The sequence below is a fragment of the Thalassophryne amazonica genome, chromosome 9, assembly GCF_902500255.1.
Source record: "Thalassophryne amazonica chromosome 9, fThaAma1.1, whole genome shotgun sequence".
In the NCBI taxonomy this organism is placed as follows: domain Eukaryota; kingdom Metazoa; phylum Chordata; class Actinopteri; order Batrachoidiformes; family Batrachoididae; genus Thalassophryne; species Thalassophryne amazonica.
Window position 1 is genome coordinate 80,686,310 of NC_047111.1, and position 107,793 is coordinate 80,794,102.

Genomic DNA, 107,793 nt, shown 5'->3' on the forward strand with positions numbered 1-107,793 from the left:
ACTCTTCAAATAGACCATTCCTCTGCAGATGATCAGTTAGCTGTTTACAACTACCCTTTCAAGAATTTTTGAGAGAAAAGGAAGGTTGGAGATTGGCCTATAATTAGCTAAGATAGCTGGGTCAAGTGATGGCTTTTTAAGTAATGGTTTAATTACTGCCACCTTAAAAGCCTGTGGTACATAGCCAACTAACAAAGATAGATTGATCATATTTAAGATCGAAGCATTAAATAATGGTAGGGCTTCCTTGAGCAGCCTGGTAGGAATGGGGTCTAATAAACATTTTGATGGTTTGGATGAAGTAACTAATGAAAATAACTCAGACAGAACAATCGGAGAGAAAGAGTCTAACCAAATACCGGCATCACTGAAAGCAGCCAAAGATAACGATACGTCTTTGGGATGGTTATGAGTAATTTTTTCTCTAATAGTTAAAATTTTGTTAGCAAAGAAAGTCATGAAGTCATTACTAGTTAAAGTTAATGGAATACTCAGCTCAATAGAGCTCTGACTCTTTGTCAGCCTGGCTACAGTGCTGAAAAGAAACCTGGGGTTGTTCTTATTTTCTTCAATTAGTGATGAGTAGAAAGATTCCTAGCTTTACGGAGGGCTTTTTATAGAGCAACAGACTCTTTTCCAGGCTAAGTGAAGATCTTCTAATTAGTGAGACGCCATTTCCTCTCCAACTTACGGGTTATCTGCTTTAAGCTACGAGTTTGTGAGTTATACCACGGAGTCAGGACACTTCTGATTTAAAGCTCTCTTTTTCAGAGGAGCTACAGCATCCAAAGTTGTCTTCAATGAGGATGGTAAAACTATTGACGAGATACTCTATCTCCCTTACAGAGTTAGGTAGCTACTCTGCACTGTGTTGGTATATGGCATTAGAGAACATAAAGAAGGAATCATATCCTTAAACCTAGTTACAGCGCTTTCTGAAAGACTTCTAGTGTATGAAACTTATTCCCCACTGCTGGGTAGTCCATCAGAGTAAATGTAAATGTTATTAAGAAATGATCAGACAGAAGGGAGTTTTCAGGGAATACTGTTAAGTCTTCTATTTCCATACCATAAGTCAGAACAAGATCTAAGATATGATTAAGTGGTGGGTGGACTCATTTACTTTTGAGCAAAGCCAATAGAGTCTAATAATAGATTAAATGCAGTGTTGAGGCTGTCATTCTCAGCATCTGTGTGGATGTTAAAATCGCCCACTATAATTATCTTATCTGAGCTAAGCACTAAGTCAGACAAAAGGTCTGAAAATTCACAGAGAAACTCACAGTAACGACCAGGTGGACATAGATAATAACAAATAAAACTGGTTTTTGGGACTTCCAATTTGGATGGACAAGACTAAGAGACAAGCTTTCAAATGAATTAAAGCTCTGTCTGGGTTTTTGATTATTAATAAGCTGGAATGGAAGATTGCTGCTAATCCCCGCCCCGGCCCGTGCTACGAGCATTCTGACAGTTAGTGTGACTCGGGGGTGTTGACTCATTTAACTAACATATTCATCCTGCTGTAACCAGGTTTCTGTTAGGCAGAATAAATCAATATGTTGATCAATTATTATATCATTTACCAACAGGGACTTAGAAGAGAGAGACCTAATGTTTAATAGACCACATTTAACTGTTTTAGTCTGTGGTGCAGTTGAAGGTGCTATATTATTTTTTCTTTTGAATTTTTATGCTTAAATAGATTTTTGCTGGTTATTGGTAGTCTGGGAGCAGGCACCGTCTCTACGGGGATGGGGTAATGAGGGGATGGCAGGGGGAGAGAAGCTGCAGAGAGGTGTGTAAGACTACAACTCTGCTTCCTGGTCCCAACCCTGGATAGTCACGGTTTGGAGGATTTAAGAAAATTGGCCAGATTTCTAGAAATGTGAGCTGCTCCATCCAAAGTGGGATGGATGCCGTCTCTCCTAACAAGACCAGGTTTTCCCCAGAAGCTTTGCCAATTATCTATGAAGCCCACTTCATTTTTTGGACACCACTCAGACAGCCAGCAATTCAAGGAGAACATGCGGCTAAACATGTCACTCCCGGTCTGATTGGGGAGGGGCCCAGAGAAAACTACAACTGTTAATGTAGAAATTACATGAAATTTAAAAATAAAATTAAAAATGCCCCATGTGTTTTATGTGTCAGGGTTCCCCCCACACATTGGAATCATGGCGCTGCACCGTTATACTGTCACTGCAGCGCCGCTACACTGTGGCATCATCTTGCGATGTTTTAGACTTGGTGGGAATCCGGCCACGCGCAAACCCATTTTTGCAGGGAAATTTCATATACAACTTCAGCCTGATGATCAGAGGACGATCTCTGCATTTTTGTTTCGTCTTGCTGGTGACCACAGCCCCTGTCACCGTGGAGGAGCCGCCAGAAAAACGTCCCAATGTGCGGTCCAGGGAGGGCACACCGGCGGAGAGCATCACAGAGGCCGAGACGGGTGCACAACTGGCTCAATCGACGCTGTCTGCTGCGGGATCGACCAGATCGGAGGCTAACAACAATGCTGCAGCCACTGTGACAAGGAACAGGGAGGCTTTTATGAAGAAAATTGCAGAACGAAAATCAACATTCTTGAGGTACCGAGACATACTTTCATTCTTTGAGTTTTTGGTGCTGTATAATAGCGTGCATTATTTCCATCCTTCTACTGTAGGTTTTAAAGGACAAGTCCCACTGAAATCATAACGTCTGAGTGTTTCCAACAGCATTTACGTAGCCTTGAGGAAACATCCCAGCGTACCGGTGAATGGAATGTAGCTGCTAACGTTACAAACGGAGCCACAGATTAATTGCAAAGTTTACATAAGGGTGATGTCATGTTATGATGGCTCGATCTGAAGTGATGACTGTTAATTTTGATACAGTCACGGTAAAAGCAGCAGCTGCTTACCACTGTGAGAAAACTTTTATCATGAATGCAGCCTGTAAACAGTCTGTGTTAGAGGTTCAGCTTTGTGCACGCTTATGAGTGTTGCCATCAATATAAGGGCCTATTAAAAAAAAAAGTTTATCATCCTTGACATCAGGAAAAGTGACGAGGGCAGGCAGATTTTATTTTCTTAGAAACAGGGAACAAACAATACAGTAACATTTTGAGACAGGGAAATTAAACTTCCCCTTTGACAAAACCATCCTCACAGCTCTGCAACAGTATTTGATTAAAATCCACAAAAATATGTACAAAAAATAAAATAGTGCTTTTCCATCTGCATCAGACGCTCAAAGTGCTTTATAATAATGCCTTACATTCACCCCGATGTCAGGGTGCTACCATACAAGGTACTCACTACACACCGGGAGCAGGGTGCCCAAGTTTAGTCCTCGAGATCTACTTTCCTGACACTCTTAGTTGTCTCCCTGCTCCAACACACCTGAATCCATTGAAAGACTCATTAAAAGCCTGCTAACGAGTCTTTCATTGGATTCAGGTGTGTTGGAGCAGGGAGCAAATAATATATTCTGACTGTTTCCCAGTGTAAGAAATCCATCTGCGTGTTCAGCCAGCCTGTAAAAACAGCATCGTGGAGACATTCCACATGCACATTGATGGCGACAGTAAAATAATGTCCTGTGACAGAGACAGCAGTGGCAGTACATTAGGATCCAAAATTCGACAGACTCTGAAAAAGTTAAAGAGTTTTGGGGTGAAATGTGTCGTCTCCTCTCTGCACATCCTCTGTAAATCCGAGAGACCACTTTTGAATGAAAGGTCAGAAAATTCCTTATTGGATGTAGCAGCGTTCGTTTCATTCTGTCAGCCATCGGGATGTTTCAGCTTTTCCCAAAATGCACGTCACATGCCAAGAAATGCCAAGTAAGACATTTTTCAGAAATGCACCTGATGACTCGTGGAGCAAGAGGGATAATTAGCAATTAAATATATAAACGACCACTAATTACTGCATGTGTGCAGACGGACTGACAATCATGAATACTTTGATGTTGTGCTGCTAACCTGGATGTTAAATGGCTTTTCTTTTTTTTTCTTTTTTTTACATCTAAAGGATCATTTTTGGGGTTATTTTTCCATTCCATTTTTTTCCATTGTTCTTGCAAGAAGGAAGGCATAAGTACTTTTAAGTCTGCGTAAATTGGTTTCAGTATCAAGTTTAGTTATTCTTACTTTGCAAGTTCGTCATCAGCAGTTACATTTGGGTTGGGTGGGGGGGGGGGGGGGGGGGCAAGCTGGACGTTTTGTTTTTTGGACAATACAGATGGGTGTCAAAATCTGAATCACAAGGTGAGAATTTCACACTTTCCCAACCTGGTGATATTGTGACTTGGGAATTCAAACTTTTCAAATTGAATATTATGCAAGGGAAATGTGTAAAAAGTCTGGAACCTCTCACATTTTAAATTTCTTTCTGGACATTCTTTTTTCTTTCAAAAAGGTTTATTGCACATTCATAACATGTACACAGTGTGTCAGTGAAACATAAACATTTTAGATCAATTTCCCTAATCAAAAATTCAGCACAGAGTCAGACCAGAAACGGTACTAAAAGATTTTTATTTTTGTCTTAGGACTTCAGGCCACAAGGTCAGACAGGACCCCGAGTGAAAGTGTTTGGCGCTGCTTCAGGTGATACTTTTCAACAGCACCACTATACTAAAAATTTCTGAGAAGAACCCTGTGAGAACCCTGTGTATATTCCACCGAGCGCGGACGTGCACAAGGCCAAGCGCCTCGGCGGATCAGATTATGAGCATGGAGAGAGACTTTCCGGACTCTCTTGTTATAATTCTCGGTGATTTTAACAAAGGGAATCTCAGTCAGGAATTACCAAAATACAAACAGTTTGTTAAATGCCCGACCAGAGAAGGGAGCACGTTAGATCATTGTTACACGACAGTGAGCGGCGCCTACCGCGCGGTGGCCCGTGCAGCTTTGGGACTCTCATCATGTGATGGTCCACTTGATCCCCACGTACAGACAGAGACTTAAACTCTCTAAACCTGTTGTGAGGACGTCTAAAGTGTGGAGCAATGAAGCTGTACAGGAGCTACGCGCGTGCTTGGCCACCACGGATTGGGATATGTTTGAGGCTTCAACAGACAGTCTAGATGACTACACGGACACTGTGACGTCATAATTAATTTTGTGAAGACAGCATCATCCCCAGCGTACCAGGTGAGATATAACAATGACCAAGCCCTGTTTCACACCTAAACTCCAGCAGCTCCGTCAGCAGAAAGAGGTGGCTTTCAGAGAAGGAGACAGACAGCTATAGAGGTGCAAAGTACAGATTTAGCAAGGTGGCAAAGGCTAAATCCATGTACAGTTCACGTCTGCAGCAAAGGTTCTCTGCCAACGACTCAGCCTCTGTGTGGGGGGGTTGAAAGAGATCACCAACTACAAGCCCAAGCACCTCGTTCTATTGACGACCTCAAGCTGGCCAACGACCTGAACGTCTTCTATTCACGGTTTGAAGACAAGGACTCACACACCCCCCCACACAACTGGATATTCAAACACTCTGGACCTCCCCCCTCTCACTGCTGCCCTCCCCACTCCCCCTGTTGCCCTCTCGGTCCAAGAGAAGGACGTGAGGAGACATTTCAAAAGGCTAAATCCACGTAAGCCCCGGCCCAGACTGTGTCTCTCCTGCCACCCTGAGACACTGCGCTGATGAGCTGGCCCCAGTCTTCACAGGGATCTTCAACACCTGCCTGGAATCATGCATGCCATGTTCCAGTCTGTTTCAAGTCCTCAATCATAGTTCCAGTCCCCAGAACCCACGCATCACTGGACTTAATGACTACAGACCTGTGGCTCTCACGTCTGTAGTCATGAAGACCTTCGAACCCTGGTTTTATCCCACCTGAAGTCCATCACCGACCCCCTCCTGGACCCCCTGCAGTTTGCCTACAGAGCCAACAGGTCTGTAGATGACGCCATAAACCTGGCCCTGCACTCCATCCTGCAGCACCTGGACTCCCCAGGAACCTACGCTAGGATCCTGTTTGTGGACTTCAGCTCTGCATTCAACACCATCCTTCCAGCTTTGCTCCAGGACAAGCTTTCTCTGCTCCACGTGCCAACTCCACCTGCAGGTGGATCACAGACTTCCTGACGGACCGGAGTCAGCGTGTGAGGCTGGGAAAAATGTCTCGAACACTCTTCAAATAGACCATTCCTCTGCAGATGATCAGTTAGCTGTTTTACAACTACCCTTTCAAGAATTTTTAGAGAAAAGGGAGGTTGGAGATTGGCCTATAATTAGCTAAGATAGCTGGGTCAAGTGATGGCTTTTTAAGTAATGGTTTAATTACTGACATCTTAAAAGCCTGTGGTACATAGCCAACTAACAAAGTTCCCAACTTCAGTGGACTGGTACTTGGCTCAGACCTTGTCATAGCAAGCTGAGACTGCAGTGCTTGTTGATGAGGTCAAAAGCTGCGGTTTAGTTCATAAATGTGTATTCTGTATGTTCTGACACAAATGAAGCTATACATGTTTCTAACTCGACATAATAACTAACTTTTTACTTATTAATTCAAGGAAATAATGTATGAGGATGATGGTTGCATGCCGTGATGGGCAGCAGTGCTTTGTAGTTGCAGTTTTCCTGTTCTACCACTAGATGATGAGATGATGTGCATGGTCAGAGTTGTACGTATAATTTCCAAACATTTTTTAAGTAACTGCAAGTTGGTAAATTACACACATTGCGTAGAAATGTTCATACGCACAGTTAAGCACAAATCTGTGCATACAAATGGTTGATAAATGAAGGCCCACACATACTAAATTTTGTTTGCATGACAGCATTTAGAACCTTTTCTACACAGTTTGATAAATGAGGACCCAAGTTTCAAAAATTCAGATAACAGTTTTGTATTTACACAATTTGAACATTATAGCTGGAAGATGCTCATAATTACTGTGATATTGATGTGCAGTTACATATAATACCACAGCAACAGTAGGTTCTTTAGCTCACCATAACATTCCATTGTGGTACTGGGAATAAATTATTTATTGTAGTTTTTATCAGTCACTTTAGTGCATTCCTCACACCACTATTAACATTTGCACAAGAGTTAGTTCAACCTCCACAACATAGTCATTTGTGCACATTATAGTAGTAGATTCTCATTCCTTCCAACAAATTGCAAATGCTTTTGGACATGCATCAATTGCTTTCATGCAAGTCTCTGCTCTTTTATAACATCATCATTTGCTTATGTCATGTCAGTCAAAATTAACTATATTTGTAAGTGCTGAATAGTCATTCCCTAATATGTGTATGTCACAAACATGAATGAGTGAAGCTCTTCAGACTGTTTTTTTTTTTTTTTTTTTAGCAAATGCTTCATGGGAACAATAGCATGACTAAAAGACAGTAGGGCTGTACAATATGGTCAAATTATCACATCTCAATATTGTCATATTAATATGATATATGATATGACTATGATTTCACACAAAGTGCAGCAACCGTGAAAGTTAAATATTCTTAAACAAAACAGTCACTCATTTTGCACTCAACATAAGGTTAGGATACACTGCCCTCCAAAAGTATTTCACACATTTTAATTTGTTTATGCCATTTCAAATACAAGAAATACACACACACACACACACATATATATATATATATATAAAGAATAAAAATTTCTAAAGTTATCTTCCTCAAACTCAAGCTGAAAGCAAATCTCTAAAACTTGATAAAACCTGTAAATAATAATCAGTTTTATTGCCAGTTTTCTTTAGACAAGTCAGGGGATGGAAACATGAACATTTCCAAGTCACTGAATATGTATTGGACTTTATTTACATCAATTATGAAGAAATACAAAAGTTTCTTTCACCAAAACATCAATTCTAGACTTTCATCTCAGATGTATTTTCTGGCAAATTGTATCTGAACTTTCAGGTCTTCGTTTAAAGAAAACCCTCCTCTACACCACTTCATCAGGAAGCTGGATTTTATATTTTTAATTAATTTATATCAAGTTGTAGAGATTTGCTTTCAGTTTGAGTTTAAGAAAGATAACTTTAGATTATTTATCTAAAGTTGTGTCACTGATGTGTCACTAAGACAGCAAAATTAAGAGGTTATTTAATCAACAGCTGCCTGCTCGTTTAAAATCACTGAAGAAACACGTATATATAAGGCAACCCAAATTAAAGGAGAAATGGTGCTTTAACAACTGGACCTCATGTCTGGCATAAAACACGGTCGTTTACTCAACAATATAACTTGGTGTCATTATTAGTCTGTGGTTCAAATGACATGTTCAGTTCAAATCTGACGCAAACATTTTCTTCTTCTACTAAGGAGCTGAGTCCCATCAACCCCACTTTACAATCATATATGAACCAAGCAGGACATAGTGTGCTTCTACAATACTGTCACACAGAAATGGAAGGTCAGCCTCATAAAAGAGGGGTGAGGATGCTGGGAGGAAGGGGAACAGGACAAAACAGGAAGAGGAAAAAGAGGTCAAGTACATAGGTGGATTCCTGATAAAATCAGGGCTACAATTGTGGATCATGTTGTCAATCACAGTCTCACAATGGCTGAGGCTGGTTGAATAGTGCAGCCAAATGTTGGGAGAACCATTGTAAATTAAATGATTCAAACATTTTGTTGGGAGAATGGGTGTGTGTAACGGACAGTAATTCAACTCTAAACAGTCTGCACTGCACTACTGTCATTGTGTCATACAAGAACTTGTCACTTTTACATTTTGCATTTAAACTTACAGCTTTACTGCAGCACAGATTTGTGTATTGTAGTGTTGCAGCAAAGATTTGCCATATTTACTGTAATTTTACTCTGCATCACAGAGGATTGCAAGGCAACCTTACAGAGGTGGAAGAGGGCCCCATTTGTGCAACGATGATAGCAAACAATGCCATCAGGTTGAGAGAGATACAAAGAGCTGTTACAGAGGATGACAACATCTTTAGGTATATTGAATCTGTCTCTCAGGAGAAATGAATGTGCATGAAACAACTGTACAATGTGCTATTTGAACAGAACAGAGACAGAGTGAATGAAATCCATCACCAGTGGTAAACCGGTGTGAAAGTAAGCCTCTTGACTGCTCCCTTTTTTGCACTTGGTGTCGCCACAGCAAAATCGAGGTGGATCTGCATGTTGAATTGGCACAGTTTTATGACGGATGCCCTTCCAGACGTAACTCCACGTTACATGGAAATGTGTTCTATGCATACTCTAATGTTTATATACCCTACACTGACATTACTTACAGTTCTGTGTATTCACAGTGCTACGATATGTTCTCTAAAATGCTTTATGTTACACAGGAAAAATTGTTATAGTTTTGTCGCTCCCTTTTCTGTGATAAAATGTACACTGGAGCTGGAGACAGAGAATCACTGTACACATTTATATTGTATACCTTGATGCAAGTTTCAATCTGGCGAAAGGTAGAAGGCGTGGAGGAATCGCATTGGACAGAGATCAACCATTGATGTCACAAGCCAACGAGGACAGAATATTGGGTGCAGCGATCTCAGAAAACGGTGTCCTCACACATATCCCGTCTTGGTCCAGACAACACACAACATCTGCTGACCCTTTTTAGACATGCTTTACAGGAACATTAGGCATATTCTGAATATTCAAAACAGTATTTACAGTCAACTATATGTGCTCTTAATTATACAAAATGTTAAGACACATTTACTGCCTAAAACTAACAATATTCATTTTTATTTTTATTAGTTTAGCTTAGGCACAATAAATGTGTGGTTTATGGGTAAACACACAACATTTACAAAGAGATATCACACTTCAACTTCAAAATACATCATTTCTTTTAGATGATGAAACACCATAAGATATTGAGGTGTTTTAAAGCAAGTTTGAGTTTTTTTTTTTTTTTTGTAGCCTTCTGTGTGCTTTCTCACACAAGTATGTAACTTGATAATTATTGTTTGGTTAATGAAATTTAAATAAATTGCACATTTGATGAAACTGTAATGTTTGGACATTTCAGAGCTGATTTTCTATTGTAAGATTAAAGAAAACAATAAAAATAAAACACTATGTTTCAAGTGTGCCTGAAACCTTTGCACAGTACTGTACTAAGATTTTACTTTTTCAAACTGCATTTGCCCAAACATCTTATGCATTTGGCCTCATGTGCCTTTGTGCTTCTCTTGCAGGATCTAGAATGCTTTTTGGTGTTTTTTGTTCATCACCTTGCAAAACGGAGCAGATTTATGTGCCCGTGTAAACTCAGAAGGTGCAGAGGATGGAAGTGTCAGTATCATTTTTGTCCATTGTGGAGCTCCTTAGTAAGCTAAAATAATTTTATTTTCTTGATTGATGTTCTTAAAGCTCAAATCTTAACAGAAAAGCCGGATTTTTTTTTTTAAATATATAACATTAAGAAGCAGCAGCTGCTGATCTGCTCCCTCCCCCCATTCAAAAAAGGTCATGGACTTCCCTCTTTCAGGAGGAACTTGTTACCTGTATAAAAGACACCTGTTCACACACTCAATCAATCACACTCCAACCTGTCCACCATAGCCAAGACCAAAGAGCTGTCTAAGGACACCAGGGACAAAACTGTAGACCTGCACAAGGCTGGGATGGACTACAGGACAACAGGCAATCAGCTTGGTAGAAGACAAACTGTTACGATTATTTATTAGAAAGTGGAAGAAACACAAGATGACTGTCAATCTCCCTCGGTCTGGGATTCAATGCAAGATCTCACTTTGTGGGGTAAGGATGATTCTGAGAAAGCTCAGAACTAAACAGGAGGACCTGGTCAATGACCTGAAGAGAGCTGGAACCACAGTCACAAAGATTACATTAGTAACACATGATGCTGTCATGGTTTAAAATCCTGCAGGAATGTACTGGGTGCACACTCCATGTGGCTGAGCTACGTAAATGAGGCATGCACAGTTAAAGCAGGGGGAACAGATTTTGGGGGAGACCGTTTAGTCTTTGATACCATTTGTTAGTCTATAAAGGATACTATCCTACATAACACTGTCAAATATGAAAGAATTTTAATCTTTTTTGACAGTTATGAATTTTTGAAAATTCGTTTCACACACAGTTTAATTATGATACACCGGGCCAGCGCATGCCACGTGCCAGTTAAAGCGTGCGTTTTTTCAATTAAAATGTACCTGCTGTGTATGGCATGCCAGAGCATTGCAGTGATATAACGTGCTATCACCTTTTATCATCATTCACTTGAGTCTCATGAATGTCACAAATTGCTCTATGAAAATTAATGACAACATACACACAATCCAATGCAACTTAATACACCTTAACTAAAGTGATATGAAATATACAATGACATGGCTAAAATTATTCTCTATTGAGCTAACTCTTCTCTAACTCAGCTAATATATTAGAAGGTTGACCGTGTGTGTGTTCGTGCACGCAGACTTTCAACCTAAGGGCCCCAGTGACCTCCCCCTGCACGTTAAATCGTTATACTAAAATCGCATTCTCAATTCATGCCTCTCTGAAATGTTATTTCTTAACAATCCTGACGTATTCCTACAATATTATTAATAATATTACATAGGGCATTCAGATAGACACGATCGTGTCAGATGTCAGAAGTGAAGCAGAATAGCACGATTATTACCAGGGTCTGTGTGTGAGTTTCTCCATGTCAAACTGAAGTTGCATCAGGCAGGGTATCCAGCTTAAAACTTGTGCCCAATCAATCAATCAATCAACTTTTTCTTATATAGCGCCAAATCACAACAAACAGTTGCCCCAAGGCGCTCCATATTGCAAGGCAAGGCCATACAATAACCATGAAAAAACCCCAACGGTCAAAACGACCCCCTATGAGCAAGCACTTGGCCACAGTGGGAGGAAAAACTCCCTTTTAACAGGAAGAAACCTCCAGCAGAACCAGGCTCAGGGAGGGGCAGTCTTCTGCTGAGACTGGTTGGGGCTGAGGGAAAGAACCAGGAAAAGACATGCCGAGAAGGGGGGCAGAGATCGATCACTAATGATTAAATGCAGAGTGATGCATACGGAGCAAAAAAAGAAAGAAACAGTGCATCATGGGAACCCCCCCACAGTCTACGTCTAAGCAACATAACCAAGGGATGGTCCAGGGTCACCCGATCCAGCCCTAACTATAAGCCTTAGCGAAAAGGAAAGTTTTAAGCCTAATCTTAAAAGTAGAGAGGGTATCTGTCTCCCTGATCTGAATTGGGAGCTGGTTCCACAGGAGAGGAGCCTGAAAGCTGAAGGCTCTGCCTCCCATTCTACTCTTACAAACCCTAGGAACTACAAGTAAGCCCGCAGTCTGAGAGCGAAGCGCTCTAATGGTGGTAATATGGTACTACGACGGTCCCTAAGATTAAGATGGGACCTGATTATTCAAAACCTTATAAGTAAGAAGAAGAATTTTAAATTCTATTCTAGAATTAACAGGAAGCCAATGAAGAGAGGCCAACACGGGTGAGATATGCTCTCTCCTGCTAGTCCCCGTCAGTACTCTAGCTGCAGCATTCTGAACCAACTGAAGGCTTTTTAGGGAACTTTTAGGACAACCTGATAATAATGAATTACAATAGTCCAGCCTAGAGGAAATAAATGCATGAATTAGTTTTTCAGCATCACTCTGAGACAAGACCTTTCTGATTTTAGAGATATTGCGTAAATGCAAAAAGGCAGTCCTACATATTTGTTTAATATGCGCTTTGAATGACATATCCTGATCAAAATAACTCCAAGATTTCTCACAGTATTACCAGAGATCAGGGAAATGCCATCCAGAGTAACGATCTGGTTAGGACACCATGCTTCCAAGATTTGTGGGGCCAAGTACAATAACTTCAGTTTTATCGAGTTAAAAGCAGGAAATTAGAGGTCATCCATGTCTTTATGTCTGTAAGACAATCCTGCAGTTTAGCTAATTGGTGTGTATCCTCTGGCTTCATGGATAGATAAAGCTGGGTATCATCTGCGTAACAATGAAAATTTAAGCAATACCGTCTAATAATACTGCCCAAGGGAAGCATGTATAAAGTGAATAAATTGGTCCTAGCACAGAACCTTGTGGAACTCCATAATTAACTTTAGTCTGTGAAGAAGATTCCCCAATTTACATGAACAAACTGTAATCTATTAGACAAATATGATTCAAACCACCGCAGCACAGTGCCTTTAATACCTATGGCATGCTCTAATCTCTGTAATAAAATTTTATGGTCAACAGTATCAAAACGCAGCACTGAGGTCCAACAGAACAAGCACAGAGATAAGTCCACTGTCTCGAAGCCATAAGAAGATCATTTGTAACCTTCACTAATGCTGTTCTGTACTATGATGAATTCTAAAACCTGACTGAAACTCTTCAATAGGACCATTCCTCTGCAGGTGATCAGTTAGCTGTTTTACAACTACCCTCTCAAAGATTCTTGAGAGGGTAGTTGTCAGGGGGAGGGAAGACGAGATCAGACCTTCCCTCACCTGCATTGGTGAGGGAAGGTCACCAATGCAGATCTGTACTCCATCTGCAGCACCCAGGAGCAGCTGCATTCAGGCTGGTCATCACAAAATGTAGCATATTATTACAGTTATCATATTTAAAATTTGTTGAGCTATTACATAATGCAGCGTTATGAGACACGTACATTGAGGATTGGGAGTAACACAGAGGACAGATGTAATCAGATGACTGCTCGCCTTCATTACACAGAATCAGCACTTGTTAGATGTAAAGTGGAATGTCAACAATGAGAAAAGGCTTTCATTTTGAATTTGTATTTCTTTCCATGGAGTAAATATGAATGTAAATGTTTCTCTGCTCAAAAACAAAAAACATTGTGGCAGCGTCCTGTCCTCTTATTGTCCCCAGAGTCTCCAGCTCTATACTCGTGGGATGTGGGGCTGCTAAAACAGATCACACAGAAGTGTCTCAGCTGTTTGTCCAGACAAATGGGACAAAACACGAGCTTGGAACAAACATGAGAACATCTGGATGTCAACACTGTCTGTGAGATATGAGACATCCAAATCATTAGATTAGTGCACATCTAAAATGCTGGATGCCTCAAAACAGGACAATAATAATATGCAGAGATAATAAATAAGAACGCATACATCTGTACTGAGCATCCTACTCAGTAATTTGTACCACTGGCTTTGTGCTTGCTAGTGTAGCAGGATGAAGGTCCCGGGTCCTGATTGAAAAGACGTTCCTGCTAGCTTGGCTAATGGGAAATTCCCCTTTGGCTGACCTGGTAGAGGAACGGTCTTTAGTGCGAGCTGTCTGGGGTTCGAACCCACCGCCATCCTGGCCACAAAGGTCCTACGGTCACACTAGATGATTTTTGGTGGATAAATTAGGATTTTTTTATAAGTTGCAGCATAAATCTGCTTAGTACTTTGATTCCTGGGAAAGTCCTAAATAAACTGTCATTATCATTATTATTAAAAACAAATATGTGATTTTTCAGAAGATAAGTCACCCCAGCGTATAAGTCTTAGGACTTCCCAAATTAGTAACAATAACTTCGACTTATACTCCAGAAAATATGCTATTCACTGAAACAGATTTTTGTTTTCAGGTACTGTATTTGTAAATAAAAACAACCACACTACAACGCTACGATTTGGGGGAAATTAGTAAATATCTATAGTTCTTTCAAAATTTAAAACTGGATGGTTTATCATTAACATAGACCAAATATTGTTTTGTTTTTATTGTAGCTGATTGGTTGCAGTAGGGATATAAAAACAATAGGGCAGTGCAATCTTGTTTGAACCCTGTGTGATATCACGGGACTTGACCACTCATTGGAACAGCCACTCCCATTGTGCAATGTATACACAGCATAACTTCACATGCAAAAATGGTGTACTGTTTTGTATTCGGCTGCAATCACCGAAACAGTTGCAAAAAGTGTTTTTTGGTTCCCAGTGGAGAAGGGAAGACAAAGCAAGTGGGAGACGTCGTGTCGGTAAGTGTTAGCCTACACAGCTGACCAGAGTAGCTGCATTCTCTCGCCCGCAAAACCGCCTTGACATGTTTGTGCTCTGGGTCATAAACAAACCGCAACACGTCACTTTCCCACCACATCGTCACTTTTTCTTTGCATTTTCACTTTGTGTGTAATATGCCCAAAAATTAGTCGAGAAATTACGTCATCTGCATATTTTATCCCTTTAGCGCCCACCCTCAAATGAGACTGGTGCCCAATTGACACAGGGAAGGAACCCCAAGCAAAATGGAAGAAGCCAAAAGAAATTACTTTGAGTGCAAAAGTTCAAGGCACCCAATAATTCAGTTTGTCTCTTTGTAGCGGGATGAAAGTCTTTTAATTTTATCAAAGAAATAAAAGCCATACTAAATTAATTTTAAAAAATATACAGGTCTGGTACATGACAACACAAAGACAAATGCATTTTTTTTTTTTTTTAACAGTTGTGTTGAAAATAGTGTTTAAATAAGTGAGTAAACTCAAAACCATTATGATAGCTTTTATTTCCATACACACAAATGCAATGGAAACACTGCAAATTCTATTCCACATGAAAACATGAAGAAAATTTATCAAATTTGTTACTACTTTACAGAAAGTGAGGAAAAAGTAACATTACGTTGTTCAAAAATAGCACTGTCTGCATTTTTCTTTAGAAACTCAAACATTTACTGTATAAAATGAAAAATCTTGAAGCTTTGTCGTTCCACCATTAAACATAATATTTAGTTGCATAACCACTGTTTCCTGAGTTGACCAAATTCTTGCACCTGTGAAAAGGTATTCCAGCCCATAGTGCAGCAGATAACAGAATATTATGGAGGAATCCTTCAAATGATGATACAAGCACCAAATTTGGCAAAAGTAAACCTTAGATATTACTCTTTGAAAAAACAGACGGGCCACTTGAATTTTCAATAGGCGGCCACGTAGGGATCAATTGAAGAATTACATAGGGGTCAAAATATAAAATGCTCCAGTCATATTGAAAATTATACCACATTATTTGTCTGATTGTAAAGATTCCAAAAAGGTATAGTTTGGACTATCTACGACTGAATTCTATAGACTTATGGGGTAAAAACAACAAGAATGGTGACAAAGTTCAGTTTCAGTTTGTACAGGGGTCACAAGTTAGAGTTGCTCCAATTTTGTTCAAAGGTGATGCAAATTATTGGTTGACTTAATAGGGTTTCAAAAAGGATTAGTTTGCACCATGTATCATACTTAGTTATGTTACAGGGTAACATATATCACGTCATAGAATTCAATGGATGTCAACATTATTTGACCTTTACTTTGGAGACCAAGCATTCAACCCAGTCAAAACTATTCATTATTAATCGAAGTAGCTCAGTCAAGAATTTGCACCATTTTTTACTAAAATTGTAGCAACTTTAACTTTGACCACTGTACAAACTGAATTGACCTTTGTCACCATTCTTAAGGTTTTTACCCCATAACATTCAGTCATAGATAGTCCAAACTATACCTTTCTGTAATCTAAATGATCAGACAAATAATGTTTTATAGTTTTCAATATGATTGGAGCATTATTATTTTTAACCCCTATGTAATTCTTCAATTGACCCCTACGTGGCCGCCTATTAAAAATAAAATTGGCCTGTTGGTTTTTTCAAAGAGCAATATCTAAGGAGAATTTGTGCTGGATTCAGTGCTTGTATCACCATGTGAAGTATTGTTTCAGTTATTGCTGCACTACCAGGAGGATTGGAATACTTTCCACAATTCTTCTGCATTTCTTAGTTGTACCTCAGAAACAGCATTTTTGGTGTTACCCCACACATTTTCTATTGGATTAAGGTCCTGGGATTGGGCTGGCCACTCCATAACATTAATCCAAGATGCTGCTCACTTGCTAGTGTGTTTGGAGCCATTGACTTGTTGAAACACCAATTTGAAGGGCATTTCTTCTTGGCATAAGGAACAATTGTGCTCATTTTCATTACAACTTTCCATTCATGACACAGAAGTCAAGCCACAGTGAGGACTCAATTATGCAAAATTTGAAACTGCACAGCAATCTGACTGAACAATATTCAATAGTAGAATAAATGTCATGGTCTGCCTCCCAATCCTGTTTTTAACCTACTTGTTTGTGAGTTTTGTCCCCCAGATGGCGCACTTGGAGCCAGTCCACACCTGATGCGCCTCGCCGCCTCATCACGGCCACACACCTGCCATGTATGGGTTGCCAGATACGTGACAATCATCTTCCTCTTTTTCCAGTCCTGCCTGGTGCTGTCTGAGACTCCTAACCTTGATCTCGTCTTCCTGCTGCTCCCATGGGCTAAGATGATGGAGCTTCTCGCAGCTATACTCAAGGTAACCTGGCCAGCTCTCTAATTCCTGTATTAGAGCATATTGTCTTTCCTGGTATTCCAGATGCTATCCTGCATGGCTCCCACGCTGCCCTGATTACTGGCTCCACGTCTAATTGCACAGCAACATCACTTTGGAACTCTCCGGCTCTCAGCTCAGAGCGCGCGGCTCTGCTGTGCTTCAGTTAAGTTCCTTCATGTCTCTGTGGGATTCCGCTCTCACTCATTCCTGCCTCAGAAGATAATTCACAAACTGTGAATGATTCCTGAACAGTAAACCTTATTTCCTAAACGGAGAACATTATTTCCAGAACTGTGAACACGTCTGTGTTAAGCCTCCTGTGAACTGTGAATTGTTGAAGGCATCCTGTCTTACGAGTGCAATCATTCAACATCTTTCTCCTCTGTTCTCCTAGTTCCTGGTCTCGGCTCCATGCATCCCAGCTGGTCCCTGGCTCTGAACCTTTCAAGATCTCAGTTTGTTTGCAAGACTGGCTTAACCTGTAGCTCCCTATTTTCCACCGCCTCGAGTGGGCTGATTCTCCACTCTGCAGACACCCCCAGTGCAGCATTATTATTGCCCTTTTTGTAAATAAACATCTTTTTGTTCACAACCCATTCTGTTCCTTGCTCCCAGCATTTGGGTACAAAGCTTGAACCGGTCTGGTCCCACCCAGACCTCTAACCATAATAAATTTGTCGTTCATAACTGTACAGATTCAAAACAACAAGGTTCTAGATGATATGAGGTTAAATGATTTTAGCATCGCATGCCAGTGCCTAATAATGTATCAGTGACAATGACAGCTTATATTGAGCTAACTTTTTATTGAGGCAATATGACACCTGAACCATTTCAGTTGGAATTTAACTGTTTCAATATTATTTAAAAGCAGTTCACAGCTATTTCCAGATTGCTCACAGTAAAAATATGTTGCATTGAGTGGGTGACCGGCGTTTTAAGCACTGTCAACACATGATCTGTCTTTCAGAAAAAACCCAGTATCAACGGAAAACCATCACTTCATGAACAGAAGAAATTCAGGAAATAATACTTTTTCAAAAATCAATTTTTATAAAGACCTGACTGCTGACAGCCTTCTTTGCAGCGAGAAACATAACTGGAAGTTGTTTTGTTGATTGAGTTTTGGGAAACTGTTTCACCATTTAGTCGTGGTCACTGAGGTACTGTTGTCCATGTCAAGCGTACTTCAAGTGGTGGTGACAAAAGAAGCATTCACCTTCCTCACGTAGTCTGGGAAATGATCACAATCTTATTCTTTCCTCCAGTCATGACCATTTAAACTTGTTTTTGATTATGTCATCAGTCAACACAATGTTATCAAGCCTTTACCGTGGGGACGAAATCTCACTTTTGTTCAAAATGCCAGTCTCCTAACATTTCATTCTACCTACGAAAAACGGGGCCATTTAAAAAAAAATTCTCTGAGTCCAAATGCTCAAACAGTCTGAAAGCACTATAGTAAGGCCACAACATAAGGTAATTTAAGTTAAATAGGATGAAAATGTCATATTTTGTTATATTTCATGACATTTGATGTTATGCATAGGTCTTCAATGATGTTTTAAAGGTTACAAACATATTAATGTTGGATGGCACAACATGAACACCCCCACTTTCCTCCTCTCCTCTTACACGCCCCCCCTCTTTTCACCCCTCTCCCTGCAGCAGCAGTCGGTGTAAGCATGCCTCCAACACACGGAACGGAGAAGGAAACAGCCATTAATCTGTAAAATAAACTGTTGACTTCTGAATGTAACAGCAGTTACAGACAGTGGAGGATTTATTATCTTAATCACTGCTCTGCTTTCAGACTTTTTCCCTCTTTGCTCACCTTTTGCTCTGAAATTTGAGACCAACTGCACCCTGCGCTTGCTTCAGCACTTGCTTCAGAGAGGCAGAGAGAGAGAGACAGAGGACCTAAACCAATTTCTAAGAAAACAAAAGAAAACTATGTGATGCATTGAAAAAAAAAAAAAAAATCAACAAAAACCAGCATAAATTGGAATGCTATTTGGCCCCTAAACAGGACAGTACTCTGTGGTAGAATATCTGAGCACTGTGACCAACAAGCTCAGGAAATCCCCTGACCATGTACAGACTCAGTGAGCACAGCCTTGCCGTGGAGAAAGAGCAACAGAGACAGACCTGGCTCCACCAGGGAACACAGACTGTGCACCCACTGCTTACAACACCAGGTAGAGACCGAGCTGCACTTCCAAACCACCTGCCAGCTGTACCAAGACATCAGAGAACGTACTTCCCACAGATCACAAACCCCCAAAAAGACTTTGAGAGCATGACCAACAAGGAAAAACTTCTGTATTTGTTGTGTGAAGTAGAACAATGTCCAAACACAGCAGCAAGGTTTGTGAGCTGCTGCAACATGAAAAGTAGGAGGAATGGACGTAAACCACCATAAACCCAAAACAGAAGATTAAACTGCTATGTTTGTTTATCTATGTATAATATAACACATTTTATAGGATAGTATACTATTACACCAAAACCATTTTTTGAGTGGCACCCTACTGTTGTGCCCTGTCATACATGGCCTTTCGGCAGTCCAATTGATGGAAATCTGTCGTAGAGGATGGAGAACTTTAATCCCTGACATTAGTGTGTCAAAAATCCTCTGCTTCATTTGACTACCCCTCCGCTTCAAACCCATATTCTGGTTCAGACGGTTTCCTGCCCCCCACCAGCTTTCGGCATGACATCATTGAGGGTAAAAGACCGAAATTGCAATGCCCTCAAATTCACTTTTTTCCCCACACTCCATCAGACAAAAAACTGACCACTGTCCTCATTATAACCCAGGTCTGAGTATCCGCTCGGCCCTCTGTGGATGATCCTCGGCTGCTCCCATCCTGATAGCTGCAGTGGGGTTCGATTTAGGTAACGCCCATATCTTTTCTACAATGTTTATTAGTCGGGTGCATGAAGATGAGCCAAGTTCCTGGCTTCAGAGATGGCACTGATGTCTCACATGCACTGCTTTCGGTAGTTTGTCAGATGGAAGAAATTCAGAGTAGGGAAAACTGATGATGCTTCCTTGGCAGCCATGAGGTTGCTCAATAAGCTCCAGAGCAAGGCGGTGTTTGTTAAAATTGACTCCGCCATTGTCACTCAGGGCCTCACATCTGTGGACCTCCCACTGTTACGGGGCATTGCAGTATAGATGACTGTTGCCCTGGTTATCTATGATCTCCACCATTCACATTCCAGGACTCTTCTCCAATCATCTCACCGATGTGCCACGTCTGACCAAAGTCATCACTGTACACACAGAAGCATGTGGGCGCACATTAATGGAGAAGACAAAGGTAATGGGACAGGATATAAGCATAACAATGGGATGATCAACCTTTCACTCTTCAGCTGAATTCCGTGGACCCGGACCCACGGCGAATGTGGCCCATTTGTGGATAGTTTTTCCAATCATGCTCTCTGTTAAATCCTTCAGTGACTCCGGTTTGCCCTCCATCGGTGCTGCTAACGTAACAAAGACGAGCCTTATTCGTGCACATGAAGATCTGCTGTCTCTCCGTGACAGTGCTCAAGACACAAATGAAAAAAAGGAACAGGGTTTCAGTATTCCTCTCGTACACGGGGCAAGGATTCATGGTACGGTGGTGTGGTAGAGTTGCTGTCGACAGCTCCTCACAGGGTGACCACTGGAAAGAGATGATTAAAAAATATCACCACAGTTCATGTTAACAATAAGCGGCATGAAAAGACAATTAAATGGAAGCTGGAGCATGTTTTGCTTACCACGATTCTAAGAGAAAGTAAAGTGTCAGTCCGACTGATTTCACTGAAAGTGGGTGGGACTTGGTAGCATATTTGTATAACCCCTGTGAGTCGGAGCGGGATACTGTAGGATTAACTGCCGAGATATTCACCTCTCATCTATGTCTTATTCACACCAACTGTTGATGTCATCACAGTGATAAAGTGAGTATTTAGACTGCAAACCACAGCCTTTGGATAACGTAATGTCAACAATCTGAATTCTGAAATCACCCCCAGTTAGGTGTTCTCTATCAGTCCTACAAATCAATCAATCAATCAATCAATTTTTTGTATATAGCGCCAAATCACAACAAACAGTTGCCCCAAGGCGCTTTATATTGTAAGGCAAGGCCATACAATAATATGTAAAACCCCAACGGTCAAAACGACCACCTGTGAGCAAGCACTTGGCTACAGTGGGAAGGAAAAAACTCCCTTTAACAGGAAAAACCTCCAGCAGAACCAGGCTCAGGGAGGGGCAGTCTTCTGCTGGACGTGGTTGGGGCTGAGGAGAGAACCAGGAAAAGACATGCTGTGGAGGGAGCAGAGATCGATCACTAATGATTAAATGCAGAGTGGTGCATACAGAGCAAAAGAGAAAGAAAACAGTGCATCATGGGAACCCCCAGCAGTCTACGTCTATAGCAGCATAACTAAGGGATGGTTCAGGGTCACCTGATCCAGCCCTAACTATAAGCATTAGCAAAAAGGAAAGTTTTAAGCCTAATCTTAAAAGTAGAGAGGGTGTCTGTCTCCCTGATCTGAATTGGGAGCTGGTTCCACAGGAGAGGAGCCTGAAAGCTGAAGGCTCTGCCTCCCATTCTACTCTTACAAACCCTAGGAACTACAAGTAAGCCTGCAGTCTGAGAGCGAAGCACTCTATTGGGGTGATATGGTACTACGAGGTCCCTAAGATAAGATGGGACCTGATTATTCAAAAGCTTATAAGTAAGAAGAAGAATTTTAAATTCTATTCTAGAATTAACAGGAAGCCAATGAAGAGAGGCCAATATGGGTGAGATATGCTCTCTCCTTCTAGTCCCCGTCAGTACTCTAGCTGCAGCATTTGAATTAACTGAAGGCTTTTTAGGGAACTTTTAGGACAACCGATAATAATGAATTACAATAGTCCCAGCCTAGAGGAAATAAATGCATGAATTAGTTTTTTCAGCATCACTCTGAGACAAGACCGTTCTGATTTTAGAGATATTGCGTAAATGCAGAAAAGCAGTCCTACATATTGTTTTAATATGCCTTTGAATGACATATCCTGATCAAAAATGACTCCAAGATTTCTCACAGTATTACTAGAGGTCAGGGTAATGCCATCCAGAGTACGGATCTGGGTAGACACCATGTTTCTAAGATTTGTGGGGCCAAGTACAATAACTTCAGTTTTATCTGAGTTTAAAAGCAGGAAATTAGAGGTCATCCATGTCTTTATGTCTGTAAGACAATCCTGCAGTTTAGCTAATTGGTTGTGTGTCCTCTGGCTTCATGATAGATAAAGCTGGGTATCATCTGCGTAACAATGAAAATTTTAAGCAATATCGTCTAATAATACTGCCTAAGGGAAGCATGTATAAAGTGAATAAAATTGGTCCTAGCACGAAAACCTTGTGGAACTCCATAATTAACTTTAGTCTGTGAAGAAGATTCCCCATTTACATGAACAAATTGTAATCTATTAGACAAATATGATTCAAACCACCGCAGCGCAGTGCCTTTAATACCTATGGCATGCTCTAATCTCTGTAATAAAATTTTATGGTCAACAGTATCAAAAGCAGCACTGAGGTCCTAACAGAACAAGCACAGAGATGAGTCCACTGTCCGAGGCCATAAGAAGATCATTGTAACCTTCACTAATGCTGTTTCTGTACTATGATGAATTCTAAAACCTGACTGAAACTCTTCAAATAGACCATTCCTCTGCAGATGATCAGTTAGCTGTTTTACAACTACCCTTTCAAGAATTTTTGAGAGAAAAGGGAGGTTGGAGATTGGCCTATAATTAGCTAAGATAGCTGGGTCAAGTGATGGCTTTTTAAGTAATGGTTTAATTACTGACATCTTAAAAGCCTGTGGTACATAGCCAACTAACAAAGATAGATTGATCATATTTAAGATCGAAGCATTAAATAATGGTAGGGCTTCCTTGAGCAGCCTGGTAGGAATGGGGTCTAATAAACATGTTGATGGTTTGGATGAAGTTAACTAATGAAAATAACTCAGACAGAACAATCGGAGAGAAAGAGTCTAACCAAATACCGGCATCACTGAAAGCAGCCAAAGATAACGATACGTCTTTGGGATGGTTATGAGTAATTTTTTCTCTAATAGTTAAAATTTTGTTAGCAAAGAAAGTCATGAAGTCATTACTAGTTAAAGTTAATGGAATACTCAGCTCAATAGAGCTCTGACTCTTTGTCAGCCTGGCTACAGTGCTGAAAAGAAACCTGGGGTTGTTCTTATTTTCTTCAATTAGTGATGAGTAGAAAGATGTCCTAGCTTTACGGAGGGCTTTTTTATAGAGTAACAGACTTTTTCCACGGCTAAGTGAAGATCTTCTAAATTAGTGAGACGCCCATTTCCTCCTCCAACTTACGGGTTATCTGCTTTAAGCTACGAGTTTGTGAGTTATACCACGGAGTCAGGCACTTCTGATTTAAAGCTCTCTTTTTTAGAGGAGCTACGCATCCAAAGTTGTCTTCAATGAGGATGTAAAACTATTGACGAGATACTCTATCTCACTTAACAGAGTTTAGGTAGCTACTCTGCACTGTGTTGGTATATGGCATTAGAGAACATAAAGAAAGAATCATATCCTTAAACCTAGTTACAGCGCTTTCTGAAAGACTTCTAGTGTAATGAAACTTATTCCCCACTGCTGGGTAGTCCATCAGAGTAAATGTAAATGTTATTAAGAAATGATCAGACAGAAGGGAGTTTTCAGGGAATACTGTATAGTCTTCTATTTCCATACCATAAGTCAGAACCAAGATCTAAGATATGATTTAAGTGGTGTGGGTGGACTCATTTACTTTTGAGCAAAGCCAATAGAGTCTAATAATAGATTAAATGCAGTGTTGAGGCTGTCATTCTCAGCATCTGTGTGGATGTTAAAATCGCCCACTATAATTATCTTATCTGAGCTAAGCACTAAGTCAGACAAAAGGTCTGAAAATTCACAGAGAAACTCACAGTAACGACCAGGTGGACAATAGATAATAACAAATAAAACTGGTTTTGGGACTTCCAATTTGGATGGACAAGACTAAGAGTCAAGCTTTCAAATGAATTAAAGCTCTGTCTGGGTTTTTGATTAATTAATAAGATGGAATGGAAGAATTGCTGCTAATCCTCCGCCCCGGCCCGTGCTACGAGCATTCTGACAGTTAGTGTGACTCGGGGGTGTTGACTCATTTAAACTAACATATTCATCCTGCTGTAACCAGGTTTCTGTAAGGCAGAATAAATCAATATGTTGATCAATTATTATATCATTTACCAACAGGGACTTAGAAGAGAGAGACCTAATGTTTAATAGACCACATTTAACTGTTTTAGTCTGTGGTGCAGTTGAAGGTGCTATATTATTTTTTCTTTTTGAATTTTTATGCTTAAATAGATTTTTGCTGGTTATTGGTAGTCTGGAGCAGGCACCGTCTCTACGGGGATGGGGTAATGAGGGGATGGCAGGGGAGAGAAGCTGCAGAGAGGTGTGTAAGACTACAACTCTGCTTCCTGGTCCCACCCTGGATAGTCACGGTTTTGGAGGATTTAAGAAAATTGGCCAGATTTCTAGAAATGTGAGCTGCTCCATCCAAAGTGGGATGGATGCCGTCTCTCCTAACAAGACCAGGTTTTCCCCAGAAGCTTTGCCAATTATCTATGAAGCCCACTTCATTTTTTGGACACCACTCAGACAGCCAGCAATTCAAGGAGAACATGCGGCTAAACATGTCACTCCCGGTCTGATTGGGGAGGGGCCCAGAGAAAACTACAACTGTTAATGTAGAAATTACATGAAATTTAAAAATAAATTAAAATGCCCCATGTTTTTATGTGTCAGGGTTCCCCCCACACATTGGAATCATGGCGCTGCAACCGTTATACTGTCACTGCAGCGCCGCTACACTGTGGCATCATCTTGCGATGTTTTAGACTTGGTGGGAATCGGCCACGCGCAACCCATTTTTGCAGGGAAATTTCATATACAACTTCAGCCTGATGATCAGAGGACGATCTCTGCATTTTTTGTTTCGTCTTGCTGGTGACCACAGCCCCTGTCACCGTGGAGGAGCCGCCAGAAAAACGTCCCAATGTGCGGTCCAGGGAGGGCACACGGCGGAGAGCATCACAGAGGCCGAGACGGGTGCACAACTGGCTCAATCGACGCTGTCTGCTGCGGGATCGACCAGATCGGAGGCTAACAACAATGCTGCAGCCACTGTGACAAGGAACAGGGAGGCTTTTATGAAGAAAATTGCAGAACGAAAATCAACATTCTTGAGGTACCGAGACATACTTTCATTCTTTGAGTTTTTGGTGCTGTATAATAGCGTGCATTATTTCCATCCTTCTACTGTAGGTTTTAAAGGACAAGTCCCACTGAAATCATAACGTCTGAGTGTTTCCAACAGCATTTACGTAGCCTTGAGGAAAACATCCCAGCGTACCGGTGAATGGAATGTAGCTGCTAACGTTACAAACGGAGCCACAGATTAATTGCAAAGTTTACATAAGGGTGATGTCATGTTATGATGGCTCGATCTGAAAGTGATGACTGTTAATTTTGATACAGTCACGGTAAAAGCAGCAGCTGCTTACCACTGTGAGAAACTTTTATCATGAATGCAGCCTGTAAACAGTCTGTGTTAGAGTTCAGCTTTGTGCACGCTTATGAGTGTTGCCATCAATATAAGGGCCTATTAAAAAAAAAAATGTTTATCATCCTTGACATCAGGAAAAGTGACGAGGGCAGGCAGATTTTTATTTTCTTAGAACAGGGAACAAACAATACAGTAACATTTTGAGACAGGGAAATTAAACTTCCCCTTTGACAAAACCATCCTCACAGCTCTGCAACAGTATTTGATTAAAATCCACAAAAATATGTACATAAAAATAAAATAGTGCTTTTCCATCTGCATCAGACGCTCAAAGTGCTTTATAAATAATGCCTTACATTCACCCCGATGCAGGGTGCTACCATACAAGGTACTCACTACACACCGGGAGCAGGGTGCCCAGTTAGGTCCTCGAGATCTACTTTCCTGACACTCTTAGTTGTCTCCCTGCTCCAACACACCTGAATCCAATGAAAGACTCGTTAGCAGGCTTTTAATGAGTCTTTCAATGGATTCAGGTGTGTTGGAGCAGGGAGCAAATAATATATTCTGACTGTTTCCCAGTGTAAGAAATCCATCTGCGTGGTTCAGCCAGCCTGTAAAACAGCATCGTGGAGACATTCCACATGCACATTGATGGCGACAGTAAAATAATGTCCTGTGACAGAGACAGCAGTGGCAGTACATTAGGATCCAAAATTCGACAGACTCTGAAAAAGTTAAAGAGTTTTGGGGTGAAATGTGTCGTCTCCTCTCTGCACATCCTCTGTAAATCCGAGAGACCACTTTGAATGAAAGGTCAGAAAATTCCTTATTGGATGTAGCAGCGTTCGTTTCATTCTGTCAGCCATCGGGATGTTTCAGCTTTTCCCAAAATGCACGTCACATGCCAAGAAATGCCAAGTAAGACATTTTTCAGAAATGCACCTGATGACTCGTGGAGCAAGAGGGATAATTAGCAATTAAATATATAAACGACCACTAATTACTGCATGTGTGCAGACGGACTGACAATCATGAATACTTTGATGTTGTGCTGCTAACCTGGATGTTAAATGGCTTTTCTTTTTTTTTCTTTTTTTTACATCTAAAGGATCATTTTTGGGGTTATTTTCCATTCCATTTTTTTCCATTGTTCTTGCAAGAAGGAAGGCATAAGTACTTTTAAGTCTGCGTAAATTGGTTTCAGTATCAAGTTTAGTTATTTCTTACTTTGCAAGTTCGTCATCAGCAGTTACATTTGGGTTGGGTGGGGGGGGGGGGGGGGGGGGGGGGGGGGGGCAGCTGGACGTTTTGTTTTTTGGACAATACAGATGGGTGTCAAAATCTGAATCACAAGGTGAGAATTTCACACTTTCCCAACCTGGTGATATTGTGACTTGGGAATTCAAACTTTTCAAATTGAATATTATGCAAGGGAAATGTGTAAAAAGTCTGGAACCTCTCACATTTTAAATTTTCTTTCTGGACATTCTTTTTTCTTTCAAAAAGGTTTATTGCACATTCATAACATGTACACAGTGTGTCAGTGAAACATAAACATTTTAGATCAATTTCCCTAATCAAAAATTCAGCACAGAGTCAGACCAGAAACGGTACTAAAAGATTTTTATTTTGTCTTAGGACTTCAGGCCACAAGGTCAGACAGGACCCCGAGTGAAAGTGTTTGGCGCTGCTTCAGGTGATACTTTTCAACAGCACCACTATACTAAAAATTTCTGAGAAGAACCCTGTGAGAACCCTGTGTATATTCCACCGAGCGCGGACGTGCACAAGGCCAAGCGCGCTCGCGGATCAGATTATGAGCATGGAGAGAGACTTTCCGGACTCTCTTGTTATAATTCTCGGTGATTTTAACAAAGGGAATCTCAGTCAGGAATTACCAAAATACAAACAGTTTGTTAAATGCCCGACCAGAGAAGGGAGCACGTTAGATCATTGTTACACGACAGTGAGCGGCGCCTACCGCGCGGTGGCCCGTGCAGCTTTGGGACTCTCAGATCATGTGATGGTCCACTTGATCCCCACGTACAGACAGAGACTTAAACTCTCTAAACCTGTTGTGAGGACGTCTAAAGTGTGGAGCAATGAAGCTGTACAGGAGCTACGCGCGTGCTTGGCCACCACGGATTGGGATATGTTTGAGGCTTCAACAGACAGTCTAGATGACTACACGGACACTGTGACGTCATATATTAATTTCTGTGAAGACAGCATCATCCCACAGCGTACCAGGGTGAGATATAACAATGACAAGCCCTGGTTCACACCTAAACTCCAGCAGCTCCGTCAGCAGAAAGAGGTGGCTTTCAGAGAAGGAGACAGAGACAGCTATAGAGGTGCAAAGTACAGATTTAGCAAGGAGGTGGCAAAGGCTAAATCCATGTACAGTTCACGTCTGCAGCAAAGGTTCTCTGCCAACGACTCAGCCTCTGTGTGGAGGGGGTTGAAAGAGATCACCAACTACAAGCCCAAAGCACCTCGTTCTATTGACGACCTCAAGCTGGCCAACGACCTGAACGTCTTCTATTCACGGTTTGAAGACAAGGACTCACACCCCCCCACACAACTGGATATTCAAACACTCTGGACCTCCCCCCTCTCACTGCTGCCCTCCCCACTCCCCCTGTTGCCCTCTCGGTCCAAGAGAAGGACGTGAGGAGACATTTCAAAAGGCTAAATCCACGTAAAGCCCCGGGCCCAGACTGTGTCTCTCCTGCCACCCTGAGACACTGCGCTGATGAGCTGGCCCCAGTCTTCACAGGGATCTTCAACACCTGCCTGGAATCATGCCATGTTCCAGTCTGTTTCAAGTCCTCAATCATAGTTCCAGTCCCCAGAAACCACGCATCACTGGACTTAATGACTACAGACCTGTGGCTCTCACGTCTGTAGTCATGAAGACCTTCGAACGCCTGGTTTTATCCCACCTGAAGTCCATCACCGACCCCCTCCTGGACCCCCTGCAGTTTGCCTACAGAGCCAACAGGTCTGTAGATGACGCCATAAACCTGGCCCTGCACTCCATCCTGCAGCACCTGGACTCCCCAGGAACCTACGCTAGGATCCTGTTTGTGGACTTCAGCTCTGCATTCAACACCATCCTTCCAGCTTTGCTCCAGGACAAGCTTTCTCTGCTCCACGTGCCCAACTCCACCTGCAGGTGGATCACAGACTTCCTGACGGACCGGAGTCAGCGTGTGAGGCTGGGAAAAAATGTCTCGAACACTCTTCAAATAGACCATTCCTCTGCAGATGATCAGTTAGCTGTTTTACAACTACCCTTTCAAGAATTTTTGAGAGAAAAGGGAGGTTGGAGATTGGCCTATAATTAGCTAAGATAGCTGGGTCAAGTGATGGCTTTTAAGTAATGGTTTAATTACTGACATCTTAAAAGCCTGTGGTACATAGCCAACTAACAAAGATAGATTGATCATATTTAAGATCGAAGCATTAATAATGGTAGGGGCTTCCTTGAGCAGCCTGGTAGGAATGGGGTCTAATAAACATGTTGATGGTTTGGATGAAGTAACTAATGAAAATAACTCAGACAGAACAATCGGAGAGAAAGAGTCTAACCAAATACCGGCATCACTGAAAGCAGCCAAAGATAACGATACGTCTTTGGGATGGTTATGAGTAATTTTTCTCTAATAGTTAAAATTTTGTTAGCAAAGAAAGTCATGAAGTCATTACTAGTTAAAGTTAATGGAATACTCAGCTCAATAGAGCTCTGACTCTTTGTCAGCCTGGCTACAGTGCTGAAAAGAAACCTGGGGTTGTTCTTATTTTCTTCAATTAGTGATGAGTAGAAAGATGTCCTAGCTTTACGGAGGGCTTTTTTATAGAGCAACAGACTTTTTCCAGGCTAAGTGAAGATCTTCTAAATTAGTGAGACGCCATTTCCTCTCCAACTTACGGGTTATCTGCTTTAAGCTACGAGTTTGTGAGTTATACCACGGAGTCAGGCACTTCTGATTTAAAGCTCTCTTTTTTAGAGGAGCTACAGCATCCAAAGTTGTCTTCAATGAGGATGTAAAACTATTGACGAGATACTCTATCTCACTTACAGAGTTTAGGTAGCTACTCTGCACTGTGTTGGTATATGGCATTAGAGAACATAAAGAAAGAATCATATCCTTAAACCTAGTTACAGCGCTTTCTGAAAGACTTCTAGTGTAATGAAACTTATTCCCCACTGCTGGGTAGTCCATCAGAGTAAATGTAAATGTTATTAAGAAATGATCAGACAGAAGGGAGTTTTCAGGGAATACTGTTAAGTCTTCTATTTCCATACCATAAGTCAGAACAAGATCTAAGATATGATTAAAGTGGTGGGTGGACTCATTTACTTTTTGAGCAAAGCCAATAGAGTCTAATAATAGATTAAATGCAGTGTTGAGGCTGTCATTCTCAGCATCTGTGTGGATGTTAAAATCGCCCACTATAATTATCTTATCTGAGCTAAGCACTAAGTCAGACAAAAGGTCTGAAAATTCACAGAGAAACTCACAGTAACGACCAGGTGGACAATAGATAATAACAAATAAAACTGGTTTTTGGGACTTCCAATTTGGATGGACAAGACTAAGAGTCAAGCTTTCAAATGAATTAAAGCTCTGTCTGGGTTTTTGATTAATTAATAAGATGGAATGGAAGATTGCTGCTAATCCTCCGCCCCGGCCCGTGCTACGAGCATTCTGACAGTTAGTGTGACTCGGGGGTGTTGACTCATTTAAACTAACATATTCATCCTGCTGTAACCAGGTTTCTGTAAGGCAGAATAAATCAATATGTTGATCAATTATTATATCATTTACCAACAGGGACTTAGAAGAGAGAGACCTAATGTTTAATAGACCACATTTAACTGTTTTAGTCTGTGGTGCAGTTGAAGGTGCTATATTATTTTTTCTTTTTGAATTTTTATGCTTAAATAGATTTTTGCTGGTTATTGGTAGTCTGGGAGCAGGCACCGTCTCTACGGGGATGGGGTAATGAGGGGATGGCAGGGGGAGAGAAGCTGCAGAGAGGTGTGTAAGACTACAACTCTGCTTCCTGGTCCCAACCCTGGATAGTCACGGTTTGGAGGATTTAAGAAAATTGGCCAGATTTCTAGAAATGTGAGCTGCTCCATCCAAAGTGGGATGGATGCCGTCTCTCCTAACAAGACCAGGTTTTCCCCAGAAGCTTTGCCAATTATCTATGAAGCCCACTTCATTTTTTGGACACCACTCAGACAGCCAGCAATTCAAGGAGAACATGCGGCTAAACATGTCACTCCCGGTCTGATTGGGGAGGGGCCCAGAGAAAACTACAACTGTTAATGTAGAAATTACATGAAATTTAAAAATAAAATTAAAAATGCCCCATGTGTTTTATGTGTCAGGGTTCCCCCCACACATTGGAATCATGGCGCTGCACCGTTATACTGTCACTGCAGCGCCGCTACACTGTGGCATCATCTTGCGATGTTTTAGACTTGGTGGGAATCCGGCCACGCGCAAACCCATTTTTGCAGGGAAATTTCATATACAACTTCAGCCTGATGATCAGAGGACGATCTCTGCATTTTTTGTTTCGTCTTGCTGGTGACCACAGCCCCTGTCACCGTGGAGGAGCCGCCAGAAAAACGTCCCAATGTGCGGTCCAGGGAGGGCACACCGGCGGAGAGCATCACAGAGGCCGAGACGGGTGCACAACTGGCTCAATCGACGCTGTCTGCTGCGGGATCGACCAGATCGGAGGCTAACAACAATGCTGCAGCCACTGTGACAAGGAACAGGGAGGCTTTTATGAAGAAAATTGCAGAACGAAAATCAACATTCTTGAGGTACCGAGACATACTTTCATTCTTTGAGTTTTTGGTGCTGTATAATAGCGTGCATTATTTCCATCCTTCTACTGTAGGTTTTAAAGGACAAGTCCCACTGAAATCATAACGTCTGAGTGTTTCCAACAGCATTTACGTAGCCTTGAGGAAAACATCCCAGCGTACCGGTGAATGGAATGTAGCTGCTAACGTTACAAACGGAGCCACAGATTAATTGCAAAGTTTACATAAGGGTGATGTCATGTTATGATGGCTCGATCTGAAGTGATGACTGTTAATTTTGATACAGTCACGGTAAAAGCAGCAGCTGCTTACCACTGTGAGAAAACTTTTATCATGAATGCAGCCTGTAAACAGTCTGTGTTAGAGGTTCAGCTTTGTGCACGCTTATGAGTGTTGCCATCAATATAAGGGCCTATTAAAAAAAAAAATGTTTATCATCCTTGACATCAGGAAAAGTGACGAGGGCAGGCAGATTTTTATTTTCTTAGAAACAGGGAACAAACAATACAGTAACATTTTGAGACAGGGAAATTAAACTTCCCCTTTGACAAAACCATCCTCACAGCTCTGCAACAGTATTTGATTAAAATCCACAAAAATATGTACATAAAAATAAAATAGTGCTTTTCCATCTGCATCAGACGCTCAAAGTGCTTTATAAATAATGCCTTACATTCACCCCGATGTCAGGGTGCTACCATACAAGGTACTCACTACACACCGGGAGCAGGGTGCCCAAGTTTAGTCCTCGAGATCTACTTTCCTGACACTCTTAGTTGTCTCCCTGCTCCAACACACCTGAATCCAATGAAAGACTCGTTAGCAGGCTTTTAATGAGTCTTTCAATGGATTCAGGTGTGTTGGAGCAGGGAGCAAATAATATATTCTGACTGTTTCCCAGTGTAAGAAATCCATCTGCGTGTTCAGCCAGCCTGTAAAAACAGCATCGTGGAGACATTCCACATGCACATTGATGGCGACAGTAAAATAATGTCCTGTGACAGAGACAGCAGTGGCAGTACATTAGGATCCAAAATTCGACAGACTCTGAAAAAGTTAAAGAGTTTTGGGGTGAAATGTGTCGTCTCCTCTCTGCACATCCTCTGTAAATCCGAGAGACCACTTTTGAATGAAAGGTCAGAAAATTCCTTATTGGATGTAGCAGCGTTCGTTTCATTCTGTCAGCCATCGGGATGTTTCAGCTTTTCCCAAAATGCACGTCACATGCCAAGAAATGCCAAGTAAGACATTTTTCAGAAATGCACCTGATGACTCGTGGAGCAAGAGGGATAATTAGCAATTAAATATATAAACGACCACTAATTACTGCATGTGTGCAGACGGACTGACAATCATGAATACTTTGATGTTGTGCTGCTAACCTGGATGTTAAATGGCTTTTCTTTTTTTTTCTTTTTTTTACATCTAAAGGATCATTTTTGGGGTTATTTTTCCATTCCATTTTTTTCCATTGTTCTTGCAAGAAGGAAGGCATAAGTACTTTTAAGTCTGCGTAAATTGGTTTCAGTATCAAGTTTAGTTATTTCTTACTTTGCAAGTTCGTCATCAGCAGTTACATTTGGGTTGGGTGGGGGGGGGGCAAGCTGGACGTTTTGTTTTTTGGACAATACAGATGGGTGTCAAAATCTGAATCACAAGGTGAGAATTTCACACTTTCCCAACCTGGTGATATTGTGACTTGGGAATTCAAACTTTTCAAATTGAATATTATGCAAGGGAAATGTGTAAAAAGTCTGGAACCTCTCACATTTTAAATTTTCTTTCTGGACATTCTTTTTTCTTTCAAAAAGGTTTATTGCACATTCATAACATGTACACAGTGTGTCAGTGAAACATAAACATTTTAGATCAATTTCCCTAATCAAAAATTCAGCACAGAGTCAGACCAGAAACGGTACTAAAAGATTTTTATTTTTGTCTTAGGACTTCAGGCCACAAGGTCAGACAGGACCCCGAGTGAAAGTGTTTGGCGCTGCTTCAGGTGATACTTTTCAACAGCACCACTATACTAAAAATTTCTGAGAAGAACCCTGTGAGAACCCTGTGTATATTCCACCGAGCGCGGACGTGCACGAGGCCAAGCGCGCTCGCGGATCAGATTATGAGCATGGAGAGAGACTTTCCGGACTCTCTTGTTATAATTCTCGGTGATTTTAACAAAGGGAATCTCAGTCAGGAATTACCAAAATACAAACAGTTTGTTAAATGCCCGACCAGAGAAGGGAGCACGTTAGATCATTGTTACACGACAGTGAGCGGCGCCTACCGCGCGGTGGCCCGTGCAGCTTTGGGACTCTCAGATCATGTGATGGTCCACTTGATCCCCACGTACAGACAGAGACTTAAACTCTCTAAACCTGTTGTGAGGACGTCTAAAGTGTGGAGCAATGAAGCTGTACAGGAGCTACGCGCGTGCTTGGCCACCACGGATTGGGATATGTTTGAGGCTTCAACAGACAGTCTAGATGACTACACGGACACTGTGACGTCATATATTAATTTCTGTGAAGACAGCATCATCCCACAGCGTACCAGGGTGAGATATAACAATGACAAGCCCTGGTTCACACCTAAACTCCAGCAGCTCCGTCAGCAGAAAGAGGTGGCTTTCAGAGAAGGAGACAGAGACAGCTATAGAGGTGCCAAGTACAGATTTAGCAAGGAGGTGGCAAAGGCTAAATCCATGTACAGTTCACGTCTGCAGCAAAGGTTCTCTGCCAACGACTCAGCCTCTGTGTGGAGGGGGTTGAAAGAGATCACCAACTACAAGCCCAAAGCACCTCGTTCTATTGACGACCTCAAGCTGGCCAACGACCTGAACGTCTTCTATTCACGGTTTGAAGACAAGGACTCACACCCCCCCACACAACTGGATATTCAAACACTCTGGACCTCCCCCCTCTCACTGCTGCCCTCCCCACTCCCCCTGTTGCCCTCTCGGTCCAAGAGAAGGACGTGAGGAGACATTTCAAAAGGCTAAATCCACGTAAGGCCCCGGGCCCAGACTGTGTCTCTCCTGCCACCCTGAGACACTGCGCTGATGAGCTGGCCCCAGTCTTCACAGGGATCTTCAACACCTGCCTGGAATCATGCCATGTTCCAGTCTGTTTCAAGTCCTCAATCATAGTTCCAGTCCCCAAGAAACCACGCATCACTGGACTTAATGACTACAGGCCTGTGGCTCTCACGTCTGTAGTCATGAAGACCTTCGAACGCCTGGTTTTATCCCACCTGAAGTCCATCACCGACCCCCTCCTGGACCCCCTGCAGTTTGCCTACAGAGCCAACAGGTCTGTAGATGACGCCATAAACCTGGCCCTGCACTCCATCCTGCAGCACCTGGACTCCCCAGGAACCTACGCTAGGATCCTGTTTGTGGACTTCAGCTCTGCATTCAACACCATCCTTCCAGCTTTGCTCCAGGACAAGCTTTCTCTGCTCCACGTGCCCAACTCCACCTGCAGGTGGATCACAGACTTCCTGACGGACCGGAGTCAGCGTGTGAGGCTGGGAAAAAAATGTCTCGAACACTCGGGTTCTCAGCACAGGATCTCCACAGGGCTGTGTCCTTTCCCCTCTGCTCTTCTCCCTGTACACTAACTGCTGCACCTCCAGCCACGACTCTGTAAAGCTCATCAAGTTTGCGGGCGACACCACCCTCATCGGACTCATTTCGGATGGGGATGAGTCTGCCTACAGGAGGGAGGTGGACCGGCTGGTGACCTGGTGCAGCAGCAACAACTTGGAGCTCAACACCCAGAAAACAGTGGAGATGATCGCGGACTTCAGGAAAGCCACAGCCCCCCCGCCCCTCCCTCGCCCTCACCAACAGCCCCATCACCACTGTGGTCTGTCACCGCTTCCTCGGCACCACCATCACCCAGGACCTCAAGTGGGAGTCAACCATCAGCTCCCTCATCAAGAAGGCCCAGCAGAGGATGTACTTCCTGTGGCAGCTGAAGAAGGCCAAGCTGCCTGTCCAGCAGATGGTGCAGTTCTACACGGCCATCATCGAGTTCATCCTCTGCTCATCCATCACGGTGTGGTACGCCGGGGCCACAGCCAGGGGACAGACACAGACTGCAGCGCATTGTGGCCTCTGCTGAGAAGGTGATCGTCTGTAGCCTTCCATCTCTCCACGACCTACACGTCTCCAGGACTCTGGGCCGAGCAGGTCGGAGCACAGCTGACCCTTCTCACCCTGCACACGGTCTGTTCAAACCACTCCCCTCAGGCAGGAGGCTACGGTCCATCCGGTCCAGAACCTCCCGCCATAAGAACAGTTTCTTCTCCTCTGCCGTTAGACTCATGAACTCCTCATAACTCAGTCACCTTAAGCTTAACTCTGTCACTTTACTCATTTTTATCACGGTCACTTTAGGACAGTGTACTTTGGTTTTTATATTGCACTCCTCCCACTGCATTGTTTTTCTGTTTTCTCTGTTTTTCTGTTGCACACAGCCTTTCATATTTCTTTTTTTTTATCTTAGATTTTATCTTATTTTGGACACATATGTTATATTTTATCTAGCATTTTATCTCTTCTTAATTTTGCACCATTGTACCGAAGCAAATTCCTAGTCTGTGAATCCTGTTCACTGGCAATGGCAAAAACTTCTTCTGATTCTGATTATACTGTGGAAGCTGTGTGATGTAACATTTTAGTGGGGGATTTTGTGTGTGTTGGTCCTCTGCAAGAGCTGTCAATCAATTTTAAGCTTAAAATTTAAGATTGAGTAAATAATGACCTGGATGGATCCATCAGCCGTCAATGCTCCTCTTCTCACAACAAGAATTTGGCATCATCATCAGATGGGGAACTCCTTTTCTCTGCAAAAGCAAGGAATGTTTGTGTGTGCCTCAGATAAATGAGGGCCGGAATCCTGTATGTTATCCCACTCTGCTCCTTCTCAAACAGAGTTGTCAGCAGCGCAGAAGAGACGTCATCATTTGAGCTTGTGTTTATCATGATGCACCACAGCTCCTGTGAACAGCAGAATGTGATGTTGGCGAGATTTGTTGTTGGTTTTGAAGCAGGAGGCCACAACAATCCTTCCAGCACAGAATAACAAAGACTATTACGCCAGAGTATTAAAGACTCTCACATCATCTGATCAATGGCATTGATATGCTTTGTGCAGCATGCAAAGGCAGAGAATTTGTAGTCTTGAAACTCAACAGTATTTCAATAACGATGCTGCATGGTTTTGGATACAGAATGACACTCACACCTTGCAAATTATTTTCTCTTAAATGGTTTTGTGGTAAGGTTAGGATAAGCGTTAGGCTAGGGGCTTAATTTTGAAATGCATTAAATGCTTGGACCGTTCAATAATTTCACATCCATGCAATGGCTTTACATTCTCTGTGTAGTTTTGCACAATAGCAGAACTACACTATGGTCAGGTCCAACCCCAGAATATTCCATTTTTGCTAACTGCTCAACGTAGTATGAGAAGGTGGACAATCTTGGCTGAATTTGCTCTCAAGAAATTGATCATTTCCAGAAGGTCTACACATGGTTCTAGAGTTGGAAAAAGGCTCTAAAGCTGGTGTCAGCATTCTTGCAACTTTGCAAATGACTTTCTCTTACATGGATTTGGTTTATGTCACATCTTCAAGTCTGTTACACCTTTCAGTCACATCTTCAAGTCAGTCACATCTTCCAGTTACAAGTGCGCAAATGAAAATGTGTAACAATACGCCTTTTCACACTCTGGGAATGTGCATGCACGACCAGGTTGGTTCAAAGGTCAAGAGGTGTAAAAACGTAGAAGTTCATTGAGTCAGTGACAGCATCAGTCAAACAACTGCCTAAATTCATAATAACAAAATTTTATAGATGCTTATAAAAAGGAGTGAAAATACAATTGTTTTACCAAGCCATCACAGTAGAAATATTGTAAAAAATGTCCTTTGAGATTATCCCAAACGCTTTCTCCACTCCAAGAAAAGCAAGAAAAGCTGCTGTAGAAAATTCCTCTGTGCTTCCGGAGCGATTCGAGATGGTTTTATCAGCCAATCTCTGAGAGCGAATGATTAATCCGCTACAAAATAATTACTTTAAATAATGCAGTGTGCAGTAGCAGAGCGCAGCATCCAGCGGGGAGCGTTGGCCCGGCGAATTGTGCGGCAGTGCGCGAGTTAAATGCGCGTCAGTGCCATCGGGGCATGCGGCTCTGATCATCCAGTCAGCCCGGGCTCGAGTTCGGGATATTGGGTTGGGAAATGATTTGCCGTCATCTGTTTAAAAGGGCAGCATAATCTGTCGCCTTGCTCTGTTGCGATACAAATGTGTGTTTCGTCCTATTGGGGTTCTTTATTCACTGATCCAATCACAGGCACATGCGCCTATAAGCCTAATAAATGACAAAACATGCAGAGATCTGAACCAAGCAGTTACTTCATGATTTTTTTTTTTTTACCAGAGAGACCACTCAACTGCCATTCACCAACCAGATCCACGATTAATTTTATTCTTCACGAATAATTTATTTCACACTCCCAGAAATACAAACGTAGTGCAGAAGATTTATAGAGGTGCGCAAAGCGAGACAGTGATCAGCTGATTCTATGTTTACGAATAGACACTGCCTGGGTCGGCAGTGGGTCGGGGTCGGGGCAAAACCTGAATTTTCAGTTCGTGTGCAGCATAAGCTTCAGTTTTTTCTTCCTTGGACACCAATACCACGTTTTCACAAAAAATCGTTCATGGAATCAACACTCCAACGGGAAAAATAATCAAAGTCGCTGCCCACAGTCAGTCATCATGCCTCGAGACTAGAGGTGGACGAATCAATCCTAATATTGATAATATCGATACCAATGCTGATATTGATATTGAACGATCCTCGTGTAAAAAGATCGATACTCAAGCTTTTTTCTCTCCCGCATGCACTGACTGCTGCGCACGCAGATTCATCAAAGTCTACTCTCTGTCTGCAAGAGCAGCGCCACGCTGTGTCACACAACATGCACCCTTGTATCCGCCGTTTTCAGGTTTCAAACCCCGCAAAACCTCAGAGAGTTCGCTGCGCTGCGAGATCTCAGTAACATTGAGAACTGCATTGAGACGCTCTGATCACTCTGCACTTTAACCGCTGCACATCGGACAACAGCATTAACATCGCAACATAAACTATTTTTATATTGTGCCTAAAACTCTCATGAATATATTCTCTGGGTTTACAGACGTTGTTATTGCGTTTGTTTTATGTAAACGTGAGAATCACAGTCTGTCTCTCCGTTATTTTCAATGGGAGCTGCTGTGCGCTACGCTCGCTTCCTGATCATGTCATTCTGGAGGAAAGTGAAGTTTGCTCTTTAACGTCTTGATTATTGTTCTTTACAACACTGTTTGTCTCTTTGTTCCAGACTAATATATATGCCTGAAATTCAGTTTGCGTTATTAATTCCACGCAGATTAAATGTAGCAGACACGGATTATTCATTATAATTGTTTTAGCAAGTTTTCAGGGTATAATGCATGCAGTCTCTTATTAATGTGATGAAAAGCATAAAAAAATACATTTTGTAGTATAATATTCATTTACAATTGTCATCATGTGGATTCTCTATGTTGTTTGACTGCAGCGACTCTCTGGCGCGCAAGGATTATTATGGGATACATGAAAACCCTGGATTGTGGTTTGTCAGCCCTCTACCTCAGGAGATTTTGTTTTAAGTTGTGCTGAGTGACATTTGTTTAAACAAAAATGTTGATTGTGATAATATTTTGTTGTCACGTACAATGTTTGGCGAAATTCTATCCTAGGTCTTTTGGATCCTTTGGATCTATGAAGCTTAAATATGAAAAAGTATCGGTATCGATATCGGCGATACTGGGCCTATATTTACTTGGTATCAGATCAATACCAAAATTCCCGGTATCACCCACCTCTACTCGAGACTGCAGGTGTACTTTGACCGCGCGTCAGACCCGGAAGAGAGCGAGACTGTGAAAAGGCTTATAACCACGATTTATTCATTTTTATAGCCGATCAGCAAGACAGTAGCCAGCTACTATCTAGTTATCGAAGCTATTTTGTCCATACTCACCTTTCGATATCTCCTTTATTTTTCACAGTTAAAGTATGACGTTAAATCACTGAAAGCTTTTTCTTCTTTTTCCGCTTCTTCTTCTTCGTCGTCGTCGTCTTCTTCTTCTCCTTCTTCTCCTCCTCCTCCTTCCAATGTAGGGCAGTCTGGAAACTACAATTAAGCATTGCCGCCACCTAATGGAATAGAATGTAAAGATCGTCCTGACGACATTCTATTGCTAAAAAGAACAGAAATCTCTTCTTTTATTGTAACTTTATATAAGACATCTTAATGAAAGGGAGCACTTTTAGTCCCTTTTGCTTCTTCTTGTTCATCTTTTTCTATCTGATTTTTTATTTGTTTATTCGGCAGATAATGCATAGTACAAACATGGAATGTAAATATTACATTATAAACCAGGATAACACATGTATCTATCTATCATTTGATTGAATGTACGATCGTTCGATTGAGTGATCCTTTATTCCAGATGAATCCATCATAAAAAGTTCGTATTTCAAACACAAAAAAAACTGCAAACACTAAACTATGAGATAAAATAAATGATGTACCCATCCAAGTGTGTAATAGTATTCTCACTTGCATGCAGTCTGACTAGAAATTTTTGTCAATTTTTTCTAATTGTACCCAACAGCCGCAAACTCACAATGTATGAACTTCAACCTTTGCACTATTACTACTACTGCTACATAATGGTGTATAGAAAATGGTGATGCCAATACCACAGCCAACATCATTCGAGTTTGTATTATATATTATATACTCGTATATATATATATATATATATTAAAATTAGCAAAGAATTGAACTAAATTTACAACCCCAAATCAGGGAAAAACTTAGAAAGGGTATAGAAAATGCAAGTTCATGTTTGAGGTGATCAGTTTCATTTAATTTGTTTATATATGTCTGTTCTGTTCCTGGTTGCACAGTGGCTTAGTGGTTAGCACTGTTGCCTCACAACAAGAAGGTTATAGAATTGCTTCCCTCCTGGGCCTTTCTGTGCAGGGTTTTCATGTTCTCCCCATGCTTGTGTGGGTTCTTCCTCCAAAGACATGCAGGGTAGGTGAACAGAGAACTTTAAATTGACTCTATGTGCAAGTAATTTACTGGAATTATTTCAACAGTAATTTCCTAGAAAATCCTAGGAACAGCTAAGATACTGTGCCAAACCGTCAAACTACCAGGCCTTTGGTAGAGGACCTGTTTTACTTTTGGTGACTGGCAGCAAAGTGATTAAAAATATGTCAGGTTAACTATGTCTTGCATGATGACGGTAATGACAGCACCCTTGTGCAACCATAACTAAGATGTCAGCACCACATGGCTTGTCATTGTCTGGATGAACTACAGCTTTCCAGACCTCGTGCACAGAAATGATAATATATCTAAAGTAGGTAATATATCATACTTCACTTCTGACATGCTGCCCTGAATGCTGTAAACAACTCATTGCAATGTTGTTTCCAGGGTTCTGCAATATTTTTCTTTGTTCCAACCACACCCTCAATGTCAGCAGCCAAGGGTGTAGTGCAGTTACATTCAAAGATTCTACCTCTTTCCAAGATTCTCTAACACTTATTCAACAAACTTGTGTACCACAGAGATACAATTGTTGTCTTTTTTCTTGTAATAAATGTTAACATATACATTCATCTGTAATTGGCTTTATCCTTCAATTCGGTGTACCAGAGCTCCAGATGTAACACCTAAGCCTTTGAAAAATAATGAAAAACAGCTACATGTTTTAAAATAAATGGATGTGATGGTAATGGTACCACCAACAAATAATTCTTTTGGAAATTTAATTCATTTTTATTTATATTTGAAAGTGTGTGTGTGTGTGTGGGTGGGGGGGGAAGCAATTTTAATTTAATTGGAATATGAATTTTGGGACATTTTAATGTTTTTCTGTTGACTCTCAGAAGAAAAAAAAATCCTACACTACATCCACTATTTTCTTGAAATTTTCCTGGGAAGTTGTTTGGTTACTATAGGCTCCAGTTCTATCATGAGACAGTGTTGCATAAAGCATTTACACACTATGTAGGTAGTAGATCAGCCAGGTTTGAGTTTTCAGCGCCGCAGTGGCTGCTGGGTAAGTTCAAAGGTCAATGCATATAAACATTGCGCATTCTCAGGGTCATGGCGGTGAAGTATGGTCAAGTCTGTCTGTAGAAATGGGAACGATTACATCAGTTTCTTTGTGCAAGGGGTTTATCAGCGACGGGGAGAGTGTGCGGTGCTCAGTTCTTCAGTGTGCCGGTAAAATCCATGGAAAAAGAGGAGAACCAACTCCGAGCAGATCAGTTTACTCAGTCCACTCGCCGACCTCCCAAACGGTTCGCTCGGTAAGTTAGTGCAATTGTAAGAGATACGAGGGCTGTCAATAAAGTTACGGTCCTTTTTATTTTTTTCAAAAACTATATGGATTTCATTCATATGTTTTTACGTCAGACATGCTTGAACCCTCGTGCGCATGCGTGAGTTTTTCCACGCCTGTCGGTGACGTCATTCGCCTGTGAGCACTCCTTGTGGGAGGAGTCGTCCAGCCCCTCGTCGGAATTCCTTTGTCTGAGAAGTTGCTGAGAGACTGGCGCGTTGTTTGATCAAAATTTTTCTAAACCTGTGAGACACATCGAAGTGGACACGGTTCGAAAAATTAAGCTGGTTTTCAGTGAAAATTTTAACGGCCGATGAGAGATTTTGAGGTGATACTGTCGCTTTAAGGACTTTTCACGGTGCGAGACGTCGCTCAGCGCTCTCAGGCGTCGTCGTCAGCCTGTTCAAGCTGAAAACCTCCACATTTCAGGCTCTATTGATCCAGGACGTCGTGAGAGAACAGAGAAGTTTCAGAAGAAGTCGGTTTCAGCATTTTATCCGGATATTCCACTGTTAAAGGAGATTTTTTTAATGAAAGACGTGCGGACGGGTCCGCGCGTCGGGACGCAGCCGCCGCGACGCTCCGCCACAGGAAAACACCTCTGTTGAAAGCCTTAAGGACAAGTTGGAACATGTCCTGCCTGTTAAACAATTTCTCATATACTCACTCCACTGAAAGCCATCAAAAGCCGCCTGGATTTTACAAATGGTTATCAACACGGAGGTGTTATTCCTGTGCCGCCGCACCGCGTCGGCTGCGTCCCGACGCGCGGATCCGTCCACACGTCTTTCATTAAAAAAAATCTCCTTTAACAGTGGAATATCCGGATAAAAATGCTGAAACCGACTTCTTCTGAAACTTCTCTGTTCTCTCACGACGTCCTGGATCAATAGAGCCTGAAATGTGGAGGTTTTCAGCTTGAACAGGCTGATGACGCTGCCTGAGAGCGCTGCACGACGTCTCAGCACCGTGAAAAAGTCCTTAAAGCGACAGAATCACCTCAAAATCTCTCATCAGCTGTTAAAATTTTCACTGAAAACCAGCTTAATTTTTCGAACCGTGTCCACTTCGATGTGTCTCACAGGTTTAGAAAAAATTTTGATCAAACAACGCGCCAGTCTCTCAGCAACTTCTCAGATAAAAGGAATTCCGACGAGGGGCTGGACGACCCTCCCACAAGGAGTGCTCACAGGCGAATGACATCACCGACAGGCGTGGAAAAACTCACGCATGCGCACGAGGGTTCAAGCATGTCTGACGTAAAACATATGAATGAAATCCATATAGTTTTTGAAAAAAATAAAAAGGACCGGTACTTATTGACAGCCCTCGTATATGATGAATGTTATCACAGGTTTTATTTTCCTTCTGCATGTGTGTCTTGGCTGACGTCACCCAGAAAACTACACACGGGTAGGAAGCTCATCAACTTGCAAACAAAAATCAAAATATTATCATAAATGAAGTTCATGACATGCTTAGAACAGTCGTTACTCCAGTTGAAATTAATTCAAAGTGATTAAGAGAAGCTTAACTCTAAACAGACAGCACTGTTAGACCAGTTCAGTCAAGTTTAAGTTAAAGTTTGCTGCTGGTGCAAAACTGATGACTGCTGTTAAAATGTAGGAGTGATGAGTGTTCTCAGCAGTGCATAAACTTTATGTTCAATCTGTCTCAATATTTAATTTTGATTATAATTATATTTTATCCATTATTCCTATTTCCATTTGTATTTACACATTATGTACATTTGCCCACGCTTTCTGTGTGACATGCAATGAATGAAAGAATGAAGTCAAATAATGTCTTTATTATAGTATATACTTTTATTTTATTCAGAAGAGGAGAAAGGAATCCATCACTGGCCACCATGTATGTCCTGTGACATATCATCTCATCAGTGGAGAGGAGAGGGACGTGCAGACAGGCTCCTTACAGACCACAGAGAAGGAAAAGCCAAGTCACACTTCAATTCACAGTGGCTGAAGGAAGTGTTACCATCCATCTCGATTCTGTGTCCTGCTTTTAAAAACAGGACTGCACCCCTTCTATGAACACACACAAGCTTCCACACAAAGTTTGGTGTGTTCTCATGAAGAAGAAGACAGGGAAGGTTGTCAGTGGCTGCTGCACTCGTTTTGCTTTGCTTGCCAGTCAATGATTAAGAACTGTATTATAAATTCCCATGTACAACTACAATTTTGAATTCCAATAATATAATCATTACACATTACAATGATGGTGTTCGGATGACCATGGTCTCATCTGCTAAATCTTCATGCAGATCTCTCCCCCCAATCACCATATAAATAAATAAAACTTCTGAGAATTAAATGTTTCTGACTTTGTGTACGGTGCTAATAAGAAAGCATTAACTCAAGAGTTGCATTGAAAAGGGGCTCCAAAATATCTCTTGGACTAGAAACCACTACCTGTCACATTCAGTATGCCAAGTAAATATGAAATATATCAAAAAGACAAAACTTTGTGGAATAAGACCATTTTTAATGAATGTATCTTGTAGTCACATTTAGTCACCAATACATTTTCTTTTCCATTACTGTCAACTGGCCAATGCCAATGTAGTGAAACCTGGCCATTTCAAAATTGCAAGGCTGAATGTCTTTTAATAGCATTGCTCATCCTATAATATTCTTATGACAAACATATCTCCATTTTTTGGAATCATATGTTGTCATTTGTTAACAGATTGCAAAGTGCTGCACAGACAAACACAGTGTCTTCCAGGACTGGAACAAGAGTAACTGGCCCATTTCATCCTCCCAATAGCCCGTTCAACATGAATCCTGGCATTTGCAATTTTTCTCATCTTTGCAACATCAGCAGCAGTTTGTTGATCAATGCCTACGCTGGAGGAGGGATGTGCAGTTTGGCACGGTGCATCATTTCTTTGGGGGGGGGGACATTAGATTTTTCTTAACCCTTTTACATCAACCCTACATTTGTGGTCAATCCCCCCCAAAAATGCACCTTTTTACAATGTAACTACACTAAACACCAGGATTATAAAATTTTTTGACCTCTAGTCTGAAGATGAAAGAAGCACCTTATTTCAATGACATAATGTTACAAATGTGACTCTCAATGTATTGACAATAAAACGCTTTAATTTCTCATCTGCTTTTTTTTATTTACATATATTAAAATAAGAAAAAGCTATCTTTATGATAACCTAGTATGGTGTTTACATAAGTTTACAAAAGCTGATACATACAAGGTCTGTTAGAAAAGTATCTGACCTTTTTATTTTTTGCAAAAACCATATGGATTTGAATCACGTGTGATTGCATCAGCCAAGCTTGAACCTTCGTGCGCATGCATGAGTTTTTTCACGCCTGTCGGTTGCGACATTCTTGTGAGGCTTCATCACGCCGTTGCTTTGCGCCATGCGGCTCCACCGCGACGTGCGGAATTCCTCCGCACGTCTGTCTCAATGTGCCGAAAAAGTGCAGATGTCCACGTCTTCTGCCATTTTTGTGGAAGTCAGACGACGTCCCGGATCAACAAAGCCTTCACGCTGGAAATGATCTGGTTGTTTCAGCGGGGTGTCAGCCTGTCGATTGGCACTCGGAGTGCGCCGCACTCTCAGACACTGTGGGTGGTCTTTAAACCGGCTGGAGCACTCCTTAATCTGTGTAATCCCCATAAAATCGTCCCTGAAAGCCATCTGAATTTTCCGAATGGTGTCCACCTGGAGGTCTCTCACAGTTTCTGGGAAAATTTGATGCAGCAAAGCTCCAAATCGTTCAGACATTTATTCGCAATAAAAATCCGACGAGAGGAGTGGACCACTGCTCACACAAAGCCTGCTCACAGGCGAATGACGCAACCGACAGGCGTGAAAACACTCACGCATGTGCACGAAGGTTCAAGCTTGGCTGATGCAATCACACGTGATTTAAATCCATATGGTTTTGCAAAAAATAAAAAGGTCGGATACTTTTCTAACAGACCTCGTACAAAGAGAAAAAATAACCATTACATAATTAACAACATTAAACAGGGTGGTGCCAAGTGGTTAATGTGCTTGGTTTCAGTTCAGAAGTTCCTGGTTCAAATCCCACTCCTGCCACATTTCCACATGTAATGCGGAGTTGCGCCAGGAAGGGCAGCATCCGGTGTAAAACGTGTGCCAATTCAACATGCAGATCCACCTTGGATTTGCTATGGCGACCCCGAGTGCAAACAAGGGAGCAGCCGAAGGGACTTGCTTACTAAACATAAATATATGCAACAGTTTAATCAGTTTAGTTGTTCCAAGGAGAGTGTGAGAACTACATACTTTCATAACAACAACAACAACAAAACAGGTCTTGCACAGTAAAGTGTTCACAGCGTGATCATTTTGCTGCTTTGTTTCCAAACACTGGAAGTGGCTTGTGATAGAACGGAGCAGACGTGGTTCAACTGCTGACTTTAGAAATATTACATACCGTTTTCTTTCCACACCGTGACTTCTTTCGGCTCTTTAACCTGTTATGTTGCTTCAAAAACACTGTCTTCTTATCAGCCTACACGGCATCGGCAGTCTGTTTATATGCATTGACCTGTGAACCGGAAGTGTAAGGAGCTCTCCGCGCATGCGCACTAAGAAACTCTAAACTGGCTCAGATCAAAATGTGGAAAAGTGAAGCACCTTGAATACTTTCCAGATGCGCTATACAAAACATGGGGCAGCATTAAACTCTTACAGTACGATAATACTTTAAAACAAGTATGTTAATGATGAATTTCAAATGTCACGAACATTAAACATTAAAAACAAAGAAAGCACGCAGTGGCAAGAAAGGTTACCTTTACCAGAATGATAACTCTATACCGCCCCTTGGTGGATGGGAGGAACTGGTGTTGCCTTACAAGTTTCTATGGAAACGAGACCACAGAGCTGCTACACTGGCGCGCTGTTTATTCGGAGCTGTGGGGAAAAAAAAAGTTATTAAAAAGCATTTTCGTGACGAAAGAATAATTTATACAAACCAAAAACAAATTGCAACCTCCCAAATTTTTGGTGATGGACAGCTCTTCCAGATGTTTTCCTGCTCGGACATTCATTTGCAGAAAAGAAAGAAGGTGGGCTTTCTTTCTTTCTATGTTAGCTATCTGTCTGCCAGTCCAATGCTTCATTATTTTTAAAAGGTTTTAGGTACATTATACAGTTTTATATATCTTTAATGTAGACATAAAGTGTGTACACAGTATATTCTGTGGGTGTACTTTGTACAGTATATCGTGTCTTCGTGTGATCATTTACTTAGCATTGCATTTCATAATATTTTTGCCTGTACATTTGTTCCCTGTCATGTACAATGTGAAGTATTTATTTATTCATTCATTCATTTTTACTGAAAGTCATGAAACTCAAATCCAGCTTACTGTGACATACCGATCGCTATTGTTGGCAATAAATTATTTAAGAAATATTCAGATGAGCAATTTGCCAGTGACTGATTTTGTTTGTTTGATTTCCTGAAATATACCATCAGTGAATTTCTTACATTGAAGCAAGCAAAGACCAACAAACTATAATATAGATTAATTACACAAGAGAAAGTATGTTTTAATGATAAAATGTGTGTCAGTGCAGAATGCCAGAGTTTGATTCATCGAGTCAAAAAGTTTTAATCAAGTCTTTGGTAAATATATCTTTTTTTATCTGTTAAACCATTACAAATCATTATCTGTACAAATGGAATTAAATTCATGCTGAAAAGATTGTTATTTAAAATGAAGTAGGAACAGGATGGTGCATTAATTTCTTTTTGAATTAATTTTCCATTTGATGTATCTGATATCAGTGCTTGTGACATGCATTCTCAAGCAGTTTCATGTACAGCAATTTGCATGTTCTCCAGACGTAATACATTTATAAGACTTCCAACAGAATATATTCTACTTTTTTTAGGTGCTGGACATTGCCTCGTTGCCCACAGAAGATAAGATAAGATAAGACTTTATTGAGCTCACAGTGGAGAAATTCACATGTTACGTCAGCTCTTAAGAAAAACACACAAGATGGGTGTGAGTAGTGGAAAATGTGCATCAAACAGCGTGTGCAAGGATAAGCAATAATAATAATACTTGTAACAATACAGTAAAATAAGAAATTGAGGTAGAAAGGCAGAGGAGCAAAAAAACAGGACTAAAAAAAGATTCTGACACAATGATAGAGTCTCCACCTGGCAATACTTTAGATGCACCTTTACTGGGAAACCACTGCAACCTGCATATGTTTAAAAAAACAACATATTTTTTGACATAAGATTGTTTCCCTGTTTGAGTCCCAAAGTAAAGGTTCTATTTTCTTATTGCAAATTTGATTACATTCCGTTTATAACCCTTCTGAAGTGTGTACAGTTGACATCATTGAACAACTGAATTCTGTAAGAATCATCTTCAGCTGTATGAGTGAAGGTAGAGCAGGTTGAGGACATGCTTGACTCTTTGTGTGTCTGCCTGTCTTTCAGTCCATCTATGTGGCACAAGATGTCTGATATCTTGACAAAGACTTTATCATTTTGAAACTTGGTTCACAGGGTCACTTCACTAAGACCTCCAACATATTCAACATTGGGCATGTTTGATTGTAACTGTGACCACCACGGATATAAATCTCTTAATGTAATATACATAATAGTGCTACACAACTTTCATGGCTTGTGATGAAAAATGTTCTTGTATATTATACCTACACAGTAAAATCACAAGTGTTAAATTAACACTGACAGTGAGCATATGATTCCACTCTGACCAGAGTAGGACCATATGTACACTGGCCTTGCAATGTTTCCTGCAAGTGGCATTTATTTTTTATTTAACCAGGGTTATTTAACCGCAGGATTCTGTATTGGGTCCCCTTTTATTTATTATTTATATCAACCCAGTGATTTTCACTAATTATACACCAATGTCTAATCTACTAATGTCTGGTGATTGTAGTAATTATTTATATACCCGCTGGACATAATAAGACATAATGAAAGTGCACTGCTTCATTCATGTCATTTCATTACTGTATGTCTGTGACCATGGGTCATACACAGAGGCACAGAGGGATCATACTTGTATTGTCCGCTTGATAAGAGGCATTAAATATTGGACATTGCAGTGTTGTTTATGGTGTGTAGTTTTTTTCATCTCCACATCAGTGGTGCGATGTGGTTCCACACGTTCCAGCTTTAATTTTTTTTTTTTTTATCTCGACAGCTGTGGTGTGATGTGGTTCCACACGCTCTGTGTGCTTGCAGTGTGTTCGTGCACATGCACAAGGGTGCACAAAAACATTGCAGCAGGATCATTCACGCCTGCCCGACTGCGTGTCCCTCCCGACGTCAGCTTGATGTTTTCGTGGTTCACTCAGTCGATCTGTTTCACCGTGATTCGCCCTGATTCCTGTAAACCCAAAATAGTTGGCAGAACTAAAAAATACTGAGGTAATCATTTGCCATAATATTTTTGAGTTCATAAACTTAAAGTCAATTGTTTCCAGAACTTAAAAGTTTTGATTATATGCTACTTGTACCTCATGATTACAATTAAATTAAAGTGTTGATTAAGTAAAAGTAAGTCCCTTCAGATGCTCCCTTGGTTATCACTCAGGGTCACCAAAGCAGATCCGAGGTGGATCTGCATGTTGAGCTGACATGAGTTTTACAGCAGATGCCCTTCCTGACACAACTCCACATTACATAGAGAAATGTGGCAGGTGTGGGGTTTGAACCAGGAACCTTCTTCACCAAAGCCAAGCACACTAACCACTAGGCCACCACCCCTGCCAAAGTGCTCACTGAGTCAACTCAAAAATTTCCATATATAAGTACTTAATTCTTTTAAGTTGTGCTTAAGTTATACTTTGAAGTTTTGCATATATAACATATGGATTCACAGCATGACTTTTGATGCTGGTAACTTCCTTCACCTTGAGGTAAGACAGCACAGACTCTGACATAATTTGACATAATTGTTAGAATTGCCGTTTCACCAAATTAATAATACTTCATAAGATTTTATTTAGAACTGGGGGATTAGGAAGATGTCGCAAATGCACTGCACTATAAATAAAATAGAAAAGAAAATATTTAGAAATAAATTTGGCCTCTTTTAAAACTTAAATATTATTTTTGTTATCATTATTATTATCATCTATAAAGCAAGAAGTGTCTGTGTGTGTGTGTATGTGGCTCACTCTCTATTTGTCAGATCGACCTCAGATTTCGGATATGGCTTGCACATGGCGCGATGATGTGCATCCTTTATCCTTTATTCTCAAGGTCGGGCATCCAGGCATTTAACCTTGAGGGGCGGCGTTTCTCAGTGAAAACATCACCGAATTCAGTACAAATACATGTAATTTGGTCAATTCAAATGGGTCAGACTCGTCAATAAAGTCAGTTTCTTGTACAATGGTTCATTTTAGGTCAGCTTGGTGGATAAATCTCATCGTTCCAGGCGATGATAGTTGTCAGCTGGCCGTTAGAAGCAAGTTAGAGACAGCAAAAAAACGTCTGATTTCAATAAAACAACATACAGCCCAAGTGTGTTATCACCAAGCGGCCAGTCACAGAAGCACAAATTCTCGCCTTTGGATTGGTCACTTTGCCAAAGTGACCTAGTGCAGAGCTTGAGAATTATGAAAATTTTGGGAATTCATTTTCAAAACTTTTATTTTGAAACCTTTATTTTGATTAACATTATAACATTCATACTTCCAAGATATGGCGTGGCTCGCTTAAACATCAAGTTAAACATCAGATCGTTTATGTTGCTCGCACCATTTCACAATAAAATGTTTAATGCAAGCTTCCCAGCAAATACTTTTACTGTGAAATGCATGCTGTCCGTGTTACTTGCGACTGAGTTTAACTTGACAACACTGAGGAGACGTTAGCTAAAATTCGTTTTCTGCTAACACCCACTAGTTGTACAATATTTCAGTAAACACATAAGATGAATAAATTCTTATATTTTCTGTGAGTTCAAGTTTAAACTGTGTTCAGGAGGTGGGGTACTGAGGATTTGCTGTTTCTAATATTCTAAATGTTCTGTTTAATTTTGTCTAACTCTCTTCCAATAACCTATTTTATAGGAATCCTTTTATTTTCATATAATTATAACAAAACGGATTTTTTAAAACAATATAAAATGCTATATTCAAACAATAATATTATATAACATAAGTACCTTATGTAAGGTAAAATGTACCTCTTTGTACATCCCACCTTCAAACACAGCCTCGTACGAGCATATATGACAAATCTACTCAAGCTCCCAATTATCTATAGGAATACAGTACAAACTTCCTACAGGCTCTGCACTAGTTATTAATGCAGTGACAACAATTAGCCAGATGATGGTGCTCTAAATGTTACATCTTGAGCAGTATTACCTGAATCTTTGAGAATAACTTTTTCCCCTTTTTTATACATGGAAATATAATAATAAATAACCTTTTTGTCAAACCTCTTCACAGCTGTTCTGGATAATTAAAAATTTTATTACAGCCATAATTTGCTTGAGACTTGCATCATTAGGCCTGCTGCATCTTATTTGTAACACTTTAAAGTGGGTAAATGAGTCATTTGTGTTTTCACAGGTTTTGGATTTATCCTATAACAGACTGTTAACAGCTGATGATATTGTTCCCATCGACCAACTTTCTCAACTTAAAGTCTTTCATCTATCCGGAAATCACTTTGCTCATCTTCCTCCTGATCTAGGGTTGTCAAACCTCGACCCAACACACCTGTTAGTATGTTGCTTTCATGATACTGCTGTGAGTGACTGTAGAGTTTGCCATGGAATTTTCTTGAAATAATAACACAAATCAGAGCAGTTCAAGGCAGCATCTCTACATCTGGAGTTGTTCTCCGGGCGCACAGTCCGGCGCCCGGATAATAAACCAAGATAATCCATCCCACCTCACAGGTGTGGCATATCAAGATGCTGATTAGACAGCATGATAATTGCACAGGTGTGCCTTAGACTGGCCACAATAAAAGGCCATTCTGAAATGTGAAGTTTTGCTTTATTTGGAGGGGGTCTAGGGGAGTCAGAAAACCAGTCATTATCTGGTGTGACTGCCATTTGTTTCACACAGTGCAACACATCTCCTTCACATAGAGTTGATCAGCAGTCAGACACCATCAAATGTGAGCATTTGCCACCTGAAGTCTGTTACAACGATGAACTGCAGTCAGGTCAAGACCCCAATGATGAGCATGCAGATGAGCTTCCCTGAGATGGTTTTGAACAGTTTGTGCAGATTGTGTGAATTCAGTGCTGATATATTTATATATTGACTATTTATATATTGGGGGTTCTTTTTTTTCACAGGTCGACTACAGAAGAAAACACACATTTTAAAATTCTTGAAGTCGTGATGGTTGATGATAACAAACTGTCCTCTTGAGTTTTCTACAGTCTTGCAAACCCGAGAAGGTCATCATCTGATTGGCCTGATACTGTGTGACAGTGTTACTTGTTGAGAAAAGCTGCACATTGCATTGCCCTGCAAATTCAGTGAAGAAAAAAAAAACTTTTGCTACTTGCAGACTGAAGTATTTAAACCTGCAGGGGAACCACATCTGAAAAATACCATGTTTGGGACTTCTGCAGACTTCTATCAAACAGCATAATTATTGTTTTTGAAATATAATTCATGAATGCATGGCCTCCTTCTCCAACATGGTCAGAAAAATGTTGATTTATTCCATTACATGCTTCATTCCAGGCTGGGCTGAATCAAATCAAAACTCTGATGAGGATTTGATGAGAATTTTGGAGGTAAAAAGTAACAGAATTTACTGAATTACAGATATCTGAAACTGAGTTTGAACACAAGTCAGCGGTAAAATTTCACTACATTTAATTCAATTACAGATATCTATAATTGGCATTTCCACTAGTAAGAAATGGATTGGTGATTTGTTGTATATATTTTACATGTGTTTAAACATCTGTCTTAAATATATAGCGTGTGTGTGTGTGTGTGTGTGTGTGTGTGTATGTGTGTTTGTGTGTGTATGTCTACAGTCATTCATCCACATCTGTCACACAAATCAAAACTGCAAAGAATCCAGCTTACCACTACCAGAACTGAAGTTCCTGAATTTATCAGACAACAAGGTGTGTTGCATATTTTGCTTAAATAAATCAAACATAGACTCTTTTAAAAATGTGTCTCCAATACATTATGAGTGTTTTGTCATCAGATTGCTGAAGAAGAAGCCCTGCTAGCTGCTGCTCTTTTCCCAAAGATTCATGAAAATCAATATTCACTCCCACCTACTGACCACACAGAGAAGCGGTAATTCTCCTCCAGAGAGAGTGTCTACATTTTTTTAAATTCTGAATTCAGCGTCATTTTGTTGTTTCAAGACAGGACACCCTCTATGGCTGACTTGCACCTCCATGAAAGACTGGCGATAACGATAACACACAAGAAGACACCAGCAGCTGTAAAACTTCCACTGAAGGTGTTAGCAGATCCCAAATGGAAGGTTTGATTTATTCTCCATTATTGAGGTTCCAAAACCAAAATGGCTATCCGTATGTAGCTGCGTTAACAATACAAAATTGTATTTGTACATAGCATAGCCGTGTTGTGGTTAAGCTTAGGTCTTAAATTAAGTTTAAAGTTTCTCTGCTGGTATGTACGTTGAGTTCAAACTGTGACCCACTGCACAGTGTGAGATGCTGTGGCCTAAGCAGTAGTTTATTGCACTTTTAACCCAGCAATATGGTTTTACATCACATTAAAAACTTTTTCTTTTTACTCATCTTCAGTTACTAAATAACTAGGCAGCCAGTCTGCTCTGTGTAAGCCTGATCCCATCAGATGTCAAAAGCTAAGCAGAGTGGGCCCTAGCTAGTACTTGGATCAGAGACCTCTTTGGAAGATCAGGGGCTGTGTGTGTTTCTCCATGTAAAACTGGAGTGGTATCACGAAGGGCATCCAGCGTAAAACTTGTGCCAAATCCCACTGCAGAATTGTACAGGGTAGCCACAGCAGATCCAGCCCCGACCCCAGTGTACCTTAATAAGCGGATGTAGAAAATTAATGAATGAATACTGTTATGTGTCCTGTCCAGGGTGTACCCCGCCTCACGCCCTGTGTCTGCTGGGACCCATGACTGGCGTAAATAACAAGTTTATTTCTAAAGCACTTTTCACAGAAACAGTCACAAATTGCTTTATATAAAAGTGCAGGTAACTGCTAAAACTGCATTTTATTTCATCTGCCAAGGGCATAATAAAATCACCAGCATTTATTTATTTATTTGTCTGTCTATCTGTCTGTCTGTTGGCAAGATTATGTCGAAACAACTGCACAGAGTTTGACAACATTTTGACAACATTTTCACAACAAACTGAATCCATTAAATTCAATTCAATTTTTCACTTTATATCGACTTTGAAGAATTACTGTTAGCAGGATTACGTCAAAACTACTGCAAGGATTGTCACCAAATTTGCACCACAGATGCAAATGGCCCATTAGGCAATGGAAGACTCCATTAAGCTTTGGAGGTGACCCGGATCCAGATCTGGATTCTGGATCAAGGCTTTGAAGGAGTGCATCAACATGGACCCTCACCAAATTTGCACCACAGATAGATATTAGGCCCTAATATATATGGGCCTATCATGGAGTCTTCCATGCCCTAATAATTAAGGTATGGAAGACTCCACTGAATTTTAGAGGTGATCTGGATCTGGATTGACAGATGTCAGAAATCTCAGATTGCTCTTCTATAATTACAAAATATAAGCATTATATAGAAATAAAAACATGAATGTAAGAGTTAAAATTCAATTCAAATAAGACAAAAGAAAAGTAAGTAAGAAACTAAAAATACAAGGTTACCCAAATGATATGAGTGTATAAATAAATGGGTCTTCAGATGCCTTTTAGAACATTCAACCATATCAATAAATTAAGTGGGTATAAAAAAAATAAATGAATGAATACTGTTGCATATGGAAAGATTTGCTTTGATGCAAGCCACTCAGGAAGGTTGTAAAGTTTGAGCAGTGTGTTTGTTGCCAATATTTGGTCAATAAATGTTGGAGTCAAAAGCTGTTTCCACAAAGTTTTGCAGTTATGCAACAACTGCCACAAGTTTGCTTGTATCACATCAATCAGAAAAATTGAGAGCCAACAAATTTGTCAGAAGTCTACTCTGAATATTCCATACCTAGTGTGATTATACAATAATTCTGTTGTTGCTGTTATAGAACTGCAGAAAGCTCTTAGTAGACTCCGACCAATAGTGAGTTGGCTCACAAAAAAATCTTGTATTTCCTTGTCAAACTGGCATTTTGTTTTTTCAGGAGGAAGAAAATATGACAAAGGTGCTAAAGAGACCATTACCTATAAAAGCACCTCTCATTACTGCCAACAACAACATATCACTTCATCCCGAAGAAGAATGGGAGAACACTCAGGTGCGTCCACATCTTTTGATTTTACTGTCTGACAGCTGAAATAGAAAGCGGAGGTTGAGTGAATGTGTTTCCACTGACAGGAAACTGATCACTTTGATCCTCTATGTGAGGAGGAAGAAGCTACCGAAAAAAAGGGGGATGATTCCGTTCCCGAAAAATTCAAAGCATTGATGGATGCAGAGCAAGATCCTGATGTGGTGGAGCCTGTTGGTGAGCAGATTTGGCCCACCATTATATTTATGCCTTCCTCCAAGCACTTTGGTCATAGAAATCCCCCAAACCGATGGGATTTTCTTTCTTCCACCAGGAACTCAAACAGCTGTTCAAATGCTGGAACACACACTGAAGCAACACACTGTTTATAGAGACCCCAAACCAAAGCATGATAGCATCCAGACGCCACACGGAGAGAGAAGGAACAGGGTTTGTCTATGTTCACACCTGCACTTAATAAGCTGTCAAATCAACAGCATGTACTCATGTTAATATCGCAACGCAAACAAAAGGAATGATTTCTGTTTGCAGATTAAACAAGCTCCACTTCTGAAATCAGTAAGAAAGCCAGATGAAAGAGTTGATGAAATGCTGAAAGAAATCAAACGTAATTCATCAATAAGTGACGTCCCCTTAGGTATGCAATATTTGTGGCATGATGGATGGCAGCAAAACTTTACGTTTGAATGTTTCCCGTTTTGCTTTCTGTGCAGGCAGTGTTCTGCACAGGATACATGGGAACAAACAAGACTATGAAGAGGCTGTGTTGCTGTTGAGGGATTTGAAGACAAAGTACAAGAAGTTCCACAAGAAAATGACAGAACACACAGCAACCACCAAGTCTGATCACAACTAAAATATCACAGCAACACTGTGGTTGGTGGAGAATAACTCTGCCCACTTCTGTTTGTTATCAGAAAGAACCTCACATTCAACCTCACAATTATGCCTCACATTCACCCCTGACATCGGGGTGAATGTGAGGCATAATTGTAAAGCGCTTTGAGCGTCTGATGCAGATGGAAAAGCGCTATATAAATGCAGTCCATTTACCATTTAGAACTATAAATTAATGAACCAAGCAACAGCGGCCTCCAGTGGCCAACAAGTCTTCACAAGCAGTTTCAGAGGTCAGTCTGTTTTTATTTTATTTTCTATGTTTAAAGATGAGGGAAGTGCATATCATTCACTGGATAAAAAGATGTTTTTTTTTAAAGGTTTGAGCTGGTCTAGAATATAAACCATTGTATACATACAGTATATACAGACAGATCCATAAGTATTTGGATAATGGCACAATTTATGTCATTGTGCTTCTGTACACCACAGTGGAGTTGAAATGAAACAATTGAGATGTGCTTTAATGTAGAATTTCATCTTTAATTTAAAGAATTTAACAAATTCAAAGTCTCTCGAATAACAGCCACAGAAGGCAATAATTCCTTCAGAGTTGGCTGGGTGTCTTGACATCTTCCCTCACAACTACTTGCAAGGTCACTCAACTTTTTAAAATGGACACATTTACCATACAATACTGTTTGTATTTCTTACTAATTGATTAATCCAGGTTTTGAGTATATTTCTTATTGTTACATGGGAAACAAGGTACCAGTAGATTCAGTAGATTTTCACAAATCCAACAAGACCAAGCATTCATGATATGCACACTCTTAAGGCTATGAAATTGGGCTATTAGTAAAACTAGAAGCACTCAGAGAGTGCAAACCTCCACCAAGGTCATGGGGTTACTGACGCCATAACATCTACACGCCGTGGAATCATTGAACCTAAAAAAGTCTAACAATGATGTTTGCTTAGGAGTAAAAAAGTTTCATCAGCTGTGACTGGATAGCATGTATCCTTAGCGCTCGGCATCACAGTTTATTGCAACTTGCACCTTTCCCAGAAGCTACTGTCATCTGAGCACTGATATTGATATTGCATGTGCTTATAGACAAAAACAAATAAGAGACAAAATTCAATGTATTATTCAACTAAACTGCAAATATATGAATTTTTTAACATTTATGAAACACTTCTCTAAACAAGGCCATAGGGTCACTGACCCTAAAGAGATTCCCTCCTTGGCACAGTGATCTATTTCTTTTTGTCTCTTTCTCTAAAATTGTATATAATAATCATTAGATTATTAATATATAAACAAAAATAAATTTAAGAAATATTACAATTTGAAAATAAATGCACCCGAACGTGATGACAGCTGCAACTGCTTAATGCTAACTTTTAACATTGAAAATGCTATAGACACGCTAACGCGTTAGCATCAGGATCCGGATTGTGATCCGGATCCCCACTAAAATTTAATCACTTGTTCCTCTTGTCATTTCCAGCCACTCCACAAAATTTCATCAAAATCCGTTCAAAACTTTTTGAGTTATACTGCTGACAGACAGACAAACAAACAAACCTTGGCGGAGGTAAAAAAAAAAAGTAGAAAAGGGGGTGTTCACAATAATAGTAGTGTGGCAGTCAGTCAGTGAGTTCGTCAATTTTGTGGAACAAACAGGTGTGAATCAGGTGTCCCCTATGTAAGGATGAAGCCAGCACCTGTTGAACATGCTTTTCTCTTTGAAAGCCTGAGGAAAATGGTATGTTCAAGACATTGTTCAGAAGAACAGCGTAGTTTGATTAAAAAGTTGATTGGAGAGGGGAAAACCTATACGCAGGTGCAAAAAATTATAGGCTGTTCATCTACAATGATCTCCAACTGCTTTAAAATGGACAAAAAGACAGAAACGCGTGGAAGAAAACAGAAAACAACCATGAAAATGGACAGAAGAATAACCAGAATGGCAAAGGCTTACCCACTGATCAGCTCCAGGATGATCAAAGACAGTCTGGAGTTACCTGTAAGTGCTGTGACAGTTAGAAGACGCCTGTGTGAAGCTAATTTATTTGCAAGAATCCCCCTGCAAAGTGCCTCTGTTAAATAAAAGACGTGCAGAAGAAGTTACAATTTGCCAAAGAACACATCAACTGGCCTAAAGAGAAATGGAGGAATATTTTGTGGACTGATGAGAGTAAAATTGTTCTTTTTGGGTCCAAGGGCCGCAGACAGTTTGTGAGACGACCCCCAAACTCTGAATTCAACCCCCGGTTCACAGTGAAGACAGTGAAGCATGGTGGTGCAAGCATCATGATATGGGCATGTTTCTCCTACTATGGTGTTGGGCCTATATATCGCATACCAGGTATCATGGATCAGTTTGGATATGTCAAAATACTTGAACAGGTCATGTTGCCTTATGCTGAAGAGGACATGCCCTTGAAAATGAGCAAAATCTTGGTTCCAAACCAAAAAAATTAATGCCTCGCAGATGTGAAGAAATCATGAAAACTGGTTATACAACTAAATACTAGTTTAGTGAGTCACAGGATTGCTAAAAAAGCAGTTTGAACATAATAGTTTTGAGTTTGTAGCGTCAACAGCAGATGCTACTATTATTGTGAACACTCCCTTTTCTACTTTTTTTTTTTACTAATAGCCCAATTTCATAGCCTTAAGAGTGTGCATATCATGAATGCTTGGTCTTGTTGGATTTGTGAGAATGTACTGGATCTACTGGTACCTTGTTTCCCATGTAACAGTAAGAAATATACTCAAAACCTGGATTAATCTTTTTAGTCACATAGCACTACTATTATTCTGAACACTACTGTATATATATATATATATATATATATATATATATATATATATATATACACACACAAGGTCTATAACCGGCAGTTTTATAAAAAAAAAAAAACCTATATGGATTTGAATCACGTACGATTACACCAGACATGCTTGAACCCTCGTGCGCATGAGTGAGTTTTTTCACGCGTGTCGGTGACGTCATTCGCCTGTGGGCAGGCTTTGAGTGAGCACTGGTCCAGCCCTCTCTGCTGAAATCCTTTGTCTGAGACGCTGCTGGAGAAGGCGCGCGTTGCTTTATTAAAATTTTTTCAGGACCTGTGAGGGATATCCGAGTGGACACTATTCGAGAAATTCTGCTGGTTTTCGGTGAAAAGTTTAACGGCTGATGAGAGATTGTGGAGTTTCTTTCGCTTTAAGGACAGCTCACAAAGCGGATCGGCGCGGTCGGAGGTAGCGTCCGTCTGGCTGTTTCGAGCTGAAAACATCCTAATTTAAGGCTCTGTTCACCCAGGTCGTCGTCAGAGAACAGAGAAGTTTCAGAAGAGGCCAGCATGAGTAGTTTATGCGGACATTCCACTGTTAAAGGAGATTTTGTAATGAAAGAACGTGCAGGCAAATTCGCCGAGTCGGTTCCGTGATGACGCCACAAATCTGTCTGCGCCGCGACAGGAAAAACACATCCGTGTTGAAAACCGTTTGTAAAATTCAGGAGGCTTTTGATGGCTTTCAACAAGTGAGTATCTTAGAAATTGTTTAACAGCTGGGCATGCTCCAACTTGTCCGTTAAGGTTTCCAATGGAGGTGTTTTTCCTGTCGCGACCCCCCGCGGTCGGGTCTGGCCCGACATGCGAATCTGCCCGCACGTTCTTAAAGGGCCGTCCTTAAAGCGACACTAACAGACCAAAATCTCTCATCAGCTGTTAAAATTTTCACCGAAAACCAGCTGAATTTATTGAATGGTGTCCACTCAGTTGTGCCTTACAGTTTTTGAAAAAATTTTTATCAAACAAAGCAGCAGTCTCTGAGCCATTCCTAAACAATGAAAAAAACGACGAGAGGGTGGGCGACTCCTCACTCAAAGACTGCCCACAGGCAAATGACGTAACCGACAGGCGAGAAAATCTCTTGCATGCCCACGAGGGTTCAAGCATGTCTGATGTAATCACACGTGATTCAAATCCATATGGTTTTTGAAAAAAATAATAAGGTTGGATACTTTTCTAACAGACCTCGTATATATATATATATATATATATATATATATATATATATATATATATATATATACACACACACACACACACAGTGCATCTCGAAAGTATTCACAGTGCTTCAGGTTTTTTTTCCACATTTTGTTATGTTACAGCCTTGTTACAAAATGGAGTAAATTATTTTTTCCCCTCAAAATTCCACTCACAACACCCCATAATGATAACATGAAAAAAGTTTGGAAATTTTGGCAAATTTATTAAAAATAAAAAACTAAGAAATCACACGTACGTAAGTATTCACACCCTTTGCTCAATACTTTGTTGATGAGCCTTTGGCAGAAATTACAGCCTCAAGTCTTGAATATGATGCCACAAGCTCTGCACACCTATCTTTGGGTAGTTTTGCCCATTCCTCTTTTCAGCACCTCTCAACCTCCATCAGGTTGGATGGGGGGCGTCGGTGCACAGCATTTTCAGGCAAACTCCAGGCGGGCTGCCATGTGCCTTTTACTAAGGAGTGGCTTCTGTCTGGCCACTCTACCATACAGGCCTGATTGGGGGATTGCTGCAGAGATGGTTGTCCTTCTGGAAGGTTCTCCTCTCTCCATAGAGGAATGCTGGAGCTCTGACAGAGTGACCATCGGGTTCTTGGTTGCCTCCCTGACTAAGGCCCTCCCCCTCTTGCTCAGTTTAGACGAGCAGCCATCTCTAGGAAGAGTCCTGCTGGATGTGAACTTCTTCCATTTATGGATGATGGAGGCCACTGTGCTCATTGGGACCTTCAGAGCAGCAGAAATGTTTCTGTACCCTTCCCCAGAGTTGTGCCTTGAGACAGTGGAAACAGGATGCGCCTGAGCTCAATTTTGAGCTGCATGGCAAAGGCTTATACTTGAATACTTATGTACATGTGATTTCTTAATTTTTAACAAATTTTCAAAAAAAAAAATAAAAGGCCTGGTTCGCGTTGTCATTATGGGATGTTGTGTGTAGACTTTTGAGTAAAAATGAATTGCATCTATTTTGGAAATAAGGCTGTAACATAACAAAATGTGGAAAAGGTGAAGTGCTGTGAATACTTTCTGGATTCACTCTGTGTGTGTGTGTGTGTGTGTGTGTGTGTGTGTGTGTGTGTGTGTGTGTGTGTGTGTGTGTGTGTGTGTGTGTGTGTGTGTGTGTGTGTGTGTGTGTGTGTGTGTGTGTGTGTGTGTATATATGGATTTTTTGCATTGTGTTTTGTTTGTTCTGTTCTGTTTAATTACTTTTGTTACAGTGGTTTTGTTACATGTGAGTTCTCTTGCTGGTCTTTTTCCTGCTTGGGTTTTTTCTGGCCCTATCTCTCTTGTCTGTCTCTTGGTGTATGGTGGTGGGCGTTGCACTCTGTCTGGCCACACCCTTGTTCTGGTGCTTTCCACACACCTGTTCCTTATCTGTAGCTCATCACCTACGTGTATATAAGCACTAGGTCCTTGCCAGATTGATGCACCTTGTGCCTTCTTTCCAGTTCTGCTCTTGTGTTTATTGTGTTTTTTCTTCCAAGATGGCGGCGCGCACGGGTGCAGCGGCTTTTAGCTCTCCAATTTGGTGCTTGTTTTTCTTACTTTTTGCGTGTATATTCTTCGAGTTTTGTAAAGCGACCCACAGCTACAGCCGCCAGAACCTTATCGACCTCAGTCTGAGGTACAGACTGTCGGTTACGAGCAAATTCCACCAGTACCACAACATCCCGGAGGACATAGCGAGAACACCGGGCTCTCCGTGGATTACCGGCCTGCCCAGCAGGCGGGGAAGGCAGCATAGAGACAGGAAGCAGAAGCGAGGATGTCGGTCCGGCTCCAGTGCTAGGCTACGTGAACAACCACACAGGCCAGCATTAAAGAGCCTCTTCCTCTGAAACGCCAGATCCATCACACACAAAATGGACGAATTGGAGATACAGATGGCCATAAACAGCTTTGTGCGGAACTGCAGCGTTATTTTCATCACAGAGATGTGGCTTCAGCTGCTGATCCCCGACGCTGCAGTCGAGCTAGCAGGCCGCACGCTACATCGGCAGGACAGAACCAGTGATTCTGGTAAGTGCAGAGGTGGAGGCCTCTGTGTTTATGTGAACTGCGAGTGGTGCTGTAGCAGCAGGGTCTTTGACTCTCACTGTTCTCCTGATGTAAAGGTGCTGGCAGTCTCGTCCAGACCTTTTTATCTCCCAAGGGAGTTCACAGTAGTCATTGTGTTTGCTGTTTACATCACTCCTGATGCTAACATTAGCACGGCCCTTAGCCTCTTGCTCGCCTGTGTAAATAAACAGCAGCTGGCCCACCCGGATGGCATTTGTATTGTTGCTGGTGACTTCAACCAAGCGTGTTTAAAGACTGTGCTCCCTAAGTTCATCGATTACGTGAAGTGTGCCACCAGAGGGGAAAATACTTTGGACCATGTTTACTCAAACATTAAACACGCGTACAAAGTCACTCCCCTCCCCCACCTCGCTGGATCAGACCATCTCTGCCTGTCCCTTACCCCCACCTACACTACACACCTACCAACTACCGAAGCAGCAACCCAGGAAATGCTAGGTCTGATGCCTCGCTGGCAGAGGAGCTGAACCGCTTCTTTGCCCGCTTCAAAGCAGACAGACCAGCAGCAACTCCACACCCACCACCCTCTAGCACTAGCACGCTAACACTTCAGGAACACAAAGTGAGATGTGTGCTGAAGGCAGTGAACCCCAGGAAGGCGGCCGGCCCTGATGGTGTACCTGGAAAGGTACTGAAAGCGTGTGCTGACCAACTGGCTGGAGTTTTCACCTGCATCTTCAACCTGTCCCTGTCGCAGGCCACCATTCCACCCTGCCTCAAATCCTCCACCATCATTCCAGTTCCAAAGGAGTCAGCAGTGGCGAGCATAAATGATTACAGGCCTGTTGCACTTACGCCTGTGGTCAAGAAGTGCTTTGAAAGACTGGTCTCTCAGCACATCAGAGCTTGTCTGCCTCCCACTCTGGACCCCCACCAGTTTGCCTACAGGGCAAACCGCTCCACAGAGGATGCTATCACCACAGCTCTCCACACCGCGCTGAGCCACCTGGAGCACCAGGGGAGCTATGTGAGGATGCTCTTCCTGGACGTCAGCTCAGCCTTCACCCACATCATCCCAGAGATCCTGGTCCAGAAACGGACACATCTGGGCATCTCCACCCCCATCTGCCAGTGGATCAAGGATTTCCTCACAAACCGCCCACAGTCCGTGAAACTTGGCCCCCACCTTTCCTCCACCATCACACTCAGCACCGGTTCCCCTCAAGGCTGTGTACTGAGCCCCCTCCTGTTCACCCTTTACACTCACGACTGCTCTCAGACCCATCCCACAAACACCATCATAAAGTTTGCGGATGATACCACCGTGATGGGGCTCATCTCGGGGGGGGATGAGACCGACTACAGAGACGAGGTAAATCGACTGGTAGCGTGGTGTTCAGCTAACAACCTGCCACTGAACACCACAAAAACAAAATAAATAATCCTGGACTTCAGGAAGAACAGGGCTGACCCAGCCCCGCTCTACATCCATGGGGACTGTGTGGAAAGGGTCAGCTCCATCAGGTTCCTGGGACTGCAGCTCTCTGACAGCCTCTCCTGGACTGCCAACACCACAGTGATGGTGAAGAAAGCCCAGCAGGGACTCCACTTCCTGAGGGTGCTCAGGAGAAACAATCTGGAGGAGAAGCTGTTAGTGTTGTTCTACAGAGCCACCGAGAGCATCCTGATGTACTGCATCACAGCGTGGTACGGGGGGTGCTCAGCAGCAGACAGGAGAGCGCTACAGAGGGTGATCAAAATGGCCCAGAGGATCACTGGTTGCTCTCTGCACAGCCTGGAAGACATTGCCAGCTCTCACTACCTCAGCAGAACTGCCAGCATCTGCAAAGACACATCCCACCCCAGCAACCACCTGTTTGACCTACTACCCTCCGGCTGACGGTATAGGTCAATCAAAACTCGGACAAACAGACTCAGGGACAGCTTTCTCCCCAGAGCGATCACTGTTCTGAACAAAAACAAATCACTCTAATCCACACCTTCAAGTCTCTTGTGCAATATCTGTAAACCATGTGCATTTTTCCCGTGCAGTGATTCCACAATTGTATATAATTCTTGTTTTACATTACTTAGTCCACATTTCATTTTATTTTATTTTACCTTATGTTTATATTAGTTGTACATATACTCTGAATAATTTACTGTTAAATCTCACTATCTTTTATTTGGCTAAAAATTACTCGCACCACGGAAAGAACCTTTTTGGAGTTGCACTCAAATCTCGTTGTAATGCAAATTACAATGACAATAAAGGCGATTCTGATTCTGATTCTTTATCTCATCCTACCTGCCTCGTCATGGTTTTTTTTTTTTTTTTGATCACCTGCCTGTTTACCTTACTCCTTTCATTCCAAAATGAAAAACAGTTTTTTCATTGTTTATTGTGGCCCACTTTAATGATTTATCCTTGAATTTTCCAGCTCATTTTCTGCAAAAGGTAGGATATTTCACGAGGAGAGTCTGGATTCCAGTGTCACGTTCTGGCCACTTGAACTTGTTCTGTTATAGACAACACACAGACCCACTGGAAAACTGTGACACATATTGTACACTCAAACATTTCTTAATAGTTGTGATGTTACTGGCTGGTTGAATCTTTAAAATATCAGCGTCTGTGTTGGCAGATACAGTATGTTACTGAACTTGGAATGTACGCGATGAAACGATGCAGGGAGACATCTGTACATATGTTAAGTATTTCACTGTTCTCTCAATGATATAAAACGCACAGCTCAGCACCCTTCAACCAGTTGGCTGGAATTGTCAAACCATAAATCAAAGAGGAATGTTCCTGCTGCTGCCTGGGCAGTGGAGCAGCTCTTTACCCTTGCAGGGATCCTGAAGGGGTGTGGGCGTTCATTTGTCATTCGTTTTGTACGGTTGGAGAACATATATGACCCTATATCTCACGTTTTCAAGTTACCTTCGCCTGTAAAAGATTGGTTCTTGGGTCATGGAAGATTTGGGATAATTTTGGTGATGACCTATAACTTCTAAGTTTCTTCTTTGATCTTTTTCAGAATTTTCATTTAGCTCTCTGTGTAGCATGCTGGCATCATGAAATCACAAAGACCTGATGACCAAAAGGTCAAAAATATGACGTCTTTATATTTTAGTCATTTCCTTATGATGTCACAGAAATCTGATGTGAATATGAGGACACAATTACCTGTATTAACACATCCATCAAACATACACATTATATAGGTAGACACCTCATAACTTGCTGCAACAACCCAACGTGCCACCATATTGGATTGGTCTCTTCACAATAGGCTAGCACTACAGTCAACCGGAGTCAATGCAGAGTGAGCAAATTTGCCGGTATTTTGTGCTTACATTTGCAATTACTGGTGCAGTATAGAAACCAGATCGTGTGGGATTACCTTTCACAAATAAGATTGAACAATGATTTTGGTTATTTTTACCATTTGTAATATTATGTCATGGTAACAAACGACACTTACATGTAGCATTATTATAGCAGGAACTGGTACTCTTTCTCATTAGCTGTGTTTCCATTCAACTAGTATCCCAACTTTTAAGGAACTTTTCGTTAATGTGGCAAAAGGAAGAGTGTATTTGTGCACATTTCCATCCACTTAATATGCTCTTTTGTTTCACAGTTCTTTGGAATTGAGAACCATCATTTCATGCTTCAGTCATTTGTGGTGCACCACATTGCAAAATTAACTACACTGGTGTTACAGAGTGCCAGCATACGCAAGAAGCTGTGCAAAACTATTGTTTATTAAGGGTTTTAACTCTCCAGCCCCAGTTGCAAGCCTATCCAAGGTAGTTTAAGACCCTGGAATGACCTGGAACTTTCTTTCAAAGTCTTTCAGCATGAAAGTGTGTATTTTTAAAGTGTGACAGCATAACTGCGGCGTAACTGAATCTCTGCTATTTCTAACAAACCAAACCGTGGGAAAATTGGGTAAAAATTTGGGGCGTTACGGCTTATTGTAGTTGGAAATACACCTTCCTCAGTACAAATAAATGCACTGGGGTGCAATAGGGACCCATCCAAGATGGCGGCCGCCTGATATGTCAGCTCCAATAGGCAGGAGCAGTCCATGAGGCGTCTATGTATATAATGTCTATGCACTCACTGACCACTTTATTAGGTCGACCTGTTCAACTGCTTGTTAACACAAATAACTAATCAGCCAATCACATAGCACCAACTCAATGCATTTAGGCATCTAGACATGTAAAAGACGACTTGCTGAAGTTCAAACCAAGCATCAGAATGCAGAAGAAAGGGGATTTAAATGACTTTGAACATGGTGTGGTTGACCAGATTCATAATAAAATATGGGTTAATATTGGAGAGGCATTCAAATGAGCCACATGCTGAGATGGCCAATTTTCTCCTGAATGGGTTAATTTTGACCTTCAGCTATGGCTAGCTAACCTTAGCTAATTTATCATGGCTCCAATTAAGATTGTTACTTTAAGTATTTTCAGTAATGAAGTATTCATATTCATACACTGGTCCATGTGTAGCTGGGTTAGCAGGCATAATGTAGTTGAAACATACAGCCAACTAGTGCTGACTAACATACTGGCATGCTAAACTAGGGCTAGCTAACACACTGTAATGCCAAACTACGGCTGGCTGACATGCTGTCATGCTAACACACCAACATTAACTACTATCCGTTTCATTGGATTTGACAGGAAATCTGGTTACTACTGTAATGTTCTGTGTGTGTGTGTTAGTAGAATATGTTTCTCCCTGACCCAATATCAGGATGTTCTGATTGTTTTAGAGTTTTGGGCATGTTCAGTATTCATGCCATTGTTTCATGTCAGCTTGCTTTTTCAACTCAGCCACCAGTCATTCATAATGTTCATCGTCTTATCTAGAAATCCAGAGTCGAACCCCCCTATGCAGATGACATTGTCAAACCCAGTTTCAGGGCTTCAGCACTCTCAGCCTCAGCAGCCCCCTGCCTTCATGTGTCATGGTGGAGCGTTAACAACGATTAACAGATTATTGTCTCGTTTCTGCTTAAACTGCCTCAATTCTGCTTGAATCTGACTTTAAAAGAGGTTTTATGTTGTCATCTGATGGTTAATAATCCCGTTATTCTGATTGATCGCTATGGGTGTGTAGAGAGTCAGACTCAGAGAGAGAGTTTCAGACATGCTGCTGTAACGCTTTGATCGCTCCCCCATGTTTTATGTGGAAATGATTGTTGTCAATGAGATAGATGGTGACTGGAGTTTTAAGCAGAAACGAGGCAATAATCAGTGAATCACTGCTGACGCTCCGAAATGACGCATGCGCAAGTGAAGGCAAGGGGAGTGCTGAGCTCCTCACACAGGAAACCAGTAGTATACTGCCATGCTAGATGGTAAACAAAGTGACAGCTAACCGTGTTTGCTCATCTGTAAACAGCATTGTTGGTCGGATCTTGCAAGGTGGACGATTGGACAGTCCACTTTGTGACAACATGAATCAAACCATTTTAGTCTCAGTTTTAGACTCAAACAGACAAAACATCATGAATCAAATCATTAGACTGTTTAAAGTCTGTCGGGGCTCCTTGAGGCTTTTTTTTTCTTCTTCTTTTTTAACAATCGTTAAAGCTGAACCAGTGGTATTTTCGGATGTCACAATGTGGACGATGAGACAGTCCACATGTGACAACATGAATCAAACAGTTTTATAATCACACAGTTTTAGACTGTTTTAAGCCTGTCTGAGCTGAGGCTGTTTAATTAACAATGGTTAATTTGTGAATTAATGTTGGTAAACGCACATACTCCCGCATATGTCCTGCATATAAAACCATGACAATCATTAAAGCAAGTTATTCTGGTATGGAAAGTATTCAACATGTACTTTACCTGCATGTCTCACTAAGCAGAAGGGGGAACAAGAGGAGCAACATAAACTAACCTGGATGCGCAGATAGCATGACTTTCCTTGCTGGTATTTAAATAAAAATAAACCGGTACAAAAAGCAACTCACCTTTGCTATGATGAGATGATGATTTGAGACTCTTCTTATGATGATCTTGTTCACAGACCCCACAACAAAATATTTCTATGCCTGACAAGATAGTTGTAGATGTCCAGTTACTGGATATCAAGGACAGATTTGCATGCCAGTAGCTCTGAAAACGTTAGCAACAAGAGCAATTGGAGATTACTGACATCCACTAATCTGGATCCAGATCGCCTCCAAAATTCAGTGGAGTCTTCCATGCCCTAATATCTATCTGTGGAGCAAATTTGGTGAGAATCCATGATGTAGAAAAGTGAAATACTGATCCAGAATCTGAATCCAGGGTCCGCGCGTCGGGACGCAGCCGACGCGGTGCGGCGGCACAGGAAAAACACCTCCGTGTTGATAACCATTTGTAAAATCCAGGCGGCTTTTGATGGCTTTCAGTGGAGTGAGTATATGAGAAATTGTTTAACAGCAGGACATGTTCCAACTTGTCCTTAAGGCTTTCAACAGAGGTGTTTTTCCTGTGGCGGCGCGTCGCACGGACCCGTCCGCACGTCTTTCATTAAAAAAATCTCCTTTAACAGTGGAATATCCGGATAAAATGCTGAAACCGACTTCTTCTGAAACTTCTCTGTTCTCTCACAACGTCCTGGATCAATAGAGCCTGAAATGTGGAGGTTTTCAGCTTGAACAGGCTGACGACGGCGGCTGAGAGCGCTGAGCGACGTCTCGCTCCGTGGGAAGTCCTTAAAGCGACAGAATCACCTCAAAATCTCTCATCAGCCGTTAAAATTTTTACTGAAAACCAGCTTAATTTTTCGAACCGTGTCCACTTCGATGTGTCTCACAGGTTTAGAAAAAATTTTGATCAAACAACGCGCCAGTCTCTCAGCAACTTCTCAGACAAAGGAATTCCGACAAGGGGCTGGACGACTCCTCCCACAAGGAGTGCTCACAGGCGAATGACGTCACCGACAGGCGTGGAAGAACTCACGCATGCACACGAGGGTTCAAGCATGTCTGACGTAAAAACATATGAATGAAATCCATATAGTTTTTGAAAAAAATAAAAAGGACCGTTACTTTATTGACAGCCCTCGTATGTATCTGTGGTGCATATTTGGTGAGAACAAAAGCAATCAGAGTTTTCTGACATCTCTCAATCCGAATCCGGATCACCTCCGAAATTTAATGGATTCTTCCATGCCCTAATATCTATCTGTGGTGAAAATTTGGTGAGAATCCATGAAGTAGTTTTGACGTAATTCTTCAAAGCATATGTAATCTGAAGTCTTGATCGAGAATCCGAATTCAGATCTGGATCACCTCCAAAATTTAATGGAGTCTTCCATGCCCTAATATGTATGTGTTGAAAATTTCGTCAAAATCCGTGCAGTAGTTTTGTCGTAATCCTGCTAACAGACAGACAGACAGACAAATAAACACAGGTGATTTTATTACGTACCTTATCCTTAGCTGATTTTGCCACAGAGAAGGATTTTTTTGGTTGTTGTTAGGTTGCGGAATTTCAGAACATTCGGCTGCTGTAAACAATTCTTTTCATTCCGCTATTTTCCACCCAACCTGTCTCAAGGTGTAGTTTGTTGACGTCGGTGCATACCATCTGTAGCAAAGGTCTAAACTGCAGGATGTGTCTTCTGTGTTGCAAACCAGTTGTGATACACAACTAGAGGGCACTAGAGCACCACCTCACATGGGAAAGAGTATTGTTGAGCAATCATTTTAATTTTTGAAATAGTTTTCTCAGTATTTTAGTGCATCTGAAATGTGCTTATAAGCAATAAATCATCTTTAAAGAAAGCAATGCATACCATTGTCTTCCTTCTTTGTACTTTCTCATTCTGTAAACTTTCAGTAGTGATGTTGACACTATTTGTTACTCAAAGCAGGTAATATTTTAAACAATTAGGGACTCAAATATATTCCAAGCAACATAAATTGAACCAGTCTTTGGCATCCAAAGTGATCAATCAGATATGCACAGTATGTGACGCTGAAGTCGGTCGTTCTATAAAGCATCGGCAGATAATGTGATTTACCATAATGTTTAAAAGCCAAAAGAAAAGAAAATGGCTGTCAGAATGACACTTTGCAGGGAAATAGTTTTTTCTTTTGATGCTGTTTTCATTCCAAAAATAATAAACTTGTCACACATTTGATTTTTATTTTCTTTTTCAGAGGAGCTAGCAATTGTGGAATGCACAGTCTCCACAGGTGCAATAAATCATCAGCTATTTTGAAGATATTTGTTAGAGACTTATATAGAGACCAGGTGTTGCTATTTTTCTAAATAAATATGGTCCTACACTGATGTTTAACACACTGTAGCTGCTGTATATGGTTCATTGTTTTTGATTTTGTTTAAATTCTTTTAATTTGACAGATATCACACTATACGAGGTCTGTTAGAAAAGTATCCGACCTTATTATTTTTTTCAAAAACCATATGGATTTGAATCACGTGTGATTACATCAGACATGCTTGAACCCTCGTGGGCATGCGAGAGTTTTTTCACGCCTTTCGGTTACGTCATTCGCCTGTGGGCACTCTTTGAGTGAGGAGTGGCCCACCCTCTCGTCGACTTTTTCATTGTTTAGGAATGGCTCAGAGACTGCTGCTTTGTTTGATCAAAATTTTTTCAAAACTGTAAGGCACAACTGAGTGGACACCATTCGATAAAGTCAGCTGGTTTTCGGTAAAAATTTTAACGGCTGATGAGAGATTTTGGTCTGGTAGTGTCGCTTTAAGGACGGTCCACGGCGCCTGACGGTGATCTGCGCTTCGAGGCGGCAGCGGCTCGCCATTTCAAGTTGAAAACTTCCACATTTCAGGCTCTGTTGACCCAGTAAGTCATCAGAGAACTTTCAGAAGAAGTTGGCATGAGGAGTTTATTCGGACATTCCATTGTTAACGGACATTTTGTAATGAAAGAACGTGCGGGCAGAGTCGCATGTCGGGCCGGACCTGACCGCGGGGGGTCGCGACAGGAAAAACACCTCCATTGGAAACCTTAACGGGCAAGTTGGAACATGCCCAAGCTGTTAAACAATTTCTCAGTTACTCACTTGTTGAAAGCCATCAAAAGCCGCCTGAATTTTACAAATGGTTTTCAACACGGAGGTGTTTTTCCTGTCGTGGCGCACACAGATTCGCCGAGTCGTTTCCGTGACGACTCGGCGAATTTGCGCGCACGTCTTTCATTAAAAAATGTCCTTAAACAGTGGAATGTCCGCATAAAGTCCTCATGCCGGCCTCTTCTGAATCTTCTCTGTTCTCTCACGACGTCCTGGGTGAATTAAGCCTTAAATTAGGATGTTTCAGGTCGAAACAGGCCGACGACGGCGCCTGGAAGCGCTGCGCGATGTCCGCTCCGTGGGAAGTCCTTACAGCAACAGAAACACCTCATAATCTCTCATCAGCCGTTAAACTTTTCACCGAGAACCAGCTAAATTTCTCGAATAGTGTCCACTCAGATATTCCTCACAGGTCCAGAAAAAATTTTGATAAAGCAACGCGCGCCGTCTTGAGCAGCGTATGAAACAAAGGAATTCAGCCGAGAGGGCTGAACCACATCTCACTCAAGGCCTGCCCACAGGGAAATGACGTCACCGACAAGCGTGAAAAAACTCACGCATGCGCACGAGGGTTCAAGCATGATTGGTGTAATCGCACGTCATTCAAATCCATATAGTTAAAAAAATAATAAAAGTGTCGGTTTCTTATCTAATAGACCTCGTAACAACAATATAATAATAAATATGAATAATACTACTAAAATGAACAATAAATAACTAATAATTAAGTCTTTAGGGTCCGTGTTTGTTTGACACTCTCATCACATATGGAAAATGCAATAAAAGACATTCACTCTAAAAATGGAAAGGTTAATCAATTAATATTTGACCAATTTTAATGTAAAATACAAGAAATAATATCTTCATTTTTCTTGGAATTTGAATCTGAAGTAGCCTGAATGTTGAAGGTGTTAGGAAGCCTATACTGTAACCATTCTTTGCCAGCTTTAGCTACAACCCCTGGCAATAATTATGGAATCACCGGCCTCGGAGGATGTTCATTCAGTTGTTTAATTTTGTAGGAAAAAAGCAGATCACAGACATGACACAAAACTAAAGTCATTTCAAATGGCAACTTTCTGGCTTTAAGAAACACTATAAGAAATCAGGAAAAATAATTGTGGCAGTCAGTAACGGTTACTTTTTAGACCAAGCAGAGGGAAAAAAATATGGACTCACTCAATTCTGAGGAATAAATTATGGGATCACCCTGTAAATTTTCATCCCCAAAACTAACACCTGCATCAAATCAGACCTGCTTATTAGTCTGCATCTAAAAAGGAGTGATCACACCTTGGAGAGCTGTTGCACCAAGTGGACTGACATGAATCATGGCTCCACCACAAGAGATGTCAATTGAAACAAAGGAGAGGATTATCAAACTCTTAAAAGAGGGTAAATCATCACGCAATGTTGCAAAAGATGTTGGTTGTTCACAGTCAGCTGTGTCTAAACTCTGGACCAAATACAACATGGGAAGGTTGTTAAAGGCAAACATACTGGTAGACCAAGGAAGACATCAAAGCGTCAAGACAGAAAACTTAAAGCAATATGTCTCAAAAATCGACAATGCACAACAAAACAAATGAGGAACGAATGGGAGGAAATTGGAGTCAACGTCTGTGACCGAACTGTAAGAAACCGCCTAATGGAAATGGGATTTACATACAGAAAAGCTAAATGAAAGCCATCATTAACACTTAAACAGAAAAAAACAAGGTTACAATGGGCTAAGGAAAAGCAATCGTGGACTGTGGATGACTGGATGAAAGTCATATTCAGTGATGAATCTCGAATCTGCATTGGGCAAGGTGATGATGCTGGAACTTTTGTTTGGTGCCTTTCCAATGAGATTTATAAAGATGACTGCCTGAAGAGAACATGTAAATTTCCACAGTCATTGATGATATGGGGCTGCATGTCAGGTAAAGGCACTGGGGAGATGGCTGTCATTACATCATCAATAAATGCACAAGTTTACGTTGATGTTTTGGACACTTTTCTTATCCCATCAATTGAAAGGATGTTTGGGGATGATGAAATCATTTTTCAAGATGATAATGCATCTTGCCATAGAGCAAAAACTGTGAAAACATTCCTTGCAAAAAGACACATAGGGTCAATGTCATGGCCTGCAAATAGTCCGGATCTTAATCCAATTGAAAATCTTTGGTGGAAGTTGAAGAAAATGGTCCATGACAAGGCTCCAACCTGCAAAGCTGATCTGGCAACGGCAATGAGAGAAAGTTGGAGCCAGATTGATGAAGAGTACTGTTTGTCACTCATTAAGTCCATGCCTCAGAGACTGCAAGCTGTTATAAAAGCCAGAGATGGTGCAACAAAATACTAGTGATGTGTTGGAGCGTTCCTTTGTTTTTCATGATTCCATAATTTTTTCCTCAGAATTGAGTGATTCCATATTTTTTTTTTCCCTCTGCTTGGTCTAAAAAAGTAACCGTTACTGACTGCCACAATTTTTTTTCCTGATTTCTTATAGTGTTTCTTAAAGCCAGAAAGTTGCCATTTGAAATGACTTTAGTTTTGTGTCATGTCTGTGATCTGCTTTTTTTCTACAAAATTAAACAACTGAATGAACATCCTCCGAGGCCGGTGATTCCATAATTATTACCAGGGGTTGTAGTAGCATAGTTGGTAGCTGTTGTGATTATTCTACAGGCCTCACAAAAATGACCTTTATAAATGTACAAGATTTTCATTGTAAGAGTTGCTGCAATTGTTTTAGTTGTTTTTGTCTTAATGTAAACCTCTCCATGTTAAAGAAATCAAATTTATGTAGTGTAACAATACAGGGTTGCATAAAGTCATACAGTTAGCTGTGGGGGGAAAGTTTTCTGATATCTGAGAACTGTCTGATTCTGTAACACTGACAAATACTTCACAGAATTTAGGTCATTAAAAAGTGAGTCAGATTCTTGGAACCACTACCACTGTCTCGGGATGAAATACAACTTTCTTTGTCATGATGTGCTGAACACTTGTGAAAATATTTAGCTGCACTCAGTTTTAAGCTAACCAGGCAAGAATGGTAAACGGTAAATGGACTGCATTTATATAGTGCTTTTCCATCTGCATCAGATGCTCAAAGCGCTTTACAATGATGCCTCACATTCGCCCCGATGTGAGGATGCTGCCATACAAGGTACTCACTACACACCGGGAGCAACTAGGGGATTAAGGACCTTGCACAAGCACCCTTAGTGATTTTCCGGTCAGGCTGGGATTCGAACCGAGGATTCTCTGGTCTCAAGACCAAACGCTTAACCACTAGACCATCATCTCCCCGAAGACCCCATGGCCTTCAGTTTGAGGGTCTGTTTAGGGTCTTGCACACAGTTTTTGATGATAATGAGGAAGCTGTGCCAAATGGCAGCTATTTGACACTGTGCTAAATACTAAATACTAGATATTTTCCAGTCCATTGGAGCTTGAACCCTCACAGCGAGCTTGTGTTTGCAGGGATATCCTCCAGTGCACAATGATTGTGCAGCTGGTCCCATAGATCACTAAGTGACAAAGTTAGGGGGAAAAAAAATCTCATGAACTATGGATGACACTGACAAGAAGTATATATACAACTCCACTGATAATTTACTTTCTTGTTTACCTGTGAGGATATTGTGCCAACTATGCTCATTTTGACTAAAATCTTTACCTATTCAAATCTCTAGCATATTATGTAGGATTATTTCCTACACTTCTACAACGGCTAACTGAAGGTCTTCTGAGAATTTATTGTTGCAACATTGATAACTGCTTCTGAGGTCCAACAGTCAGTGTCATGGCCAAGTTTGTGATTTTTAATCGTGCAAATTTGCAACCCAGTGATTGTCCCAAGAGCTTCACTTCGTAATAAGCACACATTCACTTCCATTCTTCTTCAAAACACATAAACCAACTCCCAAAAAGTGTGTCAGCCTTTCCGCGGTCACCACATTCTCATCCCTGGGCTTTCACATTATGACAAAATCTCAAAACATTTACTTTTAAATTTTAAATGAGGAAGCATTTTTGAAGTCTATTAAGGTCCAGATGCCCAAGAAGAAAACTCATTATTACCACGGTCAAAATCTTTTTCATATTTTTAGATTGAAATGTTCGTGAAGAGTACATAACACCCCCCAATAAAAAAAAACATAAATTACAGACTTGTGTCCACAGTCAACCATTTCTTCACAGGGTCACCTTCTTCTGCTTCTAACTGACACATTACAGAAACTCAAACAGTATAATTATGAAGGCAAAGGCACATACTGTGCTGTATTTCTGCTCACAGGATAAAAAAAAATCATCATTTCCTCCAGATCATCTGTTTGCCTAAAAGTTCTCCAATATGGAAAATCAGGAAGGGCATCCGGCAGAAAACTTGTGCCAAATCAACATGCAGATCCACCTCAGGTCTGCTGTGGCAAACCTGAGTGAAAACAAGGGAGATGCTGAAAGGACTAATGCGTATCCTTTTGGTCCTATACATTGCTGCTAATGGTGACTCAGTGGTTAGCACTCCTGCCTCACAGCAATTCCACCCATGCCCAGTTCCTTGCTATGTGGAGTTTATATGTTCTCTCTGTATCTTTGTGGGTTTCCTCCAACCACTACGGTTTCCTCCCATCATCAAAAACATGCATCTTATGGTCTGCTGCTTTCTCTGTCCTTGACCAGGACAGTGTCTCTGTATCTGGAGATGGTTCCCGGGTGCCAAACTGTGGCTGGTCCTAGTGGTTGGACTGTGTTTACAGCGCATCTGGAAAGTATTCACAGTACTTCACTTTTTCCACATTTTGTTGTATTACAGCCTTATTCCAAAATGGAGTAAATTATTTTTTTTCACTTAAAATTCTACTCACAACACCCCATAATGACAACATGAAAAAAATATCTTTTATTATTTTTTTTGTAAATTCATTAAAAATAAACAAAAAAAAAAACCTAAGAAATCACACGTACTCACATATTTTTGCTCAATACTTTGTTGATGCACCTTTGGCAGCAATTGGGCACTGCAGTCTTGTTTGAGGGCGGGCGCTAAAGGGGTAAAATATGACACATATAACGTAATTTGTCTACATCTGGGAGAAAAACATGGCATTTTCTATGAGATTTTGGGGAAATGCACACAAAGTGAAAATACAAAAAAAAAAAAAAAAAAGATGATGCGGTGGGAAAATGGGTATGTGTTGTGGTTTGTTTATGACCTGGAGCACATATGTGTCAAGGCGGTTTTGCAGGCAAGAGAATGCAGCTAATCTAGTTAGCTGTGTAGGCTAACACTTACTGTCTCCCACTTGCTTCGTCTTCCCTTCTGGGAACCGAAAAAAAAAAAACTTTTCGCAACTGCTTCAGTGATTGCAGCCAAAAACAAAACAGTACACCATTTTTCCGTGTGAAGTTATGCTGTCTATTTTTTGCACACCGGGACCGGCTGTCCCTACAAGTGGTCAAATCCTGTGATATCATGTAGGGTTCAAACAAGACTGCGGTGCCCTATTACAGCCTCAAGTCTTCTTGAATATGACTTTTCAGCCCAACCTCATAAAGTCAGAGTGATGCCTATCCTTCCCTTTAAAGTAGACTGTGCCAGGTCCTGAGCACTCTAGTATCTACAAAGTAGGCACAAGTCAGAGGATTTCTGGCACATGAAGGTATGGGACTGTTAAGCGCTGATGTAACGCATACGTGATAGATCTATTTCTGGGTCCAAACAAAACAGTTATGGTTTCTGTTTGTCATCGGCTGGGAATCTATAAAACGACAGCTCCGGTGATGTTTCTGACCTGTTGACTCAGTTGCAAATCCAAGAACGCTGCCAAAAGAAGCTCAGCTGATGCAGATGACCAACAGCCACAAACAGCTGACAAAGCACAGTTTTTTTTGTTTGGACCTGGAAGTTGAAAATCACGTGATGCGTTACGTCACAGTTAACAACCGAATTAGCACCAGCCTCTCAGAGTACTTAGTAGAAGGCAGCAAATAGAAGGACTTGGACATTTCAGCAACAGTTTTCCAGAAGGCCCATAGGAGATTGAAGTCTAGATTTGATCAGTTTTCTGATACCAGTGCTTCTTTGGCCCACTCCACCATGAAGCGCTATAACTGGTGATACAACAGTCAAAAGTTACATGATGCACAGCTTCTACAATCACAACCTAAGCCTATAAGATAAACTTTATTGATCTCACAGAGGAGAAATTCACATGTTACGTCAGCTCTTAAGAAAACACAAGGTGGGTGCAAGTAGAGGAAAATGTTCTTCAAACAGCGTGTGCAAGATAAGCATTGATAATAATACTTGTAACAGTACAAGACATAAGAAATGAGGTAGAAATATAATATGTATGTATATATATATATATATACGTACACGCACACACATATGTGCGTATGTACAGTGAGGAAAATAAGTACTTGAACACCTCGCGATTCTGCAAGCTCTCCCACCCAGAAACCATGAAGGGGTCTGAAATTCCCATCCTAGGTGCATGTCCACCGCGAGAGACACAATCCAAAAAAAAAAACTCCTTCAAAAAAATAACTCCTTCAGAGTTGTCGTGGGTGTCTTAATGGCTTCCCACACTTGTCTTCTTCATGCACACTGAGTCAGTTTTTGAGAACAGCCTACTCAATTCAGATTTGCAACAAAGTGCCATACTGTTTGTATTTCTTAATGATTGATGTAAATGAAGGCCAAGTGGGGTTTTTTTTCCATAACATTGTACGCAACACTGTTATGAACTGAGTTGTGTGGGTGTGTGCTATTTTTTTTGTACTTTTTTAACCTTTTGTTCATTTTTATGTATTTCCCAGCCTTGATCAGTCAGTCTCTTTGTCACCAGGGAACCTGGATGCTATGAAAGGATTTTGATTACATTATGTATTGGGTTGGACTCGGACGAGCTGATTTGATTTTGAGGTGGATCTGGATGTGCGTGCGGGTACAGGATCTCCGCTTCCCTCCACTCACACAATTAGGAGTTGATTTACACTTTCTGACCTCATGCACACATGCAGGCTAAAGATGTGAAAATGGTCAACAAACCTGACAAATGACTTCCAGACTCCCTGTAAATATGGAGAGTTTAATTGTAATGAGGACAAAGTTGGTTTTACTTTATAGTGTTGAAAGGAGCCAATAAAAAAAAAAAAAAATCTTTGTTTATGTTTTTATTGGACTCTTCCTCAAATTAACATAAACAAAGAATAAACAAGGAACACGAAGACAGCAACCTTTGTTGTCTTTGCTATGAAAAACTGATGAGGTGAGTTATTAACTAAAACCACATTTTTATGCACACTCTTGGTGATAGAACAGTACCTGGCAGGAGATGAAGATACTCCATCCAAAAGGGGGGAAAATACATTACGGAGAATAGCTACGGTGGTCTGTTACTTTGACAAGACAGATCTTTGTTTATATATTCTTTTCTGTGTGTGTGTGTGTGTGTGTGTGTGTGTGTGTGTGTGTGTGTGTGTGTGTGTGTGTGTGTGTGTGTGTGTGCGTGTGCGTGCGTGCGCGCGCGTGCGTGTGTGTGTGTGTGTGTGTGTGTTTGAAAGTATTACAATTTCACATCTGGAAAAGCTGTTGTTCACAGCAATCAAGGCTAACGGACGTGTGGGTTAGATTTGTTTGACTCTCGGATCGGGGGCCAATAGTTCGACTTTGAGAATAACCCTGTGGAGACTCAGACACCAGATTTGGCTCAGAATCAGTAGGACAGAATACCTCATCAACACTCCTCATTACACAAGTGCCAAATGAGTTCAGCATTGACCTGAGCAGCTCATTAATTATTTTTGATGGACAATTGAACTGTAACACACAAGCCTCAACCTTCTGGGGCTGAAAAATGAAGCAAACACAGAAGTGTCAAATCTTTCAGTTCCTTAAATGGCCATTTAACTCTGCTTCCAAAATCAAGTCAAACTGGTTTGCTAACTATCTTTTGCATAGGTCTCAGTGTATACAATCAAACGGGCTCACTTCCAGTTGGCTAGAAATTACTAAGGGCATTCCACAGGGGTCAGTCCTTGGACCACTCCCTTCATTCTATATATAAATAATGTTACAATGTTTCTGGTGCTAAATTTCATTTTTACGCAGATGATACTGTGTTATACACCTCAGCGTCCACATTAGAATTGGCCTTATCCCTGCTGCAGACTGCTTTTAATATTGTCCAGTCAAATTTTAATGACTTAAAACTTGTTTTAAATGCAGCCAAAACCAAATGCGTGTTGTTTTCAAACTCCAAATCTAAATCACAGAATTTGCCAGTAATCACCTCTTCTCACAGAGTACAAATTGAACAAGTGTCTCAGTACAGATATCTTGGGATTTTAGTTGACGACAGTCTCTCTTTTACACCTCACATCCAGCAGCTGGCAAAGGGACTGAAAGTGAAATTAGGTTTTTACTTTAGAATCAAGTATTGTCTGTCATTTGAGGCCAAAAAGAGATTGGTTGCATCTACTTTTATGTCTGTGTTGGATTACGGTGACGTAATCTACATGAATGCTTCTGTTCAAAGTCTGCGTGTTTTAGATTCCATTTATCATGGTGCCTTAAGTTTTTTCACCAACTTAAAATCTCTAACTCATCATTGTTTGTTGTATTCTCGTGTTGGTTGGTCAGATCTGTCTTCTCGAAGAAAAAGCCACTGGCATCTTTTAATTTACAAATGTATTTTAGGCTTGCTTCCCTCGTATCTCCAGGTTTTTATCAGCACAAAAGTCACAGGTAGTTATAGTCTGCGCTCCCAGGATCTGCTGTTGCTGTCTGTTCCTAAGGTCAGAACAGAACCGGAAAGAAGGCTTTTAAATTTGCCGCGCCCTTCACCTGGAACAACTTACAAAATGACCTGAAACTTCAGGAGCTGGTCTCTTTAAACACTTTTAAAGCACTACTACAAGACTTGGAGGCTGAAACATCAGTCTGTAGATGCTTGGACAGATGATCACATGATGCTTATTTTTGACAACATGTTTCATGAGTATCAATGTATGTTTTATCCTGTTTGTCTCTTTTGTTTATTTTAACTTTGTCTCTTTTGCTGCCTGTCTTGGCCAGGACTCTCTTGGAAAAGAGATTTTCAATCTCAATGAGCTTTTCCTGGTTAAATAAAGGTTTGAATGAATGAATGAAAAAGTCTGTCCCAACAGAAACCCATGCTAAAATATCAAAATTTATGGCAAAAATAAACATGTTTACAGTCGGCGACAAAAAACAGTTTTGGTCTCTATAATTTCTCCCTTTCATGACAACTGTACGGGAGTTGAAATTTTATATAACTCGCTAGTTTAAGCTATTTTAAGCCATAAAGCTATGAATAATTATGAGCATGGCTCCTTTGAGAGACAGCTTGTGTAAGCAGGGATCAACAGCGCTGTTAGCAGCCACTGCTAACTGCTGTGGACTCGACTATATCTGTTCTTTCTGAGCCTTTTAGTACAAATATCTGAGATAATAAGCTTACTATGCAGTTAATTGTGGCTGTCAGTTAACAGACCATCTAAGAAGTCGTTTCTCCAATAGTTCCATTGAATTAAATTTTATTAGCTATTATTTAATTTGTGTAAGCACTGCACTAATTAGCAGGTATGGAGAGCCCGGTGATGTTAGCGCTACTATTACAGTACTCCATGGTTGCTGATGTAAGATTCTGGTCATAATTTTTAATACTCATACCTAAATCATCTGTTATGAAAACCACCGTGCAGTCAGCAAAAATGGGCATTAATCAAATACCTAAACCAAGATTAGCCTATTAGCTTGACCTTGTAAAGAGCTGCCTCATTTCAGCTTCAAACCGATGGTTAAAATGTGTGTGTGTGTGTGGGGGGGGGGGGGGGGGGGCAGTATGTATGAAAAAAAATATTGTTTGATATAATTTTGGATGCTCACGGTCATTAATCCACAATTTCTGAGAAAATAAGACCTTCATAATTTTTAATGGCCAAACCAAAGCATGACATTATGAAAAAAACACCCAAATAAACACCAAAACCAAAGTTAGCCTGTTAGCTGAGCTTGTTGTAAAGATGCTAACGGCATTAGAATTTGTAGAGGCTATTGGTGGGTTGAGTGTTGTGTGTTGGGGGGGGGGGGGGTTTGGCTGGACAAGGTTGGGTTGTTTTGTGTTTATTTTCCTTCCCAGGTGATTTGGGGCTGTTCTCTGAGGAAAATGTGTTGCAGAAGAGTCTCTCTCCTCTGTTACGATGATTGACTGCACCTGTTGCATTCTCGTGCAGCTCTCTATCAGGACAATCCACGACACCTGTGATGTTCACGTGCAGATCTGAGGACTTCCAGCTGGTACGAATGTAGTGATGAAGAACTACATTTAAACCAGCAGTGAGTTGGATAAGATTGCCGGAGAATACGACCTTGTGACGACCGTGTGGGGACGCTGAGGGCCGTTTCAGAGTCTGACATTGCGCCTGTGAAGGAGGACGAGGGTGAGAGGCAAACGTTGTCAGCATACGACAGAGGTGAATATTCTGAAAAGTTTATCCGTGAATGTAAATTGGCGTTAATACGCAGTTATAAGTAATTATTGGTGGAAATTGTTTGGTGTGCTCCTCACGGCAGTGGCGTGCGGATTAATGATCCTCCACTAGCTGTGAGCAGCAGCCTCTTTGAACTAAGTTTGAAACCAGACCTAAACGTGTAGCTGATAAGTTTGCCTCTAAACAATATTTCGTAGTAATAAGTGTTGAATAATCTCATCTCTGTTCCTCCTTCGCAGAGTACAGTCTGGGAAAGTCACCTGGGGGGGGTGTTGGCGGAACTCCTGAGTCCTGAACGTTCGGACTCCGACTGTTGAGACGCTGAGAGAGCGTGCCGCCTTTTCACCTCACCAGAACTTAATTATTTAGTATTTCATGTATAGCACAAAGGGAGAAAAATAAATGTTTTCTTTTTGGAACTGCTTCTGATTATTTCATGCTGGGTTCAGTCAGATACTGGACCGCTCCGCAATCCGCGTCTTATCCATAACATTGAGGACATTAAGTCGGAAGATCCATGATTACTAAGGACATAAATGAGTTATAATTCATTTTTTTGTGCCCAGATCATGCATGTTCTCACTCACGCATCACCTCTTTGTTCATATATGGTTTGGTTCTGTGGAGTCACACGCACACTGATGGACACACACACACACACACACACGGTGCACCCGGAAAGTATTCACAGCACTTCACGTTTTCCACATTTTGTTATGTTCCAGCCTTTTTGCAAAATGGAGTAAATTCATTTTTTTCCCATAATGACAACATGAAAAAAGTTTTTTTTTTTTTTGCAAATTTATTAAAAATAAAAACTAAGAAATCACATGTACATAAGTATTCACATCCTTTGCTCAATACTTTGTTGATGCACCTTTGGCACCAATTACAGCCTCAAGTCTTGAATGTGATTCCACAAGCTTGGTAACATAAAATGTGGAAAAAGTAAAGTGCTGTGAATACTTTCTGGATCACCTGTATGTTAGGCACTTTATACGAGTATATAGGATTATTTTTTTCTGAAACAAAAGCATTGACTGTGCTCTGCCCTTTTGAGCTTACACTCATTTCAAGTATGTGTGCAAAAGTTTGACCTTCAAGCCAAGGTACTCAGGGATTAGCAGACGAAGACCAGAGTGTTCACGACATGTCTCAGTATTGTCGGTACTTTCTTGGCGAGCTTCCAATCATAAGCTAAAATGATCAAGGCCAACTTAATTAACAGGAGGGTAAGGGTGTAAAAAAAACACAGCCCTTGCTAAATTTCGGAGGTATTTTGATGAAGTATAAACTGAAGGTTTCTGCTGAGCCTCGTAACCAGCTATAAAAGCAAACACATCTATCAGATTAAATTAATTTAACACATTCTGGCACCTTTTGAATCAAAAGGTTCCTGATTGATTTGAAATGCTTCAGTTCCTCACAAACAATACATGCATCCATGAGGGATTCAGCCATCTGGGATATTTTATTCAAGCCTTTCGAATGAGTTCACAGACAATGCTTTGATTTACAGCAGATTAAATGTCAAACTGCAGATTCCAGAAGAATCATATTTAGAGACTGCAGAGCCGTATGAGAGGATGGAGGCTCCAGATCTGTGCTGGACTTCATCCCAGTTATTTAACTCACATTGTCTTAGTTGTATCCCTGTGTGGTTGCCATCCAGGACCCAAGGTGGTTCTCCAACCAAATCTGAAATGTAATGTTGACCAGAGAACCTCTACAAGGTAAAAAGGCACAGGCGCTTAACTGATTATAACTGCTCATGGCAACATTAGAAGAGAAAAATGTTCAAATGAATCAAGTTTAATGGGGAAGGTTGACATTTTTTAACCCAGACTCCATTTTTAGATGTTTTTAGATTAAACTTTTCACACTACGTCTGTAGTGAGAACCCAGTTTGATTAGACAATACGTTGTAGATTATTCGATTTGTTCAGCTATTTTATTGGTTTACCTTTGTCATCCAAAAAGTGGCTGACTCAGAAACAGGCTCTGAAGCTTTGCTCGAACTTTCTCTGAATAGTGCAGCAGATAACAGAATATTTACAGAGGAATCCTTCAAATGGTGATACAAGCACCAAATGTGGCAGAAGTACACCTTAGATATTACTCTTTTGAAAAACCGACTGGCCACTTGAATTTTCAATAGGCGGCCACGTTTGAATAGGCAGCCACAATTGAAGAATTACATAGGGGTTAAAATATAAAAATGGTCCAGTCATATTGAAACTTATACCACATTATTTGTCTGATTGTAAAGATTCCAAAAAGGTATAGTTTGGACTATCTATGACTGAATTCTATAGAGTTATGGGGTAAAAACAAGAAGAATGAGAAAGGTTCCGTTTCAGTTTGTACAGGGGTCAAAAGTTAGAGTTGCTCCAATTTTGTTCAAAGGCGATGAAAATTATTGGTTGAATTAATAGGGTTTCAAAAAGGAATAGTTTGCACCATGTATCATGCTTAGTTATCATGTTACGGGGTAACATATATCACATGTCATAGAGTTCAATGGATGTCAACATTATTTGACCTTTACTTTAGAGACCAAGCATTCAACCCAGTCAAACTATTTCATTTATTAATCCACGAAGCTCAATCAACAATTTGTACCATTTTTTACTAAAATTTGGGCAACTTTAACTTTAGACCTCTGTACAAACTGAAATTGACCTTTGTCACCATCCCATAACTCCATAACATTCAGTCATAGATAGTCCAAACTATACCTTTTTGGAATATTTATGATCAGACAAATAATGTGGTATAGTTTTCAATATGATTGGAGCATTTTTATATTTTAACCCTTGTGTAATTCTTCAATTGACCCCTACGTGACCGCCTATTGAAAATTCAAGTAGCCCGCCGGTTTTTTCAAAAGAGCAAGGTCTAAGGAGAATTTGTGCTAGATTCGGTGCTTGTATCACCATGTGAAGTATTGTTTCAGTTATTTGCTGCACTAGAACTCTTCACGTGCAGCTGATGTATCAGGTGCAAGGTTGTCAGCGAATCAGGAATTAGAGAATACTGCAGTGGGAACGCTGTCAGCAGATGTTAACAGCTGTGTGAGTCGGATGTGAGTCTTAAACTCAACTTTTATTAAGAAATACAGTTGTATGCAAAAGTTTGGGCACCCCTGATAATTTTCATGATTTTCCTTTATAAATCATTGGTTGTCTGGATCAGAAATTTCAGTTAAATATATTGTATACCAGATGAACACACGGATATTTGAGAAGTGAAATGACGTTTCTAGTATTTATAGAAAGTATGAAATAATTATTTAAACAAAATTGGGCAGGTGCATAAATTTGGGCATCCTTGTCATTTTATTGAATTGTATACATTTAGCACTAATTATTGGAATACAAAATTGGTTTGGTAAGCTCATTGACCCTTGACCTCCTTACACAGGTGAATCCAATCATGAGAAAGGGTATTTAAGGTGGCCATTTGCAAATGTTTAAGCTGAAGCGAAGGATGGTGAGAACAGTCATAGTCAACCCACAGACCTGCTCCAAAGACCTACAACTTGATCTTGCTGCAGATAGTTTCTCTGTGCATCGTTCAACTATACAGCACACTTTGCACAAAGAGATGCCGTATGATGCTGTAATGCAGAGGAAGCCTTTTCTGCGTACACACCACAAACAGAGTCACTTGAGGTATGCTGAAGCACATTTGGACAAGCCAGCTTCATTTTGGAATAAGGTGCTGTGGACTGATGAAACTAAAATTGAGTTATTTGGACATAAGGGGCGGTATGCAAAGCTGAAAAAGAACACAGCATTCCAAGAAAAACACTTTCTACCTACAGTAAAATTTGGAGGTGCTTCCATCATGCTGTGTGGCTGTGTGGCCAGTGCAGGTACTGGGAATCTTCTTAAAGTTGAGGATCACATGGATTCCAGTCAATATCAGCAGATTCTTGAGAACACTGTTCATAAATCAGTGACAAATTTGAAGTTGCGCCGGGGCTGGATCTTTCAACAAGACAACGACCCTAAACACTGTTCAAAATCTACTAAGGCATTCATGCAGAGGAACAAGTACAACATTCTGGAATGGCCATCTCAGTCCCCAGACCTGAATATTATTAAAAATCTGTGGTGTGATGCTCGGAAACCAACAAAATTGAGATGTTTTGTAAAGAAGAATGGCCCAAAATACCTTCAACCAGAATCCAGACTCTCATTGGAAGCTTTTAGAGGCTGTTATTTCTGCAAAAGGAGGAGCTACTAAATTTTGATGTATTTTTTTTTTTTTTCTGTTGGGGTGCCCAAATTTATGCACGTGCCTAATTTTGTTTTAAAAATTGCACACTTTCTGTAAATCCTATAAACTTCATTTCACTTCTCAAATATCACTGGGTTTGTCTGCTTTATGATATATTTAACTGAACTTGCTGATCCAAACAACCAATGATTTATATAGGAAAATCATGGAAATTATCAGGGGTCCCCAAACTTTTACATACAACTGTAATGTGCTGTGGTCTGGTCTAATCTAGTCATCAACAGAAAATTAACGGGAGAAATTTTTATTTTGGTGTGACATTTCGTGCTTGTGTGTGAGAGCGTCAGATTGATGCTGAAAGCCACACTGTCACGAGCGCCACTAGCTTAGCTTCTGGCAAGCTAAAAGTGGACACTCTCATTATGGCTGAACAACTGCCCAGTTTCTGGGTATTCTGTGTTAGTACGTGGCCAATGTGCTTGATGAATTCCTGTGCAAAAAGTAGTTCCCAAACAATGCTGTATTTGCGATGACTGTGTTTTCATGGTTAACAAAAACGTCAGGACTATATTTGGCACAAGAACTTGTGTATCTCATGTGTTTTTACGCCTAAACAATCATAAGTCAAAACATACTCATCCAGCAGCATCTTCTCGTGTCAGCATGTCACGAGCAAGTGGCGCTCATGAAAGTGTGGCGAGAGTAGTCCGGCGAGTTCAATCTGTGGGTGCGAGCTATCCCAAAATTCCAAAACAGCAGAGATGTCGGTCTAATGAGAGCGGCACTCTGAGCAGGGTGGCTGAAAGCGTGAGTGTCACGCCAGATGCGTGAGAGTTGGCAACCCTGTCAGGCTGTGTCTCAAATCAGATGCTACATCCTTTGAAGGCTGTTTTCTATGAAGATCTGGCATTCTGAGACAGCAGAGGCTGAACCAACCATGCAGTGAGTCTGTAGCCCACGGACAATTCTGGGATTGCATCATTAGCTTATCTTGCTGCTGCCTCCTGTTGCTGAACAACCTTGACAGCTACACACGGCAAGCTAGCACAGTGTAGAGCTCTGCGCGGGACTATATTCTTTGTCTCACTCTTGCCCACTCCCGCTGAAATTCTGACTAATCCCACCTGCACCCGCAACATGTGTGTTACAGTACCACCCGCTCCCACAATGGGACTGGTGGTACTAACCCATCCATGAAACGCTGAGCGCACAATAGTAGTGCATTGATTTTGTGTAGTCTCCCGTCCCACGGGAGAAAACTTGTCATTTCGGCTATTAATAAGGAAATTCATGGGATTGTTTGTTTTGTTGAATCCCTGGCCTGTATGTCTTTTGACACACTGATCAGGAATAGCTTCACTATTTGGTTGTTTTCAGTTTAAAGACGGTTTCATTTGGGGTTTTCATGTATCCCATAATACCTTGCGTGTCAGAGACTCGCTGCAGTCAAACAACATATAGAGAATCCACATGATGACAATTGTAAACAAATATTGTACTACAAAAAGGTCTTTTTTATGCTTTTCATCACATTAATAAGAGACAGCATGCATGATACCCTGAAAACTTGCTAAAACAATTATAACGAGGATCCGTGTCTGCTATGTTTAATCTGTGTGGAATTTAATAAACGGAAACCGAATTTCAGACATATACGTATATTAGTCTGGAACAAAGAGGACAAACAGTGGAGGTCCGGGAACCACGTGACCAAGATGGTGGCTTAGCATTGTGGCTCCGACACCGTGTCCTTGTTTTTATGAACAAAACCCTTATTAACTGCCAACTTTCACTTTACACGCTGCGTGGGAGTCATGTCAAAAACAACGTCCATGAAACAGTGCGATCTTTTCACCCGCAGACGCAAAACGAGTACCAGAACGACCCCGACAAATCTCCAGGATAGCACGTATGCTAATGCTACTACTAACACGAAGAGTGCTAATATGGCTAGCATCGAAGATGTACTGTCGGAACTAAAGTCAATGCGCTCAGACTTTGGAGGAAGACTCGATGGTATTGACCAAAGATTGAGGAACAAGTCATCTGCCCTCACAACGTTAGAGAGTAACCTAACACAGACAATACAAGACATCTCGGCAAACACGACTTGCATTGAGCAGGCCGAAGCCCGCATAGCCGCATCCGAAACCAAACAGGAGGAAGCCGACACAACTCTACAAACTGCTCTTAAGCGCACTGCTTCCCTGGAGGCTAAATTGGAGGACGTGGAAAATCGTGGAAGACGTAAAAATCTCTGTGTGTTTGGAATACGTGAAGGAGTCGAGGGGAATAGCAGACTTATCGACTATATTACTGAGATGCTACCGAAATGGCTGGGCCTGGCGCACCATTCATTTACATTGGAACGAGCCCACCGTACATTAGCAACAGCCAGTCCGGGCCAGAACAGAGCCATCCTGATCCGATTTCTAAACTTCCAAGAGAGAGAGTTTGTTTACCAAGAAGCAAGAAAACAACAAATTTTGCACGATGGTCAGAGGATCACGTTTGCGCAAGACTTCTCAGCCGAAACAGCCCGGACAAGAAAGAACTTTCAGCCCATCATCAAGAACTTCATCGACATTAACGCTTTCCGTGGGTTTCAATACAATCCATGCAGGATCAGAATTCTCCATGACAGCAAGATCCACCTTTTTTCCCACACCTAAGGAAGCAGAGGACTTCTACATGCGACTCCAAGGTTCCACAGAGGTCACCGGTGACATTTGAATTGAAATGTGTGGTAATATGTGGATCAAGAATTGATTGATATAAAACAAACATTTCTAAGCAGGTGATACCTAATAAATACAGGGTTTGTTTGTTTGTTTGTTTTTTTCTTATGCCTATATTTTCACTTAAAAACATTTTTTGTTTATTTACCAAGCTAAGCTTCAGTAACTCAAGTTTATAGTTGGCAGTTATAATTTGGATATCAACAACAATATATACAGTATACTGTTATTTTTACATCTTTCATTGTTATACTTATTTCAAGGGGGTTAAGAGACATTAGAACTAACATGGTGTTGGGGTGCCGATGTTGGAACAAGGGAGAAAGGTCATGCTGGTTAGCTTTTCCCCAGTATTGTGGATCGGCATCTTGGGGAACTTCTGTGTTCAAAGGAGTGGGGTTCTCATTCCACTGGATGGAATACCAGGTGTGGGTAACAGGAAGTTTAAAATATGTTCTGGGTTCAATGTGTGTGTATATATGTGTATGATTGTGTAAATGTGCACTTTATCAAGGAAAGAGGTATGGTGATTTTTGGTCCTAATCTTGTTTATCATAAATCACTAAATGGGAAGTAAAAAAGAAAATTTCGATGTTCTTATTACAAGCTGAAATGTCAGGGGAATGAGAAAATTAATTAAAGTGAAAAAAATGTTGAATAGAATAAAGTTGTTTAAATCTAAAATTATTTACCTACAAAAATCACACCTGACTGCGCAAGATATCAAAATACTAACTAAAAGATGGCCTGGCCAAGTGTTTCATGCCTGCTTCACTAGTCATGCCAGAGGGGTCTTAATTTTGATTCATAAATCAATACCATTTCGGAAATCCAAGGTTATTATTGATCCAGGAGGAAGATATATATATTACAAGGTATTATACTCTCTCAAAAGATAAATCTTATAAATATTTATGGCCCCAACTATGACTCCCCATTTTTTTTTTTTTTTTTTTTTTTGAAAATCTTTTTCTTAATATTTCCACTTTAGATGGAATGTGTATCATGGGGGGAGACTTTAATTGCACTCTCAACCCAGTCTTAGACCGTTCATCTCAAAGTGCTAGCACACATATGAAAACCAGGAAGATACTTCATAACTATATGAAAGATCTAAAACTACATGATATATGGAGGATTAGAAATCCAAATAATATTCAATATTCTTGTTTTTCAGGCAGCTGTAAAAGCCACTCACGCACTGACTATTTTTTTAACATCCATAGATTTGGAGCCACAAGTGAAAGAGTGTTGGTATAATAGCATTGTACTGAGTGATCACGCGCCGGTCTCTGTTAAGATAAAATTGGGTAAAATAGTGTATAGTCCAAAAAGATGGAGATTACAGACCTTCTTGTTACAAGATGAAGTATTCATAAAATTTGTAGAAAAATGTATTGATAATTATTTTGACTATAATAAAGAAGAAACTTATATACAAGGTGAAATTATAAGCTTCATAGGGACTTGAAATAAAAAGTATAACAGGGAGATTAAATTAATGGAACAACAAATTCAAACTTTATAAAATGAATTTTAGAACACTAATGACCCAGACAAATTGCAAAACCTAAGAATTATGAGAGATAAATATGATAAACTAACAACTGAAAAAGTAGCAAAAAGTTTAATGTGGACAAAGCAAGCATATTACGACCAGGGAGAAAAAGCAAGTAAACTGTTAGTCTGGAGGATAAAAAATGCAATCAGACAGAGCAATTCTTAGTATAAAAACGAATTTGGATGATCTAACTTGTGACCCTCTAGAAATAAACGATAGTTTTAGGACATTTTATGAACATTTGTATAAATCAGAATGTAACGTGAATGAAGAAATCCAAAACAACTTCCTGGATAAATTACAATTTCCAAAACTGTCAGAGGAAGATAATGAAATACTGGACAGGACACTGACAATTACTGATATAAAAGAAGCAATAGGAAGTTTGAACAGCGGCAGAGCACCGAGGCCAGATGGGCTACCGGTAGAATTTTATAAGATGTTCAAAGATAAAGTAGCCCAGCCACTCTTAGACATGTTTAAAGAATCATACAAAATTGGGACCCTCCCAGACACCCTAAGATTAGCAACTATCACCTTCATTTTGAAACCTAACAAACCACAAACAGACTGTGCATCATATAGGGGAATAAGTCTCATGGGATGTGATTTGAAAATATTGTGCAAAGTGCTCTCCAAAAGACTAGAAAGGTGTGTAACCAAATGGATATTGGATGACCAACAAGGATTCGTTCAACAGAGACAAGACTATCATAATATCAGACGTGTGTTAAATGTATTATATGAGAAACATAATGCTCATGATACAGCAGTATTGTCAGTAGATGCGCATCAAGCGTTTGATAGGATAGGATGGCACTACCTGTTGAAACTACTCCCAAGATATGGAATGGGGGAAAACCTCATCAAATGGATTAAATTGTTATATACAAACCGCACTGCCCAAGTTTTAACTAACAATAACCTCTCCAGACCATTTCATTTACAACGTTCCACAAGATAAGCGTGCCCCTTGTCACCAATTCTTTTCATACTAGCTATGGAACCTCTGGCTATAGCGGTGAGAGCTCAGGTAGGACTCTCGGGAGTCAGCATTGGTGGTAGAAATCATTTGATATCCTTATTTGCAGATGACATAATATTCTTCTTAACAGACTTAAAGAACACTATTCCTAACCTGATGAACCTGCTTGAGAAATTTGGCGAATTTTCCGGATATAAAATCAATAATAGTAAATCAGTACTACTACACTCAACAAAAATATAAACGCAACACTTTTGGTTTTGCTCCCATTTTGTATGAGATGAACTCAAAGATCTAAAACTTTTTCCACATACACAATATCACCATTCCCCTCAAATATTGTTCACAAACCAGTCTAAATCTGTGATAGTGAGCACTTCTCCTTTGCTGAGATAATCCATCCCACCTCACAGGTGTGCCATATCAAGATGCTGATTAGACACCATGTGCCTTAGATTGCCCACAATAAAAGGCCACTCTGAAAGGTGCAGTTTTATCACACAGCACAATGCCACAGATGTCGCAAGATTTGAGGGAGCGTGCAATTGGCATGCTGACAGCAGGAATGTCAACCAGAGCTGTTGCTCGTGTATTGAATGTTCATTTCTCTACCATAAGCCTTCTCCAAAGGCGTTTCAGAGAATTTGGCAGTACATCCAACCAGCCTCACAACCACAGACCACGTGTAACCACACCAGCCCAGGACCTCCACATCCAGCATGTTCAGATCGTCTGAGACCAGCCACTTGGACAGCTGCTGAAACAATCAGTTTGCATAACCAAAGAATTTCTGCACAAACTGTCAGAAACCATCTCAGGGAAGCTCATCTGCATGCTCGTCGTCCTCATCGGGGTCTCAACCTGACTCCAGTTCGTCGTCGTAACCGACTTGAGTGGGCAAATGCTCACATTCGCTGGCGTTTGGCATGTTGGGGAGGTGTTCTCTTCACGGATGAATCTCGGTTCACACTGTCCAGGGCAGATGGCAGACAGCGTGTGTGGCGTGTGGGTGAGCGGTTTTCTGATGTCAATGTTGTGGATCGAGTGGCCCATGGTGGCGGTGGGGTTATGGTATGGGCAGGCGTCTGTTATGGATGAAGAACACAGGTGCATTTTATTGATGGCATTTTGAATGCACAGAGATACCGTGACAAGATCCTGAGGCCCATTGTTGTGCCATACATTCAAGAACATTACCTCATGTTGCAGCAGGATAATGCACGGCCCCATGTTGCAAGGATCTCTACACAATTCTTGGAACCTGAAAATGTCCCAATTCTTGCATGCCCGGCATACTCACCGGACATGTCACCCATTGAGCATGTTTGGGATGCTCTGGACCGGCGTATACGACAGCGTGTACCAGTTCCTGCCAATATCCAGCAACTTCGTACAGCCATTGAAGAGGAGTGGACCAACATTCCACAGGCCACAATTGACAACCTGATCAACTCTATGCGAAGGAAATGTGTTGCACTGCATGAGGCAAATGGTGGTCACACAAGATACTGACTGGTATCCCCCCCAATAAAACAAAACTGCACCTTTCAGAGTGGCCTTTTATTGTGGACAGTCTAAGGCACACCTGTGCAATAATCATGGTGTCTAATCAGCATCTTGATATGGCACACCTGTGAGGTGGGATGGATTATCTCAGCAAAGGAGAAGTGCTCACTATCACAGATTTAGACTGGTTTGTGAACAATATTTGAGGGAAATGGTGATATTGTGTATGTGGAAAAAGTTTTAGATCTTTGAGTTCATCTCATACAAAATGGGAGCAAAACCAAAAGTGTTGCGTTTATATTTTTGTTGAGTGTATTTCTTAATGATGAGGAAATCAGGAAATCAGGAAATCCCCTCCAATAAAAACCAAATTCACTATCACTACAGATGGGTTCAAGTATCTGGGAGTCCAAATCACCCCAGATATAGATAAAATTGTCACTATAAATTACGATCCCCTGGTAAATGAGGTCATAGAAACACTTGGTCGCTGGTCAAATTTACCTATTTCTATGATAGGACGCATTAATATAATAAAGATGTCAATTTTACCAAAATTTTTATATTATTTTCAAACACTTCCTGTTGGGAAGGTGTCGTAGCACGGACCCACAACAGGGGGCGCAAATGAACGGACAATGAGTAAGCCAAAAGGTAACAATTTAATGTTGTGACAATACACAACTGAATATACAGAAATTGCAAAGTCAATTAACACCAGGTGACGTGTGGGCAGGCTCGAAGATAGAAGACCCCCACGAGAGAGAGGCCGCGTCCCACACGGCCTCCACCACCAACGGTCTGAAGAACACCGGAGCCGCCAAGTCCCGAGTCCCCAGGTGACCTCTGTCTTCGGCTGTCGAACCTGGTACTGCTGGCAAAAAGCAGAGACAAGATGAATGAGTGTAAGTCCTTACACTCAGTGGTCTACAGTCTGTACACAGTCAGGAGGAGGACCTCCACCTCCGAATCACACACTCGTGCAGCTCCTTGTGTAACCACTTATCTGTAGCGCAGTCGTCGTCGTCACGCCACACGCCAATTCCCCAGATAAGGGCGAACACCACAGGATACCGGCTGCAACAGAAGTTCAGAAATACTCAACGATATGAGTCAGCAGAGAAGTTACCTCTCGGTAGTCGATTTCTCGGCGGGGAGGTGGAGTTGCAGTCCGGCTTAAGTACTGGTGTAGATGAGTGACAGCTGGTGTGATGAGTGACAGCTGTCACTTCCTCTGGGTCTGGCGCCCTCTCGTGCTTGGAGCCCGCACTCCAAGCAGGGCGCCCTCTGGTGGTGGTGGGCCAGCAGTACCTCCTCTTCAGCGGCCCACACAACAGGACCCCCCCCTCAACGGGCGCCTCCTGGCGCCCGACCGGGCTTGTCCGGGTGACGTCTGTAGAAATCGGCCAGGAGGGCCGGGTCCAGGATGAAGCTCCTCTTCACCCAGGAGCGTTCTTCAGGTCCATACCCCTCCCAGTCCACCAGATATTGGAACCCCCGGCCCTTACGACGGACGTCCAGGAGCCTGCGGACCATCCAAGCAGGTTCCCCGTCGATGAGCCGGGCAGGAGGCGGCGTGGGTCCAGGTGTACAGAGGGGCGAGGTGTGGTGTGGTTTGAGACGGGACACGTGGAAGACAGGGTGGATCCGCAGCGAAGCCGGGAGACGGAGCTTCACTGCGGCCGGGTTGATGATCTTGAGGATAGCGAATGGTCCGATGTATCTGTCCTTCAACTTGGTTGAGTCCACACAGAGGGGGATATCCTTTGTTGACAGCCACACCTCCTGCCCGGGCTGGTACGTGGGGGCCGGGGACCGTCGGCGGTCCGCATGGGACTTGGCCCTCGTCCGGGCCTTCAACAGGGCAGAGCGGGCGGTCCGCCACACCCGGCGACATCTCCTGAGGTGGGCCTGGACCGAGGGCACACCGACCTCTCCCTCCACCAGCGGGAACAATGGGGGCTGGTACCCCAAACACACCTCAAAAGGGGAGAGGCCGGTAGCAGACGAAACTTGGCTGTTGTGGGCATACTCGATCCAGGCCAGATGGTGACTCCAGGCCGCCGGATGTGCGGAGGTGACACACCGAAGGGCCTGCTCCAACTCCTGGTTGGCCCGCTCTGCCTGGCCGTTGGTCTGGGGGTGGTACCCGGACGAGAGACTCACGGTGGCCCCCAGCTCCTTGCAGAAACTCTTCCACACCTGTGAAGAGAACTGGGGACCACGATCTGAGACGATGTCCGAAGGTATCCCATGCAGCCGCAAGACGTGGTGAACCAGGAGGTCTGCTGTCTCCTGGGCCGTCGGGAGCTTCGGGAGGGCCACGAAGTGGGCCGCCTTGGAGAACCGGTCCACTATCGTGAGGATTACGGTGTTGCCCTGGGACGGCGGGAGGCCCGTGATGAAATCCAGGCCGATGTGAGACCAGGGGCGATGAGGCACTGGCAGGGGTTGGAGGAGGCCCGTCGTCCTCCGATGGTCTGCCTTGCCCCTGGCGCAGATGGTACAGGCCTGGATGTAGTCCCGGACGTCGGTTTCCAGGGACGCCCACCAGAAGCGCTGCTGGACTACTGCCACGGTCCTACGCACTCCGGGATGACAGGAGAGCTTGGACCCGTGACAGAAGTCCAATACGGCAGCTCTTGCCTCTGGTGGGACGTACAGTCTGTCCTTGGGGCCAGTCCCTGGGTCCGGGCTCCTGGTCAGGGCCTCCCGGACGGTCTTCTCCACGTCCCAGGTAAGGGTGGCCACGACAGTGGACTCGGGGATGATGGTCTTGGTGGGGTTCGACAGCCCCGCTTTGGCTTCTTCTTCGTGCACCCGGGACAATGCATCTGATTTTTGGTTGTTGGTCCCGGGGCGATATGTAATCCGGAAGTCAAAGCGCCCGAAGAACAGAGACCAGCGGGCTTGCCTGGGGTTCAGCCGCTTGGCGGTCCGGATGTACTCCAGGTTCCGATGGTCAGTGAAAACCGTGAAGGGCAACGACGCCCCCTCCAGCAGGTGTCTCCACTCTTCAAGAGCCTCCTTCACCGCAAGAAGTTCCCGGTTGCCAACGTCATAGTTCCGTTCAGCTGGGGTCAACCTGCGGGAATAAAAGGCACAAGGATGGAGAACTTTATCAGCCTCCACGCTCTGGGACAGCACGGCTCCTATCCCTGAGTCAGAGGCGTCCACTTCTACTACGTACTGGCGATCAGGATCAGGCTGCACCAGAACCGGCATTTCAACTCCTGGAACGCGGCTTCACACCGATCCGGCCAGGTGAAGGGGACCTTGGTGGAGGTCAGGGCAGTCAGGGGGCTAACTACCTGACTGTAACCTTTGATGAACCTCCTGTAAAAATTTGCAAAGCCGAGGAACTGCTGTAGTTTCCTGCGGCTTGTTGGTTGGGGCCAATCTCTCACCGCCGCAACCTTAGCCGGATCAGGGGCGACGGAGTTGGAGGAGATGATGAACCCCAGGAAGGACAAAGAAGTGCGGTGGAACTCGCACTTCTCGCCCTTCACAAACAGCCGGTTCTCCAACAATCGCTGTAGGACCTGACGTACATGCTGGACATGGGTCTCAGGGTCCGGGGAAAAGATGAGTATATTGTCCAGATATACCAAGACGAACCGATGCAGGAAGTCCCGCAAGACGTCATTTACCAAAGCTTGGAACGTCGCGGGGGCGTTAGTGAGGCCGAACGGCATGACCAGGTACTCGAAATGACCTAACGGGGTGTTGAATGCCGTCTTCCATTCGTCTCCCTTCCGGATCCGAACCAGGTGGTACGCATTTCTAAGATCCAATTTCGTAAAGATTTGGGCTCCATGCAGGGGCGTGAACACTGAATCCAACAGAGGTAACGGGTATCGGTTGCGAACCGTGATCTCGTTCAGCCCTCTGTAATCAATGCATGGACGGAGTCCGCCGTCCTTCTTGCTCACAAAAAAGAAACCAGCACCCATCGGGGAGGTGGAGTTCCGGATCAGCCCGGCAGCTAAGGAGTCCCGGATGTAGGTCTCCATTGATTCGCGTTCCGGACGTGAGAGGTTGTACAACCTACTGGACGGGTACTCAACGCCCGGGACTAAATCGATGGCACAATCATACGGTCGGTGCGGAGGAAGAGTGAGCGCCAGATCTTTGCTGAAAACGTCAGCAAGATCATGGTACTCCTCTGGCACCGCCGATAGATTGGGGGGGACTTTGACCTCCTCATTAGCTGTAGTGCCGGGGGGAACCGAGGATCCTAAACACTCCCGGTGGCAGGTTTCGCTCCACTGCGTCACAACCCCGGACGGCCAATCGACCCGGGGATTGTGCTTCACCATCCATGGAAAACCCAAGATCACTCGGGAGGTAGATGGTGTTACATGGAACACTATCTCCTCCCTGTGATTCCCAGACACAACCAAGGTCACTGGTTGTGTCTGATGTGTGATTAATGGAAGCAGGGTGCCATCTAGCGCTCGCACCTGCACTGGTGCCGGCAGAGCCACCAGAGGGAGCCCTACTTCCTTTGCCCATCTGCTGTCCAGCAGATTCCCTTCTGACCCCGTGTCTATCAGTGCTGGGGCGTGAAGGGTTAACACCTCACAAAGGATTGTTACTGGGATTCGTGCCGATCTGCGGGGTCTTTCCGCGTGTGTGTTATGGCCCACCCTTAGCCCAGTTTCTAAGGACGGGCGTTGTAGTTTGACCGTTCAGGGCAGTCCCTCTGCATGTGCTCACAAGAGCCGCAGACAAATATATCCTGATGGCCTACTGCAAAAAAAACAAAAAAAACAAGTGAAACTATTGGATTTTGGACTTTTACAAGCTAGAACAGTTATTGCTCTGAATTGGAAGAATATTGAAGCCCCTTCCCCAGGACAGTGGATTAAGGAACTGTCAGAATGTATAGGTCTTGAAAGACTGACATATATAGTCAAGGGTAAATGAAAAGATTTTGTCAAATTGTGGGAACCATACAAGTATTTGAATATTATATCTATGAAATAGGTAATACAGAAGTCATCTGTACATTATTATTATTATTATGCATTTTCCTTTTTGTTACTGCTGAATAGTGATATTTGAGTGGATCGTGACAGATTGCACAATGTAAGGTTTATATGTGTACAAGTATGGATGTGTGTGTGTGAAATGTACTGTTCTTCTTGTATATTGACATGTTCATATTGTCAATTTTCCATATTGTTATATCTTTGCAAGAAAATTTAATAAAAATACTGGGGAAAAAAAAAGGACAAACAGTGTTGTAAAGGACAATATGTTATGTGGGCCGCTGAAGAGGAGGTACTGCTGGCCCACCACCACCAGAGGGCGCCCTGCTTGGAGTGCGGGCTCCAAGCACGAGAGGGCGCCAGACCCAGAAGAAGTGACAGCTGTCACTCATCACGCCAGCTGTCACTCATTTCACACCACTACATAAGGTTCTCCCTCCTAACTGTGTACAGACTGTGGGATTACTGAGTGTGCGAATTCACACTCATCCATCCTGTCTTTGTTTTCTGCCAGCAGTACCAGGGTCGACAGCCGAAGACAGAGGCCACCTGGGGACTCGGGACTTGGCGGCTCCGGTGTTCTTCAGGCCGTTGGTGGTGGAAGCCGTGTGGGACGCGGCTCATCTCTCGTCGGGGGTCTTCTATCTTCCAGCCTGCCCACACGTCACCTGGTGTTAATTGTCAATTTATATCTTGTCTGAATTTAGTTGTGTGTTGTCACAACATTAAATTGTTACTTATTGGCTTATTCATTGTCCGTTCCTTTGCGCCCCCTGTTGTGGGTCCGTGCTACGACACCTTCCCAACAGGATTTCTCGGCCATTCGTCATGGATTCCGAGGGGCGTGAACCCGAGCTTGAACGGCCAATGGAAGAGCCAGGAGCGCAGGCGTCAGCGGGAAGCGTGTTGAGTGAGCTGCAGCAGATTTTAACCGCCTTCACGGCTCGGCTGGATTTGGTGACCGAGCAGAATGTTCTCCTTAACCGGAGGGTGGAGGCTCTCACCGCCAGGGTGGAAGCGCGCGATCAGGGCGCTACTGCAGCCACTCCTCTTGCTGGTCCTGGGCCCGTAACAGACGTTCCACTGGTCGTTCAACGACCCCCCCACCGTCCCCTGAAGCATACATAAGCCCTCCGGAACCGTATGGAGGCTGTGTCGAGACGTGCGCAGACTTCCTCATGCAGTGTTCGCTCGTCTTTTCACAGCGTCCTGTCATGTACGAGTCAGACGCCAACCGGGTGGCTTATGTTATTAATCTGCTTCGAGGAGAGGCACGCGCCTGGTCTACGGCACTTTGGGAGCAGAATTCACGGCTCCTAACGTCTTATGCTGGGTTTGTACGGGAGTTCAAACAAGTTTTTGACCATCCCAACAGAGGCGAGACCACTTCGAGCGTGCTGCTGTCAATGAGACAGGGGCGTCGCAGTGCAGCCGAGTATGCAGTTGACTTCCACATCGCGGCAGCGAGGTCCGGCTGGAATAACGTTGCACTCCGCGCCGCCTTCGTAAATGGACTGTCTCCGGTCCTGAAGGAGCACCTGCTGGCTAAGGAGGAACCGCGGGATTTTGACGGGCTTGTCGATTTGGTTATACGCTTAGACAACCGTTTGAATGAGCATCGTCGGGAGCAGGTCGGGGGGCGTGACCGGGCACGAGCCGTCCCTCCCCCTTCCGGTTCCGAAAGGGTGACGTCGTCCCCACGCTTCACTGCCAGAGGGCTCCATGTGGCTACAGCTCCCCCTGCTGAGGAGGCTATGGACACGAGCAGGGCCAAAGTAAAGACAAACGTCAGACAAAGGAGGCTGGCCCGCGGGGAGTGTTTTGTCTGCGGCTCTTGTGAGCATATGCAGAAGGACTGCCCCAAACGGTCAAACTACAACGCCCGTCGTTAGAAACTGGGCTAAGGGTGGGCCATAACACGCACGCGGGGAAACCCCGCAAATCTGCACGAATCCCAGTAACGATCCTTTGTGGGGATCTAACCCTTCACGCCCCAGCACTGGTAGACACGGGGTCGGAAGGGAATCTGCTGGATAGCAGATGGGCAAAGGAAGTAGGGCTCCCCCTGGTGGCTCTGCCGTCACCATTGCAGGTGCGAGCACTAGATGGCACCCTGCTTCCGTTAATCACACATCAGACACAGCCTGTGACCTTGGTTGTGTCTGGAAATCACACGGAGGAGATCGTGTTCCATGTAACACCTTCTACCTCCCGAGTGATTTTGGGATTTCCGTGGATGGTGAAGCACAATCCCCGGATAGATTGGCCGTCCGGGGTTGTGACGCAGTGGAGCGAAACCTGCCACCGGGAGTGTTTAGGATCCTCGGTTCCTCCCGGCATGACGGCTAATGAGGAGGTTAAAGTCCCCCCCAATCTGTCGGCGGTGCCAAAGGAGTACCACGATCTCGCTGACGTCTTCAGCAAAGATCTGGCGCTCACTCTTCCCCTGCACCGACCGTACGATTGTGCCATCGATTTGGTCCCGGGCGCTGAGTACCCGTCCAGTAGGTTGTACAACCTCTCACGTCCGGAACGCGAATCAATGGAGACCTACATCCGGGACTCTTTAGCTGCCGGGCTGATCCGGAACTCCACCTCCCCGATGGGTGCTGGTTTCTTTTTTGTGGGCAAAAAGGACGGCGGACTCCGTCCATGCATTGATTATAGAGGGCTGAACGAGATCACGGTTCGCAACCGATATCCGTTACCTCTGTTGGATTCAGTGTTCACGCCCCTGCATGGAGCCCAAATTTTCACGAAATTAGATCTTAGAAACGCGTACCACCTGGTTCGGATCCGGAAGGGAGACGAATGGAAGACGGCATTTAACACCCCATTAGGTCACTTTGAGTACCTGGTCATGCCGTTCGGCCTCACTAACGCCCCCGCGACGTTCCAAGCTTTGGTAAATGACGTCTTGCGGGACTTCCTGCATCGGTTCGTCTTCGTATATCTGGACGATATACTCATCTTTTCCCCGGACCCTGAGACCCATGTCCAGCATGTACGTCAGGTCCTACAGCGGTTGTTGGAGAACCGGCTGTTTGTGAAGGACGAGAAGTGCGAGTTCCACCGCACTTCTTTGTCCTTCTTGGGGTTCATCATCTCCTCCAACTCCGTCGCCCCTGATCCAGCCAAGGTTGCGGCGGTGAGAGATTGGCCCCAACCAACAAGCCGCAGGAAACTGCAGCAGTTCCTCGGCTTTGCAAATTTCTACAGGAGGTTCATTAAAGGCTACAGTCAGGTAGTTAGCCCCCTGACTGCCCTGACCTCCACCAAGGTCCCCTTCACCTGGTCGGATCGGTGCGAAGCCGCGTTCAAGGAGTTGAAACGCCGGTTCTCGACTGCACCAGTTCTGGTGCAGCCTGATCCTGATCGCCAGTACATAGTGGAAGTGGACACCTCTGACTCAGGGATAGGAGCCGTGCTGTCCCAGAGTGTGGAGGCTGATAAGGTTCTCCATCCTTGTGCCTGTGGCAGTGGTCCAGCAGCGCTTCTGGTGGGCGTCCCTGGAAACCGACGTTCGGGACTACGTCCAGGCCTGTACCATCTGCGCCAGGGGCAAGGCAGACCATTGAAGGACCTCGGGACTCCTCCAACCCCTGCCGGTGCCTCACCGCCCCTGGTCTCACATCGGCCTGGACTTCATCACGGGCCTCCCGCCGTCCCAGGGCAACACCATCATTCTCACGATAGTGGACCGGTTCTCCAAGGCGGCCCACTTCGTGGCCCTCCCGAAGCTCCCGACGGCCCAGGAGACGGCAGACCTCCTGGTCCACCACGTCATGCGGCTGCATGGGATACCATCGGACATCGTATCAGATCGTGGTCCCCAGTTCTCTTTGCAGGTTTGGAGGAGTTTCTGTAAGGAGCTGGGGGCCACCGTGAGTCTCTCGTCCGGGTACCACCCCCAGACAAACGGCCAGGCAGAGCGGGCTAACCAGGAGTTGGAGCAGGCCCTTCGCTGCGTCACCTCCGCGCACCCGGCGGCCTGGAGTCACCATCTGGCCTGGATCGAGTATTCCCATAACAGCCAAGTCTCGTCTGCTACCAGCCTCTCCCCTTTTGAGGCATGTTTGGGGTACCAGCCCCCATTGTTCCCGCTGGTGGAGGGAGAGGTCGGTGTGCCCTCGGTCCAGGCCCACCTCAGGAGGTGCCGCCGGGTGTGGCGGACCGCCCGCTTTGCCCTGTTAAAGGCCCGGACGAGGGCCAAGACCCATGCGGACCGCCGGCGTTCCCCGGCCCCCACATACCAGCCCGGGCAGGAGGTGTGGCTTTCGACAAAGGACATCCCTCTCTGTGTGGACGCCCCGAAGTTGAAGGACAGATTCATTGGACCTTTCAAAATCCTCAAAATCATCAACCCGGCCACAGTGAAGCTCCAACTCCCAGCTTCACTGCGGATCCACCCTGTGTTCCATGTGTCCCACCTCAAGCCACACCACACCTCGCCCCTCTGTGCTCCTGGACCTACGCCGCCTCCTGCCCGGCTCATTGACGGGGAGCCTGCTTGGACAGTCCGCAGGCTCCTGGACGTCCGTCGTAAGGGCCGGGGGTTCCAATATCTGGTGGACTGGGAGGGGTATGGACCTGAAGAACGCTCCTGGGTGAAAAGGAGCTTCATCCTGGACCCGGCCCTCCTGGCCGATTTCTACAAGAGACACCCGGACAAGCCTGGTCGGGCGCCAGGAGGCGCCCGTTGAGGGGGGGGTCCTGTTATGTGGGCCGCTGAAGAGGAGGTACTGCTGGCCCACCGCCACCAGAGGGCGCCCTGCTTGGAGTGCGGGCTCCAAGCACGAGAGGGCACCAGACCCAGAAGAAGTGACAGCTGTCACTCATTTCACACCACTACATAAGCCGGACTGCAACTCCACCTCCCCGCCGAGAAATCATCTACCGAAGAGGTAATATTCTCTGCTGTATCCCTACTGTGACTTACGTCTGATCTGTTTTGCAGCCGTTTTTCCTGTGGTGCACTCTGCTGGGTTGGCACGTAGTGAGAGAAGCGACGTCTTCGCATCTCACTCCATCCAGATAAGTGGTAACAGGAGCTGCTAGTGTGTTCCTACTTGGAGGTGGAGGTTCTCCCTCCTAACTGTGTACAGACTGTGGGATTACTGAGTGTGCGAATTCACACTCATCCATCCTGTCTTTGTTTTCTGCCAGCAGTACCAGGGTCGACAGCCGAAGACAGAGGCCACCTGGGGACTCGGGACTTGGCGGCTCCGGTGTTCTTCAGGCCGTTGGTGGTGGAAGCCGTGTGGGACGCGGCTCATCTCTCGTCGGGGGTCTTCTATCTTCGAGCCTGCCCACACGTCACCTGGTGTTAATTGTCAATTTATATCTTGTGTGAATTTAGTTGTGTGTTGTCACAACATTAAATTGTTACTTATTGGCTTATTCATTGTCCGTTCCTTTGCGCCCCCTGTTGTGGGTCCGTGCTACGACACCTTCCCAACACAATAATCAAGACGTTAAAGAGCAAACTTCACTTTCCTCCAGAACGACATGAACAGGAAGCGAGCGTAGCTCACAGCAGCTCCCTTTGAAAATAACGGAGAGACAGCCTGTGATTCTCACGTTTACATAAAACAAATGCAATAATAACGTCTATAAACCCAGAGAATATATTCACCTGAGTTTTAGGCACAATATAAAAATAGTTTTATGTTGTGATGTTAATGCTGTTGTCCGTGTGCAGCGGTTAAAGTGCAGCCCGATCAGAGCTTCTCAATGCAGTTCTCAATGTTACTGACATCTCGCAGCGCGGCGACCTCTTCGAAGTTTTGCGGGATTTGAAACCTAAAAGGGTGGATGTGACAGTTTGCTGCACTGTGACACAGGCAGACACAGACTCTCTGTGCTGTGTTTGTGTCTGTCTCTGTTCGCTGCTCCTGTTAAATTATTTAAGATTAAAGTAGCGCGTGAACATCACATACTTTGCACTATTCTCCTTTGTTGACTGAGTCATCTTGTTGCTTCTATTAACACAGTGTTTATTTTTAGCCGTCTGCTACCACACGCAGCAAAGTTCTGACCGCCTGCTCACGCAAGATTTGCATTGGGTCCCGCAAGACCTGGTGGGAGCCAATCCCAGTGTAGCCCTCTAGTGTAGTGGACACAATTTGTAGTTTATCAATAATTTGTTCATTCGAAGAAGCCTTCAAAATGAGACAGCCTAGTCATGCCACTGTGATGCATGGGACTGACAAATGCAGCCTTCAAAGGACACAGCCCCTGAATTGAGACACAGCCTCAGAGTAAACTGCTTTTGCCACCACTAAACAAGCGAAAATGTAATTAGAATTGTCTAGTAGCACAGAGAGGATTCTTACAGAGGTAAGTGTACATAAACTTTTTATGACGAACAATTCTAGTGTAACCTTTACTCCAGTCCTACTGAGGCGCAGCAAGTCTATTGAGGAGCAGTGTCTTACAGAACAGGCCAAAACCTACAGTCTACAGCCAAAATAGTTTCACATTCACTGCTGGTTTCTATTTTACATGGTCAAAAGAATTTTATTTATTTATTTATATTTTCTTGTTGGAACAACCATGATTTCTTCTGAAACTGCACTGTGTGGAACAACAGAGAGGGCCGAGCTTCTTGTTAAGGAGACACTACCCTTTTTTTAGTGCCTGTGTGTTCTGCACCATTACATTAATGTGCAACATCTTGCAGTTATCTAACAAAAGGACGTAAAGGACAAGCCAATGCAGAGATTTGTTGATGTTATCGCAGTAATAATGATTCTTTGGAAATGTCTTCTTTTCTCACTGATTCTGGGCCACATGGGCAGGTACATTTACACAGTAAACTAAACAGCTGAATTATGTACAGTAGTATTCAGAATAATAGTAGTGCTATGTGACTAAAAAGATTAATCCAGGTTTTGAGTATATTTCTTATTGTTACATGGGAAACAAGGTACCAGTAGATTCAGTAGATTCTCACAAATCCAACAAGACCAAGCATTCATGATATGCACACTCTTAAGGCTATGAAATTGGGCTATTAGTAAAAAAAAGTAGAAAAGGGTGTGTTCACAATAATAGTAGTGTGGCATTCAGTCAATGAGTTCGTTAATTTTGTGGAACAAACAGGTGTGAATCAGGTGGATAGAATCAAAATGGATAGAAGAATAATGAGAATGGCAAAGACTCACCCATTGATCAGCTCCAGGATGATCAAAGACAGTCTGGAGTTACCTGTAAGTGCTGTGACAGTTAGACGACGCCTGTGTGAAGCTAATTTATTTGCAACAGTCCCCCGCAAAGTCCCTCTGTTAAATAAAAGACATGTGCAGAAGAGGTTACAATTTGCCAAAGAACACATCAACTGGCCTAAAGAGAAATGGAGGAATATTTTGTGGACTGATGAGAGTAAAATTGTTCTTTTTGGGTCCAAGGGCTGCAGACAGTTTCTGAGATGACCCCCAAACTCTGAATTCAAGCCACAGTTCACAGTGAAGACAGTGAAGCATGGTGGTGCAAGCATCATGATATGGGCATGTTTCTCCTACTATGGTGTTGGGCCTACATATCGCATACCAGGTATCATGGATCAGTTTGGATATGTCAAAATACTTGAACAGGTCATGTTGCCTTATGCTGAAGAGGACATGCCCTTGAAATGGGTGTTTCAACAAGACAATGACATTGTCTTGCCTGGGCCATCTCAGCTGTTGTTGCGGCCATCAACGTAACAGTTTCCAGCCACCGGGTGGTCCTATCCACCATTGTAAGGAGGTGTGTGAAACCCAGGGAGGGGGTTAAGGGGCCCATAAGGTCCACATTAAATTCATCATACTTCCGCTCAGGTACAGGGAAGTGAGCCAGGGGATCTTTTGAGTGGTGGTGGATCTTGGAGCTCTGACACTCACCACAAGAGTCTGCCCAGTCTCTAACGTCCTTCTTGAGTCCGTGCCAGATGAACTTGGTTGCCACCAACTTTTGCTATGGTTTCCTCCCTGGGTGGGAAAGGCTGTGCACCACATCAAAAATACGCCGCTTCCATGTAGGGGGGACGACAGGCCATGGCTTTCCTGTGGAGATGTTGCAGAGCAGCATGGTGCTGCCCTCACCAAAAACAATGTCTGTCAACTGTAATCCAGTGGCTGCAGACCTGAGTGATTGCACCTCTGGGTCAGTGGTCTGATCAGCCGCCATGAGGGTGCACTCCAGGCCACGGTGCACAGTGGCTGCAAAAGTGTAGGAGAGGTAGTCTGATGATGTTAGTGTTGCCCACAACATGCTGTACATCTGTGCTGAACTCTGAGATATAAGTGAGCTGTCACTATTGGCGGATGGACCAGGGTTCAGACACTTTAGCCATAGCCAAAGTTAGCAGTTTGTGATCAACAAAAGCTGTAAACCGCCAGCCCTCCAGCAATGTGCGGAAGTGTCGGACGGTGAGATGAAGTGCAAGCAGCTCCCAGTCAACAGTGTTACACTTGTGCTCACTGGGGTGTAACTTCCGACTAAAGAAAGCGAGCGGCTGCCAGGTGCTGTTCACCCACTGTTCATGCACTGCGCCCACAACGTGGTCCAGTGCATCTGTGTTGATGGCTATGGGGGCATCCGGCAATGGGTGAGTGAGCACTGTTGCAGCCGCTAAGGTGGCCTTGGCGTCCATGATTGCAGTGTCACTCTCAGTGGACCAGTCCACCAGGTGCTTGGGCACTTTCCCCTTCAGGGCCTCATACATGGGGGCGCACAACCGCAGCAGCCTTGGAAATAAAGCATAGGTAAAGGTTCACCATTCCCAAGAACTCCTGCAGGGCCCGTACTGTGACCGGCCATGGAAAGGTTAGGATTGCATCCACCTTAGACTGGAGTGACACAGCCCCGTCCTTGGTGACTGTGTTCCAAGAAGTTCAAACTTTCAAACGGTATCTGCAGGTGTACAAGTGTTCCGTTTGGGAGGAACTGGCTACAAGGATGTCATCCAGGTATACAAACAGGAAGGGCAGGTCACATAGCACAGAGTCCATGAGGTGCTGGAAGGACTGGGTGGCAGTCTTAATGCCAAATGGCATCCTCAGGAACTCAAACAGCCCAAAAGGGGTGATCACCACTGTTTTTGGGATGTCCAGCGAGTGGACCGGCACTTGGTGGTATCCACGGACAAGATCCACCTTTGAGAAGATGACCGTACCCGCCAGGTGTGCTGAAAAATCCTGGATGTGGGGTACTGGGTAGCGGTCTGGTCATTAAGCATTGTTAGTCAGCGGTAATCACCGCAAGGGTGCCACCTGGCCAGCGAGCCATGTGCAGGAGAGACACCCATCGGCTGTTGGAGCAACGGATAATGCCAAGGCATTCCATGTTGTCAAACTCACCTTTGGCAATGCCGAGCTTGGCTGGGTCAAGACACCTTGCCCGAGAGTAAACAGGCGGGTGCTGGTGGTGATATGGTACTCTACTATGTGCTTGGCGACAGAGGATGAAAAGGTTGGCTGTGTG

General features: G+C 42.6%; 1 protein-coding gene and 1 pseudogene across 1 annotated transcript; one reads left to right on the forward strand and one right to left on the reverse strand.

Moving 5' to 3' along the window:
- Positions 1-19,392: 19,392 nt before the first annotated feature.
- LOC117517498 lies at positions 19,393-40,025 on the reverse strand (annotated as a pseudogene).
- Positions 40,026-42,184: 2,159 nt separating this feature from the next.
- On the forward strand, positions 42,185-56,668 carry xrra1 (X-ray radiation resistance associated 1). Its single transcript, XM_034179086.1, is given in 14 exon segments — positions 42,185-42,261; positions 48,601-48,694; positions 50,170-50,235; positions 51,904-52,055; positions 52,644-52,773; positions 53,343-53,435; positions 53,522-53,575; positions 53,577-53,638; positions 53,692-53,809; positions 55,644-55,757; positions 55,835-55,967; positions 56,065-56,180; positions 56,283-56,388; positions 56,465-56,668. Coding segments are annotated over 14 exon segments (1,458 nt in total). The 3' UTR covers positions 56,608-56,668.
- The last annotated feature ends 51,125 nt before the right edge of the window (positions 56,669-107,793 follow it).